The sequence below is a fragment of the Cottoperca gobio genome, chromosome 9, assembly GCF_900634415.1.
Source record: "Cottoperca gobio chromosome 9, fCotGob3.1, whole genome shotgun sequence".
Classification (NCBI taxonomy): Eukaryota; Metazoa; Chordata; class Actinopteri; order Perciformes; family Bovichtidae; genus Cottoperca; species Cottoperca gobio.
The window spans coordinates 17,319,733-17,455,962 of NC_041363.1; the positions used below are offsets into that span (position 1 = coordinate 17,319,733).

General features: G+C 39.6%; 15 protein-coding genes across 31 annotated transcripts in view; 10 read left to right on the plus strand and 5 right to left on the minus strand.

The window, feature by feature from the left end:
* Positions 1-777: 777 nt before the first annotated feature.
* Positions 778-2,471, plus strand: gp1bb (glycoprotein Ib platelet subunit beta). Its single transcript, XM_029440488.1, has 2 exons — positions 778-905; positions 1,692-2,471. The coding sequence occupies exon 2, from the start codon at positions 1,704-1,706 to the stop codon at positions 2,325-2,327; it is 624 nt and encodes a 207-aa protein (XP_029296348.1). The 5' UTR covers positions 778-905; positions 1,692-1,703; the 3' UTR covers positions 2,328-2,471.
* Positions 2,472-3,430: 959 nt separating this feature from the next.
* dhx37 (DEAH (Asp-Glu-Ala-His) box polypeptide 37) lies at positions 3,431-13,374 on the plus strand. 3 transcript variants are annotated; one of them, XM_029440485.1, is made up of 27 exons: positions 3,431-3,529; positions 3,762-3,874; positions 3,972-4,141; positions 4,891-5,003; positions 5,101-5,473; positions 5,557-5,705; positions 6,300-6,392; positions 6,556-6,652; positions 6,850-6,963; positions 7,098-7,314; positions 7,632-7,730; positions 7,807-7,877; positions 8,021-8,156; positions 8,245-8,321; positions 8,628-8,860; positions 8,955-9,066; positions 9,149-9,255; positions 9,634-9,822; positions 10,028-10,152; positions 10,469-10,585; positions 10,668-10,840; positions 10,922-11,036; positions 11,379-11,516; positions 11,931-12,025; positions 12,611-12,684; positions 12,799-12,896; positions 12,996-13,374. In XM_029440485.1, exons 2-27 carry the CDS (start codon positions 3,775-3,777, stop codon positions 13,070-13,072), a joined length of 3,462 nt encoding a protein of 1,153 aa, XP_029296345.1. In that variant the 5' UTR covers positions 3,431-3,529; positions 3,762-3,774; the 3' UTR covers positions 13,073-13,374. The 3 variants fall into 3 exon arrangements, with proteins under 3 accessions (XP_029296345.1, XP_029296344.1, XP_029296342.1); XM_029440484.1 differs by having other exon boundaries at positions 3,450-3,585; XM_029440482.1 differs by having other exon boundaries at positions 3,471-3,874.
* Positions 13,375-14,544: 1,170 nt separating this feature from the next.
* On the plus strand, positions 14,545-19,207 carry ufd1l (ubiquitin recognition factor in ER associated degradation 1). The gene is made up of 12 exons (XM_029440487.1): positions 14,545-14,702; positions 14,935-15,067; positions 15,194-15,226; positions 15,320-15,441; positions 15,969-16,099; positions 16,192-16,264; positions 16,375-16,443; positions 16,524-16,592; positions 16,666-16,716; positions 16,823-16,911; positions 18,322-18,406; positions 18,648-19,207. Exons 1-12 carry the CDS (start codon positions 14,700-14,702, stop codon positions 18,720-18,722), a joined length of 933 nt encoding a protein of 310 aa, XP_029296347.1. The 5' UTR covers positions 14,545-14,699; the 3' UTR covers positions 18,723-19,207.
* Positions 19,208-19,254: 47 nt separating this feature from the next.
* On the plus strand, positions 19,255-21,386 carry c9h22orf39 (chromosome 9 C22orf39 homolog). The gene is made up of 3 exons (XM_029440490.1): positions 19,255-19,419; positions 20,276-20,443; positions 20,670-21,386. Exons 1-3 carry the CDS (start codon positions 19,390-19,392, stop codon positions 20,799-20,801), a joined length of 330 nt encoding a protein of 109 aa, XP_029296350.1. The 5' UTR covers positions 19,255-19,389; the 3' UTR covers positions 20,802-21,386.
* Positions 21,387-21,537: 151 nt separating this feature from the next.
* On the minus strand, positions 21,538-24,340 carry mrpl40 (mitochondrial ribosomal protein L40). Its single transcript, XM_029440489.1, has 5 exons — positions 23,995-24,340; positions 23,745-23,822; positions 22,573-22,731; positions 21,999-22,080; positions 21,538-21,874 (listed from the first exon to the last, which is right to left on the minus strand). Exons 1-5 carry the CDS (start codon positions 24,054-24,056, stop codon positions 21,647-21,649), a joined length of 609 nt encoding a protein of 202 aa, XP_029296349.1. The 5' UTR covers positions 24,057-24,340; the 3' UTR covers positions 21,538-21,646.
* Positions 24,341-24,590: 250 nt separating this feature from the next.
* On the plus strand, positions 24,591-30,420 carry acaa2 (acetyl-CoA acyltransferase 2). Its single transcript, XM_029440486.1, has 10 exons — positions 24,591-24,746; positions 26,679-26,845; positions 26,966-27,094; positions 27,294-27,410; positions 27,558-27,705; positions 27,877-28,052; positions 28,304-28,433; positions 28,572-28,642; positions 29,515-29,669; positions 29,765-30,420. Exons 1-10 carry the CDS (start codon positions 24,731-24,733, stop codon positions 29,844-29,846), a joined length of 1,191 nt encoding a protein of 396 aa, XP_029296346.1. The 5' UTR covers positions 24,591-24,730; the 3' UTR covers positions 29,847-30,420.
* Positions 30,421-32,033: 1,613 nt separating this feature from the next.
* rpl6 (ribosomal protein L6) lies at positions 32,034-35,598 on the plus strand. Its single transcript, XM_029439478.1, has 6 exons — positions 32,034-32,364; positions 32,453-32,551; positions 32,724-32,867; positions 34,947-34,995; positions 35,119-35,303; positions 35,415-35,598. Exons 1-6 carry the CDS (start codon positions 32,221-32,223, stop codon positions 35,565-35,567), a joined length of 774 nt encoding a protein of 257 aa, XP_029295338.1. The 5' UTR covers positions 32,034-32,220; the 3' UTR covers positions 35,568-35,598.
* An 827-nt stretch (positions 35,599-36,425) lies between these two features.
* Positions 36,426-38,637, minus strand: dynll1 (dynein, light chain, LC8-type 1). The gene is made up of 3 exons (XM_029439479.1): positions 38,506-38,637; positions 37,603-37,741; positions 36,426-36,813 (listed from the first exon to the last, which is right to left on the minus strand). The coding sequence occupies exons 2-3, from the start codon at positions 37,732-37,734 to the stop codon at positions 36,676-36,678; spliced, it is 270 nt and encodes an 89-aa protein (XP_029295339.1). The 5' UTR covers positions 37,735-37,741; positions 38,506-38,637; the 3' UTR covers positions 36,426-36,675.
* Positions 38,638-40,000: 1,363 nt separating this feature from the next.
* polb (polymerase (DNA directed), beta) lies at positions 40,001-48,317 on the minus strand. The gene is made up of 14 exons (XM_029440594.1): positions 48,105-48,317; positions 47,719-47,776; positions 47,144-47,210; positions 45,781-45,855; positions 45,604-45,662; positions 43,415-43,464; positions 43,257-43,308; positions 43,076-43,130; positions 42,918-42,990; positions 42,770-42,840; positions 42,591-42,677; positions 42,382-42,449; positions 41,342-41,481; positions 40,001-41,200 (listed from the first exon to the last, which is right to left on the minus strand). The coding sequence occupies exons 1-14, from the start codon at positions 48,163-48,165 to the stop codon at positions 41,106-41,108; spliced, it is 1,011 nt and encodes a 336-aa protein (XP_029296454.1). The 5' UTR covers positions 48,166-48,317; the 3' UTR covers positions 40,001-41,105.
* A 560-nt stretch (positions 48,318-48,877) lies between these two features.
* Positions 48,878-53,712, minus strand: enkd1 (enkurin domain containing 1). Of its 6 annotated transcripts, none has more exons than XM_029440041.1 (9): positions 53,464-53,712; positions 53,026-53,150; positions 52,077-52,167; positions 51,534-51,758; positions 51,172-51,344; positions 50,942-51,085; positions 50,567-50,709; positions 49,783-49,919; positions 48,878-49,667 (listed from the first exon to the last, which is right to left on the minus strand). In XM_029440041.1, the coding sequence occupies exons 3-9, from the start codon at positions 52,159-52,161 to the stop codon at positions 49,507-49,509; spliced, it is 1,068 nt and encodes a 355-aa protein (XP_029295901.1). In that variant the 5' UTR covers positions 52,162-52,167; positions 53,026-53,150; positions 53,464-53,712; the 3' UTR covers positions 48,878-49,506. The 6 variants fall into 6 exon arrangements, with proteins under 6 accessions (XP_029295901.1, XP_029295898.1, XP_029295899.1 ...); XM_029440038.1 differs by having other exon boundaries at positions 53,026-53,187; positions 53,454-53,712; XM_029440039.1 differs by having other exon boundaries at positions 53,026-53,172; positions 53,464-53,492.
* Positions 53,713-54,267: 555 nt separating this feature from the next.
* On the plus strand, positions 54,268-65,063 carry vdac3 (voltage-dependent anion channel 3). Of its 5 annotated transcripts, none has more exons than XM_029440314.1 (11): positions 54,268-54,363; positions 58,973-59,092; positions 60,428-60,499; positions 60,730-60,779; positions 61,361-61,363; positions 61,705-61,857; positions 61,959-62,011; positions 62,155-62,382; positions 62,541-62,691; positions 63,879-63,936; positions 64,028-65,063. In XM_029440314.1, exons 2-11 carry the CDS (start codon positions 58,978-58,980, stop codon positions 64,117-64,119), a joined length of 975 nt encoding a protein of 324 aa, XP_029296174.1. In that variant the 5' UTR covers positions 54,268-54,363; positions 58,973-58,977; the 3' UTR covers positions 64,120-65,063. The 5 variants fall into 5 exon arrangements, with proteins under 5 accessions (XP_029296174.1, XP_029296176.1, XP_029296177.1 ...); XM_029440315.1 differs by having other exon boundaries at positions 54,287-54,363; positions 58,943-59,092; XM_029440316.1 differs by lacking the exon at positions 61,361-61,363.
* Positions 65,064-65,364: 301 nt separating this feature from the next.
* Positions 65,365-82,859, minus strand: ikbkb (inhibitor of nuclear factor kappa B kinase subunit beta). Its single transcript, XM_029440309.1, has 22 exons — positions 82,721-82,859; positions 80,445-80,569; positions 78,218-78,312; positions 74,862-74,982; positions 73,917-73,986; positions 72,063-72,151; positions 71,000-71,089; positions 70,777-70,901; positions 70,090-70,197; positions 69,872-70,001; positions 69,508-69,702; positions 69,283-69,397; positions 68,865-68,988; positions 68,610-68,761; positions 68,368-68,429; positions 68,121-68,221; positions 67,986-68,035; positions 67,791-67,890; positions 67,192-67,339; positions 66,777-66,874; positions 66,312-66,405; positions 65,365-66,176 (listed from the first exon to the last, which is right to left on the minus strand). The coding sequence occupies exons 2-22, from the start codon at positions 80,550-80,552 to the stop codon at positions 66,117-66,119; spliced, it is 2,235 nt and encodes a 744-aa protein (XP_029296169.1). The 5' UTR covers positions 80,553-80,569; positions 82,721-82,859; the 3' UTR covers positions 65,365-66,116.
* A 3,991-nt stretch (positions 82,860-86,850) lies between these two features.
* Positions 86,851-98,930, plus strand: plat (plasminogen activator, tissue). Of its 3 annotated transcripts, none has more exons than XM_029440310.1 (15): positions 86,851-86,948; positions 91,864-91,951; positions 92,466-92,589; positions 92,821-92,955; positions 93,795-93,905; positions 94,825-94,999; positions 95,373-95,464; positions 95,557-95,731; positions 95,833-95,918; positions 96,073-96,132; positions 96,229-96,433; positions 96,521-96,657; positions 96,991-97,131; positions 97,301-97,449; positions 97,565-98,930. In XM_029440310.1, the coding sequence occupies exons 2-15, from the start codon at positions 91,889-91,891 to the stop codon at positions 97,730-97,732; spliced, it is 1,821 nt and encodes a 606-aa protein (XP_029296170.1). In that variant the 5' UTR covers positions 86,851-86,948; positions 91,864-91,888; the 3' UTR covers positions 97,733-98,930. The 3 variants fall into 3 exon arrangements, with proteins under 3 accessions (XP_029296170.1, XP_029296173.1, XP_029296172.1); XM_029440313.1 differs by having other exon boundaries at positions 92,466-92,508; XM_029440312.1 differs by lacking the exon at positions 86,851-86,948 and adding an exon at positions 90,303-90,531.
* Positions 98,931-100,474: 1,544 nt separating this feature from the next.
* On the plus strand, positions 100,475-107,321 carry LOC115013775 (B-cell linker protein). The gene is made up of 19 exons (XM_029440273.1): positions 100,475-100,542; positions 102,905-102,930; positions 103,026-103,060; positions 103,147-103,184; positions 103,468-103,561; positions 103,661-103,728; positions 103,838-103,883; positions 103,975-104,058; positions 104,644-104,672; positions 104,973-105,009; positions 105,163-105,214; positions 105,441-105,471; positions 105,643-105,679; positions 105,793-105,895; positions 106,077-106,114; positions 106,282-106,325; positions 106,408-106,476; positions 106,903-107,061; positions 107,205-107,321. The coding sequence occupies exons 1-19, from the start codon at positions 100,534-100,536 to the stop codon at positions 107,319-107,321; spliced, it is 1,116 nt and encodes a 371-aa protein (XP_029296133.1). The 5' UTR covers positions 100,475-100,533.
* Positions 107,322-110,277: 2,956 nt separating this feature from the next.
* cltcl1 (clathrin, heavy chain-like 1) overlaps positions 110,278-136,230 on the plus strand; it is a 26,052-nt gene continuing 99 nt past the window's right edge. The window contains exons 1-33 of one of the 4 annotated variants that reach the window (XM_029439247.1): positions 110,278-110,660; positions 116,972-117,179; positions 117,725-117,727; positions 118,396-118,664; positions 119,416-119,577; positions 119,739-119,852; positions 119,940-120,113; positions 120,279-120,476; positions 120,861-121,061; positions 121,152-121,304; positions 121,527-121,649; positions 122,118-122,255; positions 122,360-122,524; positions 122,679-122,859; positions 122,987-123,150; positions 123,273-123,398; positions 123,514-123,656; positions 124,600-124,834; positions 124,922-125,044; positions 125,130-125,275; positions 125,373-125,556; positions 125,857-126,049; positions 126,154-126,311; positions 126,433-126,597; positions 127,248-127,523; positions 128,296-128,445; positions 128,530-128,661; positions 128,770-128,880; positions 129,458-129,628; positions 129,917-130,138; positions 130,983-131,009; positions 133,976-134,051; positions 134,638-136,230. The exon at positions 134,638-136,230 is cut by the window's right edge and continues 99 nt beyond it. In XM_029439247.1, coding sequence (XP_029295107.1) covers positions 110,619-110,660; positions 116,972-117,179; positions 117,725-117,727; positions 118,396-118,664; positions 119,416-119,577; positions 119,739-119,852; positions 119,940-120,113; positions 120,279-120,476; positions 120,861-121,061; positions 121,152-121,304; positions 121,527-121,649; positions 122,118-122,255; positions 122,360-122,524; positions 122,679-122,859; positions 122,987-123,150; positions 123,273-123,398; positions 123,514-123,656; positions 124,600-124,834; positions 124,922-125,044; positions 125,130-125,275; positions 125,373-125,556; positions 125,857-126,049; positions 126,154-126,311; positions 126,433-126,597; positions 127,248-127,523; positions 128,296-128,445; positions 128,530-128,661; positions 128,770-128,880; positions 129,458-129,628; positions 129,917-130,138; positions 130,983-131,009; positions 133,976-134,051; positions 134,638-134,762 — 5,058 coding nt within the window. In that variant the 5' untranslated portion in view covers positions 110,278-110,618 and the 3' untranslated portion in view covers positions 134,763-136,230. The remainder of the gene's footprint in view (positions 110,661-116,971; positions 117,180-117,724; positions 117,728-118,395; positions 118,665-119,415; positions 119,578-119,738; positions 119,853-119,939; positions 120,114-120,278; positions 120,477-120,860; positions 121,062-121,151; positions 121,305-121,526; positions 121,650-122,117; positions 122,256-122,359; positions 122,525-122,678; positions 122,860-122,986; positions 123,151-123,272; positions 123,399-123,513; positions 123,657-124,599; positions 124,835-124,921; positions 125,045-125,129; positions 125,276-125,372; positions 125,557-125,856; positions 126,050-126,153; positions 126,312-126,432; positions 126,598-127,247; positions 127,524-128,295; positions 128,446-128,529; positions 128,662-128,769; positions 128,881-129,457; positions 129,629-129,916; positions 130,139-130,982; positions 131,010-133,975; positions 134,052-134,637) is intronic. The other 3 variants (XM_029439248.1, XM_029439249.1, XM_029439250.1) reach the window with 3 other exon arrangements.

A 136,230-nucleotide genomic window follows, 5' to 3' on the forward strand; every position in this document is an offset into this window, starting at 1 on the left:
AAAAGTAGCAATACTACAATGTAGAAATACTCTTGTTACAAGAAACAGTCCTGCATTCCAGACTTTACTTAAGTAAAAGTATTAGCATCAAAATATACTTCAAGTACTAATCATGCAGAATGGCCCATTTCAGAATAATTGATAGTATATGAATGGATCACTGATGCGTCGCTACATCACTAATGTTGCAGCTGTTAATGGTGAAGCTCATTTTAAGTACTTTATATACTCCTGGGTGGTTTGTGAATTTCCCCTCAATAAACTTATCTTATTTTTATATTACATCATCATTTATTTGTTGATTATCTTTTGTAATATTAATCTGAATTTTCAAAGTAACTAAAGTTATTATATATAGTGACGTAAAAAGTAAGAATATTTGCCTCTGAATTGTAGTGGAGTAGAAGTATAAAGTGAAAATGGAAATACTCAAGTAAAGTCACAGTACCACCGCTGGTCATTTTCTTACTACACTTGACATATCGGATATATATCATGACACAGACCATGTTGTCTCCTCAAAAATGTCTCTACAGGTCTATAATTTACTAATAATATTCTATGAAACATAATTGGGTGCTAATAATATGAAAAGGAATTTCCTTAAAAATATTTATTCCAATCCCAGGTACATTCATTTATTATTTATTATTAGAAACTTTATTTATGTTGAATTTTGTGCTTTCTTAGGCACACCCCTAAGAGAAAGAGTCACTAAGGATTGTGTGTGTGTGTGTGTGTGTGTGTGTGTGTGTGTGTGTGTGTGTGTGTGTGTGTGTGTGTGTGCGCTCTTCAGTGGTCTTTATCAGTTAGTGCCAGCTGGCTGTAACACACACAAACAATCGGGGCCTCTCAGAGCGACTGTAAGAAGCGCAGTCCTCTCCTGAAGACACGCAGCACTGAAGGTAAATGACTCTCGTTTGACTTTTTAGTTTGAACCATATTGACATTAAAACATTGTTTCATGGCCCATAACTCAGTTTTTATTAAATTCAATTTAACTTTATTTCAGACACATAGGTCCATGTCAGCATAGAAATAATAAAATATCACAGCAATTAAAAAGCTGTGAAAATTTAGAATTACTCTTTTGTTTTTATATTTAATTGTGTATGAAAGTCGACAGAAATTTTATATTAGTTTAAGACAAATTGCACAAACAATTTATGTAAACTGTCATATACAAAGTAGGTACATTTTAAATAAACATAAAGTGACCAGAACAATTTAAAGTTTCATAAAGATTGGTATTATTGGACTCTTGTTGGATTGCATTAATTTCTTTTTCTAATAATTTAAGATCAAACAGCTCTGGAAAACAATATAAACAAACATAAAAAACAAGAAATTAAACATTATGTTTTTTATCTGTGTTAAGAGAACACTGTTGAGTCATTACCTTGATGCTTTATTGTGTTTACCTTTACTATAGAAGAGTTTATCTTTGTGTTGATGTGGCTAATGTTACTGTTTAATGTGAGGTTAAACTTGTATATTCCCTTCTCCCTAATCTCTTCTTTTTGTTGGCCTTAAATCAATCGATAATAAAGTGTCAAAAGTATAAGTACTCATTATTCAGAACGGCCCTTATTGTATATAATATGTTATATTATTGGATTATAATTCAATGTTAATGTAATGTTACTTTCGACTCCTGCAGTAGACTTAGATGAATCTTCTCTTTTCTCCAGTGATTGGTAACCATGAAGGGGCTTCTGCTCCTGTGTCTGCTCATCTTGTGTGAAGGTCAAAGGTCATCAGCCTGCCCTCACCTTTGCTCCTGTCATGGCAGTCAGGTGGATTGCAGCAGCAGGTCTTTCACCTCGTCCTCGCTGCCCACCAGTTTCCCTGCAGGGACCACCTCCCTCCGTCTCCACAATAACCGGCTGACCAGCCTCCCTAATGGGCTCCTGGATAATTTGACCTCCCTCCGCTCAATCTCCCTTCATGGTAACCCCTGGGAGTGTGACTGTGGTGTCCTCTACCTGCGAGCCTGGCTGCAGCATCATCCGGCCACTCTTGCATCACATCTGGGCGTTAACTGCAGCTTCCCTCCCGGTCTGAGAGGGCGGCTGGTGGTGTATTTGACCGAGAAGGAGATCCTGGAGTCCTGCCAGTACTGGTACTGTGACTTGGCTCTGGCCTCTCAGGTGTGTCTGTTTGTATTTGTGGTGGTGCAGGTGGTTCTGCTGGTGGCTCTCATCGTGTTCCTGAGGAGGTTTGAGAGGCTGACCAAAGAGGCGAGAAGAACCACGGAGGAGAGCTTCACCGCCAGAGAGAGTCTGAGGGATAACAATTATGCGCCTTTAAAGGACAGCAGCATCTGAGAAGGAGCTGTGATGTGTGATGGTTAGATACAAAAGAAGAAAAAGAGATGTTTATTTATTTGCACACTGGAGAGAACATGTCTTTCATGCTTTTGTGTTTCAGATTCCAAAGTTACATTTTTATTGACAAGCAAGCATGGATGGATTACTGAATGGGCCCGCCGGTCATAGACTCAGAGCCCTGTCCCCCTGGCCTTCATTTACAAAATGTTGCTCAAAGAGACACGTACCAGAGATACAAAAAAGATATAAAGAAACATAAAACAACTATAAAAAGGTACAAAACAGCTGCAAATAGACACAAAAGGACCACAAAGAGAGAGGTGATGGGGCCTTTTGCATGTCTGTGCCCCGGGGCCCATTGTCTCATAATCCGCCCATGCAAGCAGGTGACAAATGAAGGGATGATGACATGACATAACTATAACATTGTACTATATGAGCATTAAAAGGCTAATTAAAATGTATTTTCTAAGTCCCTTGGGATGCTTTATTTGGAGGTGTGATCATGTCATCAAAAATAATCTCAACTGAAGATGCCTAATGATGAATTGCTGATATAGGTGTTTTTATGTGTGTGTGATATCAGGAAATTGTGTTATGTTTTTCTAATTGAAAATTATTTCATGGTAAAATTATTACATTTTTGGTCAAATTTATTTAAAGGGAATTTATATTTATATCAAATCAAATCAAATGTATATGTATAGCCCAATATCACAAATTATACATTTGTCTCAGTGTGCTTTACAGAATGTATTTTCATTCAAACTAAATTAGCTGATTTATTTCAACAGACACACTTTATCAGCTAGATTGTTATTTTTACCATCTTACAAAACACATCCGTCCATAAACTATGATCAACAAACCTCCATTGTTATTGGTATTGTTGTTTTTTATTATTTTCTTTCTATAGTTTTCTTTCTTTTTTCTTTCATTCTTTCTTGTTTAAGTATGTTCTACCTACCTATGTAACTTTTGACATTATGTTTGCTAATATGGAAAAGAAGCATGGCAATACCATGTTTTGTTATCTTTGAAAATTCTGTTTCACAATAAAAACATTTCAAACAAACAACAACGTGTATGAAACTCCAATTACTAGTTATTATTTTCTCATGTAGCGGAACCTTTCTGCGGAGTCAGGTTTCAGCGGCGGACAGTTTAAGCTGATGCACTCCTGTATGTTTACACGTGAGGTTTGTGCAGGGCTGTTTCTTTCACATGCTGTTGTTTGACCTGATAAAATAAAACGGTTTGTCTTTTATAATATTCATCAAGATTTAATCGGTTGTGTAAATTACGTTGATACCGTAATGGTTCATTTTCAGTTAGCTAGTTGGCTCGTTTTAAGCTTGTTCGTGGTGTCTTACATTACAAGCTATCAGGTGGTGGTTTAGTATACATACTTTGTTATTTATTAATTCCCAGACCTCAGTTTAAAATGGGAAAACTAAGGAAGAAGCACTTGAAGGGAAAACAGCAAAGTAACACCCAACAACCAGCAGAGGAAGAGAAGTCAAAGGTTGTTGTGGAGCTTCAAGGTAAGAATTTATGGGCAAACTCTATAAACTGTTGAAATGATTTGTTCTATATTGCCACTTGTTGTATGTTTGGCTTGTAACTTTTTTTTTTCATCAGATGGGGTCAGGCTTAAAGGTGTAGACCAGAGCAACGTGTTGGTCCTCCCAGCCAACAAAGCCAAGAAGAAGAAAGGCTCAGTGACACCTGTCTACAGTAAGAAGCCCCTCACCAAGAAGCAGAGGAAAGAGCTGCAGAAGGTCCTGGAGCGCAAAGAAAAGAAATCTCAGGTGAGACACAGGTTGATGCTGCAGGTTTACACAAAGCTCTAATCAGTTTTTACAATCTTTTTATTCAGAATAACACAACTTTGATCTAGTTCATACGTACATTTATACGCCACCTTTGGCTCTCGGAGCTTCTGATGTCCGATCTTTATTATAAACTTAATGATAGCAGTAACCGTACCGACTGTAATGAATACGTATCAAATATTTTTACAATTTGGTTTGGATGGTAATTTTTTGTAGTCTATTTATTTATTCTTTAATCAGATAATTACTGATTTAACATTTAACTTAGCTTTCTTTAGTGAAATAATTTTTTTTATATGTTCTTGGAGGCATTCTTATGCCTATATTACAGACATTAGAGAGATGACAGGACATAATGGAGAGGAAAAAACAAAGATATCAACAGAAAAAGAAGAAGTATGGTTTGGTATCACAATAAGATAAGGACTTTATTAATTCCACAACAGAAATTAAATTGTTAAAGTACTTAAAGAGTCAAAGAAGCAAAGGGGGAAAATAAAATCAATCAATACTCAGAAACTCTGGTATCGTTACTGGTGCTACTCCTAAAAACATCATGGTATACCTAGCCTTAGACTCAAGATTATACCAATTTATTTCTACTCAGTTACTCACAGACACTCGTCCTGCATAAGAGCCAGGTACACTGGACATAAATTGTTAAACATTTAATAACTATGAAACAGAGATCACAACCCATCTGTCCTGCTGTCTGTCCCATCCAGAGAGCAGACATCCTGACTAAACTGGCTGAGGTGCAGCTTCCAGAGTCTGAACTGAAGCTGCTGTACACTACGTCCAAACTAGGAACAGGAGACAAACTTTACCAGACCAAACAGTAAGTGCACAAATGCGTCATATAAGCAAAATAATCTTTCTCTTTGTATATGGAGAAGGTGGAGTCGGTAGTCTTAGTATCTTTGGGTTATTTTTAGGTTGCCGGATGAAATAAAAGATGGAGAGTCCGGGCCAAAGATCAGCAGTTTAAGTGGAGCAAACAGAAAAAGAAAATGGAAAGAAGAGGAGGACGAAGATGAAGAAAAGGCAGAAGAAAGCAGTGATCTGGACACCTCGTCTGAGGAGGAGGAGGAGGAGGAGGAGGATGATGAAGTGAATGAGACCACAGAGAGGACCGTCTCTCCCTGTCAGGAAACAGAGGACAAACAGGAAGGGAAGGAAAAACAACAAAACACAGAACAAGATGGACAGAATGAGGAGAAGAAGATTTCAGATCAGGAAAAAGTTGAAAACAAGACGCCGTCGCAGCCAGCCGTCTTCATTCCTGTTGACAGATTACCAAAAATACAGGTGTGTGAAGTGCCATTCAGACGGGTGTGTTTTTGTTTTTGTTTTTTTCTTGAGCTTACATGCATTTCAATCTGTTGCTGCAGGAGGCTCGTCTAAAGCTACCCGTGCTGGCGGAGGAGCAGGTCATCATGGAGGCAGTGAGAGAAAATCCCTGTATCGTCATCTGTGGAGAAACAGGAAGTGGAAAAACAACTCAAGTGCCTCAGTTTCTGTATGAAGCCGGCTATGGCAGGTAAGGCATCCTCTTTATGGTGCTGATATTAGTACTGTACCGAATGTTTTTCTTTTTTTTTTAACTTCTATTGAAGTATCAAATTAAGCTTTAAATGTCTGATGTCATATTTCTTTGACATTATCACCCATAAAAAAAGGGGGAAATCCTCCCAAAAGAATCTGGATTTGAATAAAGTGATTCATCGGATTAAATGAGTTACCGGTAGTCTTTTTTTATTAAATGAACTTACTTTAATGAATATAACTCGTCAACATGTATACATATACTGGCTAATCCGATAAGGGCCCAAAGGAATGCAGATACATAATACCGTAACTACTTAAATACTATATTAGTGTTGAAACCAAAATGGAGTTTAGTGTTATTGTGGTTATATAAGATAATTCACGATTGCTGCTACACAGCCCTGTTACGAGAGGTGTGTGCCCTTCTTTTGCGGCAAGCAGGCTTCCAATATTGGAATATCAACGTTATGAATGAAGCTTCAAACTATTCGATACAGCCCTAGCTGATATTTACCTAGACAAATGGCTTGTGGGCACACTTGTATATGTTATATCATGACGTCTTCTTTGTTCTGATGTCCTTCAGTGGCAGGGGAATAATTGGTATCACAGAGCCAAGAAGAGTGGCCGCTGTCAGTATGTCCCACCGAGTGGCCAAAGAGATGAACCTGTCCACACGGTAACATTCAAAAATATTTCAAATGAAATAATCTCAAATCCACAGATTTGGAGAGTATACAGACTATTTTGTTTTTGAAACATGTTTGTGACGAGCCTGGGGATGGAGGTTTTGATGATCATGGAAACATTTAGTAAATGATATGGTACGTGTTTGTGTTTAGCGTGGTGTCATACCAGATTCGATATGAGGGAAACGTGACCAGCGATACCAAGATCAAGTTCATGACTGATGGTGTTCTACTGAAGGAGATTCAGAAGGTATAATATTTATTGTCCATTGAGTCATTTAATGAACACAGTATTTTATATCTGGAATTGAAATAAAACGCCTTCAAAAATCACAATTTTCATAAGGTTGTCTTTGTAGAAGTTGTTGTTCAGTAAGAGTAATGGGAAAGCTTTTAATTACCTTGATGTTTCCACAGTTGTGTGAGTGTCTCGGTCTTGTCTCATAGGATTTCCTGCTCCAGAGATACAGTGTGATAATCATAGATGAGGCGCATGAAAGGAGCGTGTACACAGACATCCTCATCGGACTGTTGTCTCGTATCGTCCCGCTCAGAAACAAGGTGAGAGGCTCTGCTGTGTTTCATGTTTTTGGTGAAAAATCTTTAGAGCCCGTATTACTGACAGCATGCATGACATTATCTTATCTTCCCTTCTCTACTTCGTTACTCTGCGCCCGCTCTTCACCTGTCTGCAGAAAGGTTTGCCCATGAAGCTGCTGGTCATGTCGGCTACTCTGCGAGTTGAGGATTTCACAGAAAACATAAAGCTGTTTCGGACGCCGCCGCCCGTCATTAAAGTGGACGCTCGCCAGTTCCCGGTCACTATACATTTCAACAAACGCACCCCGATGGATGATTACACCGGAGAAGTTTTCCAAAAAATCTGCAAGATCCACCGAATGCTGCCTCCAGGTGCACATGACACGTTTCTCAAATGTTTTTCTTTTTACTATTAGAACCTGAAAGAACTCTCATTTATTTAAGGGGGTTTAGGGGAAACTGTTAAATATTTTTTTTCTGCACAGATTAAAGAAAGAATTGAGACTCTTTGTAGCTTCATGGCAAAGATAGCTGTGTTTGTTAAGATATTATGGTGGGACGCTTTAATAATTGCACTTTGTCAGTACTAAGTAAGCGGGACAAACCACAGTTTCTGGAGGTTAACACACACACACACACACACACACACACACACACTCACTCTCTGATGCCACGTCTCTGTCCTTCAGGTGGTATCCTGGTGTTTCTGACCGGCCAGGCAGAGGTTCACAATCTGTGCAGAAAACTGAGAAACGCTTTCCCCTTCAGGAAGGGTAACACGACCACTGGTGAGTCTGACAGCATCTGTTTGCTCTCTTCACATGTTGTGTATGATTTTGTATGTTTACATGTCTTTGTTTTTAGGTGAAGACGCGGACGCAGACACCTCAGAGGCCATGAGGAAGTTTAAAAAGGCCAAACAGAAGAAGACTGTTGTAAGTCTACTTTTAGTCAAATGCCCCTAAAACCCCCTTTTTTGTTTATGTTTTTCCAATGTGATTACAGCCACATATTACAGTGTGTGTGTCTGCGGATATTTCTTGTGTGCATATTTTAAGAAGATTATCTCTGTTTTCAGTCTCTGCCTCGCATCGATCTGGATAACTACTCTGCCCTCCCGATGGATGAAGGGGACGAGGACAGAGATGCGGGGATCGGAGACGAGGAGTATGACGGCTCCGACCTTGAGATCGGAGACGATGGCACCAGCACAGGCGAGCTACTTCAAATGAATAATACTTCAAATCAAGTTGGATGTATTTTGTGTTTTTACTAATTCTGCTCTGTGTTTTGTTTGTGTAGGGGAGAAGGCTGACCCCTCTATTCCTCTCTATGTTCTCCCTCTGTACTCTCTGTTGGCTCCAGAGCAGCAGGCCAAGGTGAGATTAATATCTTGTGAGCAAACCTGATCCACAAGTTTGTTTAAATGTATATGTTAATACGTTTAGACATACTTTTAGCTGTTTTCAAACCTTGTTGTCCATGTGATGCAGAACAGTAGATAAACTTGTACATTATCTTTATTTCTTTCTTTCTTTCTTTCTTTCTTTGTGTGTGTGTGTGTGTGTGTGTGTGTGTGTGTGTGTGTGTGTGTGTGTGTGTGTGTGTGTGTGTGTGTGTGTGTGTGTGTGTGTGTGTGTGTGTGTGTGTGTGTGTGTGTGTGTGTGTGTGTGTGTGTACTGCAGGTGTTCAGGCCTCCTCCACCTGGAACTCGTCTGTGTGTGGTCGCCACCAACGTGGCTGAGACATCTCTGACCATCCCTAGCATCAAGTACGTGGTCGACTGCGGTCGAGTTAAGAAACGTTTCTATGACCGAGTGACCGGAGTGTCGTCCTTCAAGGTCACATGGACTTCACAGGCCTCAGCCAATCAGAGGGCAGGTAGAGCGGGACGAACGGAGCCGGGACATTGCTACAGGTCAGGACTTTGAAAATGTGATGTGTAATCTCTCTTGTTTTCTTCACTTGAGGATTCACAAATGTTTGTCTCTGTTTCTATGATGTGTTTGCAGGTTGTACTCGTCCGCAGTATTTGGAGACTTCAGTTTGTTCTCAGAGGCAGAGATCACTCGCCGGCCTGTGGAAGACTTGGTTTTACAGATGAAGGACCTCAACATAGATAAGGTCAGTAAAAAGGAAGCGTTTCAAACTTACCAGCAGGCTTCTTCTTCTCATTAAAACGGCTTCATATTTTATTTTTGTGCAGGTGGTCAATTTTCCCTTCCCCACGGCTCCCTCTGCAGAGGCTCTTGTTGCAGCAGAGCAGTTGTTAGTCTCGTTGGGAGCTCTGACAGAGCCGCCTCGCACTGGAAGGTAACTAAATGGATCTCCTTGTCTTTACCTTGCTTGACCAATATCAACTGGCTTCCTTGCATTACATAACTATTTATTAGAGCAGTTTCGGTAGTGTCGAGGGATATTGGTTTCTGCTTACACTCTGATTCTAACAGGGAAGCCTTACAAAATTAAAGTCAATGAAACAAGGGGTTATTGTAATGTGAAGTTATTAGAGAGAAGATTCTGTTTATCAATAGAACTTGTAGAACTGACTAAGAAGTTTGCCCTTTCTATGTGGACATTTGAGAGTTTAACAAAGCCTTTTATATTCATATTTTTATTTAGTTTTCCCAGTGTAATTAGTCGTATCACGCGTCTACGCGTGTCCAAACTGTTAATTTATTTTCTTATAAGTGTGAAAGAGATGGAGCAAGCGAGGCTGAGCTGTCCAGTCACCCCCCTGGGCAGAGCAATGGCTTCGTTCCCTGTGGCACCGCGTTGCGCTAAAATGTTGGCTCTCGGTAAGCAGCAGGATTGCCTGCCTTACGTCATTGCTGTGGTAGCAGCCATGACAGTCCGGGAGATCTTTGAAGACCTTGACAGGTGAGGACACATGTTTGCTCTTATGATATCTGCTTGCATAATTATATGTTAAAACTGAAATAGGGGCTCCCGAGGTATTCATATTAGAAGTGCACAAATATGAGATGAACTTTAAAAATTACTTGAATGTAAAAGCAAGACATGCAACATGCTGCATTCTTCATTTTGCTTTAATACTTGTACCATCTTTTTTGTCTTCCCTCAGACCTGCACCTAGTGAAGATGAGAGCTCCAAGCTCAGCCAGCGTCGAGCTCGGCTGACCCAAATGAGGAGGTTGTGGGCTGGGCAGGGAGCGTCGCTCCTGCTGGGGGACCTCATGGTCATGCTGGGTAAGCGTACCGTTTGTTCAGGTTTACAATGCCTGACAGTTTATAGACAGTCTGTTTATAGTCTGTTAGGTTATGTTGACCTTTTAAAGGTACCATGATGTTCCAGCATGAAGCAGAGTTTCAGCGTGAGACTTAAGACCCGGAGATTTGAGATCTAATGACTGATGCAGTGAAGAGCAAAATATGTCGACATTGAGTAATGGGTGGAATTTTAGTTTGTGTATCTTATATCAAACCTTTTTTTATTGCACAGAATGTTTTATATTTAGTACATTTATGGAGTTGTACTAATATTTCTGTATACGTGTGATGACAGGTGCTGTCGGTGCTTGTGAATTTGCCGGTTGTACTCCAAAGTTTTGCGAGGATAACGGCCTGAGGTATAAAGCCATGGTGGAGATCAGGAGACTCAGAGGACAACTTACCAACGCAGGTAGACAAACGCACACAGAAAACCCAACGCATAATGTGCTCCAGAAACAAAAGTGAAAATCATTCCCATTCTCTCACCCCAGTGAACGCAGTGTGTTCAGAGGTGGGCGTGTTTGTGAATCCCAAGATGACTCCGCCGACAGAGCACCAGGTGGTTTGCCTGCGACAGATTGTTCTAGCCGGACTGGGAGACCATCTTGCAAGGCGTGCGCAGGGAGAAGATATGCTGGACCCGAAATTGAAGAATGGATACAAGGCAAGTTGGTCTGATTGTGATTAAGAAGAGTCTATTATCTCTCTCCGTCACCTTCTCACCTTTATCCGTTTTTGATAATAGACGGCTCTTCTGGACGACCCGGTGTACATTCATCCCACCTCCGCGCTGTTTAAAACGCTGCCGGACTTCATCGTCTACCAGGAGATCATGGAGACCACAAAGATGTACATGAGAGGTAAATGTGAAAACGATTTCCATCAGCCAATCATAACTCAGAGTCTTTGTAGACAGTCATCAGGGTCCCCTGGCTCTCTCTCTCTGTGTGTGTGTGTGTGTGTGTGTGTGTGTGTGTGTGTGTGTGTGTGTGTGTGTGTGTGTGTGTGTGTGTGTGTGTGTGTGTGTGTGTGTGTGTGTGTGTGTGTGTGTGTGTGTGTGTGTGTGTGTGTGTGTGTGTGTGTGTGTGTGTGTGTGTGTGTCCTGAGAATCCTGTTGACAAGCCAAATTGCCAAATTTCAGAACAACATGCTTATGCTTATGGTTTCACCTGGTGAAATGTCTTCCTTTCTGTCTCCGTCAGGTGTGTCAGCAGTAGAAGCAGAGTGGATCCCAGAGCTTCTGCCTCAGTATTGTCATTTCGGCGCCCCTCTGGAGTCGCCATCACCGTGGTTCTGTTCGTCCACCGGCACCATCAGATGTTTCTGCTCAAGCACCTTCTGTAGGTTTTCTCCAGCTGAGCACGGGCTGTACCGAATACATTCAAATCTTCTGTTGAGGTTTTCAAATGAAGCTTCTCATGTCCGTCATCTTATTTCATGACATAATCACCTTTTTATATATATATTTTTAAAGAATGAAAATACATATTTTTTGATTATATAATATAATTCATAAAAATGTCTTTCAAGATATTGGAAATGTGTGAATCGCACGAGTCACCACTGGAATCTAATTCTACAATAGTATGACTCTAATAATATTAGTGTAGCCTAATCTTCATGTGCAAAACAAGCTGCGCAGCATTCGAATGTTGATTTCAAGAATTTGAATGTCAACGTTATGATTGAAGCTTCAGTCTATTTGCTGCAGCCCTACAGCCTACATTAATGTAATTGTTGTGTTTCTCCTGCAGTCCGTGTAAGTTGGCAGCTGCCAGCAGTGGAGAAGGAATATCCAGACGGCATCGAGCGTTTCAAACTGTTCTCCAGGTTTCTGCTTGAGGGACAGGTACTGCAGCAAAACCTGAAAGTTATCCCATCTCTGTTCAGTCTTCACTCAAGTTTCAATTAGGCATGCAAGCTTGAACCTGATCTTTATGTCCAATCCTTACCAGCCCTGGTCACTGCTAGAGGCCAAAACAATGAAATCATTATAATATTGGTAGCCTTAATAAGTATTGAGCCTCCTCCTCCCTTTTTATGGTTTATTTGGATCTCCAGTTGTTGCTACTCTTCCTTCCTTCTCTACATATTAAATATACAGCATAATCAACAAATATTTACACAGCATACAGTAAATAAAACAGCCAACACAATAAATAACATACGAATATCTATAGAATTAACATCAATACAAAAACTAATAAAACATTATAAAAGCATAAATAAAGTATTTATTCTTAAACATAATAACCATTTCACACAACTCTTAATCTGAGTGAACCTTAAATACTGATGTGTTTTTCTATATGCATTGTTCTCTGTAAATGCTCTAAAGGTAAATACAAGTAGGAAAAAGTCAAATGATAACTGCTCCTAAACCCAACCTGACAGAAAGTCTTGTGTAGTAATATTTGCTTTGTCTGGTTTGCAGGTTTGTGCTAAACTAAAGAAACACAGCGGCCACCTTCTCTCAAACCCCTCCATCATGCTGAAAACATGGGCAAAGTAAGTTGGCACTCTCACACACTGCTCCGCCCTCTGAGGCATTTCTCCGTTTGTGTCAATGAACAAGTTGACTTGTTTAAAAGAAGGACTTTTCTCTTACTGTTGCTGACTTAGGCTGCAGCCCAGGACAGAGGCTTTGCTGGGAGTGTTGGTGTCAAAGAGAGTTGACTGCAGAGATGCCCTCCTCTCTGTCTGGAAAACTGAAGATAAATGTGAGGGTTTAATGTGCTTGACATGGCTTGCCAGTCTGCTTTCATTACCCTTCTTGTCATTTAATCTTGTTGTTTGATTGTATTTTTATCCTCCTACAGTTCTGTTGTCTGCATACTGCCAGTGGTTACCTGAAGCCATGCATCAAGAAGTAGCCAAAAGTTGGCCTCCGATATGAAGGCTTTCATCCAAAAAAAAAGAAGGCAGATTATTATATTACACACTTGATCAGAGACTATAACTCCCTTCTTTACCATCAGGTAGTGTCTTCAGATTGTCTTCAGAATGTTTTCTCAAAGTGCTACAAAACTACAAAACCACAACTGACTTTTCTCAGTTTTTGTTTTTTATATCCTGCAGCTGTGACTTGTACAGTTTTCAACTAGAGCTCTATTATGACTTTTAACTTGTTATCGGTGTGTCAATAATGTTTTTCTGATTTGGTCTTCATAAGACTCATTAAAACTGTGTGACTCTGAATTAGGCTGGTGTGTGTGATTTATTTATGCTGTATTACGTTACATTACAGTTCATTTAGCTGATGCTTTTGTCCAAAGTGACTTACAAAAAGTGCAAACAATCATGAGGATACAACTCCAAACAGCAAGAATCTTGCAAGTACATTAGCTTCAAATAGGTACAATCCTTTAAGTGCAGAACAATAGCTTCAAATAAGCCAAACCAAGTGCAACATACAGAAACGATAGAAAACAAATTCAACTATTTGCTACAAATAAGCCAAACCAATGCAGAACTGCCTGAGGTAACAATCCAGAACTGGATGTATGTTGACTGTAGTTGGTAAAGATTAAAGTGCAGCTCCACTGATTGTACACAGCAATGTCAGTTTACTAGTCATGAGTATTATTCATCACATGAACACAGAAGTTTGAGAAAATTATCCCATTTTTGGCATGGAGATGGATAAATTGTTTAACAGAAAGCTTGTGTTACAATCTGGTTTAGCCACAAATATGTGAATATTTACTGGGCAGGCTTTATTGGTTATTGGTTGAGATTGAATGTTCATTTTTGAGCTCACTACATTAAGTAGCTGTTCTGGAGCTTTCGATTGTTTCACATGATTTTCCTCACTTGATGCAGTTTGTCCAGCTGTCAGAGTTTTAGCTGTTAAGATTTAAGACTTCACATCCATGTTTGCTTAAAAGTCGAGACGGAAAGTTTAGAAAGCAGTCAGTTGACCAAGCAGCCAGAACAGTTTCAGTTCAGTTTTTGTTGGTGTTTTTGGAGTCTTCAAATATTCTTTAAATTCACATAAATATCCAGTAATAGTGGAGTTAACTTTTATTTATTTTTATTTATGTACAATGTACCATATAATGAATACGTTGACAATAACTACAATGTTATAATTATCTCCAAAATGTATAATGAGATTTTTGCACATAATGTTATTAGTTTTACACAATATATATAATTATATATATTATAAAAACATTTCTATCTGAATCTAAAAGGTAGCTGAATGTAAAATAAATGCGTTAAACATTCAGGTTTATCATTGAACAAACGTAATTTGTTTTAAATATCAAAGAAATTTAAGAAATATAGATTTACAAAGTATATTGTGTAAAATGTGGATGTGTACTTTATTTCAAGTGGGCTGCTGTGATTGGCTGACATTTGTCGTGTCGTCATTTCCTGCAGTCAGCTCGAACACTTCCGGAAGAAGCGGAAGACAACAGTGGAAAGTCACAGCTCTTAATGCTAACATTTTTAATAAGAAAACAGAAACAGACATTGTGATTTGAGTCGTTTGACAACCACATACCTAAACTGTCGACATGGTGAGTGACACTTGAGTGATTTTGTCCAACGTTGACAATACATTTATATCAAAACAAATCGTACTTGGAGCAGCTAGCGAGAGAGCGGCTAACAACAACAAGCTGCCCTGTCATGATGGACTTAAAGTCCTATGTTCATGTTACCAAAGAGCTTACTTTGATGTTATCAGCTCACGTAAAACTATCAGAAAAATAGGTGTGTTTTATTAATAGGATTTGGTTTGTTCCACAGTTTTCCTTTCACGTATTCGAGCACCCGCTGTCCCGGGGCTTTCAGAACCGCTTCTCCACTCAGTACCGCTGCTACTCGGTGTCCATGCTGGCCGGTCCCAACGACCGCTCTGACGTGGAGAAAGGAGGCAAAAGTAAATATCATTGTCTCAAAAGATGCCCTTGTACTTAATGTCAGTAAAATCTCGAAAATCATCATCTAAACATGCGAATTTGTAGTAAATAGAGATGTCTCAACTAATAAACGGTTTCTTTTTCAGTAATAATGCCACCTTCAGCTCTCGACCAGCTAAGTAAGTGGCAGTTAAATCAAACACCTCTTCATCACAAAAGTCCAGTATGAACCTTCCATGAATATAACCTTTCTGCTCCTTTACCTTGTACAGGCAGGCTTAACATCACCTATCCAATGCTGTTCAAGCTGACCAACAAGAACTCAGACAGAATGACGCACTGTGGAGTACTGGAGTTTGTGGCAGACGAAGGAATCTGCTACCTGCCACACTGGGTGAGAAACAGAAACAAGTTTAATTAAATGTTTTCTGTTTAAATGCTTTTAAAGCCACTTTGTAAGTATTGTTATGCTGCTGTACCACATGTTGCATTAGACGTGAAAGATGTGACTTAAACTTCCCTGGGTGAATGCAATCTTTCCTATCTGGATGTGTATATTTGACTCACCGCCAGGCCACTGGTTCATCCCGCGACAAGCTCACTGTGATCAAGTGACTACTCTGGACACCAGACCAGCCTGCTCTTCGTTGTGTAGTTTAGGGTGAAAGTTGTATAAAAACGTTTGTGGTGGTGTTGGACACAAACTTCTTTTTGTCTTCGAAAATGACTTCTCAATGGTATCTTGATCGCGGCGTGTCCTAGTCAGCTCGACAAAAAACCCAAACCTCTCCACACAGGTGCCACTAATAGGGGTTAATATGTAAAATGTCTTGTAGAAGACATTAATACAAATAAACCTATCTATCATAACAGTATGCATCTAGGAAGTATTGACAAGTTGCTTTATTTTGTTTGCTGCAGATGATGCAGAATCTCCTGCTGGAGGAAGGAGGTCTGGTCCAAGTGGAAAGCGTTAACCTTATGGTGGCCACTTACTCAAAGTTCCAGCCACAGAGCCCCGACTTCCTGGACATTACAAACCCCAAGGCAGTGTAAGAAATATCAGTTAGGGGTGCTAAATTGTCCTTTTTTCACATTTTATGTTTTAATTATAGTGATTAACTAAGTGTTCACTTTATTACAGACTGGAGAATGCATTGAGAAACTTTGCCTGCTTGACAACTGGTGATGTCGTCGCTATCAACTACAATGAAAAGGTGAATTAACGTCATCAAAATTAGTGTTTGTGTTAAGTGAATATGTGTTTTTGTCCATATATTTCTTCTGGCGACTACTTCTGCTAATGGAATCTGTGTTATTGTTTCAGATATATGAGCTGAGAGTAATGGAGACCAAGCCAGATAAAGCAGTGTCCATCATCGAGTGCGATATGAACGTAAGATTCTCTATATTATCACACAGTAAATTATACTGTTGGGTTCCCTTCTTTAAATTAGTTGCGACTCTGTTTCTCAGGTGGATTTTGATGCTCCTTTGGGTTACAAAGAGCCTGAACGACGACCTCAGCACCAGGAAGAACCAACAGTAAGGACCAAACCCTAAAGGTTCCTGTACGATTTATTTTCTGAACAATTTGATAAAACTAAATTCTTCACAGGAGGAGGAAGCAGATCCCACCAGCTACGCCGACATGGATCTGAGATTCAGAGTGAGTAAATGTTGCTGTGGATTAGAGTCAAATAAAAGTCCTTATCACTTCTGATAACCGTAATAACTGGAGCTAATGTAACTTCTAATCTGTTTCTTATCCTCAGGCTTTCACTGGCTCTGGAAATCGTTTGGATGGTAAAACAAAAGGGATTGAGCCCAGCCCTGTCCCTCTTTGCCCAAGTGACATGAAAAGGTGATGTTCAGTGTTTTATACATGTACAGATGAAGGCTTAAAAATGTAATATTGTAACACAATGGTTTATATATTCAACATGATAAGTGCTGCAGGGATAACATTTTTATGTATGCCAACCCGGAAGTTAGCAAAGCCCTGGTTACCCTGACAAAAAGCCAATGGGATTTGTTCTTTGGATTTTGGAGTATTGTAAGCTATAATTATAAGCTCTGTGGGAAACAAAAGTTTATGACACCACTTTTATTATTTTTGAAGTGTAAATGCAATCCACAGAAGTAAAAAGTGTAAGTTAGGCTCTAAACGACCTACACGTCACCACCGCTAAACTAAAGGTGGACTAGAGTTTGACGTGATGATGTTTAATGTATCAGACAACCTCTGTAGTCTCATTTAGCCACTTCATAGCAACCGCCTTTTTAAAGACATGTAAAAACTTCAAAATTCACAAGTAGGGTATTTACTGACGTATTTTAAATTGTACAAAACATTAATATCTCTTAAACTTGTATTAATCCAAGACTTTATGTCAGGCATCAAATCAAAAACTTTAAACATTGACTTCGAGACGAGGGAACCTGAAGTGCCGGAATAATTCCCGGGTTTTAGGACCCGTTCCTGCAGCACTCTATATATAATGTCCCTCCTCTAAGATTCACTACTTTTTTGGCATTTTAATGCTTTTATCAGACAGCAGATGGAGAGATGAGAGGAAATTAGGTCTTGATCTGAGGATGTTGTGGTTCATAGGCAGCACCTTAAGCTCTAAGCCAGCAACACTCCACATTGTATTTTTGATTTCTCAGATAGAACAAAATCTTCCGTAGGTTGGCTTACGGTCAGTGGGTGAGCTGAATTTGGACATACAATGTGATGTGGTGTGGCACACACGATTGTGTTGTAGGCTCTGCCAAAATTCTGGCAGTGTGAACATTTTTGTGTCATATTCTCGCTTTGTTGCTGCTGCTGCTACCAACTGGTGTACAAACTATTGCTATGATTCCCTGTGAGTGACCACTATGGTACAGTTGAACTTCTTATTTTCCATCTTTGGGTTTCTCCAGACATTAAACTCAGTGCTGCTTTTTGCTCACTTGTGTCCCCACCTCATCTTGTTTTGGTGTCACATGACATGGTCAGATTGCTTTTAGTAGCAGATAATTTGTAGTTTGATCATTCAACAAACTGCTAAATGTAACAATAGACTCACCTCGGTTTGCAGCATCTGACCGCTAGAATATGTCGAAATGTCTTTTTTACTGTTTACTGTCAGACTTTCACACTGAAGTGTGTGTGGAGACCCTTTAGTGGTGCCTGTTTAATCTTTATTTTGCTTTACATCACATTCTGCCAGTGTTTTAGCCTTGAGTGTAAATTCATAACCATGAACTATAATCTTTCATCTCACAGAGGCATTCCCAACTATGAATTCAAAGTTGGCAGGATCACCTTCATCAGAAACTCAAGGCCTCTGCCCAAGAAGTTTTTCGATGATGTAAGAAATGTGAAGGATTTGATCATACTTTTCTATTTATTTAACTAGGCTGTATTTGCAACATTTCAGTAGTTTCTCGCACTCTTTTTCAGTAAAATCTTTCTTAGCACTTAAACGAAACAATTTGTGTGATTCAGTCTATTTGTGATGTATGTTAAATTCTCTAAATAAATGTTTTTATATATCACTCCTACTGTAATTTTACAATTATAACTTCTTTTAAATCTCTGAATCCTTCCAGGATGATGCCTTGAACAGATTCATCGCCTTCTCTGGAGAAGGACAGTCACTACGCAAAAAGGGAAGAAAGCCTTGAAGGATTCCACGTGGAGAGACTGGCTAATGTTTTCAGACTCACCATATCTATTGTCACCTTCAACAGCAAAGTAAAGAACTGGTCTTCAAATGCATTGGGATTTTGTCTCGCCGTCGCTTTGAAATGGTTTTGCTGTTGAGTTGGGATTATATGTAATTAATATTTTGCTCAACAAAAGCTGAGCTCTGTAAAATTCTTCCACATGGAGTTTGTGGAATAAATAATAATAAATTATATCACCACACCACAAACGCAAAGAATAACTTGTGGAGTATAGTTGTGATATTAGATAATTTCCCCCATTTTTCCATAATTGTTGCATTTTTACAATTGACTTAAAATATACTGTTATCCAGAGTCTGCTGAAAACAATGTTTATGGGTTTTTTTTGAGGAGTAGTTTGCAATTTCTTCCCCCTTTTTTCTCTTTGTTTATTTATAGACAATTAAAGGACAGTGTTTGAAATGAATAAAGTTTTGCTAACAGTTTTTTTTGTAGCATGACAATAACTACCACAATGTAATTGTTATATAAATTGGAATGTTTCTTGACTCTAATTAGACACATAAGTTTAGTAATAAGCAGATGCTTAATGTGTTTGTCCAGTTCTAGCGCCTTTATTGTGAAATGAAACCGAACCGGAAGTGTGTTGCTGTATTAGCTAGCAATGGACGGGTCTAGAGAAGCAACGTGGAGGGTAATTTATCAAAATGTATCTTTTAGGTTAGGTTCTTGGCTAAACGTCTTCATTTTATTGAATCTGCCTTGTTCTTGAAAGGCCTGATGAGTGAAAAGTGCCAAAGCTGATCCAAATACTTTGCAAGTTGATTAGCTATCGTTGCTAAATTACCAAAGTAACCTTAGCTAGCTAGCAAACAACAAACATTGACGCAAGTCAGTTAGACGAGGAGGTTTTAACAAACTCAGTTATTTATCTGATTCCTCATGATTTGCTTTAAAATCTTCCTTTGCTAATTTAATTTTAAAATGACACGTAAATATAGATAATTGTAACGCTAGATTTAGAAAACTGAGGTTCCTCTAAACATTTGCGACCTGAGAGTTGATGTCAGACATGTTTCATTTTATTTTATTTATAAGACTGAAATAAATAATCATATGAATAATAAAAAGAAAATAAATTGAAATAATTCACATTAAAATCATGTCAGGTTTTTTTTAAGGCATTTTTATTTAATTCCAGCTGTTTTAGTTTCAGAATTAACTTTTTCCAAAGTCGATGTGATTGTTTCCAATTATTTTATATTTTATTTATTGTTTTTTATTACCCATTTCTTAGTCAATCAAGACAAGCAATCTTGAATCAAGTTTGAATTTCAACCTCGCTGAATTTAAAACCCTAGTCAGCTGCAGAAGTTAAGAACTCCCCAGGTCGATCCTTTCTGCTCTTGCATGTTAAATCCATCTTTCATGAGCTTGTTAGGTGGACCCAGAATAGTGGAAGTGATGCAGTCACACACCAGAGACTCGATAGCCACAATATCATTTGTTCAAGTGGGCTTGATGATTCCTGTTTTTGTCTGTGTGTACAGCCACCCCGAGACTGTGATCAATATTTGAGGGAATTCAAACATTGCAAAAGCTGGAGTAATTCTTTTCACCACTATTACACTTACGGTACCTCCCCATCTTGCAAGCAGTGGAAAGAGGACTACTATTACTGCAGAGAGTGGGAGAATCGCAAAGACGTCGGGGCCAAGGTACAGCTGCAGGATGTCACATTTTCATTGTCCTAAACTTGTATTACAGGGATCATTTATTGTCATTGTACAACACAGGGTTGTGCAACAAAATGCAGTTTAAGTGCCATTTTGCTACATAAGAAGAACAAAGGCTTTTTAAACTTCCTGACACTATCCAGGGTGTCTGAAAGAATACAAAAAAATGTCTTGAAGCCATTTCATATTTAATGTATCTGTATTACAGGAAGCCTTGCAGAAGAGTGAGAGGAACAGAGTGGCAGAGCAGAGAAACTTCATCCCAGTGTGGGAACTGAGGAAAAACCCTCCCAGAGACTGGCACATGCCTCTGAACCAGGAAAAGCCTCAGAACTCCTGAACTGTCACTATTAACCTGCTGTCTCTGTTCCATGGCGGCTAAAGCGAAATAAAGATTTGATATTCTTGTCACTTAACGAAATCGTTTAGAACCACATGCTGGAAATACTGCTCATCACTCATTGCTGTCTCAAGCTGTATTCAGTGAGCTGCTGTATGAAAACAGATGTGTGGCAGTGGCAGCTTCTAGTGGTCAATGATGAGTATGACCGCATATATTCAACAAGTGAATAACAATTTGATCTCTGACGAGGCAGTGTTATTTCTCTGTCATTAATGATTCATTCTCTTTTCTCTAAAAGCTTGTGTAAACTGAAGCACAAAGGCTGATTGCACTCAGATTCACTGTGTATTATTTTTAAGATTGCCTTGCGTGATTCTGCACTGGAATGTACTTTTGATGGCATCACACAGGGGAGTTGGACCTTTTAAATCTGTCAACATTTCTCAAAAGCTAGATACTCCTTGATGAATATATTATATACAGTATAATATTTATGCATTAATATAACAGAGTTGTGCAATAGCAATTTTCTGCCATTTGTAATTGATTAAGGTCTTCATCAATTAAAAAAAAAGAACTTATTTTCAGATTTCTTCCGTTTTGTTTTATACAGATGCGATTGTGGAGGGAGAAAACAATGCATAATTTCCATGAATGTTGCGTTTGAAACACATGAATCAACTGAGGTGATTTGTACAATTTAAGAAAGAAAAAAAAACATAATTGCAAAGTGTCCTTTACACCATAACATGCAGGCTTTTAAAAATGTCTTTATTATTTAATCATGTACAAACACTAAACGCTTAACAATACACCCAGGCCCACCAGCTGTTCGCGGTCCATCACTGTTTGTAAACTCTAGTGGTGTCGATGTATTTCCCAATTGGAGCTTCATAATTGGTAATTCGCGGTGTGTAGGCAGGACCTTCATGAGTGAAGGGAAAAAGAAGAGTGTCTGGCTTCAGCGCTGCCTGGTACAGCTTCTCAGACTCTAACTTCAGCTCCTCCAGTGCCTCCCTCTGTGCTTCAACGGCAAATTCTACAGCCTGCATTTCAGCCGTGTGCTGCTTCTGCAAGAACAAGGAGAAGAGCACATCAAATATAGCCCACTAACTACATGAGGGAGGCCAGAGGTAAGAAGCAAGATTTTCTATAAAAGCTTAAATGATGGAGGTGTTGAAGCTAAGTGGTGACCTGTTTGTATCGACACCACTCCTTCAACAGCAGGGCTCGACCCTCACTTTCTTCAAATGACAGCCTTGGTACTGAGCGGTGCCTTTGTAAGAGAAAAGGAAACACCAAGTTATAGCACTTCAAAGTCAGCGAGCACCATAATAGCAAGAAAAGAACAAAACTAGACTATTCAACTGTTCCCCTGCTGCTAATTATTAAGCATGTTAATAAAGTTATTAAGATACATTTAAAAAGTGAGAACATTAATCTTTTTGTTCATCTTGCTCAGTTCTAACTGAATATATTTCCAATTATCAAAATAATTCCAAGAAAAGACCAAAACCAACATGGTTATAGTTCTTAATACATTTAATATTTCTGATTTTAAAAAGCCTTTATCAGGCTTTGGCCACAAAGAAAATACTTTGTTTGTTTTGTTGTTTTCAGAGCATCTGTTGACAATATTAAAAATATAGAACATCAAGTTTGATCTTTAGTGTACGTTAGCTCCCCTGGAGGTAGGTTATCGCCTCAACACAAATCTAACCCGATTACTTGTAAATGAAAGTGTAGAAAACAGTGAAATGTGCTGCACCTTGTTTCTTCCGAGCATTTCTCTGGAGTGAAGAAGTCCTCTATGGGGATAAACTCAGCTGAAACCTTCTCCAGCTTCCTCACCTTCCTTTTCAGCCTCTCCCTTGACAAATGCTCCTGTTTTGGGTCAATTCCCTTCTTCTTCTTTTTGGGCTGCGCTCTAAAACACAAAGCACAACTCTATGTGAGCATATTCAACCACAAGATATATTTTTAAACCGGTCATCTGGGAAATATATATAATATAATATAAATTGTGAGTTGACATTTTCCAGGATTTACATAATGATCTAAAAAACAACAACAAATGCCATCTCGATAACATTCACAGTTCTACAGTTGACAGTAACATTACTTTCTAAACTAAGTTTTCTGTGTCGACTTAAAATTGAAATGTCATGCAAGGTTGGACACACATCTGCGAGTTCATCAGGATCGTCTATCTCTGTTTTAGAAATTTGTGTTGCTAAAAAAGTAAGAACACACCTAAACTGTACAATCTGGAATTAAAAACCCTGGTGGAATAAGTTGTAAGGGGTCCGACTGACCCTCCACCTCCACCTCCACCTCCAGCACTCTGTGCATTGAGACCCAATAAATGTAGAGATTCAGAAACCAACCAGTGCAGAAATATCACTGGCCTCTGGTTTTCTGTGCCACTTAGTTTGTTGAACTGCAGTTAAAATAATTAGTCAAATAATCAATTAGTTGATAAACAGAAAATCAAGAGACAATTTTGATTACAGCTGTTTTGGGTCATTATGAAGCAACAATCTCATCATCATTTTCTGGCTTCAGCCTGAGAAATGGAAAGATAGCTTTGCTTCTTTGCTTTTCACCATTTTATACCAATATAAATTACACATTAGGGCAATATGAAGATGTGACTTTGGGTTCTGGAAACTTGATATTGACGGACAGTTTTTTTTTTAGCATTACTTGCTAAACAAAAAATAGTCAGCTTAATTGACAATAATAAAGTGAGTGCCAAAACAATATAAGGTGTTAAAGTACATGTTAGCACAGATACCATATGCAAGACAGACAGGACTACAATGTTAGCAGTAAATGCAAGATCTGTCTTAATAATACTGTATTATTATTCCCCAACAAATTTGCAATTAATCAAAATGACCAAAAACTAATTAACATGCAGTGAACATTTGATCATACCTCAGTGGAGCAGATGTCTTCAGTGTCATCACTGGAGCAAACCAAGGACCAGCAGGGTGATGTTCTCCCAACATGGAGCTGCAAAACAACACACGACAACATAAAAGAATACCGTTTAAGACATAGTGGACCCCTATTGTTCAACCACAGAACTGATTTAGCAGCATTTCTCTTCTGAATAACCTTAGCTGTGTTAGCTCCAGGTAGCTAGCGCCCTGTCAGCTGTTCACGTCGTACTACAAACACTCACCTTGACGGAGCGGTCTGTCGGGATAAAATCCTGCAGAGACACCGCGATAATGCCACAGACATGTTTGTGTTATTTCCCTTAAAACTCAAACTCGGGGTTAACAATGTTCACATGTAGTTGCTTTAGCTTCCCCTTGCTTCTTCTTCTTTTTTCTGTCTAAGGTTTATTTCCGGTTGACAACCAACGACTTGATGCAATACCGCCTACTGGACTGGAGTGTGGAGCAGTAGATTGTCAGAAAACATATAATAATAATATTTTTTAAAGAAGAAGAAATTAAAATAAAACATTAAATAAATGTTCTCTATTATTATGGTTGCTCTTAAGAAACTTGTAAAAAAGGCTTTCTCTGACCTTGATTGAGTTACGTGATGACGTTGTCGAACAGTCACGCTCACGATTCCACGGGCGCACTTTCGAGTATTTGTTTGTGCAGAAAATGAAATAAAAGAAGATAAATATAGAATACATCGCAAATACATACACACATTAAAATGATGCAAGACATTCATTATTGTTTAAAAACTATTTAATGATATCTTAGTTTGAATTTATATGTAACATTTTTGGCGAATCCTACTGAACAAAAGCAAAGCTAGCTGCTGCACTATTTAGGGTAAAGGTCGCTGTGTTGTCAGGGTTTTATATTCTGCACGGACTACTATTCATCAGTGCAGAAAGAACATATCGGCCAAAGACTTTTATCCTGACACTGGTGGTTTGTTGATTCTGCATCATGGCTCTTCTCAGAGGTAAACAAACACGTTTCAGTTAATCAGGAAGCTAATTAAAAGCAGGAATGCATGCAGGTGGACTTTGAAAATAACTAACGTTACGTGTTTCTCATTTCTCGAGCAGTGTAGGATTATCAGTGACTTCAAAAGAACGTCATCACCTTAAAGTCGACTTAATTTCAATATAAATGTGTTTTTCCGATCACAACGTTACTGCAAAATAGGTGAAAGGTGACAAGATGGTGTCAAGATCATTAACAGCTGTTTGTCGCTACCATCCCCAATTACCTCTCGATCCATTTAAGTGCAAATAGTAATTATACTTATATATACAATCGGTGCGAAGGAGTTCTTACTTTAAAGTTAAAAGTTTAAAGAGTTAAAGTAGTAATAACAAATTGTTGCATTACACACGTGAAAAAGTCCATCATTTAAGATGGACATCATTTTAAAAGTCCATAATTTTATTAAACATTGCAATGCATACTATACACTAATCTCGATTCATCAGTTGACAATCTGTTTGACGTACTTTTCAATATAATTCATTTCTATAGCCCACTAACGTGTAGGGGTCATATGCATGACCAGTAATGACAATAGCGACACAAATAGTAGTGAGGAGTCTTCTTCAGCCAGCTGTCTCCCTTTACACATCAAGAGAAAAAAGTTAATATGAATTTATTTAGCTTTTAAAGAGCAACTTTAGACAAATGCTAAAAATCTTGTTTTTGCCGACCTCCAGTGGTTTAACTTCTCACATTGCTGCATTGATGTAGAATTGTACTCCAGGGTGTCACCGTACACAATGACATCACAGTTCAATGTCTGTTCAGAAACTAAAAGGCATATTAACACAGAATATTAAAACTATCATACCTATTAGCTGGGTACTACTAGTAACTAGTTTATTGTTAAATACCGCATCATTTTTCTTGACTCAAAATGTTGAGAAGACATTGTGTGCATTATTTTCAAATCGGATCAGAATCAGAAATCCTTTATTTGTCCCACAACGGGGACATTTATGTTGTTACAGCAAAGAGCAAGAGAGTGAAGTGGCGAGTAACAATTAAATAGAATAAATGCAGTAACCGTAATATAAGTACAGTCAACTGGAAAAAAATGTGTAGGAGTGAATATTGCACATGACAGTGGTAATTGCACACGGTGTTGGAATAGATTTTTCTTGGTGCGGTGGTCTACCAGGGGCCGTGGTGATTGTACAGTCTGACCGCTGCAGGAAGAAAGGACCTACGATATCTCTCCATGAGACACCGCGGGTAAAGCAGCCTGTCACTGAAGGAGCTGCACAGTGCGGACAAAGTGTCCTGGAGGGGTTGGGACATGTTGTCCAATAGAGAGGACAGCTTGGCTGTCATTCTCCTGTCTCCCACCACCTCCACAGTGTCCACAGGGCTCCTCAGGACAGAGCTGGCCTTCTTAACCAGTCTGTTCAGTTTCTTCCTGTCAGCAGCCGAGATGCTGCTGTCCCAGCAGACCACTCCATAAAACATAGCTGATGCCACCACAGAGTCAAAGAAGGTTTTAAGGAGTGCTCCCTGCACTCCAAAAGACATCAGTCTCCTTAGCAGATGAAGCCTGCTCTGTCCCTTGAACAGAGCAGCAGAGTTATCTGACCAGTACAGTTTATTGGCAAGTTGCAAAACATGCCAATTTAAAACATCACTCACAGAGAGAGAAATATTGAAAGAAGTGTATACGCTACCTTGAGAATATAGAATCCTGAAGTTGTTGCTCCTTTTGTTCCTTCAGTCCAGTTAGTCCCCTGTTTTACAGTATCTTTATGATGTGCTTCTGAATGCACTGGCTTTGTCGACCATCTCTGCATTATGTACCACCCAGCACTTCCTGACGCTGTGATCTGGCTGTGGGTCACTGGTGGGTGGTTTGAAGTTGTCGCTCTACTAAAATACTCTTTCTCTGCAGGTGTATTTGTTGTAGCTGCCAAGCGCACTCCGTTTGGTACCTATGGTGGCGTGCTAAAGGATCACAGTGCAACAGACTTAGCTGAGCATGCAGCCAAAGCCGCCCTCGCTGCAGGAGGCGTGGCACCAGAATTAGTAAACAGTGTCATCATGGGAAATGTCATGCAGGTACCTAAAATCTAACAGATCAGCAGCCAGATCAAACCTACCATCACATCATGAGCTGACTAGTGCCCTTGGTTTGGTCCTCATCTTTTCATTTTTCTTTATCTAACCCCCTAATTTCAGAGCTCAGCTGATGCAGCCTACATTGCTCGTCATGTGGGTCTGAGGTGTGGTGTACCCATCCCAGTGCCTGCTCTCACTGTGAATAGACTGTGTGGATCTGGTTTCCAGTCCATCATCAATGGCGCTCAAGTAAGCGCTCCAAAAACATTCTGGCAGAAATACAAATGTAGAATAAACCAAAGTAATGTACACTATTATGTAAAAGACAAACAGCATGAGTATATATACATGAGTAAAAGCACAATATATCACATCAATTACACGTAATGTGCTTTATATTTTGTCTTGTTGATGCAAAACAAAACCCAGTTACTTTATGTGTTTGTAGGAGATTTGCCTCAGGGAGTCAGAGGTGGTCCTGTGCGGAGGCTCAGAGAGTATGAGTCAGGCCCCGTACGCTGTTCGCAACATACGATTTGGTACAAGGTTTGGAGTCGATCTCAAGGTTGGTTTTTTGGTTGATTTTCTCTACTTTGTAAACACCAACACACTTGAAACAAAAGTAAATGGAATGCCCATAAAGATGGCTTGTTATTCAAATCGAGAAGCTTTTGCTGCAAACATAAAAAGCCTTTGCTCATCTGCCTGACAGCTAGAGGACACGTTGTGGGCGGGTCTGACTGACCTTCACGTCAAAATCCCAATGGGCATCACAGCAGAAAACCTGGCAGAGAAATACCAGATCACACGAGAAGAAGTGGATAACTATGCTTACCAGACGCAGCAAAAGTGGAAAGCAGGTAAGATGTGTTTGATAAAAAAAAAAAAAAAAACATCATCTTTTTAATATTTTCATGGCCTGCTCACCTTACAAATGGTAACATCGAAATATGTTGCTTTTAAAAAAACAAGTTGTTTTTTTGTTAACTCATTCTTAATAGTACAATTTTTGACTTTTTTTCTGTTTACAGCTCATGAGGCTGGTTACTACACAGCAGAAATTGCTCCCATTGATGTGAAAGCTAGGAAAGGCAAGGTGTCCATGGCTCAGGATGAACACCCTCGTCCACAGACTACACTAGAACAGATGGCCAAACTAGCTCCTGTCTTCAAGAAGGGAGGGACTGTTACTGCTGCCAATGCTTCGGTGAGTTTTATTTCAAACAAAAAAAAAGGTTAATATTTTACCTTCAAAAGGTTTCATTGCGTAACGTGAATAGCTAGAAAACATCCATTTAGTTTTTAAACGAGTTATGACTTATGCCAGTATCATTAAGGATTACCTAGTTTGCTTTACAGTCTAATATATTTTTATATAAATATCATGACACTTCTTGTTGTTTGTACCATGGGAAGTAGCCTCCTATTACTAAATCTAAAAGTCTCCTTGATCTCCAGGGTGTATCTGATGGCGCTGCTGCTGTAGTGATTGCAAGTGAAGATGCGCTGAATGAACACAAGCTCACTCCACTGGCCAGAATTGTGGCCTATCATGTGTCGGGCTGTGACCCGAGCATTATGGGAATTGGTAAGTGACACCACTGTCATGGGATGTAATTTAATCCCTTTGAATTAAAAAGAATGAATAACTAAATAAACTGTTGTGGTATTTGACATTGGTTTCTTTATAGTAAGAATTTCTGATTTCCTTTTTAAATCATTTTAGGTCCTGTTCCAGCAATCACAGAAGCTCTTAAAAAAGCCGGTCTGACTCTCAACGACATGGATCTTGTGGAGGTTTGTTCTTAGTAAAAACAAATCTCTGTCTCATACATTTCACTAGTGGTGAAAGAAGTACACAGATTCTTTATTTAAGTATAAGCATAAATACAGCAATTTTAATAGAATACTCCATTACAAGTAAAAGTCTGGCATTTAAAAATTCAGTTATCCAAAAGTACAGAAGTATTATAAGCAAAAGAAGAGAAATATGTCCTCTGTGACTGATATTATTATTATATATGACATTATTGGAGTGTTAATACTGCTGCATCAATGTGTAAGCAGCATTTCACTGTTGTAGCTGATTTGAGGTGAAGCTGGTTTTAACTACTTTTGTATAGTTTTTTAGTTTAGACCAGTGGCTCCCAATCTAGGCTTGGGGCCCTCCAAAGAAACAAGTTAAATCTGAGAGGTCATAAAAAAAATGAAGCTCAAACTTTTCTCTAAAATGTCTGTTCTTTAGGGAAATATTGGATAATTTAAGTCTTTGTGCCTCAAATATTTATTGAAGTGAAAACAATTTGAGATGTTTAAAGGGGAAATTTCTCTTTGGTTTAACTGATAACTTCTCAGATATCTGAAAGTCCCTGAACTAGACACAGTTTTTTGGTAAGAGGTCACAAGCCAAAAAAGGTTGGAAGCAACTAATTTAATGTTTGTTGAAGAACAAAAAAAAAGTTAAATCTTAATTTGACATGTAACAATTAACTGCAGTTGTCAGATTCTCAGGGAACCACCCCCTGAATAAATAAAAGTACAAAAACAATGCTCAAGTAAAGATTGTACTTAAGTAAATGTGCAGCTTTCCAAAACTGCATTTCATGTGTTTTCATTGATTCAGATAGTTATTACGTAGCTGTGTCACTGATGTATTTTGTTTTGCACAGGTGAACGAAGCTTTTGCCGCTCAATATTTGGCTGTTGCTAAGGCTCTTGGACTGGATCCAGCGAAAACAAACGTTAACAGTGGAGCTATTGCCATCGGACATCCTCTCGGTGCTTCTGGAGGACGTATTACTGCCCATCTGGTTCATGAGCTCAGGTAATTTTGTCCTATAGTAATTATACATACAATATATCAACTGAGATGTCTGCACATTAAGCAGCTTTGAATAATGAACTTTGTTTTTTCAACAGGCGACGAGGAGGCAAGTACGCCGTTGGCTCTGCCTGCATCGGTGGTGGTCAGGGCATCGCCATCATCCTCGAAAAGTACTGACCGACTAAGCTGCCAATATCAGAGGATTTCCTGTGGAAGAATGTCTTGCACCACCGTCCACTCGCATAAAATAAAACAAGTGGTAAAAAAAAGAGATGAACCCTAACCTCCACATACTGTAAAAATTGCAAATGTTTTTTTAATATTTCCCCTGGCACACAAAGAGAACTCAAGATTATTGTTGTGCTGCTTAGTCTTGTTACTCCTTTGAGAGGCTATTTATACTAACATATTCTAATGAATGTTTCAGTCTAGTGTTGCCTTGGGAGACCTGTGAAGATAACTCATGTTTCTGTGGTTGTTGCTCCAGAGTGCAATAGACAGTTTGTATATGTGCCTGGGTCACAGAGCTTGGTCACATGTGCAGCATATTATTGACTCCATAAAGTACAGTTTGTGTTGGGTTATAGTAAGGTTTAAAAGCAACCTGGACTGTGATGCCTTAAAATGTTCTCTGTCACTCCATTATCATGGATCTGTAATTCCAGAAAATATGTCTGACCTGTGATTGCTCCAGCACAAACTGATTTTGTATTTGTGTCAGAATCTCAATAAATAACATTTTCAAAATAACTTTCAAAAATTCTGTTATTGAAGTTTTTATGATCAGCCTTTGACGACAGCCAATGGTATAGTTTTCTAGATTAGCAGGGTATTAAGATTGAACAGCCACTACTAGTTCTTACTTTCGTTTTAATGATTGTTTGTCATAAAAAACATATTCTTTTTGGGTTTATCTCTTTACAAAAGTAGTTACCTTTTGATTGTTTTGTTACATCCGCTCAAATCAACTGGTAACATGTGTAACATAACTGAATGATATTTGATATCAGACATTCATGTAAGCCTATTATATGTTATATTCATATTTGTTGTTGTTGTAAAACAGACAAAAGAGGTGTTACTTATTGCAAGTAGAGCTTCAAAAAATAAATAACAGAAAACATCAAATGTGCTGCACCATATGTTCTAGAAAATGTATTATGCTCTACTGTTAAAACGATTGTTTAATTTATTTATTTTTAATAAATTCAAAACAGTACAAAGTTAGGAACATTTTCTTTGTTTTTTTACAATTTAAGAGATTTTAATTTACATAACTATATCAATATACAAACACACAGAAGACAAAGAAGTCTAAAACTCTGCCTGTCAGAAATGCTAAAACAAAATAGAATAAAAAAATAATAAATAAGTGTTTCTCCATCGATTAATTAATCACCAATGTCCAACTTCATCCCACCACACAGTCAACATAAAGTGTGTTGCTCTTTCAGGAAGCTCTATACAAGTATAGATAATTGTTTTATTGTTTGAATGAACAGATTAAAAACAATAATATATAGATTATATATTTGTTTATTAAAGCAAACTAAAAATTAACCATAAAAAAAGAGTAAACATTTTATTACTGTTAAAAACAATTGCAATGTTAATTTTATTTTCAATTTTCAGTGAGAATAAAGGGGAAATATATTTAGGACTACAAAGACCATAACATCCTTATAACGTGACCCAATTACGTAAACGTCATCGTTCAGCGTCTTTATATACGTCACATCCCCGGATGACGTTCTTTTTTTCATAGCAAAGGTAAGACAGCCTTGCCTTCGTGTTTCTGTTGGAATAAAATCTGTTTTCATCTGTGTTACAGAATAAAAAATACAGTCTCCAAATATCAGGAGACGAATCTTTGTATTTAGACGATGCATTAGACATCGTTATTAGAACGATTTATCAGTCACGTCTCTGTAAAAATGAAAGGTTTGCTGTATCTGTAGTCCTAGGCCGCCGGTTAGCCTTCGTGCTGGCTGTAACGTTAGCTAGCTAGCTAGCTAGTACAAACCTGTGGTCCTTTTTAAGTTAGTATTTTGTGCTGTATTACTAAACAATTCCGCTGCTACTCATTGATTTTTGTATAGGACTAGGTTGGCTAATCAATAAAGAGACTCTTCTGTGCTATGTTGCTGTTTGCTAGCTTACATTACTTGTCATGCCTGTTCTGCGTCGGCGATGCTTATGTTTAGCACTGAACCAAACCCATTTAGTAATAGTCTGTTTTTAAGATGTAAACAATTCATTGTGTATTATAGTTGTGATGTTTTTTCTGCCCTTTACTATGAGTTGGGTAGTTTGGAGTTATACAGGCTGTACTATTGGTTCTGTGCTAGTGTTCTGTAACGTTAGTTGATACCCAGACCATAGTACCTTTTTAAAACAGCTTTTCAATACTCTATTCAAACAATGCTGGAGTATTGTTTGTGGTCTTAAAGACTATGAAAAGTGAACTAAATCAAATGAAGTCATTTGACATTATTGACACTACACACAATTGTGCTGCAGTTGGTATACTAACCTGTTTTCTCTGTGTCAGATGGCAGAAGGAGACAAAAAGACTGCCAATAGTCATGGGAGCCGGAACCCGGTTCTGGCCCGGGGGATCGGCCGTTACTCCCGGTCCGTTATGTACTCCCGCAGGGCCATGTACAAGAGGAAGAACAAGACTACTGAGACCAAGGTGAGGGCAGATCTGTGACACCCAACAAAATGGATGATAAAAGCATACACTGGTTGATTTGTGGTGACAATGATTTGTCTTGTTTCAGGTGGAGAAAACAATTAAAACGAAGCCCAGGGCAACTGTTGTCAAGACAGTTGGAGGAGACAAAAATGGAGGCACTCGTGTTGTCAAGCTGCGCAAGATGGTAAGTAATGTGCTAATATAAGGAACAGTTGGGAAATTCACATCCCATTACAATTTGTCATATAGGCTGATAAAGCTATGACAAAATGTAATGGTTTGACAGCGATGGAAGTGAAAAGTAATGCACTCTATTTAAAAAAGGTAATATATAATTTCATGTGCTTCTGCTGTAGCCTCGCTACTATCCCACAGAGGATGTTCCCCGTAAGCTGAAGAGCCACGGGAAGAAACCCTTCAGCCAGCACAAGAGGAAGCTGCGCGGCTCCATCACCCCAGGAACTGTCCTCATTCTGCTCACTGGTCGCCACCGTGGAAAGGTGAGAACTGTTCCCAGCCTGTCCTCAAAATCAGAAAGCCTTTATTACTCCCACAACGGGAAAATTTACGTTGTTACAGCAAAAGAACATGACAGTAAAGTGGCGAGTACACAATTAAATAGAATAAAATAGTAACTGTAGTATAAGTACACAGTTGTTGATAAAAGTGAATAACGATGTCCATGTTATCACAGACTTGCGGTAATGATGAAACACGCAGCACAGGCTGAAAGAGATGCAATGCTTCTAGTGTGTTGGAAAAGATTAACAGAATATATAATACCCCTTGTATGACAAAGCCATATCTCACCTACTTGCTTCTAAGACTAAAACGAAATCATCTCTAACCTTCATATTTACAAAACTTGTTTGACTGACTTCGTCTCTGATGAGGTTATAATCGTATAAAAGTATTGTCTGGCCATTACAAATCTGTAAAGACACAATTTGTGAACCATATGTAAACAAAAGGATATATTCATCACTATTTTAAAGCTCAAAATATGAGCCTGTGTATATTCCTGTTTGACAGTTTTCTTATTTTATAGGCTTGACGATTGACGGCGATTAGTTTAAATGTTCAGTTAAATAGTTTGTAACAGGTCGACATACTTCAATTTTGATGAATTGTGAAACTAAATGTAAAAACAATTGTAAGTAACGGAAATGTTATATTGTGTGAAAATACACTTTAACATCCTGTAAATATGATTACTTTTGGGGCTGTAAAATCATCAAATCTTTTTCTTTCTTTTTTGTTCTTGCCCAGTGCGTCAAATCTACTTGCCTCTACAGTTTTAATTAATGACGAATAAAATGAATTGTCCTGTAGGGATGCCACAATAAGGAACAGGTCCCACGAGTTCCCAATTACATCTGACATTTCACAAGACAAGTTATTTGTTGATGACTCGGCGCTTATTTGATCTTTTACATTGGATGGCAGGCCTCTTGTTGAGCTTTCGCTGCGTGGCCGCAGGTTTCTACATGGCACCGCATTGGCTGTGACCGCTCTATCCTCCACACAGCTTCAGACAAAAAGTTACCTTGATCAGGTTCCTTAAGATTGTGTTTAAGCCAAAATACTTTGACTCCAAATCCTCCGCCATAGTCTTGTTCAACTCTCCTACACTCGTCCTTTGACAAGTGAAATCTGACCCTTGCTACTCTGGGCTGCCAAGCTCCTGCTGTACGGAGCAGACATTTTGAAAGGAAATTTAAATGTGGGTGCTGATGTAAAAGAAACTAAACTGGCTTTAATTTATTATTTAAATAACGGTGGGCAAGTAATGTGTACTGTAAAACACTGACTACCGCTGCAAATCTATTTTCATGTTTATTCCTTTTATTGAAGTAAATGATTCTGAAGTTTTGCCCACATCCTCTTAACAACCACCTCTGAGTACAAATTTGTACAATTTATATATAATTTACATTGTGAAATGGACATGTTATAACCTCCATAATTGACTCTAATGCAGAAAATGAGGAACTAAAGGAAATGCCACCTGTAGATTCTTTCATTTAGTCTATCAATGCCCCGTTTTTTGCATGACACTTAACAGTACACTATTTCTAACGGGGACTTGTCCTTTTTTTGTGTTGTCATAGATATAACTGTCTTAAATTGGCAACATATGGCAATGCTGTTGTCCTTCACCACCAGCTTCTTAAAGACTTGTAGAGCGCACAGTATCTAAAGAAATCTGTAGTGCATCCTTATTGTATTTTCTAACAAGCGTGCGTGACACATCACTATAATCACACACACCCTCAGTACCACAGACATTGTCCCTACCTCCCACACTCAAATGATACACAGGCAAGTTATGGAGGCATGCTAGTGTGCCCACACACATTGAGCAGTAGCTGACCTAAATAATGTTTCAGCTGTGAATCTGACAGGCAGAGAGCCCTCCTGATAAAATTAGGATTTTGTGTCAAGTGATTTATTTTATACAGCCATTAAATTGTTTTATCCAAATGGCACACGTATGATTTATGAGTTCGCTAATTCAGTTGTAGTTGAATAGTGTGCAAATACAGATACTTGATGCTAAAGATACTTTTGTTTTTTAGCGTGTGGTGTTCCTGAAGCAGCTCTCAAGTGGTCTCCTGCTTGTCTCTGGTAAGGATGACTGTTTTTGGTGATACAGATTGTTACTCAACATTTCTGCACAGCAGCAGTAGTACAGCAAGATGTTGGGCATCTTTGTATTCTTATTCTAACATCAATGTGTTGTTTGCATAGGCCCTCTTGCGTTGAACAGAGTACCCCTGCGCAGGGCTCACCAGAAGTTTTCCATTGCCACGAACACCAAAATCGACATCTCTGGCATGAAGATCCCCAAAACTCTGAACGATGCCTACTTCAAGAAAAAGAAGCTGAGGAGACCCCGTCACCAGGAGGGAGAGATCTTCGATACAGAGAAAGAGGTGAACTAACTTGAATATTGTCTTTTTATAATGCACTACTGTGCAATCTTTGACTCTCAGATCTATGATTCCTGACTTACGGGTTTTTTTTCTCCTTGTCTCCATCTGCAGAAGTACCAGCTGACAGAGCAAAGGAAAGAGGACCAGAAGGCTGTTGACTCTCAGCTCCTGCCCCTCATCAAGAAAGTACCTCAGCTCAAAGGGTACCTGCGCTCTTCCTTCTGCCTGTCTAATGGTGTCTTCCCACACAAGCTGGTTTTCTAAATGTGTTGTAATAAAGAGTACCACCGTCTAATCCCCTTTCTTGTTTCATTTGTGCTGAAGTTGAGTGTGTATGGGCTGTGATGGAAGAAGTGTTACGGTCTTTTTAATTAAGTAAAAATACTACCACAATTATATTAATAAAAAAATGTTGCGACAATTATAAGTCCTGCTTTTAGTGTCTAAATATACTTTGTAAAAGGGTACGCACTAGGCAACCAAATGGACTCTTAAGTTGCATTATTATTGATACAGTAAAATGTAGCTGGCTGCAAAAGAGCTAATTCTATGCATTTTTTTTTTTAAATATATACTTGTGTAACAATGCCCTTTATTTCATGTTTTTCAAAATCGTTCCCTCTGAAATGTAGTGGTGTAAAAGTAACAACTCAACTGTACAAGTATTTAAAAAAAATATTTTTTATAAAGTTTCACTTGAATACAGTTAATGACATTTAGTTTAACTACAATGGTACATTCAAATCAGTTTTCTGAATTTACTATATCGGCTTTTATGGTGCCTTTACAGATAAAACTGGCAATTGAGCATCAGAAATGTAACGGCTCGCAGGATGATTCCTACATGTGACTTCAATCACGTTGAACTTGATGACTAACTTAAAATTCTTGATTCCAGAGTTTATCCAAAAATGTCAAATCTGCATATTTAGACACTGCCCTGGCTACTACAAATTGATAATTTCGTCTCACTTGTAATGTTATGCCACACTGCAAGTATATTTCGATACCACAAAATAATCTAATGTATCAAACTTTGAGTATCTTGTCATACAGGATTATAAATATCCTAATTTATTTGGTGTATAATGAAGCCGTGCAATGAAGTGACCACACCAGACATTGGACCCAGACAGCTTAACAGCTACGCTTTAATTAAAAAAATGACATGTCTAATGTAACAAGACAAAAATAAATACAAGTGTTTCATCTCTTTAACATGGCCACGTTTTTTTTTTTTATCCTCAAAAACAGAACAAAGTAGAAAGCAGCACAGAAAAAGGCAGCGGCCCCTTGCCAAGGAATGATAAGTGCCTTTGTCAAATCAGTCAGTACTGTGTATGGTCAGTTGGTGTAGAGAAAATGCGTTCCCTCAGCCGGACTTGAACAGCAGAATGGCCACTTGACCCAAGTAGAAGTAAATGAAATGCTTGGTCTCATGAGTCACGTAGCTGCCAAAGTTCCTCCCAACGATGCAGTGCCAGGTTGGGTTATATTTCTTATCAAACTCCTGTGTGGGACAAAGACACAATGTGTTCATCAAACATTAGTGAACCAACATGTGAGGTGTGAAGAAAGCAGACAAGAATACATGCTTAATGAAGTATACAGTAAAGTAGACGTACCACATTTCCCATTTATGGTTTTACATGCTTCATCACAACTAACAAGTGATACCATTTTCTGCACACAGCAATGTAGCTGGGAGAAATTAAAAGTATGTAAAACTTGGACAATTTTGTCAACATGCCCTAGCTAATAAAAAACTCCCCCAATAAAACTGGAAGGTGTACACTCGCCAAGACTCAGGGGAATGCATGAAAGATAATGTACAGCTACACCTACGTTTTTAAACTGTTTCTATGACAATTAGAGGTGTGTTCCTCCCTACACTGATCAGGAATTAAACATTTGGGCATGTGGCTTCTGTAGGACAGTCAGTCCAAGAGAAAGATGTTTCCTCAGGAAGGGAGCAAGCATTTACAAATACCAGGCTGGGGTGTAACATGCATGATGCACAGTGGAGTTAGTCAGTGACTGCAAAATAGCTTTACATCACTGGTTTGCCATTATACTGTCACTTTCCCTCTATATAAATTACTCATTGTTTATCAAACTGTTGCCAACGACTGCTTCACTGTATTCGCTATGTATATGATAAGTTAAGAACTTGAAACTGGCTGTCAATTTCATAGAAATCGTATATTTTGCTTACAAGTCAGTAGGTTAAAGTTACACTGTGTGTGAACCTACTTTATGAATATAACTGATTGGAAGATGCGTCATCAGTAGTTTTTACCTTCTTGATGAATGCAGCGATATCTTTCTCGATGTTGTACTTCTCCAGGGCCTGTGTGGCACACTCAACAGCGTCCTGCTGCATGTCCTCCGACATGTCGGCATTTTTGATCACTGCCTTTCTTTCAGACATGGTTGCCCTGGGAAACCAAAACACAGCGGAGGATTTATCATCTTCACGAGCGCATTGGCACACACACAATGCAAAAGCCTAAGCATCCCAAAAGTCCTCATCATCATCGATTGACTGAAACGATACTGTATGGAGAACATACAGGGTCTCATCACCCAGTAAAGGAAAACAACCGGTTAACGTTAGTTAGTGACGAGTTATTATTACATAATAACTGACACATAATATGTGAACTAGCCATTTCTACAAGTGTTGCATAACAACTTCCATCAAGCTCGGTGGATGCGCGCTCTGCGTAGTTTCTATGGATACGCAAGACATTTGAGATTATCGTCTCAATTTTAGCCGAGGTTTCATCAAGAATCCTATGAAATATGAGGCTACAAAATGAAAACACATTTCTCAAACTAACGTTGACTGACGTTATAAAACAGCGAAAAAGCAAGCCTTATCTGCTCCCAACAGGCAATATACCGGAAAAAAGAGACACTAATCATAATAACATAACGTTTGTCATAAATAGGACTTATCTGAAGTAAGGTTTCATAGGTAGAAGTGTTTGCTAGCAACACATCGCCACATGCATAATTAGCGATGATGAGCCGTTAATTCACTAACGTTAACGATAACTAGCTGCTTATTCATCTCGCAAAAGGAAAGAAAAACGCCGTCTAACAGTAAGCACAGCTGTTGCCGTTTTGACAATACTTAAAAATGAACAAATCAACCATCCGATAATTTTCAACATTCGATGTTCTTAAATTTACTTACTAGTCTCCCGTATAGTGTTTGTTCGGTTTTAAAGAGACGACTGCTCCCGTTGTGACAACTCCCGCGAAGTGGTTGACACAAAAGTAATGTGGGTGTGTAGCGTTAAGAGACTGCTGCCTTGATGTGTTTCCATTGGCTGGTATTAATGCACAGGGTGCTGTCAGTGGCTGATTCAGGCCTATGTTTCGGGTGTTTCTGCCTGCATTTTATTTCAAACCATCATGCCTTGCGACACGATAGTTACCGAGGCAACCACTGTAAATAACATGCTAATGCTATGGTACATGCCTTACTGGTGATAGCTCTATGATGTGTAACGAACTGTTTTAAGATTACTGTATTATTTTATTATTTTAGTCCTTCAGATAAAAGTAAGCAAAGTATAAGAAAACGTAAGCCTACATACCGTGAAACAATTTTGTTGGAAAAAGTTACCAGCATATTTCTCAATAATTCTTATTGTAATTCATACTTGGGGCGTATTCACAATACACTTTGGGTACAAGTAACATTTCTGATGTCATAAACAAATGTCATATTATAGTATGCCATTTAAATGTAAAAAACAAAGTCAAAGTATAGCAGTCAGTGTCATTAAAAATGCCATAATATCGTAAAAAATCTCATATAAAAAGTCATGGTATACTATGCCATGACAAAATATATAAAAAGGTCATAGTTAATAGTGTGCCATTAAAAATGTCATAACATGGAGTAGAGCGTGCACCCCATGAACTGAGGCAGTTTACCGCAACCGTATGGGTTCAAATCCAATCCGCCGCCCTTTGCTACACGTTGTCTTATCTGTTACCCCCTTTCCTGTCTATTTCCTGTACTATCTGCCACAGTATAACATACCATAAAATTACATTTAAGTATAGATTTTCATTAAAAAATCATATAAAACAGTAAAAATAGTACAGTATGTCATAAATACGTCATAAAAGTCATAGTATAATATGGCAATAAAATGTCTTGACATTTTTTATAGTATGTCATTAAGAAAATCAAAGTATAATGTCATTAAAAAAGTTATACAAAACTTCATAAATAATTCCATAGGGTGTCATTAAATATGTTATAAGATATTCATTGTATAGTATATCATATTAAATGTTATACTATAGTATGTTATACAGAAATCATAGTACATTATGCTATAGAAATGTTATACTATAGTGTGGCATACATTTTTTTCCAGTTATAATGCCATAATATAGTATGCTATAAAAAAAAGTAATAGTATAAATATTTTCAGAAAACGTTTGCGATCATCTACAAAAGAAACAAACAAATAAACATGTTGGGTGTCCAAATTCAACACTGCACATCCTTGGGTCGGCAGGAATACACCCACCGAGTGTGAAGGAGATCAGATGAACTGTTCTCAAGATAGGCAAAGGACATACTCACATACAGACAGAGATTACTTTATAGTTAAATTAGATCTTTTATTTTTTTTATGGATAATGAAAAATCGATGAAATTTCACGTGTAATTTTTTTAAATCCATTTATTTCACTGAAACTCAAAGTTAACAGTTGACCGTTAAACACTATGGCTTTTCTTAAACATTGTCAGAAATGTTTGCAATCATCCACATTCAAAACTGAACGAAAATCCTTATCTTTATATTCAAGTTTTGTGTTACAGATTCAAATCTGTAACACCACAGTACACAGTAGCAGTGTTTCAGTTACCTGGTTAACTTTATTACTTTTATCTAGTGCTTTTAAAATGTCCCTTTAAAAAGCACCAAAGACACAATAATGTCCTGACCTAACACACAAGTACTAATTTTCACACAATTACACAAGAGTTTAATCAAGTCTACCAGTGAAACAGTCATACTCACAGATCACAGAAGTTTTTCTCATCTATCTCAACAAATTGATGATCCTTTTGTCCCACTGCCCCTGAGCCCATTAACCACAAATAGCAAATTCACATCGGAAGAGAAACACTACAGGTTTAAAAACACACTCTTAAATGTCCAGGGAGAATGAGATTTATTTTAAACTACTAACATAAAGTAGCAATACCGTTGTGTTGTCTGAATGTGTAACAGATATATATTATTAAAACATATTTGCAATACGTGGCCACGTTGTTAAAGGGCACTACTGTTAAGTCAAAATGGCTGGATGATAGAGTTCCTCATTGTGTTCCAACAACTGTAACAGAAGCAAGTCCACTTTAAGATTACGCCTCTCAGATCATGGTATAATCCTTTTTTTTTTCTTCATATCAAAAATGTAATGTACAAGTGTCGTCAAAATTAAATTACTATTGAGAGCATGATTTAAAACAAATAGAACCCAATAGTCTTCACAAAGATACACCATGGAGCATTAAACCGAAGGAAAAAAACAAAATAATATTTTTTTTGTGGAGAGGATGAGTTAAATGTCATTAAAAGGGGACGATTTTAATTTAAGGTAGAAATAATGTCCAAGACAAACAATTAAAATGACTTTCACAGCTGTTTTTCCCCCTTGCTGACATAGTTGAATGGTATACTAAAACACACATTTGTCCACATGCTTCCGATCTTGTTAACTGGAAAGCTGTAGCTTCAAATACAGATGCAACTGTAAGCTTCACTCGCTGCGTTCCTTTGGCTCTCTGTATTTGTAGTGGATGTATTCAAAGATGTCTCTCTCACTATCCACCAACAGAGGCTCCCCTGCAACACCTACAGCATCCACAAAGAAAAATAGCTGATTAAAGCATGTTATAGATATTTAAAGCATGAATCACTGGTTACTGACTGATGCCAGAAGACACACAGGGCTGGAGCAGAGTGAGCAGCGTCATATGGTCATTTTAGACTCACCGGTGACCCCAAGTGGCCGTATGGTGTACTCATTAAGAGTGAAGCCCTTCTCCAGAGCATGAGTTCTCATGTTTTTATTGAAGATATCACTTCCGGTGAAATACAGAACTCCACAGTAGTACTGGTCCTTGGGAATTAACCTTTGGGAAATGGAGAAAGGACATTTAGAGAGCAGGAACAGACAGTTGATCAGAAGAATAAACAAATAAAAGGGTTGCCTCTACTGTTTTCGTGGTACATCCAATTGTACTGGGCCTGTCTGGTATTGTAGTAGGTAGACGCAATGTTTCTATGTTGCAATTTTCTTGGCTGATTCCAATATCTTAAAAGTCTGATCTGCCGATTCTGATTTTTCTTTCTAAGAACTACAATTGACAGCATACACAAACATTTTTGTACCTTTTCTTATTCAAATGTATGTTCATACATATCAGAGAAGAATCAGAGATAATATTCTTTTCTTAGGTATTTTGTTTTGTTTTTTATTTAGTACGCTATGGACCTTCTCTCTGTGTCCTTAATGAAGGCATTATTATTGTATAGAGAGTCAACTATTTATTATCTATTGAACATTATGTATCTATACAAAAGTATTTATAAAGTAGTATCTAGCAACAATGTAAAGGTTTGTTTTATATTAAGTTCCACCCCTGCATGTAGAGCGGTACCCTCCTGCGAAAGAGGAGTGGAGACCCCGCGCTGTCAGCAGCAGGTCACTGTGATTACTCTGAGCAGCATGTGGCAATCAATTACAATATAATATATTAAGTTAGGGGTTTATTTTTGGACTTGCAGGTGTTACAAATTGCCAGAGCTTTTTTCACTGAATAACACAGTGTGTGTGTGTGTGTGTGTGAGTGTGTGACATTACTGTCTGTGCCGCTGTATGAGTGACAGAAAACCATCATGCAGTATGTGTGTAAATGCGACCGGCAAAATAACGGATATACGAGACCGATTGGCCGGCCTGTTCCGACAGGTGGGCGATCGATCGGTGCATCCCTAAACATTATAGATATGAGCAATATAAAGAAGGGCACCTAATATCAATACGTCTGTGAAGGTATTCTTCCTCATCTTCGTCATTCTGCTGCAGCTGGCAGACTCCCTAAAAAACAAAATCCAGCACATTGTGACCACAGTCATGTGCCTCATGGGTTGAGTATAGTTACTGTTCTAACTTTGTAACTAATTACAACAACAAACACATACAGCTGAGCACAAGAGAGAAAATCAGCTCCGGCCTCACCATGAACTTGGTGTCTCCTTTGGACAGCGTGTCGGTCACAAAGCCAATGGACTCAAAATGTTCGACCACGGCATGGAAGACCTTGGGCTGGAAAAGAAGATAAAAGGAACTAAATATTAATATTAATGTTATATCGATTTACAACAGGATGAGTGAGATACAGTAGAGAAGAGTCTTACCTGCTTCTCGGTCAGAGAGGTGTAGTCTGGGTGGGTCAGCAAAATATCAATATCACCACTCGATGCTGCACCTGGAAATTATGAACATGTGAATCAATTTCATAATTAATGGAATTAACTGAAAATAAATTTGAAGGGAAGGTTTTACCTCTCCTGTAGCTTCCACAGATTGTCCCAATATATTCTGTACCGATCCCTTTCAACTCTTCAACAATAAGAGTCTAAACAAAACACACAATGTAAGAAAACTCTCTATACTCTCTATCTAATTTGAAGATAAACAAACAAATTCAAAAGCTTCATTACCTCCATCTTCTCCATTTCAGCACGTGGAATCCTTTTCTCAAATTCCTCAAAGTACCTGAAGACAGCAAAATAATCCATGAAACACAGCTCATGTATCAGTAGAGAAAGACTTTAAAGATATTCAATTATTTTGGTACTAATGACTTACATGCTTAAAAAAGAGCATTCAAGCTAAACATACCTGAGTCCAATCTGTTGATGATGGTTTAGCTTGTGCTCAATCTTTTTCAAATCTAAAGAACAGGAAAGAAAATCATACCAGAGCTAAATGTACAACTGTGTCATATGGACCTAGACTAAGATTAAAGAAAATGTTTTGAACAATTCTAATAAACAAACCTTCTAACGTCTTCACCCCGTCCTCAAAGAACTTCCTGGCAGCAGCAGGGCTGAAGTCAAAACCGACAAGGTGCAGTTTGTAACATGAAGCATTATAATAATACTATAATAATACTATAATAATACACGGATTCTTGAGAATTTGGATAAAACAGGTTTTATCCAAGATTTATTGTTAAGAAATCTAAACGTATGTGTTTATAGAACAAGGTCTCAGCAATCGAGCAATATTTCTGGGCAACCTCCTGATTTTGTCATTTTTTCATAAATGATGTGTTTTTCCTGTCATTGCTTAGTATCACTTTCATCATTAGCATTAAATATACAAAATAATAATTGTGGACATAAAAAGATCACATTTTCTATTTCAAATAGACATTTACTTCAATACATCAACTGCATTGGAGGAACATATTCATGTCATATTCATTTAAAACAAAGTTCCATCTGACGGTTGTGACTGAGACCTGACGGTGGTGACTGAGACCTGACGGTGGTGACTGAGACCTGACGGTGGTGACTGAGACCTGACGGTTGTGACTGAGACCTGACGGTGGTGACTGAGACCTGACGGTTGTGACTGAGACCTGACGGTGGTGACTGAGACCTGACGGTGGTGACTGAGACCTGACGGTTGTGACTGAGACCTGACGGTGGTGACTGAGACCTGACGGTGGTGACTGAGACCTGACGGTGGTGACTGAGACCTGACGGTGGTGACTGAGACCTGACGGTGGTGACTGAGACCTGACGGTGGCGACACAGACCTGACGGTTGTGACTGAGACCTGACGGTGGTGACTGAGACCTGACGGTGGTGACTGAGACCTGACGGTGGTGACTGAGACCTGACGGTGGTGACTGAGACCTGACGGTGGCGACACAGACCTGACGGTGGTGACTGAGACCTGACGGTGGCGACACAGACCTGACGGTGGTGACTGAGACCTCACGGTGGTGACTGAGACCTGACGGTGGTGACACAGACCTGACTGTGGTGACAGTGGCCTAATTACAACAAACTATTTGTTATGTACATGTTATCCTTCTGTAAATATTAACAATGGCGAACGGCAAGATAAAAACTACAGTACAACTGCAACGTTTTAAGCATAAATAAGATAGAAAACCTGACGGTGTTGACAAAAGCTCACTTTTTGACATGCATGAGCTGTATACAGGAGCCATCTTGTTTTCTCTGTGTTGCTAGCTGCCTCTAGTCTTTACTTTTACAGTACAGGTCATTTAGCAGACGCTCTTATCCAGAGCGACTTACAGTGAACTAACTACAGGGACAGTCTCCCTGGAGCAACTCAGGGTTAAGCTCTGTTTGGAAGCCGTACCACTAGACCACAAAGCCACAACCACCCTGGCTTACTTAAAATGAATACATTTATGTCATAATATAAAATAATTATTTCTTTACAAAAGAGACAGTGTTGACACATCATGGTTGTGACAGTAGCAACATCAATAAATCCTTGAAAAAATATCAAACTTACAGGAGCCTGAATGCTCTTGTAGCATTTAGCAGATGTGGAGGTGGACAGCGAGTCCTCAGGAGAACAGCTCATCATGTGGTCGCCTGATTTTATTGCTTTTTTATAAATATCTGATGGTGTTGACAAAAACCTTGGACACATTTTGAGCTACCAGAAAATAAAGTGCATATATTTGAACATTCATTGCTTTTAGTTTTAAAGAAATATTGGACTCTACTCTTTCATTTGGTGTATATATATATATATATATATATATATATATATATATATATATATATATATATATATATATATATATATATATATTATACATTTTAAATGAGTTGCTCAAATTTGTATTGAATTGAAATGACAATCTCTTGTCTGAGGACAACTGATTTTCTGGGTATTGGGCGATCATATAATCATATAATTTATCAAATTAAAGACAAACATATGAATTTTTTTTACATTTGTGCAAAAGATAAATTAATAAGATAAGTTAAATGAGAAAATGTTATTGCTTTTCAACGGAATTAGCACTTTCCTTAGTGGGACATGTTTTATCCACATTCTCAAGAATCAGTGAATAGATTCATCTTAATCAATTCCTGCATCCCTCTGGAATTGCCACTGAATTGGTCATTCAGTGGATTTTAATTAGTCATGATGCATTTCATTGTGAACGTCCATAAAACTAACAACATACCCAATTCCAGTAACTCTGGTGAGGAAATTGATGGAGGAGCTTGTGTCATCGTTACGAATCTGGAGGAAAATATAAAATTAGCACATCAGTCTGTGTAATACCTTGAAATGTAGCTATTATTCAACCAAACTTTTACAATGTGGCATAGTTCATGCATTACCACTCCGCAAGACTCACCTTTTCCAGTTTCCGTAGTTTGCCAGTTTGTAGAAACTCATCAATCTTTTCTGCTATTTTAGCTCCAACGCCATCCTGTTGAAATGTGAAAACAAATACGAGGGTGTTGAATAGTGCGATCTGCAGCAGTTATGTAAGATGTGCAGAGTAGTACTGTTGACAAACAGATGCTAAAGCAGAGTGCCTCACACAACACACAGCAACATGAACACATTAGGGGTAGGGAAGACAATTGATGATGGAGTCTTTTCCAGTTTCCAGGCACCATTACACTGAAATAAACGATCAGCTGTCCTGGTCACGTTCAATACAGAGACAGATAATAAAATATGACTAAGATGTAGTGAATGTGATAAATCCAACATAAGAAATTACCAAGAAAAAACTGTGGATATGCCAACAAAAAACTCTAACTGCAATTTTAAAAGTCACATATGGATTATTACTGCTTGCTCGTGTTAGGAAATCAAGCAATTATTCTATGATTATAACCATGATAATTAGTTAGACACCCAAGGGGCAACCAAGCGGTCTGAAAAGTGCAGCCAACCCGAAAGTGCCTCAAACCTGCATTCTCTGTGATATCCAACAGGGGGTGACTCCAATGGTTGCAAAAAGAAGTCAGTTTGTATAGAAGTCTATGAGAAAATGACCCTTTTATTCACTTGATTTGTTACCTCAGTAAACATTTTTCTGATGAGTGTATGGTCTCAGTTGCTAGTTTCAAGTCTTCTTTAATACAGCATGATGTGCATTTTGTAAATGATGGTCCCATTTAGAGTAAAATAGACGATAAAGCAGACTAGGCTTTAGGGCAGGGCTACCTTGTGATTGACAGGTTGCTACCCCGGTGTTGTCCGTGTTTTCTTATTACAACTTTAACCTTTTCATAGAGTGTTTTTAGTAGATGAAAGTTAATTGTTTGTTGTTGTTATTGGTTGTTACTTCTGGTTCCAAAATACAAAGATGGCGACGGACAAAACCCCAAACACGAGGCTTCAAAACCGTAGTCCACAAACCAATGGGTGACGTCAGAGGGAGACTATGTCCACTTCTATTTGCCTTGGGAGACCCTACCAGGAGCACCAGGCTCCAGACAACACAGCTCTCAGGTTCATAGGGACACACAAACCTCTCCACCACGATAAGGTGATGGTTCCCAGAGATCCTTCAAAAAGGTAGTTGCAGGACTGTACACGGCATTGCTGTGTCTTAGATTGTAGTTGCTACACAAAATGTCATTATGCATCTGGATCATTGTCACAAGGTCAATTCTTCACATATGTAAAAATTCACTGGTGTGTTTTTTTTATAAAAGGCAATAAAAAAACAAGAACTTAAAAAACAAATCCAGTGCACATACCAGTTTCTTGGCCTCTTCACCATTTTTGATTTTGTTAGGGTACTTTGAAATGACAGATGCTGCTTTCCTAGACAGAGAATAAGCAAAATGATTTAAAAAGATATATAATGTATGAAGAAATGTGATGTTAAATAATGTATGATAAAAGGTTTCTGCTGATTTCCAAAACAGAACCTATTACATAAACAAGTTTTTATCACAATTACTAGTCAACTCTCTTCATAAAGAATAAAATATATAACACACTCTAAAACAATGTAATAAACGTGCACCATGAAGGTTTCATTTTCCAGCTTCTGTTGAAACTATTTTAGAGAGGTGTTTTTGTCCACCCCACTTATATCAATGATGGTAGACTAAATACTTGCAACAACTTCCAAAATCACAATAAAGTTGATTAAAAAACTCTAAAACTGTTTCTATAAATTGATTGTCTCCATAGTTTTAAACTAGCAATTTAGTTAATGACCTCTATGCATCTGATATTGAAGCATTACATTTGTGATCATACCTTGTTGTATGAACATTAATGAAACCTTCAACAAACAAAGCACTGCTGAGGCTTCAGAGCTTACCTGTAAGCGTTGTACTTGTGTATTGCCCTGTTGACGTTTTTCTCGTAATTGGCCAGCTCTGGAAACAGAAGTAAGACATCGTATGGTTTTATATTTACCTCGTACTTTTGTAGTTTATTGCCACTATTTTAAGACATGCCAACTCAGCTAAAGGCAGGAGGCATTTAAATGACAACACAGTGACGATCAGCGTCAGGGCTGAGAAACTCAGATTTTAGGTCCAAGCAGACCACATGACAAACATGAGACGTAAAAAGCATAATTTAGCATATTTTTTTAACAAATATATACTACATATGCAAAGTTATTTGTTATTTTTACTTAAAAACAAAACCCAGGTGCTACGCTAGCTATTGTTAGCTAAACTCAATCGTCTCTTCACGTACCGACAAGAAAGTCTGTTATTCCCTCATTTAGGGATTCCTGCGGCGCTTTTCTTTTGCTCATTGTTGTTCTGACAAGCTCTCAGTTGTTCGTTGTAAACTTAAAATGTCTTGTATTCATGCACGAAGAGTCTAAACGTGTGTAATCTTGGCTAGCCTCTAACTAGCACATTAGCAAGCTGAAGCCGAACAATGACCGATAGACGTAAACGGGGAGGGGCGTGCGTCACTACGTCATACATACTCAAAGTGTTTTCTTTTTTAAATTTTATGCCACCTACGATATTTTTCTGATATTCTCCATGCCTTTTTCTAATTTGAACACCAGGATATTTGCATTGGCGGAATATTATTCTCTACAATATTATTCCGGATGGATTTGTTTATTACAAATGTGTTTATGTATCTAAATCACCAATGAAGATATTCCTTCTCCAATCGTGAGTGTTTGAATTGTATCACCATGACCAGAACCAGTGAGGAGTCCATTGATTCTGGATAAACAGAATTATTTTCCTTATATTGAATATCTTTGTTAGTCCATATGTAATATCTGTGTGGAGCAAAGTCCATTAGCTAGTTCAATAGGTAATTTGTCTACAGAATAGTGACATTTAAGATATAATATATATCATATAAAGCACATTAACTGAAACGTAAAATGATCGACTAATGTTACTTAATTATTAATTTCTCCCCCCCCCCCCTCCTATGTATTATCTTGTTTTTATTGAATGTAAAAAGCTTCTTGCACAATCCCTTAACCAAATGTTTTTTTATTTTTTAAATGTCATAATTAATTCCATTGCACGTTATATCTCCTTTTTGTTCTTTGAACTTGTTTATATGTTATTGTTGTTGTTGGAATTTGACTGTTACATACTGTCAAGTAGTAGTAGTACTTGTAATGAATAAAAATACTTCTTTAGCAGTCTGCAACATACTGACACTGTACGACGTTATACGCTTTAATAGCCAAGATTGTAAAAATATATATATATACAATGACTTTTCATTATTCATTATACCAAACCACCAGACAGTTTTACACAAAGACAAAAGAAATAACATCTCAGCAGGTGATACATAAAGAGCTAAGTTTACAGTCCATCTGGTTGTTTTTCTCCCAAGAGAAACATATGCATATTATTCAGTAGCATGTATATTGCTTTTTAAGTAACTGATGATCAGTGTCCTCAATAGTTCAGTTAGTAGAGTTTTCAATTTACAAAAAGCAAATACTTTCCTAACATTAAAATAATCATCTATTTTACAAGGTTCAGCATTATGATACATAAAGCAACTACAAAATGAAAATGAATCTCAATAAAGCAGTACATTTAGAGGACCTCCTCGTCCTCCACCTCCTTCTCCTCCTCCTCCTCTTCTTTCTCTGCCTCGCTTGTTAGGAATCTATTTTTACATAAACTTTGTCCCTGGAGAATATTTTAATGGCCTCCTCGATTTCAGAAAGCCTACAATCAAGATGAGCCCGAAGTGAACGAACACTCAGATGGTCAGCTTTGAGAGGGAGTGACATCAGCTCAGTCACCAGTGAGCGATGGGCTGAGAAAAACAAAATCAACAAAATAAGAGAAGGAAATACTTGATATCACTTTATATGTATAACCTTAAGGTAATGTTGCCATCATTAATTTAAAGGCTTTCAATCTCTACATACTCTCTTGGAGGGACTTCAGTGTCTCCTGTCTCTCACTCTCAGGCATCAGGGTGTGGCCAGCTGGGGCTGTAGGATCAGGTGCGTTCCTCCTTCTCTCCTCCTCCTCTTTATGCCACTGCTCCTTCCTTTCCTCAAGACTGAGTGTGTGTCAAGTGTTAATGAGAGGGAGAACAGAAATGAGTAACAGTAAAAGGGTGTCAACATGGCCTTTTCGTGAAGTGTCATGTGTTTTTACCAAATACTTAAAATAAATAAATACATAGAAGAAGCATTAAAATCCCATATGAAGAAGTGTCCTGTGTGTCCAGTGTAATACATATACATACATATATATATAGATATGTATAGATATCTATAGATATGCATAGATAGATATAGATATCTATAGATATGTATAGATAGATATATCTCTTTATTTAAAATAAAATGTATTATGCTTCTTGATTGTTTGCAGTACTTGTTTTTATCTTTTATTTTCTCAACTATGTTCATTGTTCACCAAAACATTGTTCACCAAAACAAATCCTTGTCTGCGAAAACCTACTTGGCAATAAGCTTCTTTCAAATCTCAGAGTTCTGAATTTAGAGAAGCACTAAATCAAATATGAAGAGGTGTGTACTGTGTTTCCAGTGTTGTGATCTGGTATTGATTTTGAGTCACATTACATGGAAGCAATTGAACACATTTTGAATTTTACAAAAGGATATTAATATATAATAGAACATGTGAGTAGATAAGGACATTTGATTGTGGGGATGTAAGATATGTCATAAGTATACTCACTACTGAGGAACCTGTCCCTTGACTGCCATGGGCACAGGCTTATCTCTAAAGTTTGTCAATGACTGGGACCGACGCAGCACTGTTTTTCCTGCAGACTGGGCATTATGTTTTATGAAATTTATCATCTGGCCTTGCACCTGTAACTGTATCCACAAACAACAATGTATGGAATTAAAACAAAAAGGAAATATGGCAGATACATATCAAAGTCAGCAAAATGCAGATTCATGTTATTTGTTTGATAAAACATATGGAGCAAAATACAGGAGTTGCCAGCTCTACTTTTCTCTTGTCAAAATCAATTTACTGTACCTCTTGTTGCCTGTTCATGTGAGTGTGTGTATGAATAAATGAACATGTATTAGCAATTCTCACTTGAAAGTTGTGGTCCTGTATGGAGTTGCAGGAGGCCGGGCGTTGCAAAGCTACAGGAGAGGTTTTGGAGCGCGGTTTTGGTGGGGCAGTTGAGTGGGCCTTCAGAAAGGTTTGACACTGTGGTTTAGCAGTTGGACTAGAAACCTGCATGAAAGAAACTGGATTAAAAGTGATCCAGAGGAGATATTCATAACCCAAGGACTTGCATCTTTCGCAGACATGCTCATTACCTGTAGCTGGACCATCACCTTGGATGGGACGTTTTCGTATTTGGAGGAGGTCCAAAGAGCTTTGACTGGAACCGGACGAGACTGTGCTCTCTCTGACTCCTGCTCTTTGCAGCGCCTCTGGATCTCCCTGAGCCGACGCACATTCTCTTTACCAAAGTCATGGACCCGCTGTTCTGAGGGTCAAGAAAGTTGTCTCAATTACTTTTCATGTTTATATGAAGTTAGTGTGTTTAATCAAGCTCTGTTACTTGCTATAAAAACAGAAATAAGAAGATACACTGATAGCATCCTATAAGAAAAAAACAGAACAACTCTTTTTGGCGGAGCACACATTTACAGACCGGAAAATCAATTGCACTTACTCTGTTTGGGAACAGGGGTGATAGACACACCGTCTAGTTTGAGTAGTTCCCCCACTACCCCTCTCTGTCCTCGTTCTAGAATATGGGTGGCATTAGGGCCGATACGGGGAGGATGTGCTGGAGTACGAGCACTGTAGCAGCCAGGGTACAACACAGGATCTGGAAGAAGCGGCCCTGAGAGCAGGGCCAAAGTCCCATTGTGGTTTCCCTCTAAACGGCCACGTGCTGAAGAAAGAAAAGAAAAGAAAAACAAGTTCTAACGTTTGGTTTATTAAACAATGAGTTCTTCAAATGTTCAAACACATGAAGAGAAGATTACTCTGTAATAGCAGTTTTGTGCCTGTGACAGATTTTGTGCCTCCTTTATTACATGTAAAAGCACTCATGGATGTCAAAAGACTAACTCCCAAAAATTCTAAATGGTTACAACCGTAGACATCCGTCTTAAACTTAGATATTAAGTTTACTGCCCAAAATCACTGGAAAATAACACAGACTGTTTGAAGTTTTTTTATATAGCAGAGCCCCGTGACTTCATCTAACCTGAAGCAGGTCGTTTGTAGTACTGAGGAAACAGAGAAGGATCCGGGGGGATTGGCCCAGATATGGATGAAGGTCCTTCACACATCTGAAGCTGTAAATTGTACAAAACATAAGTGAAAAACTGTAAAAAGTCACTATCAGCGGAGCAGCTGAGAACAGAGAATCAAAGCCTGGTACAGAAACAGAGCCAAAGACGACCGCAAGGCCATGTAAAGAGTGGTTTGTTTGTCCGAACATACAATAGGCAGTGCTCTACACTGCCCCCACCCCCCAATTATGAACAAATAGGCTATATTGTTATTATTCCTATTCTATTCAAACTCTTTTGAATGCATACATTGAAGGAACTGTGAGGTTACATTTACCTGGAATTGTATCTTGTATGATTATTACAAATGAAAAATAAATGGATTGATAGATTGATTGATTCATTGTTTCACAATGATAAGCTGATGATTGTTTAGTGTTACTTAATGACAAGCAAGATAAATAACCTATGATTTCTTTGTGTACTACAGGTGGTGTGATTGCTGCACTTTTAAAACTAAATATAAATCCTTGAAGGTTATACATTAAATCACACAGACTGCATGAATAATATGCAGAAGTGTAGTTTATGTTTTGATCAGTGGTTAATCAGTATGCGAGGTGGCTGCAGTGTATCACTAGGATAACAATAATGAATGAATGAATAAATCATTTGTTTTTGATATTATAGCAATCAAAATCCCTGTTCATCTCATTCGTCACATTGCTTGCTAACGTTACCTCGCGCTAACGCTGTTTAACTATAGCTATTGTTAACTTAATTAGATAGCTTGTTATAAAGTTAGCTAATAGACAGAAACGGTTTAACGCTAACGTTACTGAAAATATTTGAAATTGTTTACGTCGACCAAACAACTGTAACCGGTTAAGTTGCAGAAAATAACCAAGATAATTTGTTTACCTTTAATAAGTCGTCTTGTTTATCAGTTGGGGATTGTGTTCACGCAGACTGATGACGCTGCGGTATCAACGGTTGTTTTAGTATTCTTCACCATGGCAACGGGGCAGCCGCACATAGAACTAGACCTGATAGAAGAGAAAACAAATCCTCCAAAACCAGAGACTGTCAAAACAGACTTCTATCAAACATTATTCCAAATCTATCAAAAATCATACTAACTGTTAGACAGTTGGGGGTTTATCAGAAATAAGATACGGCAGGTTTATAACAACAACAACATACAAATAGTGTGTTACTGCCAACTATATTACGCAATGTAGCGCATGTTGTTGTTGCCAAGGGATTGCTGATAATTATAACAATAATGCAAGGACTTTGATAAACTAATATGTAACCTGAATGGTTAGTTAGTCTTGAGACGCGTTTACCTGCGCTCACCTGCAGTTTTCAGTTCAAGCAAGTATATTTCTATTGTAATCCTGAAAGCACCGGTGTGTTGGATCATTGAGCTCCCTGAGTGTTGCCTTCCAGGTTTACTAAATAACATCTCATATTCAGTACGACTGCCACATATATAGCTATAATCTGAACTATTTATACCCTGAATCTAAATCTAACTATTTGATTGCTGCAGCATGTTGAAGAGGTACACTGTACTCTTGCTGAGATTAAGGTCTGCCTGACAGGTTTTTCTCAGGGCTACTGCACCATTTGTTAGCCCGAGGTCATTTCCCCCGAGTGGTGGAAGAGTCTTATTACACCAAAACAAATGCAGCATTTCCACAGTTCACTGTTGTTTCACACTAGCACTGTTTATAATACATATATATGAAAAACTTAGACATTGTAAGCATATTCCTCATATTTTACTCTTTAAACAAGCCTTATTTTTAGTGTCAAAGTGTGGAATTAGTATAAAGTTGCTGATGTAGAAACATGAATCAGGATAATAGGCATAATCTCATAATATGTTATAGATATATATATGTATATGAATAGTCTACTATAATAAAACTATAAACACTTTTTCCATTAATGTCATATGAGTATGGGAGTGATATTATTGCACAGGTCAGTCGATCGCAAAATAAAGGCCTGGGCTCCAAATATCTTCTCAATGTTTACAATATGAACCCGATGTACATGTATAAACATTTACGAGCAGTATACCTTTTAATAAATTATTTTTGCTCAATGTCAATTGCACAACGGCCCCGCCCTCGACCGGAGGTCTGACTCGCGCCTGCCCAGTGTGTTTGTCTCTGCTTTCTCCTTCACTGTGCCCCGCTGCACCGAACAGCGTCGTCAAACTCTGCACGCTCCACCCCATAAAGAAAGGTAAGAAATAACTGACTTTAGCAAATTGTTATTTAAAAAAACTTATTATCTTATGTTGGTGTATCTATCATGACGATCAACTGTTGACAATTGTCGCTTGACTGTCAGTGAGTTATGAGTCACACATAAAGGGGTGGGTGCCCAGCAGCAGCAGCAGAAGCAGCAGCGGGTATGCCAGGGTTTTAAAGCCAGTTCAGGCCTGTAACTGCCATTAATTAATGTAAACTGTAAAACTAATCCCTAGTGAGTTTTCTAAAATGTAGGCCTATTTGCTTGACTGTGATGCGAACAAGGGACACAAGAAGGAGTCCCATTCTCTGTAAAATATTATAAAGTAGCACATTTTAACATTGCGGTGCAACATCCAGAATTTAACAGCTGAAAAAAAGATTTTGTGTTGAAAAAGTTAGCTGTTGCTGTTGCTTCAGCAGACGCACGAACGATGGGAACAAGAAGTGGAGCATCTGGTAAATAACAATTACTTGTTCTCTGATGGGACAGGGCGACGTGAGGCCATACGTCTTGTTAAAACGTCGTATCTGTCTGTCTGTCTAGAAGCACAAGGTCCATGAACAGCTAAATAAAAAGGGCCGTTATCTTTTGGCACTAGCCACCTTTACTCCTTCATATGTGTCCAGGGTGTAACTTTGGTTTGAGAAGTAGGGAGGGGACACAAAACAGGGGTTTGGGGGACCTCCGCCAGAAAAACGTTCTCGATTTGAATCCCATTTTCTGTATTTCTACAAACATTTAGGGACTATGGCGATAAGAAATCCAAGAAAGAATTAAGTCGGCCTTAATGATAAATTCTGTCAGAAATAATAGTATTAAAATATGTATAAGAAAAAGCTGTCTTACTTTCTGAATTGTTTAATATAGGGGCCGTTAGCCAAGACTGGAGAGAATCATTTTATAAAGTCAAAAATGTTCACAATTAATGTTTTGTGTGTGATTCAAATAAAAATATTATGATATTTAATTTCCAATTTGTTTTTTATCTTCTTTTATGTATGGTCATGCAAAACAATGTTGATAAGCTGGAGCCATATCTCAATCACGTTGGTTGTGTTATTAGTGTAGCCTACTTCATTTTTAATTCTTTAATTCAACCTTGTTTTTTAATTCAAACTGTATTCACTTCTTATCATGTAGACGTCTTCCTCTCATTATCAACAAATCAAAATCACCTGACTACAGCACATAACATACCTGCTGCAGCTGATGTGCAGCAGGTACAGTATGTTCGCTGTCTAATCCTCCATGTTTTGAGGTAGCTCCATCATCATCTGATCTGAAAGCAATCGCGTTATGATGATATTGAGCCATTGATGTGTGAATGTCAACATTAAACTAGCAGCCAGAGACTCTGCTTGTCATACATTGCTGATGAGAAATATTAGGAGGCACTTCAGCAACTTGGTGAGTAACTGCCGGTAAATGCTGGTAGCATCAAGCTAGCAAATCCGTCATTAGCCGAACATCAACAGGTGTAGACAGAAAATATGAGTATCCTGAGCTCATTTACTGATTCTTTCTTTTCACCCAAGCCTTTAGAGTAATCTGCTGCTGCTGTTGGCGTTTAACTTTTGTTATGTGCCACAACCCGGTACCTGCTCATCATCATTCAGTGAGCTATGGGGGGACATGTCCCCAGTGGATATTACGCCCATGTATGTCTCTATACATTAGGCACAGAGTGGTAGTGACTCACACTGAGTATTCATGAGGCAAATGAAACAGCATGGACAGCTTGGACGAATAAGTGAAAGGAATAAGTCAAAGTTTAACAGTCCCCCAAACAGATGTTGGGGGACATTGTGGTAATTGATTTGCTTTTTAACAACATTGCTTTCTAAAGTTCTGAAATCAAGCCTGTGCCAGACAGCCTCAGAGATGAAAACACTCATTACTAACGATACAGGATGCTGCAGCGAGCAAGACCCAATCACGCTGGTAAACAGGTGCTTAGACATCAAACTTAACCGGTGTCATTATATGGATTGAAACCCCCTGGATGCTGAACATATCACACGATGGAACAAATTCACCACTACCTCATGCTCTTAACATTTAAGCTATAAATTGTCGTAGTGTAACTTGACTGCACTTGACCTTATCTCACACCCACACATTCCTCCCTTATATGCCACACACACTTGCCTTGGTTACACCTTATCTGAGGGTTCGGCCAGTATTGGGTAACTGCCTGTTTACACAAGTGTATAGTTTTTTTGTTCATTATGGGATCATTAGCACAGGGCATCATTAGGGAGTTTCATATTAAACTGCTACATTCTTGTTAGTATTCAACTAGTGAATAAATGTCAAAACTATTACTAAAATGATAAGTATTTAAATAGTAAGACCGATGAATAACCAATACCACTCTTCATGATTGGTTAGATATTTATTACATAAAAACATCCAACACACTGGCTTCACTTTTACAAATGGATGTATCAGTTTGCGGTTTGACATTTCATAGACTTCATAGAATTGAGTATTCAAAGAATACTTTTCAATAGACTTCTCAGTAATAATAATTATAGGTGGTCAGAAGAGTAGCCTTCTGTTTATATAAATCAGAATCAATGTATCACACTACTGTTCTGTGAGAGGACAATCAGCTCTCTAATCAGTACACTGAACATAAACAATGAACACTAATTCTCTGTGTATATATAATATATTCAGAGCAAAATAACCCTAATCAAATCTATTTCATGGGACAGGTGAGTAGGAGAGGGACACTGTCTCACTCGCAAAAAATATATATTTTTGCAAGTGAGACAGCCGGAGCTTATTTGCAACTTTAAAACATTTAACCGGTGTACATGATTTTTAGGATCAGGTCTCTAATATATGAGGTCAAAATACGTATGTCTACATCAAACTGCTTTTTTTATACACAAATAATAATGTGTCAAGACTAAGGTACTACAGGCACATAAAACAGTGTTATGCATATTAGACCATCATGGGAAATTAGCTTATTACTAAAATACAGACGTTGTGCTGTTTTAAATATATAAATTGTCTGTGTTTGATTATTGACAACCACACAACCCCCATATTGTTGTTTGTGCGGTTGCTGTTTTTTTCCTTCACATACCTCTGTTGTTTATGGGTGTCATTTTGACCTTTGAGCTCAGACAAGGCTGACATCTGGTTGCATCTCATGAAAGTGTTAAGATGAGTGGCAGCACTGTTTGTATATACCGGTAAATACAGTGTCTTTACAGGTACAATACAGACAAATAAATCGGTTTTCATAGGGGACTTTAAAGGCTGAACCTGGAGAAGGACACATGCTGGAAGCCAGGTCACATGTGTTGTAGTGTTAGGTTCACCTGGGCTAAATTTAGAGCTGCCTGTTAAGACTGAGGGATGAAGGCCAGGATTGAAAGTGTCAAAAATGGGCTGCGCGGTGGAGGAGGCAGGGGGGGACAGAGTCGAGAAGGAGTGTACGTGGGGTGAACTGACAAAGACAGTCCAGGACTTGCATGTGGTCAGCAAAATGCAGGTCAGCTTGCACATATTTGCTGACCGTGTGAGAAATAAAGAGCAATACTGGGACAGGACTGCATGACACATACTGTGTATTATGCTCAGGTGTTGCAGATCTTAAAGGCCCTAAAAACACGTTTTCGTATCAGTTTCTTACTATGAGGCCGAACAAGACCACACATTTTGATCAGATTTGGTCAGATTTTGAGAGATTTCTGTATTTTTGGTCTTTGTTTGTTGGTCTGGTATGAAGTGGGTTGGGCTTAGTTGGAACAAAGGTAATGTCATGAGAATTTAGCAACATTTGTAAAACATGGTTGAGAACAAAACAGAGCTAAAAGAGAGTGAATATTGGACTTACATTAACTAGAAACGAGACTCCAAATACTGTAAATGCTGATGTTGCTCCGTAACTGCTGGATGTGTAAACAAGCAACTGTTTGCTACCAAGTTTGCCATATCAACTTAAAATGTGATAATATGTTGATGCTGTGTTTGTTTCCGCTGCGACCAAGTGGCCGAAAAAATAAGTTTGCAGGGGCTTTAAGTACTACACTACCTCTGAATCTGTAAAAGACACATTTGGAGAGAGATTACTTTACATATAGGACTCAGCTAATCTTGTCTATGGGTGACATGTGAGATGTGAATGACATCAAGTTGCATCACAGCCGCTTTGACGTGCTGTTGATGTAACGCTTGTCGACAGACACCTGTATGATGTGCTGTGTTTTTTTCTGCCCATGTAAGCAGCATATTTCACCACATCATCGTTTTGAACTCTCCATACAGCTAATCAGCATTCTTTGTCTGATAAAAGTGCCATACAAGGGCTGTACACAGGCCTTATCATGTTCAAATGCTGTTACAAGCGTTCATCATCAGCTGGACCATGCACATACTGTACAAAGTGATTCATTAGTAGTCCTGTTCTCTGCACAGAAAGGAGACGTCTGAGCTCGGACTGCATGCTCAAGAAACATGCTGATATTTACAGCAGCTGCAGACAAACCCACATATTGTGCACTGTTGCTGTCAAAACAGCACAAGACTCCTTGACAAAGTTTTCTAGTTTCCCTCCTTACACTTCCTTCCTCTAAAGGAGACATGGTAGAGAAAGGAGTTGGGAGTGAGGTGCAGCACAACAAGACAGTGAAAGACAAGAAGGCAGAGAACAAAGACCACTGTGTGACATGTCGGCACAACGCACCCAAGGAACATGGTGAGTGGGGGCGTGTAGAGAGAGACAGAAGACACATCATCAGGGTTTCTTGATTGAGCTTTGGCTGCAGTGACATTAACCTCTAAGGCCAGACTTGCATATCTGTGAAATTTAAATCTTTTATCCTTTGTAAAATCCACTGTGTTTGGTTGCAGTGAGAGCATGCACTTCAACCAAACATGCACGGGCTCATCAATTCATTAGCTTATGAGGGCGCAAGCAAATTCTGAAGCAAATTCTTCATTTTATGCAGAAAAGATTTGATTGGTGAGATTAATAGTGGGGGGAGCAGCAGGACTAAAGCACAGAAAGGAAGGCGAGTGACTCATAGAGTAAATGCTCCTGCAAAGTCACCTTGTCAAAAATATCTTCTTCACACACACACACACACACACACACACACACACACACACACACACACACACACACACACACACACACACACACACACACACAGAGCCAGGGGACCCTGATGACTGTCTGAAGCTCGGTGCGGTGCACTGCAGTGGTGTGGAGGACTCGTAGTTGCTGACTAACCAAACCTGCTACTGCTTTGGTTAGCTCTACTGCATTAGCTTGCATAGTATTTCTTCACACATCATATGTATAACATCACTTTTCATTCACAAGCATAGCACAACAAGCATAGCACAACAAGCATGGTATTAATGTTGAAAGACAGTAGTAAGTCTTGCAGAAATGTAATCTTTTAAAATATTTGCTCCTGTACAAGTCTCTGTATATCACCCAGACAGGCCCAATACAGATGGCGAGGGTCTCCCAACAGACAAATATGTTTACTGATGATTGTTTGCAAGTAAACATTTGGTAGAAAACGCTATCTGCGGTGCTTTGTGTGCAATATAGTAAAGTTATGCCCTCAGAAGTGCTCTCTGATTTTCATTGCTTATCTTCAACAAAGGTGCAGAGCTCCATGTGTTGGCAAGAGGTATTCAGCTTGTTGTTTGTTGCATTTTTATTTAAAGGGGCATTCCACAAGTTTTTACATATAAAGTTAAGTTGAGGAGTACTGTCTTACAAAATCGAGGAGTACGAAAGATGTGGGCATTTACTCTGTAGTGAATGAAAAAGACAGTGAAATGCAGGATGCAGGACTTTTGGAGCGTTCTAGGGACAAAACATTCTGGATATTTCAGCCTCTGCTGCATCAAAGGTAGTTACACATTTTGTAAATCTGGCCCTTGTGATTCCTCCAACTTTGTGGATACGCTTTACTCAACTGCTGGAATATCCCTTTAATTATGCATAAACACGGATTGATGCAGTAAAGTGTGTTTTTGTATGTGTTTTTTTATAATGTGTCTGTTTCCTTAGGCACAATGGCCGTCCCTCCTTCATACTCAGACTTGGGGAAATCTGCCAAAGACATCCTCAACAAGGGCTTTGGTAACTCAAATAATTCTCCTAACATATAGATATATAATTAATGTTATGTTTGTATTTAGCTTGAACAGTTTTGGATGAAGCTGTGCTGAAACAGGACTGATGCTAGAGAACTGTGTCATTTTGAATGCACCCTGTTTATTTTTGCTGCAGCTGTTTTGGAGCAGTAAAGGATGTTTTCCTAGCGTTTTCTTTTCTTTTTTTCAATTTCCCTAATTTCCTTTCTTTCCCAGGATATGGAGTACTGAAGTTGGACGTTAAGACCAAGTCCCAGAGTGGTGTTGTAAGTACTACTGTTTTCTCTGTCAGCCTGATGTGTTCAAGTTTCATGTTCAGGCCTCTCTCTCAGCGCTCTGCGGCGTACACCAAATGGCTGACTAACAGCCTTGCAGCACTTCATGTCCGAGTGTGTTTGCTGCCTGACATGTACTCAGTGTAATTTACACAGTCAGCAGATTAACACTGATCAGCAGATTAACACTGTCGCCTACATTTTACTCGTTTGCCTCAAGGTACATGTTGTATCATGATCAGAGAGTTTAGTTTGCTCCAGACATGTTGTGTGTCTGTGTTGCTATAAACCTGTTACCATGGTAAAACCATAATGAACACTTGCATACAGAGTTTCCCACATGCCACAAAACCTCAAACGTCAATCGAAAAAAGAACATAAACATAAACATAAAAAAGAACGTAAATGCATTCCCTCTGTGTTTAATCTCACAGATTTCTGCTTTCTGTTTCACTGCTTTTCATTTTCCAAGCATGTGAGCATGTGAGCATGTGAGCATGTAAACTCTGTGTGGTTCTCCCTAACTTTCTCTTTTCTCTTTTTTCTGCTTCTTCTTTGGACGTTCCTGTCAGATGGTAAGAGAGAGTGTGTGTGCATAAGTAATGATTAAACACAGTCATAGGCCTGGCAGTTATATACAATGTGTGCAGGCTTCTCTGCCAAATGCTTCTCTGCAGCGGTAGCTCGTCAACACCCTTTTCCCAACTGCTGCCGCCGTAACAGCAACACTCACAAACAACCGCTCCCTCACAGTCCCAGCTATATCTTGTTCTTCTTGTTTTTTTCTATGTTTTCTCTCCCTTTCGGCCTCTAGTTTCTGTAGTTCAGCTTTAATGTGGCAATGTGCCTTTCTCCAACCTCATTTTCCATCTCCATCACCCCCCCCTTCATCACTTCATCCCTCTTTGCCCTGCAGGAGTTTGCCACCTCCGGCTCCAACAACACCGACACAGGGAGATCAGGAGGCCACCTTGAGACCAAGTACAAAGTGAACGAGCTGGGCCTCACCTTCAACCAGAAATGGAACACAGACAATACTCTCACCACAGAAATCACCATGGAAGACCAGGTGATATTAGTCATTTTACTTTACTGACAATTTTCAAAACAATATATTCACTTTCAGATAGAATATTAGCTCATGGTCTGTTTTTGTTTATATGTCTGTAGCTGGCTAAGGGCTTGAAGTTTGGTCTGGACGCGTCATTTGTGCCCAACACCGGGTAAGAGCAATCTAGTTTCTAGCAAAGTAGTTTTCAATATCTTCAATAAATTGACAACAAAGTGAATAAATTAGTCAATCAAAACACATTACCACTATCTAAATGACTGTCACCCTTTTCTTTCCTTGTTATTCCCTCTGTAGCAAGAAGAGTGCCAAACTGAAGACCGGCTACAAACGTGACTTTGTAAATGTTGGCTGCGACCTGGACTTTGACATGTCTGGCCCCACCGTCCACGCAGCTGCTGTGCTGGGCTATGAGGGCTGGCTGGCAGGTTACCAGTTGGCTTTTGACACAGCCAAATCAAACCTGACCCAGAACAACTTTGCCCTTGGATACAAGGCCGGTGACTTCCAGCTTCACACCAGTGTGTGAGTTACTACATTACAGTAAAGAGAGGCAGGAAATGGAAGTGATACATTAGATAAGGGCTGACTTGAGAGAGGAAGCATTTCCCCAGGATGAAACATCAAGTTCAGACTAATATCCGCTCCTGCTAAACTCCACCTTTTTGTGTTTTGTATTTCAGTAATGACGGCACAGAGTTTGGTGGCTCCATTTACCAAAAGGTGAACTGCAACTTGGAGACGTCGGTCCAACTGGCCTGGACAGCTGGCAGCAACAACACACGCTTTGGAATTGGAGCCAAATACCAGCTGGATAAGGATACCTCCCTATCTGTAAGAACTGTCTTAAAAAATTCATAGACACATTTAAAATGATGCAATCATCATCACTAGGGTTAGCAGTGACAATGACTGCAGTGCATGGGGAATTTTATATTCCAATTTGGGTTAAAACAGGAAAAACATCCTAGAAACTGCTTTAAACAATACAAAGAGTCTGCAGCCGCGCCAGCATCTCTTTGAGACTTACTGTAGTTGACAATGACAACGTTAACATGCTGATGTTTAGCAGGTATATTTTACTACTATGTTAGCATCTTTGTTTAGCGTAATAGCATGCTAACATTTTATAACATTTTTACAGCTGAGGCTGATGTCAATAGCTTTGCAGATATTTGGTGCTAAACTCAAGTATTTTTGAGATAGTGAAATGTTGACCTGATAATGCCAGTTAATAGAAAGACATGGGCTCACCAAAGTCATTAGAATACACCATGAGGGGGACATGAATGTGTGTACCAAATATCATGATAATCCATCCAACAGTTGTCAAGATATTTCATTAAAAAATGTAAAACTGCTGTTAGCGCTAAAGAAAAAGTGAGAGGGTCTCCAAAGTCTTTAGAATGTTTCCTCTGGAGACCGTTAATGTCTGTCCATCCATCCAATAATTATATTATATTATATTTCAGTCTGGACCAAAGTGGTGGACTGACCAACAAGCAGGCTGACATTGCCATCCCTACAGCAACACTGCTGGAGTGGCCAATTTAATACTAATGTACTAATACAAATCTCACTCTGAATAACTACCTGAGATACTTTTCAAGACATCATCTAAATCAAATCAAATCAAATCAAATTTATTTATATAGCCCAATATCACAAATTATACATTTGTGTCAGTGTGCTTTACAGGATACGACACCCTCTGTCCTTAGACCCTCGCATTGCACAAGGAAACACTTCCTAAAAGAAACCCCATAATTAAAGGGGGAAATGAAAGAAACCTCAGGGAGAGCAACTGAGGAGGGATTCCTCTCCCAGGACGGACAGACGTGCAATAGATGTCGTGTGTACAGGATAAACAATCTAACTCCTATGCAGTTGTTGACCTGAAGCAAATGTATTCATATGTATTATAAATGATGTAACTTCATACCAGATCACATCTATCTACTCTCTAAGTGCTGTGTTCATGATTATCTCTCCCGCATATCCTGTTTTGTTTCTCCTCACAGACCAAAGTGAACAACGCCTGCCTTGTTGGAGTTGGATACACACAAACCCTCAGGCCAGGTTTGATGATTTACTTTTTATTTTCTGTAACAACAATCCAAAGAGCATAGGCACGGCTACTTGATACATAATCTGTCTCTCTTACCTGCAGGAGTGAAGCTCACCCTCTCAGGTCTGATTGATGGTAAGAACGTGAACGGCGGTGGACACAAAATCGGCTTGGGTTTCGAACTGGAGGCCTAAAGATTCAGCGGAAGGACGGACAAGAAGAGAGGAGAGCAACACAGGAGAAGCACAGCAACACAGCAAAGGTCCACTCAGCGAAACATAAACACATCTTCCCTCTAAGTCCTTACTTACTTAAGCACACATATATACACATTTGTTGGCCATATCCCTGAATACCCGAGCAGCCACCAAGACCTGCGGTTCTATAGTTTTGAAAGTATCTTTACTTTTAAATTTTACATTATTTACAGCTCAGACAACCAACCTTTGACCATATGTTATCAAAATACAACAAAAGAACAGACTTCATGCAAAGCCCCGTTCTCCAAATATTGTTTGCTTGTTACCCGTTTGACCAGACAAAGTGCACTTTTAATAGAGCATTTGTGTCTTAAACAGATCGGTTTTCTTTCTGAAATACCTTCTTACTTTGACTGTGTGGTCAGCTTGTTTTTAGTCAGATATACTCTGGGTTTTAGACCATTACTAAGCTTATTAGAGGATGCTTGTTTCCGTATATTGTGGTTTTGTTGCATGCTTTCAAGGCTAGAGGGACGTTTTTTGACTTTTCATTGTCACATTGATAAGTACACTGACTGTAAACCGATGCAATAAAAGCTGGAGAGAATTAAGCAGGAAAGACAAAAGAGCGCCTGATCCTTCTCAGAGTGGACTGACTTTGATTCCACCATTTGACCTCAGTAATGCAGTTTTGTAACTGTGAACCTTCAGTTGCCTAAATGTCTATTTTTCTGGTCCTTTTTGGTAAAAAGGCCAGCAGCAATTTGAGACTGTGTGTCACCTTTGTCTTGTCTCTTTTCGTGTCCTGTACCTGTTCAACCTTTACCACAACATATCACTTTATCTGTGTTGTGCTTTGTATAGGAGAGTTAGTCAACAGTTAGGACCTCAAACTGATTTTATTGAATTAATGGAATAAAGATTGTTAAACACTATGATTTTGAGGGCTGTGTTTCTTTTATTTTGGTTAAGCAAAAAAACATCACTTGTTACGGTAAAATACTGTATTCAAGATACAAAATCCACCTTTGTTTTGAAAATGATGATAGAAATGTACAACATTTTGTTATTCTGACATTATAACAATCTTAACAGCATAGAGTGTGTTCAAAAGTAGACAAGATATTACAGACACTCGACAGTATGTAGGATCTCTGCTTGTTTTAGACTATTTCCACAAACCCAACCAGTCTCAACATGAATGTTGACACAACATTACAAGTTTCACAACACTTGCAACATATTGAACAGGCATTTATTTTATTGTGTCCACACCCTCCATGTAATTATCAGTGGATGAAAAGATCACATTCATACAGTGCTATACTTATCATAGTCATTTTACAATGTCACCAATGTCGTTCAATGATTTTCTTACTAAAATAAAGTTTGCAATGAAAATATTGGTCCAATGAGAAACACATAAAAACTAATATACAGTATTTATTTACATTTTGGTACATAACACACAGTTCAAGGGAGATCTGTTCTAAGAGAGATTCAAGTTGATGCTTTGTACACCGTGCAAGCCTCTCCTCATACTGTCACATTGCAGGAATGTATGCAAGTATAATGAGTTTTCTAAAGTTCATATGTTAGGATTATCTGATTCGATCCATGATACCAATGAAATGCATCATCTGTGCATGATGAAGTGCAGTTGAACCCCAAAACAAATGTAATGTTTTTTTTTTAATGACAAATGGGTAAATAAATAAGATCCTGCTTTAATAAATTCCTGTGATCTAATCAGAGCTACATATGATTCAGTGCTCTACAAATTGGCGTTAATTTTCTCTTTTACAATGTCAGACAGGAGTAGTGAGTAGGTTTACCTACTCCTTGATCTCATCTAAGCAAATTTGTGCCAGCAGTTTTTACTCCATTCACATTTTTAACAGACCAGCTGGTACCACATCCTCGTGTAGTTTGACATCCGGTCCACACAGAGGCAGTAGAGTACCACATGTAAGCAAAGAATGAAACACAATTTAGGAGAGGTCACTGGAGAAATTCTGGCCTCCATGCATCCACGTCCACTCCCTCAACACCTAGGACAAAAACAAAAGGTGGTGTTTTTCAATAGTCATCACATTTAATTGAGAAAATACTAATCAATTATCATAAACTACAGCATGCTGCTGCTGCTAGGCATCACAAGAAGATGAGTGGGAGTATGTACGTACCTCCATACTGCTCTCTGATTCCTGGATCGTGTCATTCAGCAAACTCTGGAGTCGACTTTCAAAAGTCCTGCTCTCCTCCACAAGAGACTCGTCACTGCAGACACACCCAAAGTGATTCATGCAGATGTTACTCATAATTTTGATGAAAATGTATCTGTGTACGTACAGGAAATGCAATTATGCCTTTCTGAAAGGTTCTGGTGATGATGAAGAGTGGTGAGGAGAATGTGAAAGCTAAATTAGAGTTCATAGGAGATCATCAGTATACAAAGAAACCTTTGACTAAACATATTCTCAAAAGTGCGTCTGAGTGATACCAATATTTGTGTGGATGAGTAAAGTGTGAAGTTTCCGTTCTGAAGTCCTTAAGAACATTTACAAAAGATCTTAGACCCTGAATTGAAAATGTCCTTCAAAGCGCGCGCGCGTGTGTGTGTGTGTGTGTGTGTGTGTGTGTGTACTCACAACTGCTGTAAACTGTGTCTGGGGGTCAGTTGAGGCGGGACTGATGAGGGGAATCGTAATCCATCAGGACTCCCACTCATTGGGCTGCGTACTTTGCTCTGCACAAGACAAGATGATGCACTTTATTCTGTGTTAGTATACAGCACCTGCCTATAGTGGAAGATACTAAACATATAAAGTATATTCTTAACTTGGCTTTTGGAATTAGCATTTTATATATATCAAGTAAGTGGTGCTTGAGATTTAAATGTAACTTTTACATACCTGCAGCTATTCTATGATTATTATTTGTGTCTACTCATATCATGATATACAAGTGTATGCAATTAACAGGCATCTCTAAAGCGAGAGTAGGATTGTGTGTGTGTGTGCGTGTGTGTGTGTGTGTGTGTATGAGCAGATCAGGTATCCTCACACAAGCGACTTTCAGCAGGTTCCACAGCTCCCTCTGTCGTTTCTCCTGCAGACTCATCAGGACTTGTTCGCTCTCAGCCATCCTCTGAACCACGCCCTCCACCTTCGGCAGCAGCTCCATCACACGCTGACGGCACACTGCAGTCTTACTGCATAACACAACAACATATGCTCTAATACAGATGCACAAAAAAAGCATGTCCACAGACAGGATGGCCTAATTTAAAAGGAAACCTTTCATTAATAAAAGGGTGTGACTTTTTACACTTCTTTATAAATAACTGCATGTCCTTAAATAAATGTTGCAGATGTGTCACCTTACACCTAGCCATCACGTGACGGAAGTATTTCTGGACATATCTTGTTTAATTTTTATATAGATACACAAATTTCCAAATGTGAGTTACGCAGTGCAACAACATAGCTGCTCAGGACTCATTCAGTTCCCCAACGCACATTTCCTCAAACTCAATAACATACTGTATTGGTTATTCATCAAAAGATGTACTTAGTATTGGAAGACTGTGGAACAAGCTATGTTCTATGTAATCTGGGAATTGTTTAAGTTTAATGAAAATATAGTGTTTTATGTGCGAGTACCTGAGGTGGGTGTAGAAGTCTCGGAGCTTCCTCTCGTAGAACTGCACAGCCTGGACCACCAGGCGCACCACCTCCTGACTGTCCCCCGGGCACCTCTGGTCTGAGCAGGGGAAAGGAAAAGAAAAGCCAGGTTTATTTTCACAAGGAAACACTTAAACGTTATGCAAGAAGTGAATTGATGCATGCCATCCAAACCTCTGGGTTTCTCTCTGAGTTTGCGGAACAGCTCCATGGCCTTTCCTTCACTGAGGAACAAAGAAGTGAAGAGAGCAGAGTTCAAGATGACAAATTCTTTGTTGTTTTTACACGTTGAGTTTGGTTCACACTTACAGTGTGTCCAGGGCCTCTCCGCTCCTCCCCGGCTGTCTCTGCACATCCACTATGTCTGGCTGCAGCTGCATCATCTCCTCCTCCAGTTCACTCACCTTGGCCTTGACACACACATGTGGGTTTTAGTCTTTTTAAAGCACACGTGAATACTCCTGACACACACACACACACACACACACACACACACACACTCACACTCACACACACACACACACACACACACACACACACACACACACAGCTCTACCTGACCACAGCTGACAGCAGTCTGCTCCATCTCTCTCCAGACGCCCAGGAGTTTCTCTGATGCTAGAAAATGTAAAAGGACTATCATTAGTCAGTGGCAAACTGAATTGTCCGAGCCATTCAAGTGCAGTTTCCACCAAATTAAGCTATACAGAATTAGGATTAAAGGATCGATTAAATGCAGTTTTGGCAGCTGTATGTAAACTTCCTGCAATCTACCAACAGGTTTTTGAAACATAGTACCGATCCCGGTGGCTGTCTGCTCCTGGTATTTGTCCATGTCTATGTGAAGGCTGGTGGTGAAGAAGTCCAGTTTGGCCATGAGTCTCTGGTACATGGACACCATCTCGTTCTTCTGTTTGGACAGTGAGGAGTTGTGTCTCAGCAGGCTCATGCTGAAAGAAAGAGGCAAAGTGTAAAAATGTGTTTGTTTTATCAAAAAGTTAATGCATGTGTATATTGTGTGTGGGAGTTTTTGTGTATTTGTGTATGTCCTACATGGCAGCTTTCTGCCCCTGCTGCAGTCTTTGCCAGTCTTCCTTCAAGGAGCGGATGGTGTGCCACGCCTGGCCGCAGGTCCTCCTCAGAGGGCTGTAACCCAGAACGTATTTAGGGTCGGTTTCTATGACAACGAAAAAGAATGAGAGAGAGACAGACACAGTCACACAAGAGCAAAGGATGCTTATTCTGGCAGTAAAAAAGGCTTGAGTGTCATCTAAGCGGGAACCCTGAATGAAGCATACATCCTAGTTAAGCTAAATACAGAAATAATTGCTTGAGTACTCAATTAATTGAAACGTTTTAGCAAAAGTGTTCATGGTGTTTAAACTACTGAAATCAACACAAGAGAAAAAGAAGGCAGCTTAAACATAGAAATGCTTTGCAGAGAACTACAAGTGAAGCAGTGTGTACTCACGGACAAAGCGGATGTTTTCTGGTAGGGTGCGAGGAGCAAATTGAGGTTCATAACTGCAAGAGGAACGATCAAACAGGAAGACCAGAGGCAAGTCTGTCCGTCGGCCATCTATCTCCTACACACACAGATAATAATAACAATAACACTTTGACTCAGTCCATTATTACATCGTGCTGCTGACTGTTCTGTTCAGGTATTGCATGTAGTGTTTATGTTAGATATTACTGTGTAATCTATGGCGCACTGCGTGGCCAGTCCATGAGGCTCCAAGGCCAGTCCCGCCTCCAGCAGCAGCTCCTGATTGGCTGCAGGGATGTTGGCGTCTTTCTCAATCCTGAGCTGCAGGTCTGCCACAGTCTCTTCATCCGAGACGGAGTATGTCAGGAGTTTTGCAGAAATCATGTTCAGGACATGAACCAGCTGAGGGAAAAGAGAAGCACAAAGTAAAGTAAGAAATGTTGTCTTCAATAACAACTTGACCACATATTCAAAGATATATCCTCAACATCAGACCAGTGAAAGCTGAGTGATGTTCAACAAAAGATGAAATGAGACAAAGTGAAATAATAAATTAACAAATTCAATTGACCTTGAGCTGCAGAATGACCTGCAGCTGGGAGAAGCAGTCCATAGGCGTAGCGTCGCGGTCTTTGCCTCGCTCCCGTGGAGACCACTTTAACATCAGCTGCAGCCACCTCTCCAGTCTCTTTAATAACAGACTGCCAAACACCAGCCAACACGTTACACAGAGACGATAAGAGTATAAATGATCATTTTTATGTGAATGTGTGTCACAGATGAATTCACCTGTTGAGGTTGTTGGGCTGAGGCAGATGTGTAGAGTAGCGGACTTCCCCCAAGAGGTCCTCATAGACAACAATATCGTTGTCCTGCTTCAGCCTCAGTTTGTTGTGCCTAAACCGGATACAGTTTGATCATATAAGAGACATATGTTTGGAGTTTCATATCGTGCATACTAGTGTACAAATGTTTTTTTCCCCTCAATTTGATCATGGTAAATACGCAACAAGTGACGTGCTGAAACTGAACCTGCAATACTTGGGAAATATTTTTCCTCTATGTAGCCAGACCCCCCTGGAGTTTCATATCTTTTAGTCATCATATTAGTGAGTCACAAGGGGCATTGACATTGGCATTACCCACATATCCTGTAATCCTTTGCTTTGGCAACTCGTTTATTTATATATTCCCTGTGTTACGAGCTTGTGTACCAATAATGCTTATTTTCTCATTCAAAAAACATAATAGTTAAACTGCTTTTGCAAAAGCTGGACTATCGTCACAGAGGTGCATATGCAAAAAACCCTGAAAATAAGATTAGAAAAGGGAAAAATGTTGGACATTTGGACATGCATCACCCTCAAACTATTTTTTGAAAACATTACTTCACTTCCTTCATGATAACCTTTGTGACATTTGAAAAAATAACCAACTTGGTTTTGATAAAGGAAGTTTTGAAAGTATATATAATACCAAGGAACAGGTTGCCAGGTTGGTAGGAAAGGGCGAAATCCTGTGATACACTCAAACACCAAAGTCCCGAAGCTCCAGTAGTCCACAGTGACTGTGTACTTCTGTCTCTCAATGAGCTCTGGAGCCTGGAGGATGGAAGAGAAAACATGTTCAGCTGTTACTGTCCAGAAAATGGTGAGAAGATCATGTGGAAAATGTGTCCACCAGTGTTTTCGTCACTTACCAAGTACTGAAGGGTTCCCACAAATGAGGTGCAAACGCTGCTCTGGTCCAGCTCTTTAGCATAGCCGAGATCTATAATCTTGTGGATCAGCTAAAATTAGGGGAGAGAGGAAATAACTTTTTTATCCTACAATTAGAAAACATGAATAACTTAAAAGAAATATCTTAATATTTTTGGAAATATGCTTATTCACTCTCTTGCAGAGAGTTAGATATATATCTTGTATAGTTCAGGGTAACCCCCATAAAACATCATATTGTCATTTTTGTACTTGGTTTTTGTTCGGGTTAAACAAACAAGATATAATTAGTGATCTTTACAGGTACAGGTTTGACAGAGCCAGGCTAGCTGTTTCCCGTGTGCAGCATTTCCTGCTAAGCTAAGCTAACTGGCTGCTGACCCTCAACTGTATTTAACGGACAGATATATTAGTCGTGTCTTCTCATCAAACTGTCCAGCAGAAAGCGAGCACGTTTCCCAAAATGTCAAATCATTCTTTTAAAGCCTGAGGGGTTCAAGAAAACATGAAATGTTATTGCTTTTCTATCCATTTGTGTGAAACACCTCTTTGTCTTAAAACACCCCCAAACCAAAAACTAAGTTTGTATGTTGGATTTACTGTTTCTCTAGTATGCCAGACAAAAACAAGTGTTCATGAAGAACTATAAACTTAGTGCAGATAAAGTCCTTTCGGTACAAATTCTATAAACACAGCAGTGTGCATAAACGTGAATATATAACTTCTTTAATATGTCTGGCCTGATGTATATAACATTCTTCATTGTCCTACTGCAGGCTGGAGGATACAACAACGCAAATAAAAGGAGACCCAGAGAGGGAGGTGAGAGCAAGTCGATCCCAAAAGTTGAACTGCAGGGATAAGCTAAAGGATTCAGTTTTCCACGTTAAATATTCAGGGAGGGTAAACGTGGACGTGAGAGAGACGAGTCTCCTGCACTTGTTCCACATAACCCACACAGAGACAAAACGCTTTTAAATAACCTCTTTGTTGTGGTTTGGATGCATTTGCCATAACAAGATGATTCACAGGGCTTTAACTCACTCTCTTCTCTCCCTGCTGCAGCACAATGTTTTCTGGTTTCAAATCTCTGTGGATGATCTTATTTTCATGGAGGTAGGTCAGAGCTGACGCTGAAGGGAGAAAGAAGAATGCAGGGTTAGGGTTGTATAAGAGGTTAACAAAGCATGTGAACTCGAGCTCAACCAATACATTTGCCGGGTCGAAGTACAGGTTGATATTAGCAGATATATCCATATTGAGGTATATATAGGGCAACGCATTTTACATTCTACAGGCGTCTGTAGAGGGACACCATATACAGGAGCATTTTAGTTAAGTGATCTTTTCAAAGCAAAGTCAAGACTAAATATTATCCGAGTTGTCGTCACAAGTCGGACAATATTTACAAGAAATTAATCAAAATGGATGCAGCAGAGCCAGAGAGATCATCTTCTTTATTTCACGCATTCCAAAACCTAATGCCTACATTACCCACAATGCAACTTGGCCGCTATCAGTGTGATTGTCAGATGTTATGCTAGTAGCCTCGGGCCGCTAGACTGCGGCAGAGATGAGGAGCGTACAGATGTATGGAAAACTCACTTCTTTCTCACTGCACGCCAGGATTTGTTTTCTTTCTTGTCCTTCAGCCCTAACCAACTGACTTCACTTTTGGCAATTTATCAGACTTTGTGTAGCTCCCTGTGGAGCCACAAAAGGCTTTATACAATTTATTTTTAATTCAGCGTCACTGATTTATGTCATCCGTAAACTGTTGACACCGTTGGGCCCTGGCACTTTTGTGCTCGGGCCCTAATCCGTATTTTTTCTCAAATGACATTAATTACGTAACTAATATAGTTTCGAGAAGAAACAAGTTAACATTTTCCTATGATTGTTGTTTCTTACTGTAGTTCATTCTTGGAGTCCCCAGGAAAGTCCTTGTATGTTAAATATGTTGGTAGGACGAGGGTTAATAAGACCCATAAGAGGATAATACTCATATATACATTCTGTAGCCTTTAATCTGTTGTAACTGAAGGTAAAGTCTAATAGGTTTCAACTCAATCTACAGCAGAAACTACAATGTCACTTTACTTATGCTTCAAAAGGTGACTAATGTGTGTGCTGGCAAAGAGTGTTCAACGAAGCGCAACTCATAACCTTAGGGGCACCTGACTGTGTGTGTGTGTGTGTGTGTGTGTGTGTGTGTGTGTGTGTGTGTGTGTGTGTGTGTGTGTATGTGTGTGTGTGTGTGTGTATGGTTGTGGTGAGTGTAGATGTGTTGGCAAAGAGTGTTCAACGAAGCGGAACTCATAACCTTAGGGGCACCTGACTGTGTGTGTGTGTATGTGTGTGTGTGTGTGTGTGTGTGTGTGTGTGTATGTGTGTGTGGTTATGGTGAGTGTAGATGTGCATGCCTATGTCTTTACCCTCACTACTCGTGAAGCAGTTTAAAAGTCACTCATTATCAGGAAATGTTCACAGTGGGTAACAGGAAAAGGAGTTTCTGTGTTAGTGTTAGAGTGTGTGTGTGTGTGTGTGTGTGTATGTGTGTGTGTTTGTTACTCTACTCTCCACTCTAGCTATGTGTGATCAATACAATATGTGTCCTCTGTTTATACAGCGTGTAATATACAATGTCTTGTTACTGTGAGCACTCGTACAGTTTGCTTGCGTCAGAGCGTGAGCGCCATGGTGACTAAAAGGTTGGTGGTTTAGGGTCATTGATGACATCATGATATTGGTCACCATGACCATTTCCTCCATTTACTACAAGAACATTAATCTTGCTGCCAACTCACTCCATCACACAATCAATCTATCAGTCTCATATACACATGCTTTAAAATGTTGTTATCGTCCCATTGAAGCGGGATTGAGCAGGATACTCACAGATGTCACACAACAGAATCAGAACGGAGCCCTCCCTCATTCCACAGCAGTTCTCCAAGAGGGTTAGATACTGCAAAGAGCACAAACAGAAACTTTATAGAATGAATAACATTAATCTGTCTTCTTTATTAATGTTTTACAACTTTCTGCTCTTCTATAAAACCGTCCCATCCATTAAGTTCATAGTGTTTGAAATGGATCAGAGATACATTGGAGGTCATGAACAGCTCTGATTCAAGTCGAAAACAAACTCCGGTATTAACTTTCTCTGATACATGAATAGCAAGGCGTTTTTTGCACTGTTGATCAGATTTTTAAGAGCATTTTTGGTAGCAATTTTCAACTAAAAGAAGTTTTGCAAATGAGCAAATGAGCACTTTTGTTGTAAATCCTTTGATTAGTTTTACTTTACACAATAAAATGTAAAGCATTCTACTGCTGGAAACTTGTGGCAGGCCCGACAAAAGAGTCCACTGCTTAGTTTTTGGCCGTCTGGGATGCTTTGAAATCTTTATGACTCTGCGGTTTGTGACGGTTGGCATTTTCCTCCTCTACTGGCTGCCTGGTGCCAACAATGTTTATCGCCTCAGGCTGCAGACTCAGTTTGTTTCAGATTAAAAAATGCTCCAGAATTCACCCACAGAAGAAGAGCAAACAATTGGCTGCTTGTTGGGCCAAATAAATCAGACAGACACATTCATGGGTGAGCATCTTAGACTCAGTGAAATACAACAAAATATGAGCAATAGTGACGGTTGTGGTTGTGCCTGTATTCTTTATTTCACAAAAACGGAATGACTTTTTCGAAAGACGTCATGAAACAAATTATCATAATTTATTATGATTTAACACTTTGACCTAAATGTCTATGGGCTCTTATCAAGTGTCCAAAACTAGACACTTTGTGCACACACACACTCTTACAAACATACCACAGACTTTTACCTTTCTCAGATCTCCTCCCTGACAGTACTCCATTGCCAGCAGCGGCAGGTCATGTGTGGTCCCCATTTTATGCATTCCCTCAGGAACCTTTCTGGCTGCGACAACATTAACATGATCCAACCTAAGTGAGTAAAGAAGATCAGACATCAAACAGTGGGGCGGAAAAATGTATTATCTCATATTTTGTTTTACTACTGAGGTATAAACTTCCACAAAGTCAACTTCTTAGGGCTGCAATATTAGACACGGATGTATAAGCGTGGAAGTCACAGTGCAGTCCTCCTTTGTACGGATTGAAACAGGTATTGACAAAAGATGATCAAAATCTAGATAAAGACCAGTAGTTTGCAACGTTCTTGGCTTGTGACCCATTCAAATTAAGCAATGTCTATTTGTCTTACTTGAGTAGGTTTTAAAGGCTTGAAGATTTAAAATGATACAAAAGATTGGAGAAAAGTGTGCATGATTTAGTGCACCAAAATGTTTTTTCTGCTTCCCTATTCTGTTCATCTACTTCTCAGATTTATCTTGCAACCTCTTTGAGGGAAACCACTGTATCTAGACCAACTTTTATGAAGCAACACAAACATTATTTTCTCAGTATATATATATATATATATATATATATATATATATATATATATATATATATATATATATATATATATATATATATTATATCAAACAAAGATATAGACTTAAATCTTTTTTTTTTCTTGCATCCCTTCTCCATCGCTGTGTCCAACAAATGCATCTACAAATGCATACTTTCACAATTACGTGCAAACCTCTTCATCAGTTTAGACTTCCCCATACTCCCTCCGCTCCTCTATGACCTGCTCTGTTACTTTCTCTGTTTCTCATTTTCCGCTGTTTCACAACTCTGATTAGAAACAATGTGTTTCTGATTCTCAAAGGGTTAGGCCCTCTTCGAAAATCAAAAGAGTAAAAAAACGATAACAAACTCAAGCTGACACCAGATGCACCTGGAGAATGACTCCAAACATAACATTGTTCAACATGCAATCATTGTGTTGAAACAGCTACAATAGCAGGAGATACATGATAGTCATCACTAGAATAATAGACAGACAGACAGGCAGGCAGACAGACAGACACACAGGCAGACAGACAGACAGGCAGGCAGACAGACAGACAGGCAGACAGACAGACAGGCAGACAGACAGGCAGGCAGACAGACAGACAGGCAGACAGACAGACAGGCAGACAGGCAGGCAGGCAGACAGACAGACAGACAGGCAGGCAGACAGACAGACAGACAGGCAGACAGACAGACAGGCAGACAGGCAGGCAGGCAGACAGACAGACACACAGGCAGACAGACAGACAGGCAGGCAGACAGACAGACAGACAGGCAGACAGTCAGACAGGCAGGCAGACAGACAGACACACAGGCAGACAGACAGACAGGCAGGCAGACAGACAGACAGGCAGGCAGACAGACAGGCAGACAGACAGACACACAGGCAGACAGGCAGGCAGACAGACAGGCAGGCAGACAGACAGACAGACAGGCAGACAGACAGACAGGCAGGCAGACAGACAGACAGACACACAGGCAGACAGGCAGGCAGACAGACAGACAGACAGGCAGGCAGACAGACAGGCAGACAGACAGGCAGACAGATAGATAGTGTATTGATCCCAAGGGAAATTTAGACATCCAATAGCTTAAAAGACATATAACATTACACATCTAATAATAAGCAGTTGTGAAGTTATTGTCAGTCATTAACATGTTTTATTTATTTATGTTCTTCCTGCAAACCTATAATGAAATAAAACCTAAATATGATTAGGAGTACAGTCCTATTGTGTTACTATACGCTACATACATACGCTATAAGCGCTACAAACATGATCTGATGTTGCCTCTCTTCAGCCTACATAGAGCATATTTTAGGGAGATTGAAGAAGAGTTAAAGAGAGTGGGATGAAATAGTCAACTTCAGGCTGTGAGATAAATAAATATTTTTTTGTTGATGTTGACTAAACATTCAGCAGATGGTAATGCATTACAAGCGCTATAAACACATCATAACTCAAAAACATTGTGAAATTGATGTGTTGTTATGTAAGCATGCGTACATCTGTGTTAAGTAGCTGTAATAATATAATAGTATGGTGCCATGTATGTGTCCCCTGCCCTGTGGTTTTTCCACGAGTTAAGCGTGGGTGCACCGGAGGGTTGTGGTCGTGACCATGTCTGTCTGAAAACAACACACTTGTTAAACTGGGACTAGAAAAGAAATGGCACCAGCAAATGACAAAACACACACACACCTCACAAAAAAAAAAAAAAACCCGCATGAGCTGCCATCCAACTCCAGTGACCCGACACCCTAACTAAGACCGTTAATAGACAACGCAGATGTGTGTGGAAATGAAAGACACCAAAGCAAAGCAAAATGAGGAGGCGGCACATGATCCTGTCAGAAATAACCACCAACAGACCAAAATAACCCAAAAGTCCATGCTGTTCTAATTATTTAATGTCTTGAGGGATTTTTACTATTTCAGGATATAAATTAACTTTTTTGTATTTTGAGAAAACTTGTGAAACAGATGGAAACATAAAAGTCAAATGTCAAACTCATAAGCACCCATCTTGTCATGGAATGTACCACGGTGAGTCACAACACGTTGAAACCAAAATGTGTCTCCCGTGCCAAAAAGAGCTTTAATACTTGGAGCTTGGACGGGGAAAAAAATTGAGGGAAATCACCAATTTCACCCGCCGAGTTAAACGTGTCAGACACTAAGATGCATCACTGCGGGAAAAGACACCTCTGGATCTTTTGTAAACAGAGCGACAAGCTTAGGCAATGTGCCGTGGTCAAACAAAAACCAAACAAACAGTTTCTTTTTCCTGCATGTTACAGAACGAATCGCTGTTGATTGATTTGAAAGACAAAACTGTGACTGACGAGATAAACATATTGTCTTTTTAATAAATCTTAAATAAATATGTGACTATGATCTTTGCATTACTTTAAGCCAGGTCTTGCTTTATTACCTAATCCTGAAGGCCCACATTTCTGTTTAAAGCAAAGAAACACTGGTTGCAGTGTGTCCTGGTGTCCTACTGGTTAAGACACAAACACACAACAGGGATCTTTGTTGCAAGTCACCCCCCTCTCTCTTCCGTGTTTGCTGTCTTCATCTTCACAGTAAAATATCAAATAAAGGCAAAATACCAAGAAAAGAATACAGCTGCTGTGTGTCCTGTACATGACAGGTGTTTGAGGGTGGCAGAGGAAGGGCGGCGGGTCCCAAAAGGGACCATTGCTCTGAGGCCCCTTTAGTAGGTTGGTTCATGCAAGGGGGAAACTGACCTATTCATGATCCGGATCTCCAGACACCATCTGTCTTTGTTCCTCTCGCTCAGCTCCTGACGGCACTGCTTTATGGCAACCTGTTCCTCTGTGTCCTGAAATCCCATGAAGAGTGTAAATTATGTTTAGCAGCAACAACATGTCTCTTACATTTGTAAGTAGGCCTAATATTTGGGAATTTATGTTAAAGTTCATTGTGTGTTTACATTTAGGGCTGCACCTAATCATTAAATGATTGCCGATTTTGCTTGACAATTAACTTACATGTTTATTTGATGATTAAAATATTTGAAAATAATTTAATCGATTCATCGACTAATTGTTGGAGCTCATATCATTTTATTTTCCATCATATAACAGCCTCCTAACATTAACACCTCATTTGTGGCCTCAAATTGAGACATTTGTTCTTCATTAGAACATTTACTATACACATCACAGATGCTACATACAGTGGGAATGTTTAATAATGTTTAACAAGAGGCCCTATGGTAATCTATTTCTTAATAATAATAATAATAATAATAATAATAATAATAATAATTATAATAGTAATAATGAAGAAAAAGAGAGGGAATTTAAATAACACACATACAAATACCCAACATACATGGTGACACCTTTTCCTGCGGAGCACCAAACACAAACTGTACATTTATCCACTTGCCGAAAATCATGAGCAACACCACAGGTATCACATCAGCGAGGAAAAGGCACCCACCCTGCTTCCCATAACTGAATCTATGAACTAATAATAGCCTACGGTATTGTCATTAACGGAAGGAAGGTGGCTAATTTCCTACTCAGGAAGTTAAGTCATCACAGCGGCAGCAGTGCCAGCAGTGCACTCTTCAGTCATTTCCACGTGCAATTCCCATTTCCTGTTAAACTCCCGTCTGCCGTGGCACTGATGATCAGCGGTGGCAAATTTTTACAGGTGAAATGAATGAAAACAATCTATAATGTGCGCGACACACGTCGTCAGTCTCATTCATTTACTGTTAAGAGATGACTTTGTGTAAGACATCTTGTATTTTTGAAAATATTTCCAAGGGATCTTATTCTCAAGTGCAGTTTTGAGGAGAGGAAGAGGAAGGTCCACTAAGCGGGCGTGTTCGTATTCCCATAGCGTCTTGATGCAAGTCTGCAATGCTCTCATCCTGTGACTAGGAGGGATATCATTACAATAGACACCATTTCTGTTGGACTCAGTGCACAAAGAAGACAGCTTCCCGGACTGATGTCATACTTATTACAAAAACGGATGATTCAGATGTGAACAAGCAAGTGATTTGAGTTCACGGTGCACTTTTTTGTATCAATTCCAATTTCTTAAGGCAGAGGCTTCCAGACTGTGGATGCAGAGGGAGAAATGTGAGGCGTGAGCGGCAATTTGACACGATACACATAGTTTTAGGTTCAGCGTGACGACATTATTATACCCGATTCATAAATTGCAAATAAACTTCCATAAATCCATTTTAAGATCATAGAAGAAAGACAATCTTTATAACTTCCAGAACTTGCCTGAGAATCATCACGTTTTTAAGTTTTCTTCAGTATCAAAGTGATGATAGCTGATCCATGTATCCATGGATACACTGCAAACAGGAACCGCTAATAACTAATCCTACATGCTTTTAATGGTCCCAATTTAGCAAACAAATATAGGCTCAAGTTGTCTTGCCTTGCCTCCATTGCAACATTATACTTCTAAACATCCTCCAAAGCCCCACACATTATGAGAACTGAGGGGCAGCTTTGGCTCAGGAGGAACGGCAGGCCACCCATAAATCACAGGGTTGGTGTGCAGTTGTCTTAAAATATGGTCTTAAGGTTTATCAAGCTGAAACGAATGAGGGAGACACTGGAGCATTACTCATGTGAAATGAGAATTATTTACAGTTAAAAGTTCAAGGATTACTTTGTAAGCATTTTTTCTGTAATATGTATTTATTTTTATCTATTTCATTAGTTTTATATATTATTTAACTTCACAAAATGAAGTTAATTGTACTGATGGGAAAGATGGGCAGATGCTGGGAAACGTGACCCGGACAACTTTAGTTTTCTTCCATGTGTAAAACGCTCAGTCAATGTAATAATCTGTCATTTAAATATCCTCCTGAGGAATTTCCAGTCATTCAGTGTACTAACATGTCCTATCACAGCCACAAATAAAATGTTCCTGCAGGGACAACAATGTTAAAGTGTGTCGGTCGTGTACCTTATTTTGCCATCGTGTGACATTCCCAAAGCCTCCGGTGCCCAGCCGCTCCTTCAGCTCCCAGGGGCCACAGCTCTGCTGCTGCTGCAGCAGGGGGACTCGATTCATGGCCTCCTCAGCTGATCCTATAGCCAATACAACAAATGACAAGAACAAACTTAAATCTAGTCTCGTCGTGACCCTGTGAAGCTCACATCAGTTAGCTTTACTCGTTAAGTACAGCTGAGGCTTTAGTCTTTCTGAATTTACTCTAGCGTCAAAATGATATTTATCGAACAAAAAAATGAATCACCAACAATTTTGATAACCAAATATTCTTTGCTTCAAACTTCTGATATTTGATATTTGATACAGTTAGGTACACCACCTCAATGGACTTGTGATTAAACAATCAATGTGTGCTATAAGTGCAGACTTTCAGCTTTAATTTGAGGGTATTTACATCCAAATCAGACGAATGGTGGAGGAACTACAACACATTTTACACGTGGTATCCACTTTTTAAGGGACCAAAAGTAATTGGACAAAGTAACATAATCATAAATCACATAAGTCACTTTTAATATTTGGTTGGAAATCCTTTGCAGTCAATGACAGCCTGAAGTCTGGAACCCATAGACGTCACCAGGCGCTGGGTTTGGTCCCTGGTGATGCTCTGCCAGGCCTTTACTGCAGCTGTCTTCACTTCCTGCGTGTTCTTTGGGCAGTTTCCCTTCAGTTTCATCAAACATCAAATCAAACTCATCAGAGAAATAGCAAAAACATTAGGTGTGGCCAAAACTGTTTGGTACATTCTTAAAAAGAAAGAAGGCACTGGTGAGCTCAGCGACACCAAAAGACCTGGAAGACCACAGGAGACAACTGTGGTGGATGACAGAAGAATTCTTCTCCTGGTGAAGAAAAAGCCCTTCACAACAGTTGACCAGATCAAGAACACTCTCCAGGAGGTACAGTCGGTGTATCTGTGTCAAAGTCAACAATCAAGAGAAGACTTCACCAGAGTAAATACAGAGGGTTCCCCACACCATGTCAACCATTGGTGAGCCTCAACAACAGGAAGACCAGATTAGAGTTTGCTAAAACGCATCTAAAAAAGTCTGTAGAGTTCTGGATCAACATCCTATCGACAAGACAAAGATCAACTTGTAGAATGATGGGAAGAGAAGAGTATGGAGAAGGGAAGGAACTGCTCATGATCCAAAGCACACCACCTCATTAGTGAAGCAATGTGGTGGTAGTGTTATGGCGTGGGCATGTATGGCTGCCAATGGAACTGGTTCCCTTGTATTTATTGATGATGTGTCCGCTGACAAAAGCAGCAGGATGAACTCTGAAGTGTTTCGGGCAACACTATCTGCTCATATTCAGCCAAATGCTTCAGAACTCATTGGACGGCGCTTCACAGTGCAGATGGACAATGACCCAAAGCATACTGCGAAAGCAACCAAAGAGTTTTTTAAGGCAAATAAGTGGAATGTTCTGCAATGGCCAATTACCTGACCTGAATCCAATTGTGCATGTCACTTGCTGAAGACAAAACTGAAGGGAAACTGGCAAAAGAACAAGCAGGAAGTGAAGACAGAAGAGGCCTGGCAGAGCATCACCAGGGACCAAACCCAGCGCATGGTGATGTCTATTGGTCATTGACTACAAAGGATTTCCAACCAAATATTAAAAGTGACTTATGTGATTTATGATTATGTTACTTTGTCCAATTACTTTTGGTACCTTAAAAAGTGCTCCTTGTTTATATCTGTATAGTTATATAATTACAGTCAGTAGTGGAGTGTAAGTACAATTACTCAAGTAGTAAATAAATAAGTATAATTTTGAGGTACTTGAGTATTTCCAGTTTATGCTATTGGATACTTTTCACATCACTACATCTCAGAGGAAATTATTGTACTCTTTACTCCACTACATTTACCTGTTAACTTTACAAATGTAGATGATTAACACAGAATATAATTTACAAATCATTTATAATGCATTACTAAAGATTAAGCCACCCAGCAGTAAACTATCAAGTTATTGACATTAGTTTCACCTTTACCAGCTACAACATTAAAGTGATAATATAATCCAATAATATAATGTTTTTGACTCTATGCTACTTCTCTGCTCATAATTCAACTATGCACATAAACACAAGACCATCAGTCTCATTCTGTTTGTTTCCTGTTGTCTGAAGTTATTACACTACACCGTACATGTTTTCGGGTTTTATAATGCAGACATGCGCTTCAAAGCAACCTATTATTTAAACTAAATCCTACCTTAGACTCCGCAGGCAGATTTCACACCAGACTTTCTGTGAATAATGTGTGTATCCGGTCTTTTATCGAGTTAAACTTTGGAACACTTTAGAAGGAATTTCGGCGACACAACAAAACTCAAAACCGTTTTACTTCCTGATACTCACATTTCCTGTAAACCTGAAGGGAGCCGCCCACAAGGAGGCTCTCAGTCCTCGGCTCGGATCTCCAGCTGGCAGCTTCATGAATGTTTCTAACCAGATATATTCACATGACTTTGAACATGAATCATGCATCTGTTTCAAGACAATTTCATGTGACATGACATGCCAAATATAAATTCTGCTTTGTGAGAAGTATTTTTTTCAATTTAAGTGTGAAGTTCAATGTACACAACTCAATTTAAGATGTTCCACATCGCATAACATCAAATTTACAATTATTTCGTTTAAGATATATTACTTTTGATAAGGATGACAGCCCCTTTATTTATATAGTAGTTATTTAGTATACATACCTTATGACTAAAACAATCAGAAGCAATACAAATAACAATTGAATCACAGAAATATAAATAGACATTTTAGCCATACATGCATTCCTTATTTGTTACATATTTTCAAAGATTCAAATAATATTTAATTTAAATAAAAAACAACTTAAACGATGGGATTGAAATAAGAAATGTGGCTTTTTGAATATGAAATTTCCTTAATAAGATGAACCTCTGCTACTGGAGTCAATAAATAAATGAGTTTTCACAGACTATACCTTAAAAGATAGTTTGTTAACACAACAAAAGAGGTATTGAAATGTAAATATTTGTATTAGAATAGGTTATATAGGTAGAAGGATTATCTTTAAGTTGTATCCCTTTAAGTTGTATTACTGTGTTGCTATATTTGTGTGTTGTAGCCCAGTGATGCCCAAACTCTGGTTCGGGGGGCCTTCTTAGGGTCGTTCACTATGATTCAGTGGGTCCTGTAGCTATTATAAGGATTTTAAATCTCCTTGTTTACAAAATGCGAAAATTAGCACATTTTACGAAAAAGAGGTTCTGCATTCTGTCATCTTCTCACCTACAGAAAGAAAACACATGAGGTCACTGAGGCAAATTTAAGTCTGACATTGAAAGTGTAATCATTCCTGTGGAATAGTCTATTAGTCCATAAAGTGGGACAATCTTTCAAAAACACAATTAATTCATTTACTGATGTTTTTATGGAGCCTGTGGCTGCCACTGTTTTTGGAAATGGACATAATACATTTATAGGCTCAGTTTTACAACTTCTCGCTAATGGTTTGACCAACTTCCCAAACCACTCCGGACACCAGAGACACCCCCTATCTGCTTTCATGACTGGACAACTATTACTTCACGTCTCCCTCTAGAATTACACCTCCCCTCTTTAGTTGCAAAAGCTTTTTTACAATCTTATTTTTTTAGTATCTTTTCCAAGTCGATCTTGTTTTGATAGCACTTATTCATTATGATATCAAAACATACTACACATAAGGTCCATTTACTGTGTCTCAAATGGTTTACTGACACTATTTTGTTTTGCTGCTGTTGTCATTTTCTTAGCCATGTGTACCAAGTCTACTCAGATCATTTCCATGAAGATTGAGATTTTTAGATCATCCAACATCTCAATTTCATCCTCTAACATTCTTCCTTGTTGATCCAATGAATGTTTCATTTAGGGAGGATGCACTTCAGAATTTCCAGAGTCTCGCAGTGATGTTTTTCATTTCATCACCTGTTATTCTTAGATTTAAATTTCTTTGGTATCTGTATCTATTTGCCAACACATATCTGACGTTCCTGTGACGTGACTTGTGGGTGTATAAGACGCACTTTATCAGATTGTAAATGTTTGTACGTAGAAAAAAAAAGAGTTCCTGTTTATTCTAACAAAATATGGAGCTGCTTCCTGATCCCAAGTAAGGAAGTCAAAAATAACTCATAATGAGAGAAGTTTGTTGTCTTATTTAGCTTTGTAAACATAGCCTGTGGAAATGGCTTAAATGTTGTCCTCAATTACGTAGCATTAGCGTTCATCTGTTTCATTATGACCTTTCTATTCTGCCACCAGCCGTTAGTTTCAGTTGAACCTTCTGTTGCTATTGCAACCGTTAACACATACAACTATGGTGACAGAGACCATAGAAAGATCTGTGATCAAATATTGATTTATATACTCCCCAAATTTGCACTGAAATTGCAATTATCTTGCCTTTTTATCTATGTCTTTTATTATTATTATTATTATTATTTATTAAATTTATTTTGTATTTATTTGTTTATTTTATACCCTTTTATTTGTCCTACTTTTTTAAATATCTTTACGTAAAAAGAAGTCTTATGCACTTTTATGTCTCTAACTTGTGTCTTTTTTCAAACTTCATTAGGCCTATGTAAACATGTTACATAAATAAACTTGCAGTTCAAAAGGCAATGTGCCTAAGCTCAAGCTTTACCAAGACAGATTCTTCTACATTCATTATACGTGGCACTTGATACTTTGTTTATGGGTTTGGAGTCTGACTCCAAGGAATCGTGAAAACATTCACCCACACATTATGATAGTAAACAAAAGTGTTTAAAAACGTGGTTTGTCTAGTTTCTGGAATGCCTTTAATTGTCAATCATTGCATAGTGTAAATAATGGGCAGTCAAATCAAGGATAATTTAAGTTCTTTGTATATCTTTTAACCCAAGGGAGAAGGTGTGCAGTAAATAGTCAATTGTGTTTAATGGATTTGATATTCTGAGGTGAAGGAATAGAGAATAACTCAAAAAGAGATCAGACTACTGCCAGTGTTGAAGGAAATTTTACTTTGAGCCATCTGTAATAGATTACATGAGAATTACATATGTGTGTGTGTGTGTGTGTGTGTGTGTGTGTGTGTGTGTGTGTGTGTGTGTGTGTGTGTGTGTGTGTGATTTTCCTCATCAAGAAGTGGGAGTGCGCTTTAATCTAACACAGATGGAAACAAAGAGGACAGACGCCAAATTAACTACCACCGCCCATTACATCCTTGAGTACCCTGTTCTCAGCTATTTAATGTGAAGTTAACAGACAGTAAAAACAATGAACATGAATTATCCAATACAAATTAAATCACTGTTGGTGCTAAGAAAAGATGGAGCTATTCTTGAGGCTTAGTGACAGATTTCCTGAGGAAGGGATGGGTTGAATAAAGAGGATTGTGGCTGTAACAAATGACTCCTGGTGCCAGGCGGTTGACCACACTGATACAGTGTCACCCACAGCCCATCAGTCTGAAAAATCAATAGTGTGACAGTTTTTATGGCACTGCACACTTAAACTTAAAGCTCCGGTAGTTTTAGAGTAAGTCAGAGAGTGTTTCAAAACACAATACATGATAAAATACAATACACCTAATAGCAGATACCATTTACTGTGTGTGTGGTGGATGTTTGTGCTTCTTGTTGTATAGCCTATAGTGGATATTCATAATGTAATATTATGGTTTTATGAGGTTACTTCCCTTATCCATAATATTCATCTGTTTTTGTACTTCCTTTGGCTGCTTGACACCAATTAATTTTTTTACCTGTGTGGGATCAATAAAGTAGATCTTATCTAATTGTAACTTATATTAATTCATCTTATATTATCATAATAATATGTATAAACATGATTCTCACAAAAGTTTGTTGTCCCAAGGAATGAAAAACAATTTTTACAATGGGCTAGTCCATTTAAATAAATGAATGTAAATATTATAATATATTTATATGTTCTCACAAGTGTCTATTGGTGGGCTGTTTGTCCTCTTGTAGAACAAAATATCGAAACAGGTCAGAGTAACATTATTTAAACACTGACTGATGTCTTTTACGATTTACTAAATTATGAATTTCATAGGTATTCATAATTTTGTGAAGGTTTTAGTTATCTTGTACTTTTAAAGACTTCTGGATAACATTCTTCAGAATAGATATTGTCACGTCAAGTGTGTGATTTTCCCTGTGAACCCCTGTGGACCCATGGGATGTTCCCGTCTGCATCGGCACCGCCCAGCCGGCTGCATCATCATCTGGACGGACAGCCACGCTTCCCCGCTGAGCCCTCCCCCTTCACAGACGGAACCGGAGCGCTCCGATAAAAACTGAGAACAGAGGAGTAACCAGCTCAGTCCGAGCGACACATCCCAAGGAAACTCACACTACTGCTGCAGAGACACCGAGAAGTTAGCGATTCAGAAGACTTTTAACTTGGTAAGAGCTTGTTTTTCGTATTTATTTTTACTGAGATGCAGATCTGTACAGAGTATGCTTTAGGATTACTTATGTTAAAAGTTGTTATTGTGTTTTATCCTGTGCCATACACTTCATTAGAGTTCATAGGCTTAGTTGATGATACTGTCTTAAACATTTTGCATGGTTGTTATTTAATGTGTCAAGAGGAAATACTTGACATCTGTTGCATTTGATGAAAAGCAATTAAGATACTGTATTTGAACTAGTGCTCTTTAAATTGATCAGACCAATTATGGCTGTGTAATATTCAGTATTATAATATTCATTCTTACTTGTGTGGTTACATGATACTATGAAGTTATCTTGACATGCAGTTCTCCCATTTTATTTCATGCTAATTAACAAAAAACTATTACAATCTCATATGAAATGAAATCAGAAATACAGTTGGGAATATTAATTTAAACATTATTGCTACAACATAATTGATTCAATATGACACACAGTTTGTGTGGATAATGTAGTGATCATTGTCATTATTGTGACATTAGTTTGGGCCATAGTCTGTGTGGTGAAACTGTGACTTTGGATTACCTTGTGCAAGCTCATTTATTTGGCATCCCAACACTTTCTCACTCTGACTCCAGCAGCTCTGTATTTACCTCGCTCCATCCACATCCACCTGTTTAATCTGGTGAGAAGTATGACTTGCCTCACCGCGTCACGCACTCACTCTTTAACCCCTGAAAGTAAAAATCAATCATTTGCGTCTTCACGGTCACTTCAAATCTTCTTGCAAGACAAAGTGTTTACAATGTTACAAGAATCTGGAGATTTTGTGCTCTGCAGCTGGACTCGGCGTGTGTTCGTTATCGAGGAACATCCCTGCTATGATACTGTGATTCATCTCTCTGTGTGTGTGTATATGTGAACCACGCTGAGCCAAAACCTGCACAGGATCACTGCCATGCAGGCGCTTATCAGTCTAATGAGTTGGATTTGCGTCTGGAGCAGAGACTTTAGGAATTCTACTCCATCGCACTGATACTCTGTATGTTGCATGTTTAGAGAAAGTGGAGTTTGTATCCATTATCTGCATTCCCGGCAGTGTGGTCAGTGGTGTTTTTGCCTCACACTGATGTTTGTGACTCACAGGATCAGCCTGTTGGGTCCGTAAATTAAGAGTAGGTCAGACAGAGGATAGTGCTGCTTCAGACTGTGGGAACGATGGTCCAGAAGATGACGCTGAAACCAATACTGAGCTGCAACTAAGCCAGAGTTTCACTTGGATCTGGACAAAAACCTTCTTTCACATCTCAACTCTTCCTATCTGACTAATTTAGTTTCAATGTATCTTCATCTAATGGGCTCCATACTGGTTATGAATGCCTCCTTCTTTGTGTCTTCCTCCATATGTCTCTGTGCAGTCCTGGAAGCTGGGATGACTCAGCACTACTCATCGTCTTTCTGCTGATCTCTGGGATTTGATTTAATCTCCCCTTTCTCCCCTTTCTCCCCTTTCTCCCCTTTCTCCCCTTTATCTCCTTTCTCTCCTTTCTCTCCATCCAGTCATCTCCTTCGACAGTTGTGTAATGCTTTTGGATTATCTCCTCAGTTTATACTAATTTCTGCTCTTTCTACCCACCTCTCTTAGTCTTTATGAGTCTCTCTGATAAGGAATTCAAGGCTTCACCTTGTGCACAGAGGGAATCTGTAAGGAACAATACAGGCCTCTGTTCCAGGGGACTGTCAGAGACGGCTCACAGCTGGTTTATTGAAGTTTGGCTGAAAACCCCAATGTGAAGAATGCATAATTCCTGCTAAGTGGCTTACCGAAAGGACATCGCATGCCGTAACACATCATCAGCAAACATGCTATACACATGCAAACTTTTAACTGAAGGAACAACGGTTAAACTGAAGCTATTGTACCGGTTTAGACATCCCAGCAGGTCAAACCAGTTCAAAAACATGTTCTGGGGTTCAGATTTGCTGCCGCTGCCAACCTGCCAACCTGCTGTAACAAGACAATGGGAGTAGTTTTTATAATACAATCTCACAGATCTCTAAGAAATAAACTTCAGTACCAAAGACAATAACACTGTAAAAGTGCTTCAATGCTCAATATGAAGGTGTTTCCTCTGCCAGTTCCTCCTCTAAGTGCCATCGTGGGCAGTCCACCCACTCAAAGAACTTTATTAGGCATCAGTTCTGACTTTCACATAGAAGACAGACGGGACAAGTAACCCCAGAGATGCTTGAAAGTGCACAGTAATCCATAATTTGAACTTCACAGGCAGAAGCAACTATGTTCCCTGCACGCCGGCTAACCATTCTCACCGTTTTAGACTTTTCGGTCTTGTTACTGGAAGACAAGAATGTCTCACCTCTGACCATTACAACCTCAGCGCACCATCATCTTTACACACCCTCACTAATGGTCCGCTGAAGTCACCGCTAAGATGTCAAAGATTATGGTCAGCACCTAAAACCAGTCTTTTTGAATATGCTGAAACTGCACAATAATAGGCAATTAATGACGCTTGCGGAAAACATTTACTCCGAGTGTGTTTCTGTGTCAGTCGTATCATCCGTTGCATGCTTTTGCTCTACTGATGTGGTGCATCTTAAAACTGCTGTTATGGAGCTGCTGCTGACTCACAGTCTGGCTGCTGCTGCTCCAAAGATGCTTTCATTTCTTCCATTCATATTTTACCTACTAGGGGAACCACACTCTCCTCAGGCTGAATACTTGGTTGTACATGAGCAGCTATTAACTGATGGGGAGTAACAGACAAAAGCTTTAACTCTATCAGTGCCATTCGGACTGGTCTGGGTCCCACTCATTTTTTAAAAGAGACTTGCTCATAAACCGATTGCTGTATCTTGCTATCAGTCAACATATCAATAGCTCTGTTTCATTTTCTAGTTATGAGGTTGATGTAAGTTCATAGTTGCTTCATGTCACACTAACCCTCTCAGATCTCACTGATCAGTTGGATTCCTTTTCTATAATGAGCAATCATATTTGACACTTTTTAGAATTCTAATTATTTGCACAAAGCCCTATTTAGCCTGAAGTATCCTGTTTATTAGACTTACTAGACGTGTGCATGTTTATTTTGTGTGTTTATGTCTGTTTATATGCATTACATTTTACAAGACAGACCACAAAAACAGCTAAAACTCAGGCCAGTTGGGTTTGTGAAAGGAGAAGTGTTGATGGCGCCCAAGCAGGGCCTCTGCATGTCAGATACCACCGACTTTAAAAAGGGTGGGGTCCAATATGTTCACATCTGATGTGTGCATGTTGATGTGTGTTTTTTTTGTGTCGTGCATGTGTTGATATATACGCACATTTCCGGAAAAGCATGGGGCCCGCGTTGGCAGTATATTAACAGGAAACATATGTTTTTAGCTGACAGGGCTGGAGAGAGGGGTGACTGAACAGAGCTGAACAGCTGAACAAAGGAAACAAAGGGGGAACTAGTGTGTTGTTGTCGCCCTGCCAGTGAGGCTCCGTTGGGGGTAAAAGCGCAGGACAGTAGGGTTTTTATTTCTGTGAGGCAAGGATAGCTTTCAAAGGACCTCTCCTCTTAATGTGAGTGTGTCTGTGTCTGTGTGTGTGTCTGTGTCTTAGAAGTAAAATCCTGAGGAGTCTTTGTTCCAATAAACAATGAGCAGAATAAACAGTAAATCTTTATGTGTAGGGATGTTGATTAGCTCCACGTTCCTGAGCACTTTGTGTGTGTGTGTGTGTGTGTGTGTGTGTGTGTGTGTGTGTGTGTGTGTGTGTGGTTGCCAGCGTAGCTGTTTTACTGATATATCAAAACACAGCGCTGTTTTCTATTAGTTAAGTCAACCACAGAAGGTGAGTCAGTGCAGAACCAGCCAACAGAGGAGAGTATAAAAAGGTGTTTGCATTTATTCACACTTCTGTGTGTCTGGTCTTTGAATGCAAGTATCTGTAGAATACGTTTATTATTGTTTTTAAAGCAACTTTTTAATAATGAGGTCATTTCTACTTTTCAGACCTCATTGTGTGCAACTTTCTTTTATTCTCTTTCCCATTTTCCTCTTTTCTCCATCTTCCACTCACCCACTCCTTCTTTTGTGACTCATGATTACTCACACTTAAGAACAACAAGCGCTCTTCTCCATACGTCTTTTCTGCATAATATTTTAAAACTGAAAAGAGGAACAAGTCTGGTATCAGACATCTTTTTAGAATATAAACGGGAAATATGAGTTTAGTTACTTTTTCTCGCTTCGGGGCTTTCCCTTCTGTTTCCTCTTCTTTCCCTTTAACATTCTGAGTCACTTTATCCTCCCACAGCTGCTGCTTTGCTCTGTTAGAGAAGGAATGCTGTCGGTATGGTGCAGAAACGTTCTGCTCTGCGTGCTGTGTCCAGATTGTGTTTGATGTGGCAGTCAGCGTCTGCTTTTTAACATAAAGCGAAGATAATCTGCTTCCTGTTTATTCCCAGTACGGACGGGATAGATTAATTATGATTAAAAGGGAAATTAATTTAAGCAGTACAACAAAGACATAGACCATAGCACACATTTGTTGAAATCATTGTCCTATTAGACGGGAAGCGGCTGTTAAAACTAAAAATAACCTCCAGTTTCATGCACCCCACCTATTCAAACCTTTCCTCTCTAGTGATCTTCCTCAATAGCAGGCGTAGAGATGGAGGAAGGAAACTGTATAGTCGAGAGAAGGTGACCAGTGTCGTTGGTTTTCCTGCAATTGTTGGCTCAGTATTGACAGATTTGTGACAAAGGATTTAGTTGGATATACATATAACATTGAAATCCATGCTCATCTTCCCACACGGTTTCTCCAGGTATCATATATCCATCTTACCTGTATAAGCTTGTAAAATCTTCTGTCAATTGTTTCTAATGTGTAATTATATTCTGCTTCCAGCAAATTGAAGACTACTTGAAAAGCCATGTCCAGAACACTTGGACTATCAGTGCTCCTGTCTGCGCTCTGCTGCTGCCTAGCGGACAATGTAAGTCTGACATCATTTTTCATGAGAGGACAATTGCATACAAGTGATTTTGCATATTTCAGCCCATTAACTACAAATCCTGCATGCCTTCACAACAAGGAATTATCTTAATTAATACACATTTTTGTGGTTTATAATACATCTGAGCAAACATTATGTTTGATAATTTTGCATTTGTGCTTGTGCCCTTAAAAGTAAGAGACTTAAGAACACACTGCTGAAACATTTTAAATGCAAAAGGCCACTTCATGAATCTTTTAACAATAAACATTTATTAGTTGTTTTTTTTAACTCTTAGAATTTGAAACCCACTGTTGACCTGTACTGTATGTAGCAAGAAGGGATGTTTGACAACATTTAAGGCAGCTTGTGAAGCAAGTATTAAGTCAAAATGTTCACAGAACCCTGAAGAAGTTAAATGAAAGCACTCACTGCCTGTGTTTGAAACCAATGCCATGCAACCAGTTCCCATGTACTGCTGCTCTGTGTTTAATTGAGCTCTTTTCTATTGCAGGTGCAGCTGCTACGCACTAAGAGAGGGACTCGGTTTTACAGAGGTGAGCCTGTCAGGCAGCCATTCAGACGGACGCTTTTGATTATTCATGTCGAGAAGTCTTCACCTTCCTTTGACACCTCCTGTGAGCCCCATCACACTTCTGTTTGTCTTTTCTTTTAACATGCACCATCACCATCACCCTTATCAGTTTCTTATAATTCACTGTTGTCATTCACGTATTTGTGTTCCTCTCTGTTTATGCACCTTTTATATTTCTAACCACTTTTACATGTGACAATGATTATGTTTTCTGTGTGTCTTCCTGTTGGATTAGCTGTATACTCATGTGTTGTGTTTGTGTGTGTGTTCTCAGTACATTGTGTGGATGAGGAGATGTCAGCAGTGCGTAGTTATGGGGACACTTGGCTGCGATGGAGGGGACAGCGTGTGGAGTACTGCCGTTGTGCATTAAGAGGACGAGAGCGTTGTCATATTGTGCCCATCATCAGTGAGTGCGACATGGACGCAAACACATGTGGATTGGCTGATTTTCTTGTCTCTTTCTAATCAGACTTGACTCTACTGTTTGTTAGTTTGTATGTCAGCTTGGCTGCTTGCCGGCCCTGACTGACCTCTCTGTCTTTCATTATAGCTTCACTGTACCTCTAACTTGCTGTTGCAACCTCAGATGATTATTTTTTTGCCTGGTTCATGTGTACAAATCCCTGTTATTTCAGTGCATCCAAATGAAGAGCTGTTGGGTTTCTGTGTTTTTGAATGGGTGCAGTTCAGTCTGAGATTGTTTGAAATACTCTTGCCAGACAAGCCCTTGTGCGCACTTTCACCCCCACTGACGAATTCTGTGAAGCATGATTGCTCCTCCCTCAGACAAATTATAACCACATTTTCAGCCCGCCAAACTGTGAGCTCATACCAGTGGGAGCAAGTGGGGCGCTGTTATTCTGAACGCTAGACTTTAGGAAATGTTGAAACAATAAATGAAAAACCCAACTGGTGATGGCATAAAACCAGTTCTGCTCTAGAAAGAAAGCCTTGGCATGACGAGGTTTTTTAAAAATTGAAGCTAGTAAAAGGTGTGATAGTCAGGATGAACCATGCACACGGTTCATCCTGAATCTCACACCTCTCGCATACTTCTCCATGTTTCTACGTCAAATGTGACACACAAGACCAAACCCTCAAATAAAATGTTCTGTTTACAGTGTAAGTGGTGGTTTATAAGTGGTTCTGGCCCATCAGTCATATTGTGATTATTCAAATCATTTGTGTTCTGAAGAACTGGATGACGTATGACTGACTAACCGGCTCTCTGTCTACCCTTTCCAGACTGCTACGTGTCTCAGTGCTACAACGGAGGAACCTGTAAGGAGGCCGTGTACACTTCAGACTACATTTGCCAGTGTCCCCCAGGCTTCAGTGGGACTCAGTGTGAGATCAGTAAGTATTCAACAAATTATTTAATCTAAATCACAATTAACGTGCTTTTGTATTGGTTAATCAATAAATAAAAAATGATGTAAAATGTCAGAGGCAGCATCCAACTTATTCCATCTTATTTTGTCTGATACAAAACTCTAAATATTCAGTTTACAATGAAATAAAAACAGATAACAGCAGCAAATCATCACAATGCAGCACTTTAATGTCATATGTAGTCTTCTGTGCTGCAGCAGCTGCACTCAGATATTTCCCTATGTGTCGTATTTAATTTGCATACATTTTTACTTCAGAGCAACAATTAACCCAGTCATGTCCATAACAGGATGGCCGGTGACACAACACTGATTAAAACGTTCTACGTACTTGTTAACGACTCTAGATAAGGTCACAGTCTGACCGTGTGACTCATGTAGGAGGTGTCATGGGCCTGTGGTTTGGAGACAAGAATCATAAACCATGGAAAGACATTCTGGGATATGAATGTTTTTGTTTCTGCGGGTGACTGTTTGAGGCTTTAGGGGCACCCCACCCTCTCAGTGGAATAATTATGCAAACCCCAGCGGTTGCAGCCAAGTGATTTCAGCGAAAGGAGTAATGAGTTACAATGGCCAGACTCAATAAATCTCATCGCGTTTACGATCATCATAGTTTGGTCATTGTATTAAACCACTAATTGGAAAAAATCAATTTAAATGCCATTAGGGCACAAGTTGTGAGTTTAATGTCTTATATAAGAAATAATAATGTTTTCATAATTTGTCCAAATATTTTGAATGTCCTAAATGAATCCAGAATCCAATAAACATGCTTTATTATGTCATAATAAATGAATCAGGTCAGTTATTAGAGTGATATCACTCTCATATATAAATGAGTGACACTATATCCCGTTTAACTTTGTCCCTTTCTCCAACAGACACTAAAGAGAAGTGTGCGTTGGGGCAGGGTGAAGGGTACCGCGGCACATGGAGCATCAGCCATTCAGGAGCAGAGTGCATCAACTGGAACGCTACGTCTCTGAGAGGAAAGAAGTTCACAGCTAAAAAAATGGACGCCAGCATCCTTGGACTGGGCAACCACAACTTCTGCAGGTATGTAACAAGTGTAATCTGTATAATATTAAAAAATATATACCATCGTATTTGTAACAGCTTAGTTTACCAAAAGCATGACTCGCAGAAGAGGCAGGTAGGATAAGAGCAAAGTTTACTGGACAAATGTTCAGAGGACAGACAGGAAGCAGGCAGAAAGTTTCCAACACTACTGAGATGCAAAAGAGGATCTGGAATGATATGTGAATTAGAGACTTTGCAGGAAAATAGGCAGATAAAAAGATGTAAACATTAAGATTTATTTGTCTAATTCTGTAAAACCTTGTTCTGATGATGCATTTCATAACTGTTTGGTTTAAAATATGCTTTTTCATCGAACATGTTTACTCATTGCCTCACTTTCCCCCCTCAGAAACCCCGACAATGACAGCACTCCTTGGTGTTACATCTATAAAGGCACTCAGATTACGTGGGACTTCTGTTCCATGCCCAAATGTCAAGAAGGTACCGCTTTAATAAAAATCTACTACAATATAGTAAGCTAATTAAACAATTCATTGTTTTAACACTTGGTTTCTCCATGTGTGTTTGAGCAGCTGAGTACCAAGAATGTGTGCAGGGCTCCGGTCAGTCATACAGAGGCACAGCGTCTGTCACTAAGAGCGGCTCTCGCTGTCTCCCGTGGGACTCTCCTTCTGTCAAGCGCAAGCACTACAATGCTTGGATATCTGATGCATTGGAGCAGGGGCTGGGCAGCCACAGCTTCTGCAGGTAGACATGTCAGCACCATTGTTCATTGTTAGATGTTCCCCATGCATCCAGAAAGATCAGAATACATTTTCATTGCTCTTCTTTTTCCTTTAATATAATAGGAATCCGGACGGTGATGCAGGTCCTTGGTGTCACACCTACAAGAACATGCAACTGATCTGGGAGCTGTGTGACATACCTAAATGCAGTAAGTTCCTTTTATTTCCATTGTTTTATTTTGCAGCATTGTTAAAGTGTGGAAGCGAGATTATCAAGACTAGAAGTTAATTTAGTTTAGGAACTAAAGTCTTCTGTGCAGCAATGTGCCATCAGACTAACTTACCTATACTCGTCTTTTTTAGTGGGATCTGTCATCAGCACTCTCGGCCCACGTGCCCCCATCACTAACAACAATAACAGAGGTAGGACATCAACACAATCCATTTCCTCTGATGTGTTCAGTGTGTGTTTATTTTACATTTATTTAACCATCATCCTGCAACCTGTCCACCCTGTAGCAACATGTGGGCAGCGTTTAGACAACACCCTGAATCGTCCGGCGTTCCGCATGTTTGGAGGCAGAGAGAGCGACATCACGGAGCAGCCGTGGCAGGCGGCCATTAATGTTTACCAGGCGCGTCACAGAAAACACTTTCACCGATGTGGAGGAGTCCTCATTGACTCCTGTTGGGTTCTGTCTGCTGCACACTGCTTCGAGGACAAGTAGGAATGACACTCACACACACGCAAAATACATAATTTAACATGCATGCCATGCAAAATTCTAACATATTCCCTATCTTTTTTCAGTGATAAAGCAGAAAAACTGGAAGTGATTTTGGGAAGAACGTTTCGGAAACAAAATTCCAGCAGCGAGCAGATTTTCAAGGTCGAGAAGTACTGGAATCATGAGAAATTTGACAACGAAACGTTTGACAATGACATCGGTGAGTGGACATTTCAAGAGGCAATAATCATATCATTTTTCATTATCTTCATGTTCTTGCATATGATTTTCTATATATCACTCTTGTCACTGAAAACTTTGTATCAAAATCTTTCATAAACTAAAATAGGCAGCATTTTGGCACGCTATAAAGTGAATGATGACAATTGACTGACTAAGACACTTTTAAGCCATTTCTTCGCCCAGCAGTGATGATATGGAACCTTGTGTGGGCAGAAAATGCTTGTTTAAACACTAAATCATCCCTCAGCTTTATCCCACATTTTCCCAGTGCATTACCCTGACTTTTCCTCTGGTCACTTTCCCCTTGCAGCTCTCTTAAAGCTAAAGACGGACATTGGCATCTGTGCTATAAACTCTCCAGAGGTTCTTCCTGCATGTCTGCCTGAACGTGGTCTGGTGCTCCCCGACTGGACTGAGTGTGAGATCTCGGGCTATGGAAAAGACTCAGAATGTAAGCAAACATCCCGCCTCATTTATGGCACTCTCTAATTTTGCATGACTTGCTACTATCGTGGCAAATGTATCTATCTCTTCACTGACCAGCGGAGGGCAGTGTAAGTGTTTCCACAAACCTTTAATTTATTTGTTTTTAGATAATAATTCAAACACTCTCTCGACAGTTTCTGCAGAGTTCTCCGAGCGTGTTAAGAGAGGTTATGTTCGGCTGTGGCCCAAAGAGCGCTGCGTCCCAGATGTGCTGTCTCAACGCACAATTACCTCCAACATGCTGTGTGCAGGTGACACCCGAGGCCTGGACGATGCCTGCAAGGTGAGAACGCCTAATTTCCTTTTACACTTAATTTACTCATTAAATCAATGCTGATTTACTCGATCAAATGTTTCCATTCTCTCTCTAAATGTTGCTTATTGACCTTCACCCACAGGGAGACTCTGGTGGCCCTCTTGTCTGTCGAAACAATGACAAGATGACTCTGATGGGTGTGATCAGCTGGGGCGATGGGTGTGGGCAGAAGGATAAGCCCGGGGTCTACACCCGCGTCACCCATTACATCGACTGGATCAACAGCATAATTAAGGCACACCCGGTCTAAAGTAAGAGAGACTGCAAAGAAGATGTTGGATTACCATACCCATAAACACAGTGGGTGAAACAGCAAACACAGATATGTTTGTCATTGAGAAGATAGACGGAGAGATCCACAGGAGTCTGATTCTGTTGTTTATCTGTTGATAAAATCCAAACTGATGGAGGTTTTAAACCAGCAGGACCCCTCCTACAGAACGCACAAGAAAGACCTCAATCATGAGTTTTCATGCTCCATGTAGCTCTGTGTTCTCACGTTTTCTGTTCCTTACTGTGTTGAATGTGACAGTACAAATGGACAGAAACACAGGACAAACTCTTTTTCCTCTTCTGGGCCATCTTGATGTAAATAATACTTGTTGTCTCTTCACGCAAGCAAAGTTTTAATGGGTTTTCTGAATATTGCGTCCAACAAAATGGAGGTTCAGGCACTGAACCTAACAGAAAGAAAAAAGAAATATCAGTTTTCTCTTTTGCTCTTTCTGGCTGGCTTTATGCTGGTTTATACAAAGAAATCAGAGTGGCAGACTTCAGGTCAGTATTGCTTTTAATCCAAACAAACACTCCATTTAATACAAGCATTTACGTTGCACAGCACAGTATGTCACATAGGAGTGTTGGCATTAAAGAGAAGAAGATTGTGTTACAGACTTGAGGTTATGTTGGCGTAATTAGTTTTAATGCTAAATGTTCTGCATTAGCTTACTTTGTTGCTTTAGGGGTTCCAACACAAAACACAAAACGTATCTGCGGGTTCAGATTCTGCTTGTGTTTGAACTTCCTGCTGCCTTGTAGATGGATTAGATCTGGACAGGTGCTCAGATACAACAAAGCTGTGCCATGTTTCTTGTTCTTACGATGTTTTTTAATATTAGATTTCCAGAGCACTTCTCCACCAGACACCTGGGTTGAGCCCAACATGTATATTGTCTGAATATTGATTTTATATTTAAAATGACTTGGGGCTGTTATTCTCTGTTCTACATTAAACTGCTTATTGACTGCAAAACGTATCTCCTTAACAAACTCCCTTTGTTCTGTGACTGGGTTTTAAATGTTTTTTTTACAAAGTTAATATTTATGTGTATTTTATATTATATTAGAGAAAGTACTGTGTGACTGTACTTTGATAATTTATTGTCTCTGTCATTATAACCACATCTGGCAACATAACTTCTTTGTCAATAAATAAGATTTGGAATAAATATTTTGATGTGTCTTGCTTTTTGACCTTGTTGTGAGATTGTATCATCTTTAAAAAATCACTGATCAATTAGTTACACCATGAAAGCTGAAGTAAGGTCACTGAGTTAAAATGAAAAGGCCTCAGGCCTCTAGAGTTTCCTCCAGCATATTCCTGAGTCGTGATGATGATTCTGTCAGCATGTTGGACATTAAGTAACAAAGTTTAGTGTGCATGTTGTTTATGTTTAATGTCTGTGAACAGTTTTTGATATGAAAGTCAGCCCAGTAACCCGGGCCTCCCTAGAGTTCATCTGTCTCAATGTTAGATGCAAAGAATCTCATTCAGTCCCATTTACAGATCAGGATTTGTGTGTCTGTCCCACTATGTTTTATAGACGACCTCGTGGACATTTGCCTGTACCCATTACTCGTACAGAAAATGTCATCAATTAAGAAACAGACATTTCCCTCATTTGCAAGAACAGTGTTCAAGGTTCAATTTATTGATCAGGAAAACATAGAAATTACAGTGATGCTGTCCTAATCAACCAACGCTAACTATCAAAACATAAACAAAGATGAAAACAGAACTACAGGATAACAAGGATTACATTCACTTTGTTGTCCTCCTAAAGATTTGGTATCAAACCAGACTGCTCTGTACTTTTGTCACTTGTGGAATAAAATAAACATACAGATATTTTCACCATTAATTCAGCACGTGAACATTATTTAGTGGTGAGTAATTGGGTGACTTGTTGTTAAAAACAAACCATATTGGGTTGGTATTAAAACCTACATTAAGTTGCCAGTTAATATAACGTACACTCCACCAAGTCAAAACCAATGCAGTCAAATACAACAGTTTAGCGATACATTATACTTTAATGAAGGTTAAAATGTTCAGGTTTTGTTGAAACTTAGTTTTTTGGAGGCTGTAGTTTGTGATGCTGTTGAAGTGTAATCTGGGTTCTGGCCTGTCGTGTGTCCTGCTCGTGGATAAGATGATCTCCAAAGGCCCAAAGAAAAGTCTCCCGGTGTGCCCCCTCTGTCGGTATATGTAGAAGCTAGTCCGTTTCCTTTTGAGTGCACTCATTGTGGAAACATGTCTTGTTTTTGTGTATTCAAACCTTGTATCCATGACAACTTAGTGTAGCTTACTTAGCTTCATTGATAGCATTGATATCCTCATGATTGTTTGCACTTTTTGTAAGTCACTTTGGACAAAAGCGTCAGCTAAATGAACTGTAATAGCATGTGTGTGTGTACCAGAAGTTAATAATTGATTTCCACTTTTGACTGCAGATGGATTACAGAGGACATGTTATTTACCAGTTGCAGAAAATGATATAAAACTCAGTTGCTCGATGGCCATGAGCAGTTTAGGGACATGTGGAGCCATGTTTGAGCAGTGCAGTGGCTGCAGTTCATTCAAAGTCAGACAGGGCAGCAGCAGGTGAGGCTGCCTGTCTGACTCAGGTAGGAAATGCAAATGAGATCAGTTAGAGCTGCTCTTCACACTCTCTCTGTGTCGCTTACTCTCAATCTTCCTAAACATTTGCATCCAAGGACCAAAACGAAGACATTTTCTCATGATTTAAGCTGCGAGACTCAAGCCCAATCATGACAATGGTAAAGTACTGTTTTATTTTTGGTCATTCTTTGGTTTACATTTACACACATTTACATAACTTTGGGTGGAGTGAGAAGGAAGTGAGCAGGTGTTGTCGGTGGCAGACTTTTAGTTTCAGCAACTGAGACTACTGTAAAACTTCCTTGTAGTAACTTTTAGATCTGCCTTTTCTCTTAGGGAGTTGTGAATAGCGTAAAGATATAATGGCAGGGACACCGTTAAACGTTGTGATTGTGTGGGAGTGTGAGTGCAAACCTGAAAGTAAACACACCTACAGGTATCCATTCTGCTTTACTTTGTAAAGGTCAAACAAGATTGTTAAACTTTCATTTAACATTTGTTCTTTACTGAACAGTGAATCAGTCTCTTAGTTGACCAAGTGGAATTTATTACATTTTAATCAAATATGATTCAGTGTCATTTACTTTTGATAACAACATTGAATCCCAGTGATGCAGGTGCAGGTGAAGTCTTATCTGACATTTAGATTAGGCCTGAGTATCTGTTTACTTTCTAAAATGTATCAAATTCAAATAAATGAGAAACCTAGTAAGCACAAACATACACACAATGGTTGTTTTTAAATAGTGTCACTTATACTTTCATATATAATCTCAAGAACCATATTTAGCTTGTAGGTGTGGGATTTGAACTATATTTTCATACTACTATATAAACTATTATGTGAAATGTAGTCACTTTCCCATAATGCACTTCACACTCTTTATCAGTAGTTTTGAAGGTGCTGTTGTTCACTGTTGGAGTTCAGTCTGCAATGTTTTAGGCAGGAAAAACATACTGATAACAAAATAATCTGCGTCAGACTCTGTGTCCCTGACTGTATCTCTGAGGAGTTTGTCTGTTTCACTTGACATGGTGGTGATAAGACTGAACATGTTTGCTCATATAGTTCTCTCTCTCGCCTGTTTGGTAGCATAACATGTTTCTGTATAACGATATCTATCTTGTGTATAATGATATCTAACTACACAAGTAAAGTTCCCTGCATGTTCACATGTTGAAAACAAACATAAAACATGGAGGTAAGATCCATTCTGTGATGGGGGAATAAAATAAAGCTAGTGATGAAAAGGCAGATCAAACCCCATTGAATATTCATGTCAATAAAATTGTGTTTTTATGAACAATACACCGTATTTGTTCATTTTAACCATAACAATGAAAATACTGTATGAGCAATCAATACTCTCTTTACACCTGCCTGTTTAGTTAGTTTGATAACTTATGTTAAGCACATATAATATCTATAGCACTATAGCTGATTGTTTTCTTTTGCTAATATTTCATATAATTGCTGGTGATAACACAGATATACAGTTACTATCTGAATCACATTTGGATGAGGCTCAGTGTGACTTGTCCTTGTTTGCATCAGATTATACTTTGTGGCTCCATGATCTTTTCCTTCTTCCTCCTGTTGGCCTCCTGGGACACTGATAACACTTTTCACTGAGACTTTGCAGGCTCATCAGAGAGAAGTTACATCAGGTCGACACAAAGCAGAACATTGTCACTGTAACTCGACCCGGCTTTAAAATGCAGATTTATTTTTAAACTACTGTGAGAGGAAAAGGTTGTAAATACTGTATCAGAACAGTAGCGTACTTCTCTTCGCCCTTTCTATCACTTCTCACCTGCTCCTCATTTGTCAACAGTAAAGCAACTGTTTTCTGACCCTTTGTGTGCCAATGTGTGAGAGATAGAAACTCCGCTCTCCCTCTCTCCCTCTCTCCCTCTCTCCCTCTCTCTCTCCGCCTATAATAATTTACCTTACATCAACACTTCCTCTACAGCTGCCTGGAACTGTAGGAAAACAAAATACTGTCCACTTCCTGATTCTGCTTGACATGTTTATCTCCGCCTTCTCCAACCTTTAAAGCTTGTGAATGATGTTATAATATTTTGTATATATTATATATATTATAATGTTTGTATTATTACATTTAAGGGGCATTTTAATGTTAACATGTATCTAAGCAGGCTCTACAAAGACTTGTGTACAGTGTAGTACATGCATACTGTACATAACCACATTACATACATTAACAACTCAATATGTATTCCAGCACTCTTTCCACTTACACCCACCCTTGTATTAGGTACAATTTACGGAAATTGTTTGCTGTTGTACTGTATTTAAGTTATACCTAGTACTTTACTGAACTAAATTACCTTGGGTACTAAATAAAGCTCTATTGTCCATCATGGGGATCTCAGACTGAGGCCTGATGATGAAGCCACTAGATAACTAAAGTGAATGATTTCTAGCCAGAGATGTAGTTTAGTTTATTTTGTGTGTAAAATCTCTGGAAACTTATCTGAGATGTTTGTGTTTTTCAGAACTTTTTTGGAAAACTAAAGAACCTGTAAGTATTGTGGCTGTTCGCTCAACCTCATAGTGTTGCTGCTAATTATACATGATAATGGCACCGCAGCATCTTACCTCTCCTCTTTCCCTCAGACACACTGGACCTCCAGCGCCACCCAGAAGGACAGGTGACATTTAACCTCAGCGACAAATGTTTTTTAATTCCTCACTGGATTACAGACTTTATTATCTATCAATGTCTTTTCCCCTCCAGATGACAATGACGGGTTTGGGTGGCCGCAGGATGAGTTTGTAAGTAGAAGTTCCTGAATTTGTGCAATTATCAAAGGTGCTACAGGAGGCATTTTTAACTCATTCTTATGCTATTGTTACCACATTTCCCATAAACTCTGTTGCTTCTTTCATGAAGTGTTCCATGATGATTTATAATCTAAATTAATCATAATATAATTTTTCTATTGGCCTTTCACTCACTCATCAATGTTGCTTATCTATAATATCTCAGTAATGTGAGGTTGACTATTTGTGAAATTGCACCTATAAAATAGTTAAACATTAAATGTTCTAACGGCAGGATGATGAGGAAGGTGACATGTATGAAGCGCCGCCGTGTGAGCGCCCGGCAGTGAAGGTCCCACAGAGACAGAGGGAGGAGAACATTTACCTGGGTAACTGAGTCACTACTGCGGATAGGGTTAGGATATAAACAAGATTCAACTGACAATATGAAAGTAACCTTTTCCCTTAAATTCTGTCACTTTCTGCAGAGAGGACGTCCAATCCTGTTCCTCCACAGAGGCAGGCTGCTCCTCCACCCAGGCCGGGCAAACCCTCGGTAACAACAGCTCAGTGTCCTGGAAGTCTGTTTCTATGTGTCTCTGCATCCGTCAAGAGGTTAACAATATGTGTCTGCATTTCTTTTAATTACATGACGTGTCATCCAGAAACCCCAACAACGCACTGAGGTCTATGATCCCAAAACCAAGAAAGGTGAGTCATTCTTCTGTATTCACACAAACATGCATTTTGTTTATTCATTGTACAACCCACCTCTCTTCATCTCTTTAACCCATTTCTTCAGCACCGGAGATCGATAGAAATGACAAGCCTGGGAGAAAGAAGATGATTCCTCCTGCTCCGGACCCCGCTGCCAACACTGAGGAAGGTGCAGTGATAACTTCTACTAACACAAATAAGCCTTTCATAAAAGTAATTCATTGACTGAGAGGAGGGTAAATGTATCAGGTGATATGGCAAATACATATACTTAAATAAATATTAGTTTTTTATTAGTCATGTGCTGTCTAGAGAAATACAGTCACTTGATCAACCCACTCCCTGAGAGATTTTGCATTTGCTTTTTTTACACACCTGTTGTCTCATCGATCTTTCCCAGGAAAAACCCTCATAGTGCAAAATCAATAGTAACAGCAGTTTGTTTGGAATAAACATGCACAAGCAGCACTGGGTAGTTAAGAAGAGACTGCCACCTGCTGTTGTGTCACCGTGCTGCACTTTCAGTGATTCAGAGACTCAACCTCATTAGCAAACTGATCCACGGGAACACCAAAGTAATCATCACTTTGCACAAAGAGGGTTTCCAAAATCACCTGTTATATTAATAATGTAATAAGTTACTGACTGAATGTGTGAACATTACAAGCTTTTTCGGGCCGTCCACCATCACTGGAGGCCTGTATGATACCTCAAAAACACAGATCCCTGCCTGTATTTTCTTTCTGAATTTCAGATGTGTATTTGGATCCAAATGAAGAACAGGTAAGATAAGATAGATACATCCACAATACCAAAAGTTGTATATAATGAATACATAGGGAGGAGGAAGCAAAGGGCCTTGGTATGAGAGTATAATGGGTAATAATTGCCATGCTGTACATATGAATCATGAATATGATTGGATGTTACCAGCCACATAGCTGTGAAGCACAAATGAAACTAATACAACGTGACTTCAGTGCTCTGCCAGCACTGTAAATGCTTCATTACTGGACTTAAACCAGGAATGTGTATAGATAAATATGCTCTTATGTGTTATGTATTTGTCCTTTTGTGTTTCAGGAAGATAATGAAGACGTGTATTTAGAACCCACAGCTGGTAAGTTGCGTCACAGCTCACAAAAACCAGCTCTGTACTTTAAGTTTGCATTAACTGTTTTTGATCTGTGAGTGACAATCAGACGTCAAATTTATTTTCCAGATGAGGAAAAGTCTAATAACAATTATAATTTCCTTTCCTCCTGCTCCTCAGCATGGATGCCTCCATCTCCCAAGACAACACTCATACCTTCTCCCATACCCATGTAAGTGCACTTCAACCTGGGTTAAAGCAGCTTTCAACCCACTGCTGGTGACATGCACTCACCAGTGATATGATCTGTCTGCGTAGCTTCATACTCCATGTCACGTCTGTCATGTTGCTGTGTTTTTGCAGCAAAATGCAAATGTTGCAGATAATATTAGTGCCATTACACAGTACATTCCTGGAGCTAAACATGTAATGAAAATTAACATTCTCTCTATCTCTAGGATGAAGCCTCCGGTTCCTAGAGCTCAGTCTGTGAGTGTTTTATCATTTCCTTATGCTAACTCTGTCCTCATTTAAAGTAAGACTGTCAAGATAATGAATTAGAAATAGAAGTTATCATTCTTACTGCGTTTCAATTTCCTTCGCAGGAAATTAAACTACTAAGTGTGACACAGAAGTAACTTTTTCTTTCCCCCCTTTCAGAATTCATTCTTGCCTTACTTGGATGAGTTAAAAACAGGTAAAGCCCACGTCTGCTCTACTTATTAAAACTGAACAGTACAAATCAAATCCACATCCAAAATAAATAGTTTTGATCATGAGGATGACGATGTACACAACTTGTCTCTATAGCTTATCCAATTGAAGCAAGAAGTGCCACATTTCCGACCAAACTCCCTCCACCAACAAGTGTTAAGCCCCATCTGCAAGCGAGCCTGAAGGAAGCCAAAACCAGGTATCAGGTCAAGAATACAGAGAAGTTTCTTAGCCAGATGAAACATTAGTTAGGAGGTTTAAAATGGCAATGATTTACATACATTTTTCGATTCTTTCTGCAGTTGACCCCACCTGCAAGTGCACACGTATATCAGAACTAAGTTCAGTGTATAACATTAGCCTTCATGTCTTTATTCCAGCCTTCTGAATCCTCCTCTGGCAGACACTAAGCCTCTCGGTAAGATCACTGTTTTTAAAAGAGGTGTTTTTTATTATTCCGAGGTACGACTGTGATCATTTGGAGTCTGCTTAGATTTTTCATACTTTATTTATTTTTAATGGATGTTGGCAATACAGATTTTCCAAACCTGGAAAACACAAGACATGTTTTCTCTCTGTTTTAAGCCTCCCCTAGTGGTATGAGGGCAACCAAACAATCTGGGAATGAGGTATGTTATCGACGCACACAGGAAATCTAACACACATTGGTGAGGACTGGTTTACTATTGTTGTTTATGTGATTTCTTTCAGGACAAAGAATGGTTTGCTGGAGATTGCATCAGAAAGACAGCCGAGGATCTCTTGCTGAGGGTCAACAAGGTAAAACAAACAGTTTAGTGTTTTCATTTAATGGTTGAATGATTGGAGTAATTTCAACCACAATCAGTTTCTTATTTTCGACTGAGCGAACACGAGGGCTTAAGGCAAGGGTGTTGCACTCACTGGGGAAATTTGCTGAGTGCGTGTTTTTGCTGACGCAAAAAAAAAAAGCCAAACCTGAGTCACACACCTCAGGGCCTCTATGAAGGTGATGTATTTTCCATTTCCACCACTTACTCTGTATAATATGTACAGTCTTTTTACACTCTTCGTTACTATTCTTTATCCATCCTCACTTTTATTATTTTATTCCCTGTTCTCTTTTGGTCGTCATTCTCCTTTCAAAGCTCCCCAAATGTTTCCTCTGCACCCTTTTATTCTTTGTGTCAATCTTGCTCAGTTTTCCCCTCTTTTACCTCGTTGTAGAACGGTGCCTTTCTCATCCGACACAGCTCAGCCCAGAGCGCCTGGCAGCCGTACACCCTTGCAGTGCTCTACCAGGACAAGGTGTACAACATTCCCATCCGCTTCCTGGAGGAGACAAGAGGTTACGCCCTCGGAAAAGAGGGCAAGAAGAACGAAGAGGTGATGGCAAATTAGATTTAAGAGAGTGGAGTGAGCTGTCGAGAGAGACAGAGAGGAGAAGACAAAGAGAGCAGGATTGTGGAAGAATTTCAGGCTTTTCATTTAATTACCTCTCTCCTTTTATCTTGCTGTCTCTCCCTCAGATTTTCGACTCCCTCGACGAGATGATTTCTCACCACAACAATAACCAGCTGCTTCTGATAGACAGCAAGAGCCAGGCCAAGCACACCGCATATTTAACCCACCCTGCACGCCCTTAAACCCCACACTATCGGAGCTTCTGTCACATTGTATTCAGAGTTATGTGAGGATAATTGCAGTTTGAAGGTTTACTGTAGGTCTGCTGTGTGTCACATGAGTGTAATTAGTGTGACTATAAATCAGTCATACAGCTAAAGTATTGTTTCCTTTACGGTGTTTATAGATGGAAACAGACAATGCTAACTTGTAATGCACTGAAACATTAGCAGTGATTATGTAAATGTCCCAAACAATGACTCCAGAAGTTACACTCAGCTGCCACATGTCATGAGAACATCTTCAACTTACAGTAAAGCTCATATTTTATAAAGTTCTGTGGTTTGACAAAGCGATTTTCCTGTTTTGTCATTATTTTAGCAACAATTGCACAAAGTTAACTGTGAAAACGTGTCACTGTATGTTTCTGCCTTCAGACGAAGAAGTGATGATGTTGCTGTCAGATTATTGTATTTCACTGACTTCTAAACGTACAATAATATTTCTGCTGTTAGATATAAAACCAAATCACAAGTTTAAGTTAAACTTTGCTCTTTATGCCTCCTACTTATTTCCATTATTAATGTGGTCATGTGTGATGAACTGTTGAGATAAATGTCTCCATGAATCAGTCTTTTCTTTTCTTTATATTTTTGATGTTGTTTTCCCAAGTTTGGTGTAATTTGATAACTTTGATTTTTAATATGTTACAATTGTCTTCTCGGTGTGATATTGTAGATATTATGCAATGCAAAGTAAAAAGGAATCTGCTCTACATTGTTTTTAATTCTTTTTATTTTACCTCAGTTTCCCTGTATTGACTGTTTTTGACCAGTAACCACCAGTTAACCTGGACAATTGTCTTTATTTGGGGTTTCTGTGGTGTGTGTGTGTGTGTGTGTGTGTGTGGTTCATTTAGAGGATTGAGTGTATTATGAAAGGTTGATGCTTGATGAACTCCTTTCAGTCAACTCAAACCTCTGCTGTTGTCAATCCTCGTCAGTGTGGTGAGGGTTTGTGGGTTTCACTGAGAAACAAGGAGCTCTCTGTGTGTGCGTGTGTGTGTGTGTGTGTGTGTGTGTGTGTGTGTGTGTGTGTGTGTGTGTGTGTGTGTGTGTGTGTATGTGCGCGTGTGCGAGTGCGCGTGTGTACTGCCTTCCAGGGGCCACTGACCAGACGCTGCTGGTTACACCTGCTTCCTGTCAAAGTGAAACCACCTCCTCTGTGACCAAACCATAAATTCTGGTCCCGCCCGTCTAAAACATAGCAGAATCCTGTGTGTATGATTTAACTCCAGGAGTGTCAATAACAACATTTAAAACAGATCAGAGTTAAATCTTACATTTTAGTCATTTTGTTCACCTATTTTGGAGCGCTATCAGCTCATTAAGTGGGCAAACAACTAAGTAAGAGCCAAATTATTTCTATAATGTGCGTGAAATTCATGAAATTACGTACAGGGAGAGCATATTATGTCTTTTAGTTTTTAGAATTGACTTTTTACAGTAATAACATAGTTTAAAGTTTTATTATGATATTACCTGGTAGATTTTAATACATGCTCGAAGTGCAGAGGCTCGTTCAACATTGGGCTGTATTTGCACAGGCCGCTGGTGTAAATGAGTACGAAATAACTTCCTGGAGCCGGTGTAATTTGGCAGGTGAGTGTAAGGCATCTTGTAGCTCTGTTATAGGATTACTGCTGGGATGAAAAGCTAATATATTCTCAAGATCCTGAACCCTACCACATTGTGTTGCAACATGTTCAGCAGATCACCATCCACATCTTGAAGAATCACTTTAAAGTAACAAGCAGGTCTTTTTAATTTGTTCAACTCCATGGTAAATCTTTGCCTTTACAAGGTAGTGCAAGTAAAGAGATGACAGGAAATGAAGGGAGAGAAAGAGATGGGGGATGGCACGCAGCAAAGATCCCTGGCAGGACATTTCAATTACATGGCGAGCATCTTAAAGCCACAAAGACGCCCCAAGTTAGAAGTTTTTATTAAATAATATAATAAGTAAACTACAATGTCATGGAGACCTATTGTCACTGGTTTATTAGCCGTATATAAAGATTTGTATCTACTGAAAAGTTAATATAATAAATATAATATAAATATATAATATAATATAAATAAATAAATAAAATAGTTTTTTATTCTAACCATGTTACAACTTTCTGTCTACTTTAAAGGACATAGATGTCTATACGTGATCTAATTCTGCCCTTCCATACAAAACTAAAAGACATTTATAACAGTTAAAACTGTGTTGTGTGAGTCAGATCCTTTCCAACAGTAGCTTTTTGATTCAAAATGATGTCTGCACTGTCCACATCCTGTGTGTAATACTGACTCATATCAGTAGTTTAAAGGACTTTGTGAATTTGAAAAGGAAGTCTTTTTCAGAACAACCGCAAACAGCTAACAGGTCTAAATTACTTTTAAACACTGCATTTTTATTCTGTTTTCCATTTTTTTCTATATACAAAACGTGTCCACAGAGTTTCATTATATGCATTTTACAAGACTGGAAAGTTTTTCTTAATTACAAATTAAGTGCAATGTAGGTTTGGTTAAAAATACTGCATTTCATTTTAATTAAACAATTTTTATTGTGCACAACCTGCTGCTCACCATGATGGAAATGATGATGAAAGTAGAGATCCTGTACAAGTAAAAAAAAAATGCAGTTTCAGCTCCTTTGAAAAACACATTGAAACATCAGCAGTAATCTCCTTTATGTTCTATGCGTCATCCGTAGTTCAACACACTTTCTTGAAAAGATGAGAGCGTGATTTTGACGAAATCATGCAAAGGTGGGGCGTTTGTCACGAGCCCTGATTTCGAAGTTGGTGGGAAGGAAGGGGGAAGGGGCTGTGGCGGAGGGTTACAAACTGCACATCCGACCGCTTGCATTGACAGCTCTGAGAAAATAAAGGAATCCACAACACGAGGAGTTTACGAGAAGTCATCACTTACAATAACTCAGAGTGGATTTATAGGACAACCCCGTATCCTTACAAGGCTCGTGGAGGAACTGGATCACACACCAGTAGTAGTTAAAGTGGACTAGTTTTCTTAGCGGAGGTGCGGAGTTTTTGATTCAGGACTGGTGTAGAGGGGCTACTGAATGGGAGCAGTCACTGGATTCGTGTGATACCAACGCAAGCCACCCAGACTACCTACTACTGCCCATCATATTTGACTTCTGGGGACGTTTAGGGCACAAACAGAACAAGATCACCTCTATTTCTCCTGCTGTCCCCTTCCCCTTTCCTTCCTTACGGATTCTTCAGAAAGAGAAATCCTCCAGAAATGGCTCAAATACTGCCGATACGATTTCAGGAACATCTGCAGGTAAGCAGACGCAGAACAGCCCTACAAATGAATTCCTGCTCGTTTCTTTTTGCGCAGCTCCTCGCCCATGTAGGTCCGCGCACACACGGCACATGTCGCATTTAAATGGAATCTGAAATAGGGCTGCAGGGTGGTGCTCAATATAGCTACAGGCCTAGTTTTCTCCTGCCGGGCAGATGATGACTTGTAAAAATTGACCAGTCAGATCTTATAGCCTACAGCTCCAATGCGGACCGGTGTGTGTGCATGTGTGTGTGGATACGCCGCAGTTTTCCCCCTTCAAGTGGAAAAATGCCGCTGTCATTTTCAATCGGCGTCGATGCAAACTGCGGTGTCTTGACACTTATTGTTGCAGACAACTGAGCTCAGCTGTTGGTGGTAACATTGTAACGGAGACCTGAATGGCACTTGCACTCTAGCTTTGTAGCAACCATGTTGTTGTCATGTCCCGCAGCAACATATTCCTACTTTGTAACCTTCAACACCAGTAACACAGGTCAGTGTGTCTCTGCAAAGTAATAGACAACATCTCCATAAAATATTAATGCGGTAATGGTAAGGTGTTTTTAGACGGAGTCCTTTCACTGTAGATGTAGGTGTGTGTGTGGAGAAGTAGAATCATTTAATTTGCACTCATTCAGTTACAACTATTACTAAGTTCAGAAAACTGCATCACTCAGCTGTAATGCTGCCAGTAAAACACATTATTTGAGCAATATCTTGATATTACAATAACCCAAACTCCACATGAAACCTAGTTTCATATTACAGCATCAATATAATATTGATTTGATGTGTCTCTCTGCTCTACCTTTTGGTATATTCATGGCAGAGGAGCATTTGTGCAGATTCAAAATGATCAGCATCAACATGACAGAGTAGCGAAGGCCCTGTAGTCTTTGGTTGGCAGTCTCTTGGTGGAAAAAACCACACTCAAAATGCACCTTTTAACAATCTGTGACAAAAATGAAAAACAAACACTCTGTTATTTGGTCGTCTGCGGAGGAACTACTTTTACTATGGTCCCCTTTTTATCTGTGGTTTGGTCTTTAATAATCATTGTCCCATAGCAGCCCCAGTGCTCGGTGCCTTGCAGCCAAAAGAGAAAGTTTGTGACGCACCCCTCCACCTCCCCTCGTCTGTAGCCTGTTGTTATGGTAACAGCAGGCAGTGAAATGGCCTTTCACTAGAAAAAAAAAGCACAGAGCCCCCACCCCCCCGCCTCTCTCTGCTCCCTTCCTCTGGCCAGTAGCCCCACTTTCGTCAGCCAAAGAGCCTTTATCCTCCAAAAAACTGTGGTGGCCAAGAGAGCTTGCAGGCTACCAGGCTCCTCTCCTCACTGACAGGCCTGGTGCACTGTTGCCTGCTGATGGAGGCCAGTGCAGAACCTCGCAATGTCTGGGTTATTAGTTCAGATTGCTCTCAACCGCACATACCTTTCCCTTATACATCTCCTAAGAAACCCTCGCCTTGAGACAGTGATAAGCAGCAGACTGCTTCACGTTCCACCTCTACCGTGAAATCCCAGCTCTGCCCCTCTGTGAATCTAGGTGGCTCCAGCAGAGTGAAAAATGCTTGGAATTTGCAAACCCAGGACTTTGGGCCTCAAGTTGTTTAGCGTTTTTCTTTTTTCTTGGCCTGGTATTTACAGCTCAATGTGTGCAGTCTGGGCTGGGATTCAGGGGTGTAACGTGGGCCCAGCTTCATGATGGAGGTACTAGCCTGTTGAGCTAGAGGTTGCATGAGATAAAGAGCAAATATCTTGATAATTTCACTCAAAGCAGTTCTTTATTACTACTCAGGTGTTTAATCTGGACGTGGAGGAGGAAGCCTGGATGTTTGCGCTATTGCTTTGGTTGTGAGAGATTCAATAATATTCATTTCCTCACTCCACATCAGTTGCTTTGTCATTACTCTTTGTCTCCCTTGCTTGTTTACTTTACTATGATTTATGATAAAAGGTCCAGGCTGTGTATGAGTGTGTCAAAGTGTGCCATTAATTGACCAAATGGACTGGTGCCCTAGATGCATGTATCACTGTGGCCTCCGAATTGAGCTTTAGTTGTGTGTGTGGATTATGTTGGTGGTCAGATTAAGGAAGACGAGGACAATGGTGCTGAATTATGAAAGTGCTAAAGTGAGAGTCATTTGCAGCTTATGTGGCTCTGCTGCTGGCTGTCAGTGTGGCGGCCTACGTACTGTAGCAGCTTGTGTAAGTGCAAAAATGTCCTGCAGCTTCGAAGCGCTTGAACATTGTCCTGTCTAGTCGAGTTAGGAGAGTCCAGCCTGCTTCTCTGCGGCTGTTTACTGCATCCTGGTGTGCTGCTGTAACTGTGCTGATGAAATGATGCCACCACGTCAACGGATGTGATAGGCAGACGAGGTAAGCAGGCCCTATTTAAGTCCGGCAAATCACATCAGGATAGGAAGCAGCAGGACAGAACAGTCTTAACAGAACACATCTGTGACCGCACATCTGTGACCGCAGCAGTGGCTGGTAGGGATGAGCGTCTGTGTTCAGTCACCAAAACTAATCATGAATGCATTGAAAGAGCAGTCATTCACACATACAATAAGCACATTGTGTCTTTCTGTAATGTTAAATGAGTCACAGACTGTTAAACCTACAATAACTGGACTGTAGCTAATGGTTAGTTTCATTAACGAATAATTTGAACATTATTTTCTAGATGATTCAAGTAAACGTTTTGTCTTTTTAAATGTCAGATGAAATATTTCTGCTAATTAATTCCTCGATTTAATCGTCTGGCATATAAAATGTCAGATAATAGTGAAAAATGTCCATACTAGTCGCTAGTTGCTCACTTTGTCTGTCTGCTGTTTATTCTGCTGGGCTAGACCTTTTGTAGGGAGTCGATGAGAGGGGTGAGAGTGAACCAAAACAGTAAAGTTGCGGGCCAGAAATGAAAACGGATGCAATAAAAATGTGTGGAGCCGAGGGGAACTGCAGAGTTGTATGTTAATTATCTGTGGGTTTATCACTACTAATGACATGCACATATTCATTTGATCCATTGTTAGCAGAGAATATTGATTAGAGCAGCTGTAAGGTTTCATTATCACCTGTATGATTTACCTCCTAACCTACAAGCTACATTCCTAACCTGTACCTGCCGTCTGTGTAAGAAAGTGCAAAGTAGAACAACTTCCACGTTTTTTTTCTACATGCCTCAGTTTTAATTGTGCTTGTGTAATCTCCTCATAAACCCAAACTTCTCAGCTGCTGATACGACGTGTCAGTTCCTCAGCAATGCGTCCACCCAATCTATGACTCACCAAATACCGTCAACACTATATCATCAGAGAAGTTCTGCTACATTTGTTATTTGTTTTTTTGTGATTGTTAATCTCAGCTGTTGAGGGAAGTGTGTGCGTGTGTGAGAAGATGTATTACTAGAGGTAGTTTATGGGTCACTGGAGACAGTAGCTTGTAGTGTGATTTTTGTCTGGAATGTTCTACTAAGGAGTGTGGGGAGGTTTACTTCCTGTGAGTCAGTCGCCCCACCCTGAGCCGACGATTGCCAATGGCCTGCGTTACTGGAACTGCACTGTACAGACATAGCTTTCATCCCTCCTTCTTCATTTCTCCTAAAAGGTCTATTTATCACTCTGGCTTCTCACCCTCACATTGCTTCTCTCCTAATACCCACACTCCTCCTTTCACTCCCATCCTTATCTTCTCCCCCACTATCTTTATTGCGGTGTCCCTTCCCTTCCCTTCCCTCTCCTCCCAGAGATAGTTTTGGCAGCCTTGAGGAGATGCAGCATATGGCTCCAATCCTCCCTCAGGTCTTCTCTGTGGCCTTTATCTTGTACGTCCCCCCCCCCCCCCACAACGCCACATAAACCAACTGTACAAATTATCATCACAATATTTACATGGATTTTTTTATGTTAAACAACCAAAGTGGTGCAGGGCTGCAACTAAATATTATTGATTATTCTGCCAATTATTTATATAAAAGGTGAAAAATGCTCATCAGTTTCCCAGAGAGTTTTTTGTTTGTTTGAAAATCAGCTTAAAGGAAAATTTCACCCCCAAAATGATCATTTGTATATCAATAACTCGCCTTGTGCTGCGTTACATTCTTGAAGAAAACGTTTTTCTCACCCATGCATTTTCATTAAAACCTTACTATTTAAAAGACTTATTATTTGTGAGACTTTGTTTTAAATCGTGAGGATTTAGAGGGAACACACGTGTTTCGGAAGTAGTGAGCTGACTGGATAAATGAGACTTGTGTTAAACTGCACAAGTTGTGTGAGAGTTTGTAAACGGCTGTTTTGATGTATTTTTGCTGATGTTAAACGCGGCCATTCACCCATTCACTTCAATTTATCAAGAATGTTCTGTGTTTTGGGATTTGTGAGAAAAATAATGTTTGCTTCAAGAATTCAAAAGTTACACCGGGTGAGTAATTGATATACAGATAGTCATTTTGGGAGTGAAGTATGCCTTAAAGCGAATCATCGATTGTATTTAATTGCTTTTCTGTCAATCGACTTGTGGTTTCAGCTTTATACTGAATTGTGACGCGTTATCCAGTAAATATAAGTGTTATTTTTATTCTCAGCTTACTTGGACTCAATAATTTGGACAGCAGAAGTTCATCGAACAATAACATTATAAGATCATACCATTGCAGTATGCTTCAGTTAAAAGGTTGAGGAGAACAAAGTTTGTAGGTCATTAAACCAAAACAATTAGCTAAAAGAGGTTAAAATGAACTGCGAAGTTGGGTGATAACAATTCTCTGTGGGTTTGTCACTGAAAACTCCTCTTACATCACACACACAGTGCTTTGATCCACTGCTAATATAAAAACCATTGATAACTGCAGCTTTATATTATCTACCTAGTGTAATTGAAAATCTAAATACTTTAATTTCTTGGATATAAATAATTAAATAACTTTTCTTGCTAGAAAACGGCTTCCTTCATTGTGACCCCTCAGTCCACCCCGACTCATTATGAAGTTACATCCTTCCTGTTATGGGGATGATTTAAAAGGCTCAGCAGTCATGATTTGTTGTCCCTGCTCCACCAGCCAACTGTGAGATAGTACAGTCCTTGTGATGAGCGTAAGGATTCCTTTCCGCTTGCCTCAGACTGCATAATGCAGTCCGTTCAGTCATCAGAGAGAGAGAGAGAGCGTGTTTTGGTCTGTCCACTCAGTTCACAGTTAGTTTGACAATGTGCACAATAATTCCTCTGTTCAGCAGCCGTTAACCCAGGTGGAGTGTTTCATGTTCGTTAGTCGTGCTAAGATTTGACGCAGCAGAAACTGTGAGACATCAGCTCCGTCTTTGTGTGTTGTTGCGTCTCGGGACACACTTCTCATTAGAAAAGTAAATATGCTGAATAATGTATTGGATTTGCTGATGGTGCTTAACTAAACAGATTGTAATTTATTCCTGGTTTCAGTGGATCTCTATTCAGGATTTTCTTTAATGTTTTCTGCGTTCGGCTGAATAATCTAGTGGTAATTAAACTTCCTTTCAGCTGGCTGCTCACATAGACGATTAAGTGCAGAGTCGGGACTTTAATCAAAGGATCTGCTGGAATAAAGTAGCCCTGTACTTCTTAGTATAATTGAGATGTGATGATGGTTACAATAATGGCTGTGCAAGTTAAATAAAAAAAACCTCCGTCATCAAACATAGTTCTCAAAATACTTCAGTAAATTCTGTAGATTATTAGCAGCTATAATAAGAGTGTGAAATAAAGCTCTGTTGTCTGCTATGTGCCCACGCTTGTTCCCTGGCTCCATGTACCTCCTGTCTGGAAAACAACCTTCAAGAATATCCCTGGAAAATTAGAGTCGACCTGCTGCTATTTTAAACGGAACATCGTTTTGGTCTTCACTTGCTGCTTTTTCCCCCTGCAGGGCAAATGTCAGCTGCTGCCAAATATGTTTTCCCACTGCATTTTTTTTGTTGTAGTGACGGAGGCGTGACTCCTTCAGAGGTCTTTAAAACCCTGTTCAGTATGAATATTCCACTTCTAGCTGAGTTTCACTTTTTGTCCAAAAGTAGGAAACTATTGGCACTATAATGGAGGGATGTGCATGATGGACTAGTCCATTTAATGTTGCTATCCTCGCTAGTTGGCACCAGAAATAATTTAACGGAAGTTTAAACATCAGGGAAGTTAGTCGTTAGGACCATCCATATCTACAACTACATTCTAGTTTGTTAAAAAACAATTCTACTGCTTTTTTAATAGTGTACTAGTAAAGTTGACCAATGAGGGTAAAGATTCTCATTGTTGCTGTTTTTAATATTTCCAGTTGCAGAACATGGGCGTGAACCCAGCCAACATTGGGTTCAGCTATCTGACCATGGAGTCGGACAAGTTCATCTGCATCAGAGAGAAGGTTGGCGATCAGAACCAGGTGGTGATCGTGGACATGTCCGACCCCACCAACCCAATCAGGAGGCCGATCTCTGCCGACAGCGCCATCATGAACCCCGCCAGCAAGGTCATCGCCCTGAAAGGTAAGAGTATGTATGGTGAGACTTGTAGCGACGCATTCAGGCAGCCACACCACTCGCTATTAGATGAGAAATACTGTGTTGTTGTGAGAATAAACAGATTGCTGGTATTATTTATAGCATTATACCAAGCGCTGAGGTTTTTATTGTTGTTTAAATTCCCAAGACGAAGTCTGCATGGCATTCACACTGTTTATTTGTCTGTCCTTCTAACAGATTTAGCCATCTATTAATATTGCTGTGGGAATGCCACGGTCATGCAATAACTAATTCTCTGTCGATGCTGTAAATATGCAGAGTGCACTCAATTCTATTGCCTGAATGTACTGAATCGGTTGTGCGAATGGATTTTCTGCCACTGAATCTAGCCAGCCCTTAAAGCACAAACGCAAGCACTGATCAGGATGATTGGCCTATAATTCTCCCCTCCTCCCCCTCTGAGGATTACATGCCCCCATTTGCCCTTTCCCTCTGGTCTATCTTTGTCTTGTCATTCTTACCTGATTGACACTTTTGCTTTCTCTCCCTTGCTTTCTGTCCTCTCTCAGACGGTGAGTTGCTTTCTGTCTGTCCACCCACCCCTCTGGCACTGTTGTGCTGATACAGTAGCCATGTCTCTCTCATAAAATCTTCCCACATACTCCTCAAGTACGCAGAGCTATTATAACTACTTATCATTCAAAAGACAGAACTGTTTAGAAATTACTTCTACTGCCAGTAGATTCTCAGTTTCACATCCCCGCTCCGACCTAACCTGCTGGCACACCCCCCCCCCCCCCTGCTCTTATGGGAACTATACATGTGTTAGCATGACTTGTTGTATGCTGGTGTAGTGTAGTTGTGGTCATCATCAGATATTCCTTACTGATAAGAGTTGGGGTACCATATGTGTCTTTGCACGCCTGTGTGAGCGTGTCCCAGCAGCCATATCAGATCTTCCCTTACATACATGGGATGCCATTACTGTATCATCATAGCTGTGTGTGCTGATAGCAGTTTGTACAACAGTCACCTGAATCATGCATTACCTCACCTGTTTGTTTCTCTGTAACTTGTTATAGGTCATATGAAGGACTTGCAACAATATTTTAAAGCACAAAAGCATCAGCAGAGCGCGCTGTAGCTCCAAGTTTAGTCATCATTAATGAATTGTTATTATTTAATCTTACCCTCGGGGCTAAACTTCTCTCTGCCTGTTTGTCTCACTTCCTCCATTCAGCTGCCAAAACTCTTCAGATCTTCAACATAGAGATGAAGAGTAAGGTGAAGGCTCACACAATGACTGAGGAGGTCATGTTCTGGAAGTGGATATCGGTAAACACCGTTGCCTTGGTGACTGATACGGCTGTCTTTCACTGGAGCATGGAGGGGGATTCCCAACCCACCAAAGTATTCGATCGGCACGCCAGTCTGGCGGGATGTCAGATCATCAACTACAGAACTGACGAACAACAGAAGTGGCTACTGCTGATAGGGATTTCTGCACAGGTATTAAAACGACATGTTTACTCAGGCCTCATACAGTAGACGTGCACATGACAGACACATATTTGAAAGGAAGTAGCATGATTTATATTACAACATCATAGGACAAAAAGACTAACATATAGCTATAAAAACAGTGGGTAAATGCAGAAATGCTAGTGTTGACAATGATGAATTAAGCCTGTTCAGACAGGGTTCTCTGTGAACACTGAGTTACTTTAATAGAGAAACAAAAATATGTAAATCCAAAACAACTTTAGTGTGACTTGGCCTATACTCACACAGCATAACTAATGTTGGAAAGCAGAATGGGAGAGGATGGATGTTAAGTAACTAGGCGGTATTAATGACATGATGGTGGAAAGAAGGATTGTATTGGTTTTTGATTAGTTTTATTCAGTTCTCCCATTGTTTTGATCTTAAAAAATTTGTTTGACATTTTGGAAAATATGCTGTTTGAGGGAATGAAAGTTGACTAATGAACATGGTACATCTCATTTCTTTACTCTGCACCAAAGCAATGCAAAAACGACAAGTTGGCATTTTACACAGGATTACGTGCTGGACTATTTTCTCTCCTGTCATTGAGTTTGCCAGCAGACACTTCAGGCTAGAATATCGATCTTCTTGTCTAACTCTTGGCAAGAAAGCAAATAAGCTTATTTACTCAAATTAGATCTTTTCCTTTGATTGTTAATGACTTAAATGCATCAATAATTTCTTATATTCCTTGTTTCGTTTCTTTGTCCTGCAGCAAAATCGTGTTGTTGGGGCGATGCAGCTGTATTCTGTTGACAGGAAAGTGTCCCAGCCCATCGAGGGGCACGCTGCTGCCTTCGGGGAGTTCAAAGTGGAGGGAAATGCCAATGCATCCACCCTCTTCTGCTTTGCTGTGCGCTCACAGGCTGGGGGAAAGGTGAGGGCCCCGAGATACACACAGGAATTTCCCTCATGATGCTATCGCAATGTCTTTAGTCTCTGAACAAAGAAAAACAGTAGCTTCGTGTTGATGTTATTGCTTTACAGTAGTGGTCTGCCTAATGTGGGTCATTGTTTTTGTGGGATTTCTTCCTCCAGTTGCACATCATTGAAGTTGGTCAACCGGCTGCAGGAAACCAGCCATTTGCTAAGAAAGCAGTGGACGTGTTCTTCCCTCCAGAGGCCCAGACAGACTTTCCTGTAGCTATGCAGGTAAGGAAAGACCCCTGCATTTATTTAGGTTCGGTTAAACTAAGGGTGACTGCTGATTAAATCTCTGTCTCTGATCATTCTCCTCAGATTGGTAACAAGCACGGTGTAATATATTTGATCACAAAGTACGGTTACATTCACCTGTATGACCTGGAGTCTGGAGTGTGCATCTACATGAACCGAATCAGTGCAGAGACCATCTTTGTAACCGCCCCTCATGAAGCCACCTCGGGAATTATTGGGGTCAACAAGAAGGGACAGGTGAGAGTAAATCATTTTATATACGGGCTTTATACAACATATGTAATAGGTCTGCTTTTGATGCTAAACATGAATGTTTAAATGTTAATCTGGCCTCACAGAACACATTTCTAATGAAAACTGATCTACTGAGCAGGATTTATATGTTTGTTCTTTTCTTTCCAGGTATTGTCAGTGTGTGTTGAGGAGGAAAACATTGTCAACTATGCCACCAACGTCCTGCAGAATCCAGATCTAGCCTTAAGGATTGCTGTGAGGTCAAACCTCGCTGGAGCTGAGGAGGTTTTTGCCCGAAAGTTCAACACTCTGTTTGCCCAGGGAAGTTATTCAGAGTCTGCAAAGGTTGCTGCATCAGCACCCAAGGTATGCCTGTATTTACTGCTACATTGTAGTGTTTGCACATCCTAATATGTACCAGATGCATTGGCAAAAAGGTCAGAAACAATTGTAGTAAAAGGTGCTTGCACATATTTGTACTTAATGTAGATTAATTTGAGTATTTATCTGATGATTTACAAACTGTACCTTTTACACTTACTCTGATTCAGTGTGATATAAAATAAAAACAAAAAGGATGTATTAAATATTTTTCATTTGCCATTGTATATCGTCATGTTGACACACTGATGCAATAAAATATGAATAATTCAAAAGATTTAATGGAATCTACACCTTTTCTGCTCTTTTGTTTGTCTTGTTTTTTTGTTTACCTTTCTACCCATAATTCCTCCATTCTTACCCCCTCAGGGTATCCTGCGGACGGCAGAGACCATCCGTAAATTTCAGAGTGTCCCGGCCCAGCCAGGTCAGGCCTCTCCACTGTTGCAGTACTTTGGTATTCTGCTGGACCAAGGCCAGCTCAACAAGTTTGAGTCTCTGGAGCTGTGCAGGCCCGTCCTGCAGCAGGGCCGCAAGCAATTACTAGAGAAATGGCTAAAGGAGGACAAGGTAGGACCGGAGGACTCAAACAACATAACCTCTAAATGCTGCTTGTTTACCATGTACTATCATTTAAATGTGATTGTATATATGTTGTAGCTGGAGTGCTCAGAGGAACTGGGAGACCTGGTGAAGGCCTCTGACCCCACCCTCGCTCTTAGTGTGTACCTCAGAGCTAACGTCCCCAACAAGGTCATACAGTGCTTCGCTGAGACAGGCCAGTTCCAGAAGATAGTGCTGTATGCTAAAAAGGTAATCCAGGAGTTCAAATGACTTCGCTTTTCCATTCCGTTATTTAACTATGCATTGAAAACATATTTATTTATTGCATGTATAACTCATAACTCGTGTGAAAACACTGCACGTTGTGTATTGAGTACAGAATATCTTACCAGGTGTCTTTGTATGAATTCATTATTACTGAATTTTAGAAATGCATTGTTTACATGTGGTTTATAATCTGTGCTTTTGTAGGTGGGCTTCACCCCAGACTGGGTGTTTTTGCTGAGAAATGTGATGCGTGTCAATCCAGACCAGGGACTGCAGTTTGCCCAGATGCTGGTACAGGATGAGGAGCCGCTGGCCAACATCAACCAGGTAACACACACACACCGGCATGACCACCCCGCACACTCGAGTTATTAAAATGTTACTCCCACCTTTTATAGAGTACATTTGCATGTTTACCCTCACAAATGCACGGAAACACACCAAGTGCCCAGTGTGGGAGCCTCCATCTGTATTGTTCCAGATGTGAAAGCAATGCCAGGAATTCCCTGAGTCAGTGACCCCCTCCTCCTTTTTAAAGCCACATCATTGCTCTGCTTAGTCCAAATCTCAACCAGAGAACTTGATGCTAACACGACATCCACACATGCCGTTAAATAACAAAAGCTGAAACATCTGGCTACCGGGCCTGTGATTGTTAGTAGTGTGTGATTCTAATCTCACCATGCATGCTAACTCGAATCATTGTTCACAGATGGTTGGAATTCAAAAACCTAATATTTTTCCTTGCCTTGCACTTTCTTTTTATTTCTCTTCTATCCTCTTGCTCTTTGGTAGATCGTAGATGTGTTCATGGAGGGCAACCTGATCCAGCAGTGCACCTCCTTCCTGTTAGATGCACTAAAGAACAACCGCCCAGCCGAAGGACACTTGCAGACGCGTCTGCTTGAGATGAACCTCATACATGCTCCGCAGGTGAACACTCGGTATAAAATGACTGTCCTGATTACAGAAAGCAACTTCACCTTTGGTAATATTTAACAGCCTCTGTGTGTTCATGTGTGCATGAACTCTTTTAGGTGGCAGATGCGATCCTGGGGAACCAGATGTTCACCCACTATGACCGTCCCCACGTTGCTCAGCTGTGTGAGAAGGCAGGACTGCTGCAGAGAGCCCTCGAACACTACACCGACCTGTATGATATCAAACGAGCCGTGGTGCACACACATCTGCTCAACCCTGAGGTATGCCTGCGGATGTTCGGTCACGCCTCTCGGGAGCTGCCACTTTTCACTTTTTATTTTTAGATGATGTGTGAAAATATATTTACCTTCTTACCCAGCTGCCTCACTTTCTCCATGTCTTCTTTTTTTCCACCTATTCTGATTCTCGTTTTAGTGGCTGGTGAACTTCTTTGGCTCTTTATCAGTTGAAGACTCGGTGGAGTGTTTAAGAGCCATGTTATCTGCTAACATCAGGCAGAACCTGCAGCTGTGTGTCCAGGTAGCGTCTAAGTATCATGAGCAGCTGGGGACTCAGGCATTAGTGGAGCTCTTTGAATCCTTCAAGAGTTATGAGGGTAAGTGTCACACATGGGTTAGGGTTGGGGTGCAGTTCTGGGTCATGTTGAATTAAAGCAAGAGAATGTGTTAAATTCAGCTGAGCTGACTTTTTGTGCTGTTTCTCCCCTGCCTTCTCTATTCAAGGCTTGTTTTACTTCCTTGGGTCGATTGTGAATTTCAGCCAGGAGCCTGACGTTCACTTTAAGTACATCCAGGCTGCCTGCAAAACAGGCCAGATCAAAGAAGTGGAAAGAATCTGTAGAGAGAGCAATTGCTACGACCCGGAGAGGGTTAAAAACTTCCTAAAGGTAATAAGACCTCATATGTCAAACGTGTTAAGCATTGATTCTATCATTCAGCAGCAATTTAGTGAAATACTTTATTAATAATTGTTTTAATCACAAAGTAACCTTGTTTCATCTTTTTGTAGGAGGCCAAGCTAACAGACCAGCTTCCTCTTATCATTGTGTGCGATCGCTTTGACTTTGTCCATGACCTGGTGCTCTACCTCTACCGCAACAATCTACAGAAATACATTGAGATCTACGTACAGAAAGTAAGATCAAGACTACTGCTAAGACTTTATTCATATTTGATGAGCACTTAATCCAAAGCCTTGTTTGGGCTGCAAGTTGACGTCTTTATTTAGAATTGGTTGCACTTGTTTTCAGGTGAACCCCAGTCGTCTACCGGTGGTGATAGGCGGTCTGTTGGATGTCGACTGTGCTGAGGATGTCATTAAGAACCTGATCACGGTGGTCAAAGGGCAGTTTTCCACTGATGAGCTGGTGGAGGAGGTGGAGAAGAGGAACAGGTGAGACCAAATAAACAAAATGTTTTCTACTATCATTGGATGCAACAGGATTAATACTTGTGCATCGAAGTGGCTTGGTATTGCAGGAGCATCAGTTTTGTCTCTGTAGGTACCTAATAGGTGTTTAATTGAATCTCTTTAAAAATGTAACTAGATGAAATGGTTATGTTGGCTACACTGCAAGATAAGTTTGTGGTCTTTTTTAAACCGCGTCATACCCTAAATGTTTTCAGATCAATGATATTCAAGTCACAGAAGTAAATAAATAAATAAATACTTACTGAAAAATAATGATCCCTTTGTCAATAACATTTGAGACGACCATCAGAAATAAAGCAAGTCCTTGCTTGCAGAAATCTAAATATTTATGATGACGCCTAATATATCCACAAACCACGAACCACACACAGAGCGAAAGACAAACAGAGGTGACTGAAATGTGCAGATAAGTAAATATGAGGCAGTATGCAAGCTCTTGTGTTTGTCTTTTGCTCTTTGTGCGCTCAGCAGTTTCTGCATTACAGAAGCCGGAATTAATATTTTCATTTTAGCACACAAGGTGCCTCCAATGTTGATTCTCTCCAGGCATCTGGTGGCCGTGTTTTAGGCAGATACTTCATCAAATGAGCTCTTCCTTATCCAGCAAAGCTACTTTTACTGCGGCCCATTGTTACAACACTGTATCAGAAAAGTGAATGTGCAAGAATATGAACATACTTCAAGTATAGCATAACGCTGCTGAATGCACAACACTGCCACCTAGTGTTGTGTCTGTGCATCACAGTACAGTGACAGTAACAATGACACATCAACCCAGAGATGCAATTCAAGCTTTATGCCATCAGGATCAAGGATTATCAAATATGAGATTCTTCTAAATGCTGCATATTATATGATTTAGTTAAGATGATATTTAACAACAGTGTTTTTTTTATCTTCTTAGGTTAAAACTTCTTCTGTCATGGCTGGAGTCCCGTATCCACGATGGATGCGAGGAGCCGGCTACCCACAATGCCCTGGCCAAGATCTACATTGACAGCAACAACACACCCGAGCGCTTCCTGAAGGAGAACACATTCTACGACAGTGCCGTGGTCGGAAAATACTGCGAGAAGAGAGACCCCCACCTGGCCTGTGTGGCTTATGAGAGAGGACAGTGTGACCTGGATCTCATCAAAGTGTGTAAAACACATTGTGTAGCATTTAGATGATACATAAGTCTAACATAGATAAACCTTTAATCACTTCGTATCTCTTCTTCTCAGGTGTGCAATGAGAACTCGTTATTCAAGAGTGAGGCTCGATATCTGGTGCGACGGAAAGATCCCGAGCTTTGGGCGAACGTGCTGGAAGAAAACAACCCTTTCAAAAGACAACTCATCGACCAGGTGAGATGTCCTCCAGCTCCACTCCTGAAGGGATGCGGGCTGTGAGTGTTTTTTTCTCAATGTTTATTTCTGTATTATATCTCAGGTGGTGCAGACAGCACTGACAGAGACCCAGGACCCAGAGGAGGTGTCAGTCACAGTCAAGGCCTTCATGACTGCAGACCTGCCCAACGAGCTGATCGAACTTCTGGAGAAGATTGTACTTGATAACTCCGTCTTCAGTGAACACAGGTACAGCAGGCTTACAGCTCGTTAGGCATTATAAGAATTTAGCCACAATACTTGTCATCTTTTTAAAAATCCACTCTGTTCCTCGGTATTTTCACAGAAACCTCCAGAACCTGCTGATTTTGACGGCCATCAAAGCCGACCGCACTCGTGTGATGGAATACATCAACAAGCTAGACAACTACGACGCTCCAGACATTGCTAATATTGCCATCAGCAATGAGCTCTTTGAAGAAGCGTTTGCTATTTTCAAGAAGTTTGATGTCAACACATCAGCCATACAGGTAAATAAAAGTATAATAACTCAGCATCACTGATATTATTATTATTATTATTATTATTATTATTATTATTAGATATTTTTAGCTGAATATTTTTACAATCCCAAAGTTCAGGCCATTTTGATCTTGGTTTTAAAACAGACATATTAATTTGTCATTAATGATGAGTATCAGTATTTAGAGTCTGTATTGGAAATTGATGCTGCACTGTGTATCAGTGTGTCTCTTCACTGCTGTCACATTATACTCCTGCTTACTGCAAATTAGTCATTTTATTCCTGCTGTTTTATCTCATTTCTCTAGGTATTGATAGAGCACATAGGGAACTTGGATCGAGCCTATGAGTTTGCTGAGCGCTGCAATGAGCCTGCGGTGTGGAGCCAGTTAGCCAGAGCTCAGCTGCAAAGAGACCTGGTAAAGGAGGCCATTGACTCGTATATCAAAGCCGTTGATCCTTCAGCGTACATGGAGGTGGTCAACGCAGCCAGCAAGAACAGTAAGCTTTTGCTTTGCAGCACAACTCTGATGCACACCAGCAACATTGATCGTCGTTCTGGTGTGATTGATCTGAGTTGATCTTTGAGGTGTTGTGTTTTGCAGATAACTGGGAAGACTTGGTTAAATTCCTTCAGATGGCTCGAAAGAAAGCGAGAGAGTCGTACGTGGAGACGGAGCTGATCTTTGCTTTAGCTAAAACAAACCGTCTGGCTGAGCTGGAAGAGTTTGTCAGTGGGCCTAACAATGCTCACATACAGCAGGTAAGAAAAACCTCACAGCTGTAGTGTTGAGAGGATTTTGTAGCGGTTTGCAGAAAGTGCACGTTGTACACTTGCTAATAACTGCATATCTATCTGCTCATTTCTCCCCCTTCTTCTCCAGGTGGGTGATAGATGTTACGATGAGGGAATGTATGACGCAGCCAAGCTCTTGTACAACAATGTGTCCAACTTTGCTCGCCTCGCATCCACACTAGTCCACCTCGGAGAGTACCAGGCAGCTGTGGACAGTGCCAGGAAAGCCAACAGCACAAGGACATGGAAGGAGGTGACTGGCACACAAACACTAGCTTTTGTCTGACAGTGGATTATTGGGACTCTTTCTTTTCCATCATAGAAGGAATTTTAGAATAGACTTTGATCATCTTTTATTTCACTGTCTGAAACACGATACTGAATATTGGAAAGATAAATGAGTGCCCGGTACTCTATTAGCTTGTGAAATTTGAGCACCTCACCATTGGAAAAAAAAAGATAGCACAATTATTTTGTGAGCATTTAACAACTACATACTGCTTGAGTCTGCCGCGCTCATGTTATGTAAATGCAATTTGATTACTAGTTTGCATATTGCGTAAATAACATAAAGTACTACTGGTAAACTGAGATATCTGACTTCAATAATACAGAAACACCTGAAAAAGTAAACAAGCATTGATACCTCATGCTAGTTGAAGTCTGTCATTTAAGATAATTAATGTCCAATATAAGTTGTAAAGTCTTTTTCATCTTGTGAACAAGCCACAGAAGCACCGTTACCCTCATGGGAGCCTCATTGTATTGCTAGCAAACTGAGCAGCTTTTCATTTTTTGTAGAATGTAGAAATATTCAAATTGTACCATCTAGTATAGTTGTAGATACTCGTTTAGAAAAGTGTGGGCAGAAGATTTCAGGAATATCCTCTCTCCGATCATCAGGTGTGTTTCGCCTGTGTGGATGGCGAGGAGTTTCGGCTGGCACAAATCTGCGGCCTTCACATAGTGATCCATGCTGACGAGCTTGAGGACCTGATCAGCTACTATCAGGACCGCGGGTACTTTGAAGAACTCATTGCTCTGCTGGAGGCTGCGCTGGGTCTGGAGCGGGCCCACATGGGCATGTTCACTGAGCTCGCCATCCTCTACTCAAAGTTCAAACCTCAGAAGATGAGGGAGCACCTGGAGCTCTTCTGGTCCAGAGTCAACATCCCAAAGGTAGAGTGTGTGTGTGTGTGTGTGTGTGTGTGTGTGTGTGTGTGTGTGTGTGTGTGTGTGTGTGTGTGTGTGTGTGTGTGTGTGTGTGTGTGTGTGTGTGTGTGTGTGTGTGTGTGTGTGTGTGTGTGTGTGTGTGTGTGTGTGTGTGTGTGTGTGTGTGTGTGTGTGTGTGTGTTTCAAAACAATTCTATCTTTTGTAATAAATCAAATAGTTCATCACACGCGAGGAGGCTGTTTGTGAGCAATGAACTCCTTTGATTTATTACTCTGCTTCTCAGCACCCTGGAAAGTAATACTGAGAACAGAAGATTCCTTTAGTAGTTTTTTTCTGTCTTCTGTAGCTGGTCCTCTACTGACATATTGGGATGATTACACATTCTTTTAAAGGTTCAATGCGTAAGATATTCCAGAATTTAAACTTAAAATAATGAACTAACGTTATGAACAGAGTGTGAAGAGGTAACAGTGTTGACGTTGTGTCAAAGACGTCTATGTGTTGTGTTGCAGAGATATCTACTGGAGTTAGCATGCTAACTGATTAGCGCTGGTCTGTCATGTCTTGTAATACCACTTGTTCCTCTAGAGGCGATAGTGAGTCACTGTAGCTCCAGTCTGCCCTCAGTACAGAGAGAGAAGTACAGCTGTCTGACTCGGGGCTGGTCAACATTACGTCCATGATCCCTGCATGCTTTGATACTTTGTTTTAATTCAATCTAAAGTGGCAAAAACCAACCAAAATCGACTTTGACATCTTTGCTTCTGTATTTATCAGGTCCTTCGTGCAGCAGAGCAGTCTCATCTCTGGGCAGAGCTGGTTTTTCTTTACGATAAATATGAGGAGTATGACAATGCTGCCATCACGATGATGTCTCATGCGACAGATGCGTGGAAAGAAGGGCCGTTCAAGGACATTATTGCTAAGGTAAACAAGTATTTGTGACTGAACCGTTTATTTCCTTTCTTAAACATTGTTACGTTTTGTGATCATATCATTGTTTCTCCTCAGGTTGCCAATGTGGAGTTGTACTATAAATCTCTTTCCTTCTACCTGGAATACAAACCCCTCTTAATGAATGACCTGCTGACCATTCTGTCGCCGCGGTTGGACCACAGCCGAGCTGTCACCTTTTTCAGCAAGGTACCTAGCAGCGAGCTCAACCTCTCTGAACCAAATCTTCTGTATTGTTCCTGACATTCAGTATGCCTAACACGGTTGACATGACTTGGGTTATTTCTGCTCGACCAGATGAACCAGCTGAAGTTGGTCAAGCCTTACCTGCGGTCCGTCCAGAATCACAACAACAAGTCCGTCAACGAAGCCCTCAACAACCTGCTGACGGAGGAGGAAGACTACCAGGTCTCCGAGCCTTTCTATCACTGATAATGATAATAGAAACAAGACAAAATATTGCAAACACTTGATGACAAGGGACTTACACTTTCCCAGCAGCTGGTTCATTATTTTGTCTATCCCCTGCATGCTATAGGTCACTTGTTCCCAACCTGCGGGTCCAAACATCTGCAATAAAAAGTTTGCATAAAACAACCAAAGAGCTAATGGAACAATGGCCAAGTGTCGGGGAGAAGGAACACACTGAATTTGTCAGAAGAAAAAGCCTATTAAGCATGTTTGATTGTTAAAAAGTCCATAATACAGACAGAGGATTGTATTAAAAGTTCCTAAAAAATAAAACTACTCTCTGATGCAATATTCACAAGAAACAATCAGAATTATTCCTAATAACTTCCTGCTTATTGTGTTCACTATTTTTATTATCCATAAAATATGCCACTTAGTCAGTCTGTTTACTCGATGATAGAAACTAGGTGGCACTGCTGAGGTCGGGTTACAAGAAACTAACTGGTTCAGGTATCCCTTGTCTTACTTTATGGTCTTTGAGGTAATGTTTTCTCATTCTGTGTGTTTTCCACAGGGCCTGAGAGCATCCATCGATGCCTATGACAACTTTGATACCATTGACCTGGCGCAGAGGTTAGAGAAACATGAACTGATTGAGTTCAGGCGCATCGCTGCTTACCTGTACAAGGGCAACAACCGCTGGAGACAGAGTGTCGAGCTCTGCAAGAAGGACAAACTCTACAAGGTAAGAAAGAAAACCTTTTAATGACAATATCTGAGAAAAGCTCTTGCACGTACCTCCATGTTCCTATAGATGGCACTGTTTGTTTGTTTATTCTTTAGAAAGATATACAGTACCTGGAGATACTGTAGATACATGGACCAACTAACAACAAGTAAAGACAGGACAAGCAAACCATGTCAGTGCTCTTCAGAAGCCATCTCTTCACAGAAATGATTGTTTAAACAACTTCTAAAACTTGCACGAAGGCTTTAATAATAATTAAACGCACTGTATTTCTGTCTTTCCCAGGATGCCATGCTATACGCCGCAGAGTCTAAGGACGCAGAGCTGGCAGAGACTCTGCTCCAGTGGTTCCTGGAAGAGGGCAGGAAGGAGTGCTTCGCTGCCTGCCTGTTCGCCTCCTATGACCTGCTGCACCCTGACGTGGTGCTGGAGCTGGCCTGGAGGCACAACATCATGGACTTTGCCATGCCGTACTTCATCCAGGTCATGAGAGAGTACATGACAAAGGTTAGTACAATACAATGAGTTAATATTCTTTATTTTTAGGTTTCTGTTCAAACATAAAAGTAGGTTTAATTATTGTACACATTAGAGAAAACAAGTTTGACTTTTTTATTGTGTACTAAAATTTATTTATTTTTCTTAGATTGTTTAATTTCCTGTAGAAACCTTTCCTGACAGGTGAGAGCTGGATAATAGTCTGTAACCTTTCCTGGAGGTATTGAACAACTGCTCATACAGGGAGTTTTAGTTTACACAGATATAGCTTTCTTAAAGGCAGAATGATTGGGATTTTCCTACAAAACAAAATGTATAGATTCATATAAAAAGAACCCCTCTCAATCATCACTTATGACCCACTTATTGAAGTGTGTGGCGGTGTCTGTATCTGCAGAGACACTCTGCCTGTATTTCCTTATTCCGCTGTGTTCGGTACGTTTCTGGCTGCCAACCTCTATAAGAGCTTAGCAGCCGGTACCAGATCGTAAGAAGGCATCCAAGAGGAAGCTACGAAAAATGGCAGACACATCGCCCTAAAAACGCAAATATAGTGAGTGGAAACGTCAAGGTTGCAAAGGTCGCTCCAGAGAGAGGGAATCTGGGGTTGGCTTTCACCTTCTGGCGAACACCTTAACCTTAACGGCAGCCAGGAGCTGTATGCTTCTGGTGTCGTTTAGCCCGGGAAGAGGAGCCAACTTTAAATTGCAACTGACAAATCCTTCTCATTCTGCCTTTAATGGTCGTGAAGAACATTTGCCAGTGAACTCCCTCTGCTCTCCATGATTTTCTAAAATGCTGACCTGTAGACATGTGAGGTCACTTGAGGTCATCTCTTTGGGTTCTTTTCCAGGTTGATGAGTTTGCAGCGAAGGTGACGGTCTCTGGCCCTCTTTTTTATTTCTCTTATGTGTTCTGTCTGTGTTTTGTTGTAACTTATCTCTTAGGTTTCTGATGTAGGAACCTAGCATGGACTGTAGACTGAGTGCGGCCTAACTAGCTCTGGTCTTGGAGAGCTGTAGTGGTTTGTGCAGGCTTTTGTTCCACTTCAAGCAGTTTCTAAATTATCCTCTGGGGGACCTCTTTGTCTCGTTGGTATGGTTTTATGAATTTTGAAATAAAGGCTTTCAGCAGTGAAGCAGAAACAAATCCATGAAAATATGAAAAAAAGGCAATAGCCTGATGAGCACTGCTGTGTATTGATTCTCAGTGCAAAAAGTAACAAGCTAAATGTGGAAATAGCTTATTGCAATCTGAAGTAGCATCTCTCATCTAGAGCTGATCAGAGATACGATGTATATGAAGATACTATAAAAGTTTAAGAACCACTATCTAAAGGAATATATGTAAACAGTGGAAAGACCGGTGCTGCTGATGAAAGATTCAAATAATTCAACATGTGTACTAGTTTGGTAGGTTATAAAGTATTTTCTATAGACTCCTAACTTGCCGGCATTTTCTGATTGATTTTTACTGTATCCAGGACGCATAACGTAGTCGGAAGAAGTCTAAGAGCAGCTGTGTTGATGGCTGGAGCCAAAGCCTGCGCACCATCTTGTTCTTCAGGATTAGTCTGTCCTGGTCTAACCGATACCTCTCTACCCTCTAACTCCTCTCCCTTGGGGCTGCATCTAGTGTTAAGTGGCATTTTAAAAAATCCTCACCATTTCAGATGTGCTGATACAAAATTGATGTTATGGTACAATATATTATAATATAAGAAACACAGAGGATTTTCCCACCTGGCTAATGCTCTCAACAAACCAGGAGAGCGAGCCACTCTTTAGATGCATCCCCATGTTTTTAACTCCTGGTTAACAAGTTTTAGTTTAAAATATTTAACTGTTAGATCAGTGCAGGACTACAAACACAGACTGGAGGTTATGGAGTCCCCTTTCCCCTTTCTCTGGGGAAATTCTCTCACTTTATTTCAGCTAATCCGGAAATTTATTTTCAAGATACCAAACGCTTTGTTGCACAAATGACTGGTTGTGATGAAATCTAGTTGTCATTCAGAAAGAGAAATACCAACTTCTTTTTATTTCGAAGTAGTTGCACACATACCAAGAGTCAGCAGGGAAGTTGTACCGACGTCGTGTTGGCGATCAACGGGCAGGGTTGCCAAAGGATGTTTTGTTTTATACACTAAAATCACATCCATTTCTATTGGATGATTTAAAATCTGCATTTCAGAACTTATTTTTCATTCACAATATAATGTTTGTTGTCATATATAGAAAAGTGATTTACAGTACAGGTGCTGTTTAATCATTTCACTCTTTGGTCCAAATGATTTTTTCTTCATTTCTTAGAAATTATGACTCTTCTACATTTTCTATTCCACTTTAATTTAGCAGAACCACTTACTTAATTCATCTCCACTTACATCAGAAACCTGTTGTATTCAGCTTTTTCCACAGTTGAAGCACAATGCCTGATTTTTCTTTACCCTTAGTGGCCAGGAAGATTGGCACTACAACCCCCTCACTGCACAAACACTTTATGCCTTGCAAGGATGAGCTTAACCTGTGAGCTTCTAATACGTGGCTTGATTTTAAAGTCCTGCACAATGAAATACACTCAGTGAAACTCTGTCCGGAGGGCCTGCTCACAGGATGCATGTAGAAGCTGTTATTGCCATTTATTGATATGAGACTGTTAGCTGTGAATGTCTGGACGTGTAGAATCAGCACATAGGCATGTATAGCTTCTCCTTTACTTAATAAACTATGTCATTTCTTTAACCTTAAATCCCACTATAATTACAATTTTAAAGGGTCAGTTCACACAAATAAAAAAACAAAAGCAATTTTCCCCAGTGGTATCTAGCCATGATATAGTTTTGATATTATTTGCTGAGTTTTTTGAGGTACCTGCCACAGCCCTGTTTCATTGGTGTGAATCTGCTTTTATTTCTGGTGCTCAATTAATTTTTTTAAAGTTACATTTTACAAATTAAAAAGCAGAGACTTGCTGAATTTGATGTCCTTGCTATCTTGTTGTTCATAATGATCCACATACCTTGTTGTCAACTGTTTTCTGCTGAATGTAAAAAGTAGTGACCACTGTTGACGATGAGTTCTGTGAATGACTTGATGATGAACAAGGGCATCATATCTGGAAAAAGACATTGCTTTGGAGTTTTTTTTTTTTAATGTAATTTCTCAGTGCTTCAAGAAGCATTAAATACATTTTATTCCACTTTATTGAACTGGGCTGATGGAAGGAGTCGAATTCTCAGCTGTCACCATATGCATTGTTAGATACCAATAGGGGTTAAGTGTTATTTTTAGTTTTTTGTGATGGGGTGAACTGGCCCTTTTTTATTGTTGACTTAACATTTGTACTTGAAGCTGTATTAGAAATTCTCACCAAACCTGCATGGCATCTTCTCTGAGGTAACCTTATCTGTGAAGTCTTGTTTGTAATTGTATGGGTATGATAAATCTACCCTGTTAACATGCATATCTTTCAGTATTTATTAGTTTGATATGAAATAACAACATAAGTGTAATCTTACAACTGAAGCATTTAGAGTTCATGGTCTATTGTATCAAATAAAAAACTACAGTGTAGGTGTCCAGCCAATATAATTTATTTAGAATATTTTTTATTGACAGCTGACATTGTTTTATATCAATAGGATCAAAAGGACAGGGCACACATTTTGAAAATTGCATTTAAAATCTTTTCTTGGATTTAAGTTTAAACAACCTGCAAAGCTGAGTACATGGCGTCACAAGGTTTCCGTAGGATACCTACAATATATGCAATCAGACTTTCTTTTATTCTGCACAGTGTGAGTGATCCTCGTCTGATCTATTCTCTGTTCTCTGTTGCCATCAGGTGGACAAACTGGAGGAGGCAGACAGCCAAAGGAAAACTGAAGAGGAGGTGACAGAGCCTCAGCCCATAGTGTTTGGTAGGTTACCCTGAGATACAGACCATTGTGGTTCCTAAATAGGAGAAAATGCCTGCAGTATTTATCTGTCTATGCCCAACTGTCTGTAAAAGTCTGGGTGTAAAATTGCTGTAACTTTAACCAAACATATACTGATTGGATGAAGGTACTGAAACGTTACATAGCCAAATCTGTCACCTTGTTGTAGTCAAGTTTACCCATAATGAACAAAGATATCTGTTTGTGATGAAACCAGCAGCAACTGTTGATATTCAGTAAGAGCTTTTATCCTATTAGAATTTTCTTCATGGCTACAATTTTAGCACAGCATTTTTACAAATTAGTACGCACCTCTGGGGTCCAAAAATGATCATCGTTAACGGCTCTTTGAGCACCAAATAAACTTACTTAATAATAAAAACATCAGTTTTGGTGACTAAAAAACACTTTGACAGATGATCTCTGTGAAGGGCAGTGAACAAAAACAGTGCCGCAAAGTGCAATCACATGTAAAAAAAAAAGGTTTAGATCTTATCTATTAGCATGTAACCCTATGTTTGTGTTTGTGCGTGTGTGTTTGTGTGTGTGTGTGTGTTTGTGTGATCAGGCCAGCAGCTGATGTTGCCTGCCTCTCCTGCTCCAGTGGCTCCCCAGCCAGCGTACCCGGGCTACGGCTACCCCGCCGCCCCTGCGGGCTTCCCCGCTCAGCCCGCTTATGGCTTCAACATATAGAGGCCTGACCCCACCTCTTCCACCCCACTCCCCTCTCTCCCCTGCACACACTCGCATACCTTGGACCTGAACCACACTGCTGCTCCGGGTCTCAACTGGCAGCGCGGAGACCCCTGTCGCCTAACTGGTCCTTCATTCCCAATGAGACTCCACTAAAAACTGCAATAGAAACCCTTCATCTCTACTTTCACCACACACACTGCAGAAGGACTGGCTCTTACAAGGCTGTTGGACACCCCCCCCCCTCTCTCTTTCCACCTGGACATTATAGCTGCATCACTGATCTACACAGCATGAAGTCACCTCTCAGCTCCTAGAGGAATTAACATATCGAAGATAGCATTAGTGACACCAAACCACTCTGTCCTGTTGCTGTTCCATGTAGACTTTATTAACCATAGAGCAGCTTTTTATTTTTCCTAGAGATTCAGCACTGATGAGGAAGAGACTTTGTTACTGACGAGAGGAGGGGGCTTGTGTGTGTCTCCCCCGTCCCTCCTAAAGCACTGCTACGGCCTTATATACTTTGAGGAGGCGGCAAAAAACTGGCTCATGTGTTCATGTTTAATTTCACAACTGTCTCATGCTCTGATTAGACAGATGGTAACTGTGCAATAGTTTTGTTTGTCCTCCCACAACAGGTACAAAGTGTTTGCTGTATAAGGACTAAGAACACTGGGTGTGTGTGTGTGTGTGTGTGTGTGTGTGTGTGTGTGTGTGTGTGTGTGTGTGTGTGTGTGTGTGTCCTCTAAAGCCTGTCACCCCCCCCCCCCCCCCCCCCCCCCCCCCCGTAAACCTTTTGCTGGGTCAGAGTTGTTGATCTCGTCAGTTGACTTTTCGGACTCTGGAGTTTCAGGATGCTTGTGACAAAAAAGACAGAAGAAAGAAAAGAGGTGAAATAATAATAATAATAATAAAAAAAAAGCTATATGCTGTAGTCTGTGCATGTGCTGCCAAACTATAATGCTGCAACCAGGAGCACAATTTTCATGTTACACTCAAGTATATCAAGTATTACTAATGTTGTGTCGAAAACAAAGTGATGTTCGATGAAACTTTCTCACCCGACTAACCGGAAACGGTGATGAAGCTCCGACAGACTTGAGGTGATGAAGACACATGGGAACATTAGCTCACATCCTGGTGCCAGTTTGTTCAGAAAAATAATCATTATTGTACTGAAAACAGTGTATAATTTAAGATATATTGAAATACCTAACTAATCAAAGAAGTCAAATATTATGGAATACCGTATGTATTGTCTATAGTGTGTTGTTGTAGTCTTAAAAAGCATAATGATTTTTGTAAGAAAATGACAAAATGCAAAAAGAGCAGGATGATAATAAATGGCAAAGTCTTGAGGCAAGGCTGCTTAAAGTGGTGACAGTTTAGTTGATTGTTTACTTCCTGTGCTGTCCGACAGTCCCTGAAAGATACACTGAGCTCTGTCCGGCCGTGGTGTCACTTC

Bases quoted from the DNA above. Each gene is read 5' to 3' on its own strand.
- ufd1l (XM_029440487.1), top strand. The intron at 15,442-15,968 runs GTGAGAAACAGA...TGTTTGCTGCAG, and splicing joins TCTGCTACCTGCCACACTGG to ATGATGCAGAATCTCCTGCT. The intron at 16,100-16,191 runs GTAAGAAATATC...ACTTTATTACAG, and splicing joins ATTACAAACCCCAAGGCAGT to ACTGGAGAATGCATTGAGAA.
- polb (XM_029440594.1), bottom strand. From the start codon at position 48,165: ATGAGCAAAAGAAAAGCGCCGCAGGAATCCCTAAATGAGGGAATAACA. The intron at 45,663-45,780 runs GTGAGTCTTGCG...ATTTTCCTCCAG, and splicing joins AACTACGGAAACTGGAAAAG to ATTCGTAACGATGACACAAG. The intron at 42,678-42,769 runs GTAAGACTCTTC...CTTCTTTTCCAG, and splicing joins CCTCTCTGACCGAGAAGCAG to CCCAAGGTCTTCCATGCCGT.
- rpl6 (XM_029439478.1), top strand. From the start codon at position 32,221: ATGGCAGAAGGAGACAAAAAGACTGCCAATAGTCATGGGAGCCGGAAC. The intron at 32,552-32,723 runs GTAAGTAATGTG...CTTCTGCTGTAG, and splicing joins TTGTCAAGCTGCGCAAGATG to CCTCGCTACTATCCCACAGA. The intron at 34,996-35,118 runs GTAAGGATGACT...TTGTTTGCATAG, and splicing joins TGGTCTCCTGCTTGTCTCTG to GCCCTCTTGCGTTGAACAGA.
- acaa2 (XM_029440486.1), top strand. The intron at 27,411-27,557 runs GTTGGTTTTTTG...TCTGCCTGACAG, and splicing joins GGTTTGGAGTCGATCTCAAG to CTAGAGGACACGTTGTGGGC. The intron at 28,053-28,303 runs GTGAGTTTTATT...CTTGATCTCCAG, and splicing joins TTACTGCTGCCAATGCTTCG to GGTGTATCTGATGGCGCTGC.
- enkd1 (XM_029440041.1), bottom strand. From the start codon at position 52,161: ATGTGTGAAGGACCTTCATCCATATCTGGGCCAATCCCCCCGGATCCT. The intron at 51,345-51,533 runs GTAAGTGCAATT...CTTGACCCTCAG, and splicing joins CACCCCTGTTCCCAAACAGA to AACAGCGGGTCCATGACTTT. The intron at 49,920-50,566 runs GTGAGTATACTT...ACACACACTCAG, and splicing joins AAGGGACAGGTTCCTCAGTA to TCTTGAGGAAAGGAAGGAGC.
- c9h22orf39 (XM_029440490.1), top strand. From the start codon at position 19,390: ATGGACGGGTCTAGAGAAGCAACGTGGAGG. The intron at 19,420-20,275 runs GTAATTTATCAA...CTGTGTGTACAG, and splicing joins CTAGAGAAGCAACGTGGAGG to CCACCCCGAGACTGTGATCA. The intron at 20,444-20,669 runs GTACAGCTGCAG...TCTGTATTACAG, and splicing joins GCAAAGACGTCGGGGCCAAG to GAAGCCTTGCAGAAGAGTGA.
- LOC115013775 (XM_029440273.1), top strand. The intron at 105,010-105,162 runs GTAAGTTGCGTC...CCTGCTCCTCAG, and splicing joins GTATTTAGAACCCACAGCTG to CATGGATGCCTCCATCTCCC. The intron at 105,680-105,792 runs GTAAAGCCCACG...TTGTCTCTATAG, and splicing joins CTTGGATGAGTTAAAAACAG to CTTATCCAATTGAAGCAAGA.
- mrpl40 (XM_029440489.1), bottom strand. From the start codon at position 24,056: ATGTCTGTGGCATTATCGCGGTGTCTCTGCAGGATTTTATCCCGACAG. The intron at 22,732-23,744 runs GTATGATCAAAT...TTTGTGTTTTAG, and splicing joins AAGACATCTGCTCCACTGAG to AGCGCAGCCCAAAAAGAAGA. The intron at 22,081-22,572 runs GTGCAGCACATT...TCTCTTACAAAG, and splicing joins AAATGCTCGGAAGAAACAAG to GCACCGCTCAGTACCAAGGC.
- dynll1 (XM_029439479.1), bottom strand. From the start codon at position 37,734: ATGTCTGAAAGAAAGGCAGTGATCAAAAATGCCGACATGTCGGAGGAC. The intron at 36,814-37,602 runs GTAAAAACTACT...TGTCCCACACAG, and splicing joins TCGCTGCATTCATCAAGAAG to GAGTTTGATAAGAAATATAA.
- plat (XM_029440310.1), top strand. From the start codon at position 91,889: ATGTCCAGAACACTTGGACTATCAGTGCTCCTGTCTGCGCTCTGCTGC. The intron at 96,133-96,228 runs GTAGGACATCAA...TCCACCCTGTAG, and splicing joins CACTAACAACAATAACAGAG to CAACATGTGGGCAGCGTTTA. The intron at 97,450-97,564 runs GTGAGAACGCCT...CTTCACCCACAG, and splicing joins GCCTGGACGATGCCTGCAAG to GGAGACTCTGGTGGCCCTCT.
- gp1bb (XM_029440488.1), top strand. From the start codon at position 1,704: ATGAAGGGGCTTCTGCTCCTGTGTCTGCTCATCTTGTGTGAAGGTCAA.
- ikbkb (XM_029440309.1), bottom strand. From the start codon at position 80,552: ATGAATCGAGTCCCCCTGCTGCAGCAGCAGCAGAGCTGTGGCCCCTGG. The intron at 74,983-78,217 runs GTCAGTTTCCCC...TTACTCACTTAG, and splicing joins GAGATCCGGATCATGAATAG to GTTGGATCATGTTAATGTTG. The intron at 68,989-69,282 runs GTGAGTACACAC...TCGTTGTCATAG, and splicing joins AGAAAACATCCGCTTTGTCC to AAACCGACCCTAAATACGTT.
- dhx37 (XM_029440485.1), top strand. From the start codon at position 3,775: ATGGGAAAACTAAGGAAGAAGCACTTGAAGGGAAAACAGCAAAGTAAC. The intron at 10,153-10,468 runs GTAAGCGTACCG...GTGTGATGACAG, and splicing joins GGACCTCATGGTCATGCTGG to GTGCTGTCGGTGCTTGTGAA. The intron at 12,685-12,798 runs GTAAGTTGGCAC...TTGCTGACTTAG, and splicing joins ATGCTGAAAACATGGGCAAA to GCTGCAGCCCAGGACAGAGG.
- vdac3 (XM_029440314.1), top strand. From the start codon at position 58,978: ATGGTAGAGAAAGGAGTTGGGAGTGAGGTGCAGCACAACAAGACAGTG. The intron at 62,383-62,540 runs GTGAGTTACTAC...TTTGTATTTCAG, and splicing joins TTCCAGCTTCACACCAGTGT to TAATGACGGCACAGAGTTTG. The intron at 62,692-63,878 runs GTAAGAACTGTC...TTCTCCTCACAG, and splicing joins ATAAGGATACCTCCCTATCT to ACCAAAGTGAACAACGCCTG.